Source organism: Malus domestica, chromosome 17 (assembly GCF_042453785.1).
Source record: "Malus domestica chromosome 17, GDT2T_hap1".
In the NCBI taxonomy this organism is placed as follows: Eukaryota; Viridiplantae; Streptophyta; class Magnoliopsida; order Rosales; family Rosaceae; genus Malus; species Malus domestica.
In genome coordinates this window covers 25327516-25471694 of record NC_091677.1, presented here as the reverse complement: position 1 = coordinate 25471694, position 144179 = coordinate 25327516, and the positions used below count along the sequence as shown (strand labels likewise).

General features: G+C 36.9%; 10 protein-coding genes and 3 long non-coding RNA genes across 19 annotated transcripts in view; 6 read left to right on the top strand and 7 right to left on the bottom strand.

The window, feature by feature from the left end:
* LOC103409250 (uncharacterized) overlaps positions 1–5103 on the bottom strand; it is a 16742-nt gene extending 11639 nt beyond the window's left edge. Inside the window, exons 1-5 of the mRNA XM_070816443.1 lie at positions 4456–5103; positions 3208–4300; positions 2759–3046; positions 1051–2667; positions 619–735 (exon numbers count right to left, since the gene is read on the bottom strand). Of these exons, the coding sequence (XP_070672544.1) occupies positions 619–735; positions 1051–2667; positions 2759–3046; positions 3208–4300; positions 4456–4958 (3618 nt within the window). The 5' untranslated portion in view covers positions 4959–5103. The remainder of the gene's footprint in view (positions 1–618; positions 736–1050; positions 2668–2758; positions 3047–3207; positions 4301–4455) is intronic.
* A 29350-nt stretch (positions 5104–34453) lies between these two features.
* Positions 34454–46388, top strand: LOC103437246 (uncharacterized). Of its 2 annotated transcripts, none has more exons than XM_008375717.4 (8): positions 34454–34682; positions 35114–35226; positions 35500–35571; positions 36351–36386; positions 36805–36850; positions 45425–45512; positions 45846–45903; positions 45999–46388. In XM_008375717.4, the coding sequence occupies exons 1-8, from the start codon at positions 34604–34606 to the stop codon at positions 46047–46049; spliced, it is 543 nt and encodes a 180-aa protein (XP_008373939.1). In that variant the 5' UTR covers positions 34454–34603; the 3' UTR covers positions 46050–46388. The 2 variants fall into 2 exon arrangements, with proteins under 2 accessions (XP_008373939.1, XP_008373940.1); XM_008375718.4 differs by having other exon boundaries at positions 34544–34907.
* A 606-nt stretch (positions 46389–46994) lies between these two features.
* Positions 46995–51050, top strand: LOC103437245 (pentatricopeptide repeat-containing protein At1g80150, mitochondrial). Of its 4 annotated transcripts, none has more exons than XM_017332629.3 (5): positions 46995–47245; positions 47415–48891; positions 48999–49069; positions 50287–50339; positions 50712–51050. In XM_017332629.3, exon 2 carries the CDS (start codon positions 47467–47469, stop codon positions 48664–48666), a length of 1200 nt encoding a protein of 399 aa, XP_017188118.1. In that variant the 5' UTR covers positions 46995–47245; positions 47415–47466; the 3' UTR covers positions 48667–48891; positions 48999–49069; positions 50287–50339; positions 50712–51050. The 4 variants fall into 4 exon arrangements, with proteins under 4 accessions (XP_017188118.1, XP_070673280.1, XP_070673281.1 ...); XM_070817179.1 differs by having other exon boundaries at positions 48999–49075; XM_017332630.3 differs by having other exon boundaries at positions 47047–47279.
* Positions 51051–51892: 842 nt separating this feature from the next.
* LOC103437298 (pentatricopeptide repeat-containing protein At1g52620) lies at positions 51893–55923 on the top strand. Of its 2 annotated transcripts, none has more exons than XM_017332697.3 (4): positions 51893–54744; positions 54851–54974; positions 55117–55202; positions 55328–55923. In XM_017332697.3, the coding sequence occupies exon 1, from the start codon at positions 51937–51939 to the stop codon at positions 54565–54567; it is 2631 nt and encodes an 876-aa protein (XP_017188186.1). In that variant the 5' UTR covers positions 51893–51936; the 3' UTR covers positions 54568–54744; positions 54851–54974; positions 55117–55202; positions 55328–55923. The 2 variants fall into 2 exon arrangements, with proteins under 2 accessions (XP_017188186.1, XP_017188187.1); XM_017332698.3 differs by having other exon boundaries at positions 55085–55202.
* A 4457-nt stretch (positions 55924–60380) lies between these two features.
* Positions 60381–64376, top strand: LOC114822470 (uncharacterized). The gene is made up of 4 exons (XM_070816442.1): positions 60381–60468; positions 60972–61751; positions 61899–61975; positions 64164–64376. The coding sequence occupies exons 1-4, from the start codon at positions 60381–60383 to the stop codon at positions 64374–64376; spliced, it is 1158 nt and encodes a 385-aa protein (XP_070672543.1).
* Positions 64377–74304: 9928 nt separating this feature from the next.
* Positions 74305–78341, bottom strand: LOC103437243 (O-fucosyltransferase 13). 2 transcript variants are annotated; one of them, XM_008375715.4, is made up of 6 exons: positions 78058–78341; positions 77594–77673; positions 77200–77270; positions 77015–77103; positions 76518–76739; positions 74305–75150 (listed from the first exon to the last, which is right to left on the bottom strand). In XM_008375715.4, the coding sequence occupies exons 1-6, from the start codon at positions 78186–78188 to the stop codon at positions 74418–74420; spliced, it is 1326 nt and encodes a 441-aa protein (XP_008373937.1). In that variant the 5' UTR covers positions 78189–78341; the 3' UTR covers positions 74305–74417. The 2 variants fall into 2 exon arrangements, with proteins under 2 accessions (XP_008373937.1, XP_017188124.1); XM_017332635.3 differs by having other exon boundaries at positions 77200–77293; positions 78058–78302.
* A 1154-nt stretch (positions 78342–79495) lies between these two features.
* On the bottom strand, positions 79496–82052 carry LOC103415082 (pentatricopeptide repeat-containing protein At1g52640, mitochondrial). The gene has a single exon (XM_070816550.1). The coding sequence runs from the start codon at positions 81826–81828 to the stop codon at positions 80251–80253; it is 1578 nt and encodes a 525-aa protein (XP_070672651.1). The 5' UTR covers positions 81829–82052; the 3' UTR covers positions 79496–80250.
* A 2342-nt stretch (positions 82053–84394) lies between these two features.
* LOC103415067 (uncharacterized protein At2g34160-like) lies at positions 84395–87066 on the bottom strand. The gene is made up of 5 exons (XM_008353428.4): positions 86788–87066; positions 86556–86604; positions 85525–85587; positions 85374–85438; positions 84395–84651 (listed from the first exon to the last, which is right to left on the bottom strand). Exons 1-5 carry the CDS (start codon positions 86908–86910, stop codon positions 84556–84558), a joined length of 396 nt encoding a protein of 131 aa, XP_008351650.1. The 5' UTR covers positions 86911–87066; the 3' UTR covers positions 84395–84555.
* Positions 87067–90483: 3417 nt separating this feature from the next.
* On the bottom strand, positions 90484–94346 carry LOC139193427 (uncharacterized). The gene is made up of 6 exons (XM_070816440.1): positions 94084–94346; positions 93683–93779; positions 93206–93373; positions 92680–93013; positions 91445–91572; positions 90484–90651 (listed from the first exon to the last, which is right to left on the bottom strand). Exons 1-6 carry the CDS (start codon positions 94344–94346, stop codon positions 90484–90486), a joined length of 1158 nt encoding a protein of 385 aa, XP_070672541.1.
* A 27971-nt stretch (positions 94347–122317) lies between these two features.
* LOC103421019 (glyoxylase I 4-like) lies at positions 122318–123896 on the top strand. Its single transcript, XM_008359054.4, has 3 exons — positions 122318–122672; positions 122811–122916; positions 123497–123896. Exons 1-3 carry the CDS (start codon positions 122518–122520, stop codon positions 123752–123754), a joined length of 519 nt encoding a protein of 172 aa, XP_008357276.1. The 5' UTR covers positions 122318–122517; the 3' UTR covers positions 123755–123896.
* A 186-nt stretch (positions 123897–124082) lies between these two features.
* On the bottom strand, positions 124083–124919 carry LOC108171726 (uncharacterized). The gene is made up of 2 exons (XR_011577935.1): positions 124412–124919; positions 124083–124306 (listed from the first exon to the last, which is right to left on the bottom strand). It is a non-coding gene; the product is annotated as an uncharacterized lncRNA (long non-coding RNA).
* A 10193-nt stretch (positions 124920–135112) lies between these two features.
* Positions 135113–137061, top strand: LOC139193765 (uncharacterized). Its single transcript, XR_011578234.1, has 2 exons — positions 135113–135410; positions 136686–137061. It is a non-coding gene; the product is annotated as an uncharacterized lncRNA (long non-coding RNA).
* Positions 137062–138991: 1930 nt separating this feature from the next.
* On the bottom strand, positions 138992–143791 carry LOC139193499 (uncharacterized). Its single transcript, XR_011577700.1, has 2 exons — positions 143043–143791; positions 138992–142940 (listed from the first exon to the last, which is right to left on the bottom strand). It is a non-coding gene; the product is annotated as an uncharacterized lncRNA (long non-coding RNA).
* Between the last annotated feature and the right edge of the window lie 388 nt (positions 143792–144179).

Genomic DNA, 144179 nt, shown 5'->3' with positions numbered 1-144179 from the left:
GCAAAATACGACATGTACATAGCATGCCACAGATAATGTATCTTCTACTTTCTTGTGTAAACCGAGCTGATATGATATTAAATGTGAGAAAAAATTAAGTGAATTTAAATAAGTTTCGAATAGAAGAGAAGGATGCTATAGAAAGCATTCATTTGTAGATTGTATTGTGTCATTAGTATTATACTCATAGTTTCGGGTGATCAGCTTACTGTATGGGGAAAAACACAAAAAATGAAAAACAGAAAAGTAGAAGACATAATATTTGAGCATGTGACGGGAATTGTTCAATTCAGCTGAAAGGAAAAGTTGCAAGACAAAGATATTCACCTATTAATTTCGATCAAATAACCATATATCTTCACATGATCACCAAAAGAGTTATTAAAGGAATAATAACCATGAAAAGTCGTAGGCATTCTATCAACAACATAAATTTACCAAGTTCACAACTCTGATCAAATCCGTTAAGAAAATCTACCAAATCAAAAGTTCATACAACGAAATCTGACTTCAAGCCCAATTCTTCATTTTGAAAATTGAATGCATATGAGTTTTCTAAGAAACCCAAATTTTGTTTTTGTTTTAATCAGCAGATTCATGCCAAGCTTGCAAAATTACCTGTGCCACAAATTCTTGTTTTACACCGGTGCCCATAGCAGCATCTTGCTCTGTTGTAGCTTTCCATCGAGCAATTTCTTCTTCACCAGAGCAATTGTGCATCATTAGCCTTCCAAGCTACACACATAATGCCATGAGCCTTCCAATTGTTTCGATTTAATTTAAAATAAATCAGTTTAATTTCTTAGTATAACATATCCATGCTACATGGTCAGCACCTTACTTTAGTAGAACAAAAACAAAAGATGGTAGAAATTGATATAATTATTGTGGCCAGCTAATTTTGCAAATTGACATAATTATTGCAAATTGGAAAAAACAGGTTGGTGCCAGCAATTACCAATGTAATAATTGTGGCAACCGCTAGAAAATATGAATGAAACTTCTCAACATTTGAGCATCCAGAATCATCAAGATCTTCAAGAGATTTCATGTGAGAAATGCTGCTTGGAAAACTCTCAAGTTCTCTGTAGATATCTTATTCATGACCTCTGAATTTTCCGGAAACTTCTCAAGATTTGAGCATCCAGAAACATCAAGGTATCGAAGAGATTTCATGTGACATATGCTGCTTGGAAGACTCTCAAGTTCTCTGCAATCATTCAGCATCAAAGTAACAAGACTAGTGAGATTTAAAACTGACGCGGGCAGTTCCTTAATTGCAGTGCCACCCAAATAAAGCTCAGATAGCATATTCATAACCTGTGAAATTTCTGGAAACTTCTCAAGATTTGAGCATCCAGAAATATCAAGGTATTGAAGAGATTTCATTTGACAAATGCTGCTTGGAAGACTCTCAAGTTCTCTGCAATCATTCAGCCTCAGAGTAACAAGATTGGTGAGATTTAAAACTGACGCAGGCAGTTCCTTAATTGCAGTGCCACCCAAATAAAGCTCTGATAGCTTATTCATAACCTCTGAAATTTCTAGAAACTTCTCAAGGTTTGAGCATCCAGAAACATCAAGGTATTGAAGAGATTTCATGTGACAAATGCTTCTTGGAAGACTCTCAAGTTCTCTGCAATCATTTAGCTTCAAAGTAACAAGACTGATGAGATTTAAAACTGACATAGGCAGTTCCTTAATTGCAGTGCCACCTAAATAAAGCTTAGATAACTTATTCATAACCTTTGAAATTTCTAGAAACTTCTCAAGATTTGAGCATCTAGAAACATCAAGGTATTGAAGAGATTTCATTTGACAAATGCTGCTTGGAAGACTCTCAAGTTCTCTACAATCATTCAACTTCAAAGTAACAAGATTGGTGAGATTTAAAATTGACGCAGGCAGTTCCTTAATTGCAGTGCCACCCAGATAAAGTTTAGATAGCTTATTCATAATCTCTGAAATTTCTGGGAACTTCTCAAGATTTGAGCAGTCAGAAACATCAAGGTATTGAAGAGATTTCATGTGAGAAATGCTGCTTGGAAGACTCTCAAGTTCTCTGCAATCATTCAGCCTCAGAGTAACAAGATTGGTGAGATTTAAAACTGATGCTGGCAGTTCCTTAATTGCGGTGCGACCCAGATAAAGCTCAGATAGCTTATTCTTAACCTCTGGAATTTTTGGAAACTTCTCAAGATTTGAGCATCCAAAAACATCAAGGCATTGAAGAGATTTCTGGTGAGAAATGCTGCTTGGAAGACTCTCAAGTTTTCTGCAACCTTTTATATTCAAGACAACAAGCCCAGTAAGATTACTAATTGATGAGGGCAGTTCTTTAATTCCAGTATTATTTAAATAAAGCTCTGATAGATACTGCATAACATCTGAAATTTCGGGAAACTTATCGAGGCTGCCGCACCATGAAAGTTTAAGGGTTCTAAGAGATTTCATACCAATCCTACTTGGAAAAATCTTAAGATTTCCGCAATTTTCGAAATCCAAAAGAACCAGGTTGTCAAGAGACGAAATGGATGGGTGAACCTCAAGTAAACTTGTACAACTTCGAAAAATTACTTTCTCAAGATTTTTCGCCTCCGTGAAGTCAGGAGTTTTCTTCAGGTGAGGAGATCTTGTTAAGTTGATAATTTTCAAATTTTCCAGAGGCTGGTATAAAACATCCAGGAAAACAAGTTATATGGTAAGGCATCTAAGAATTAAACCATTTAAAAGAAACATATGTAGGTGAAGATTTTACCTTGGCTCCTTCCCAAAGATGTTCAATGAGACTATATTGCATGTCAAGCTCAACAAGATTCTTTGCAATATAATTGGACGGTAAAGACTTCAGGGGGAAACACTTCCAAATGAGACTTCTTAACTCATGCGAAAGAAACTTTAAATTCTCACATGAATTTACACCATCGCCATGGATTTTGAGCAATCTTAATTTCGTCATTTTAACAAAAGCTTCGGACCTTAAGTATACCACTTTTAGCTTTGAGAATGAAAGGTCAAGGATTATGCTTTCAACAGCTTCCGTAGCCTGGATAACAAATAGTTCAAATTATGTGATTGTAGATATCATGAATCTTATTAACATTATAAAGTTAATGCATGTTTCTAAGAATTATATTTTGGTCAAAGTTACAGTTGTTTACTCTAAAGATTTACATATGAAAAAGACAAGTCATGAATATATCGCACCGTATTTTGAGTTAACACATGATGAACATCTTCATAATTCCACACCCTACTGCGTTTCCCAGGCTCTTTAATAGATTCTTGGCGAACAATTTCCCGACCCATTTCCTCTAGTAAATCATGCATCTCGAGTGTTTCCGATGAGACAGTTATAAGAGCTCGATCAATTAGAACTCTTATCCCAGTATGGGGATAAAAGCCACAACTGTCAAGAATCTTTGTTGCGTAGTCTTTTCTGGCTCCTTTAAAGAAACATGCAATATCCAGAAATATGTCCTTCTCAGAATCATCTAGTCCATCGAAGCTTGTTCTTAGCACATCATGAATTCCCCTTTGCGGGATTTTCTTTAATTTCTTTAGCACCTCTCCCCACTCCTGTACAGATTTGTTATAAAGAAAAGCCCCCAAGACTTTAAGTGCTAAAGGGAGACCTTGAGCATATCGTACAGCACGGCTTGAGAGATGGTCACAGTCTCTTTTGGGTTGCTTTGTTCTGAAGGCATACTGGCTAAAGAGCTCCAAAGCTCCACCACCACTTAGAACCTTGGGGCTGTAGATCGCATCAGCTCGACTTAGTACTAGCTTATCTCTAGTGGTGATAATGATTCTACTCCCACCACCAAATGAATGTTGCTTTCCAAGTAAGGTTTCAATTTGAAAGAAGTCGTCAACATCATCAAGAACAATCAAAACCTTTTTCATCTGTAGCCTTTTCAAAATCATTCTGTAACCTCGATCCAATGTGCCTAAACTCTGCACCTTTTCATTCAAGATTCTAGAGAGAAATTTTTCCTGCATATGTACGGCACCACAAGCGGAGAACTCTTCCTTGACATTGTCAAGAAAGCAACAAGCTTCAAATTGACAAGCAATTTCCTCATAAACAGCTCTAGCTATGGTGGTTTTGCCTATACCACCCATACCCCATATTCCAACAACACGAATGTCGTCCATTTCAGGAGCAGGATGTAATAGCAAGTCCATTTCAAGCATGCGGGAATCCATTTCAACCAAGTCATCGTCTTTACTTGACGAGGTGCGGATCAATTTCTGAAAAATATCTTTTACAATTTCCTCAATGAGCTTGGCATCATCCCTGTGGAATAAGAAAAACATTATTGTAAGAGTATGATCAAGAGCAAGTGCAAACCGTATATATAGTCATACATTTGCTAGGAAAACATGACAAAGAATTAATAATAAACGTTAAAAAAAATCCCAAATTACGAAACTACAATAACTAAATATTACTCGTAATTTTTCGAATCCCAGCCGGATAAATTGGTGGCTCGACTAAGAGCGGACCTCCACCTCCGCACCTCTTCCATGTCGGTGTTAGAATGGCCTTCAAGCTCGGCAAAAGCTTCCTCAAAGCTCCTCTTTGCTTTGCGGACATCAGAAGGATCCACTTGGTAAAAAAGGGGCATAACCAGCTGGTTCTTTCCATCCATACAATCCAGTATTTGGACGAGCTCCTTTAAGCACCATGTGGAAGAAGCATAGTTTTGAGAAAAAACTACGATTGAAACACGCGAATCTTGGATCGCCGTCAGTAGCTGCGAAAGGTCGCTGCCTTTTCGGAGCTCTTCGGCATCGATGAAGGTGTTGATTGCTTTCTGATTCAGGGCTTTGTAGAGGTGGCTGACGAAGCACCTGCGAGTGTCTTCCCCTCTAAAATTGATGAACACGTCGTATTTCCAACTAGAGCCAGAGGAAGAAGAAGATGCAGCAGCAGCAGCAGCAGTAGCAGCCATTAATCGATCGAGTATCTAAAGAGTAACGTAATGGATCAATGACGACCAGATCACTCGTTGCTATTTACTAGGTGCACGTCTTTAGCAAAAAGAAGAAACAAATGAAAGGCAAAAGCATATAGGGGACCATCAGGGCCACTACTCAAAGCAAAAGCATAAAAATTCTAGAGTATCACAAATTGGTTGGACCAAAGATTTGCTCCGCATGGGCGAGCGGATGCAACGCGCGCGCGAAGAAAGCAGGGACAAGTGGGTCCCAACAGTACATTGGGGGCATACATCACAAGGGGTAATGTAACGGGATGCTTATCAGGAGTCCACATAAACAGATTTCACTAGAAAACGTGTTTGCGCTTTGTTGTGGAAATTGAATGTACTAATCGCAACAGGTTAGGAGCAAAATCACAACTCCAAATGCACCAATGCATATAACACACATTAATGTTCCTTTATATAAACTGCAGGCCAAGATGTGAAAAAAACATTTGCATATTCCTTCAAAAAAAAATTCTAGGCCTTTGTTATATTATGTATTAAAGAAAACCAAACTTTATCCCTAAAACACTAAATTTGTTCACTTTAGTTTCAATCCCCGTGCAAGGATTGTAAAACTCAAAAGCTTACTGTCCAAAACCAAAAACAATTTGTACCATTTACATGCTTGTGCAACATATGCCTTACACTGGAAAAACGTTTAAAATCAAATACAAATTTGTAAATCATAGATAGATTTTGTTTTCATTTTTATAATCAAGTAGCAAGTAAAATTACAAACGTACAGCAATTAGATAGAGCAGAAATTAAGATGTAGAGATATCCCCAAACATACAACATATTGTATGGAAACTAACTGTAGAGGTTTGTGAAAGCAAGCTACAACATGAGTTGAAGCCTCTTGAACAAATTGGAGATACTTTAGCCTCCGTTCCTCCTCCTCAGTCTAAAAAATTACAAAAACATAGTACCTTAACTAAAAAAAGCATGATGAAATGGATTCATCGTTTTCATGCATGAATTGGTAACAAAACTGTATAAGAGATGGGCATACTAAGCAGTTTTCGGTTGTGTTTGTAATACTGTGCTTATTATTTTATTCATTGTACTGTGATTGCGTTAGAATATTGCTACTCACTCTTCATACCTAAAACTTTGACCAAACATCACTCAAAAAGATTTTAAGAATTTTAGAAATGTATATATCTGTCAGCTGGCTCACATCAAATTTCCAGATGTTGTTTACCATCAGCTAAAGTTCTATCTTTTATCTATAATCCCACCTCATTTTACATTATATATTAATATTGTCACAGTAATTTCAAGAGTTGAAGTGATAAATTCTTAAATTCATATCATGACGTACAGGTACATCCACATTCGATGAGATACTTAATCATCTATATAATGACAACATCCCAGAGGCATTCATTTAATTTACAAACAATAATTCTTAGGAGGAGTTTAAATTGACAATATATTATGACTCTCAAACAATTTCCACCCTCGATGCATAATTCCCTCATCACCATATAACTCATTGAACACTCTTCCCAAAGAGAAATATTATCATATTCGTTATGCAATTGTCACACTCTCCTACAGCCACTTAACTAAAACATTATTTGATTAAGTAAAACATACTAACAAATAACAATTAACTAATAATAATCAAAATTAAGCGGTAAAGGAAAAACAAAACTGGAGAGGGAGGACTACCTGAAAGCAATGGCGATATCATTGCCGAATTTCTCAAGCGCCTTGTCCATAATCTCAAGAGGGGAAGCATTCTCGAGCTCTTTAGCCAATTGCGCATATTCCCCCACCTCTGCAAAAAATCTCGAATTTTCAGTATAACCCAAAAAATTCTCCAAAAAAGTCAATCAAATTTTCAATCTTTACCAGGAGCAACGATCGTCGCTGCGGAAGGCACATTCGACTCACTCCACTTCGGTTGCGCATTCATCGAGCTCCGCCGCTGAGAAAACGTCGCATCATGGCTGCAGATTCAAGAATAACCACATTTCAGTGGTCTCATATCCATGTGGTGGAACTAACAAAAATCTCTACACAATTCACAAAGGATTGCAACTAAAATTGCAGTTCAACATACCAGCAACAAAATTACTGTTTCATATCATGTAGCCACTACGTTGACAATAATAAAAAGGTAAAGGAAGGAATGGAGCACCATCACATACTGTAGCCAGCCAAATATCAACGGGGCATCTGTTAGTCTGGCTGTTAGGTACCTTTTGGTACGTGGCACGAAACGAAATGGAGTGGGACGAGGTGTTCTGTCCTACGTTTGATGCGCCTAAAACGGATGAAACACGCTGTTCCACGGGACGAGTTTTAGGTGAATTTTTGTTCCGCCTCACCCCCTAGAATGACTCGTTCCACATCCGTGGAACACAAAATTATAACATTTTCGTCTCCTTCTTCTTCCTCCTTGTTTCCATCTGAGGGTATCTTTGCTCCCTCTCCGTTTCGTCCCGTCCTGTCATGTCCCGTCCCGTCCTGTCCTGTCGTGTCCCATTCCGTTCCGTTCCGTCCTGTCTCGTCTGCATACCAAACGATACATCAAGTCTCGTTAACTGATGATGTGTCGCTCATGTGGACAATAACAAGGCGCCACGTGGAAATTCAAAATTCAAAATTCAAAATTTTTATTAAAAATAATTAATTAAATAAAAGTATTTAAAAATAAAAATAAAAACCCAGAACCCCTTCTTCTTCCCCCACCCGACACCCCTCCATCCCCTCCACCCGAGCACCCTTCCACCTCCTTTGTCTTCTCCACCCGAGCACCCCCTTCTCCCCCAAAACCTCTCCCTCTATTTCTTCATGCAATGGAAATTCACTAATTAATTCCCCCAAATTCATGCCCCCAATTCTCCATCCAAAACCCTAATATTCAAACCCTCAATCTGTTGCGAGTTATATATTAGTTAAATTGTAAATAGTAGGTTATTGTTCCACATTGGTGAAGTACATATGTAATACCAATTGTAACTCCTATATATACTCCATTTTGGAGATTAATGAAATATAAGAAATTCTCAAATATTGTCATATATATTTTGGGTATTTACCATGTTTAGTTTAATATGGTATCAATGGAGCAACTCAAGACCATCGGCCGGGAGCTTGCGATGGGCTCGCAGGGCGGCGTTGGCCAATCTAAGGAGTTTCTCAACCTCGTCAAGTCCATCTGCGAAGCTCGATCCAAGGCGGAGGAGGAGCGCATCGTCTTCCTTGAGATCAAAACCCTTAAACAACGTCTCTCCGAGAAGGCTGTTAGGAAGAAGGCCATCATGGCGCTTCACCGATTTTATCAGAAATCGCCCTCCTCTATTTCGCATCTAGTGGTCAGCTTTGTCAGCATGGTGGACATGGAGGTTTTCGAGCTATTAGAGTTCGTTGTATTTTGGGTTCTCGCTAGCTTGGTCGACATGGAGGTTCGAAGGGCGGAGGAGGTGAAGAAGAAGTGATGTGAGGAACATCGGAGGCTAGAGAACCACGACACCATGGCCATGGTGGTCTAGGAGGTACATAGATTTTGTTGATGAAATGCAGGAATGTCAAGTTGGGGGATGGAGGAGTATTTATCAAATATAGCCAAAAATTAACCATTAATTTCAAAAATGTTACTTTTTATAAAATCTTTCAAATATATCTAAAATTCCACTTAAATAGACACAAATAACCTCAAATTTAACAATAAAATAAATTAAGGGTTTTTTAGCCAAAATAATTCGTGACATTGACATAGCTCTTTATTCTAGTCCTTAATAATTAATGATAATCAATAGTAGTGTTCTTGAATTTGTTTATCGTGAATCATTTTAATCTTTCTTTGAATTTGTCCATTGTGATCATTTTAATTTGATGGGCAACATGAAATGGTATTTCCTAGGGATTTCTCTAAATGAGATTCTCAACGCTCAAGCGAAACTATTTGCGCCATCTCTTCATGTATAGCAGAAGCTTAATTATTGTTGAAGGAGGGCACATTTTCAGCAAACAAAACTGCAAACCAAGGTCTTTTTTTTGCCACCGAAAGTTTTTTAATTCACCTTGTAGAGTGTTAGGCACTGTCATCCAGTTTGTTGGCCTGAACTGAGCATCAACAGATTAGACTTTAACTTCATTTACCTGGAATGCAGTCAAGGGCAACATTCTAAACAGACAATCACGCAATCTATTTTGTCGTTTAAACTTACTAATTTTTTACAGTCTACAGTCATTTTCACCGTAATTAAAATAAGCATCGGGTATAAGCAGACGTCCACACACAAAAGTCAATTTTCTATTCTAAAAATGAAAGAAAATAGTGCAGAAAGATGGATCAGATATACCCAGGTTGATGCGTCTGTGCATCACAGATATAATCTGCTGAGTTATTTCAGCACCGATCATTTCGTGAAATAATCATCATTTCTGTCTTTTCTCTTCAGGGGAATTGGCTGCCATCAATCCATACACAAAGAGTTTCTTCGTTTGCCTGCTCGCCCAAGGGTTCAAGTTGAACACCCAAAAGCATAAATCAAGATGTGCCCGTGAAAGATATAACTTCTCAGCACGCTATAACGGAACCAAAGAGCCCCTTGGCAGTAGGGCAATTGTTAAATGTATCCAATGAGCGACGCAAATGGTCCAAGGATAGATTCAACAATCTGATATTGCCAAAGTGTTCTTTGGCTCCATTAAAGCGTGCGGAGCCGGTATATTTTCGGTGGGGGCATCCCGACTCATACTTTTAGATGTTCAACTGAACCCCTGGGTGAGCAGGCAAGCAATTGGCCGTGTATCCAGACTAGGTGAAAAGAAGACACTCTATGTGTACATTGGCAGCAACCAATTCACCTGAAAAGAAAGGTCATAACAGTTGCTTCAAGAAAGGTCATTATAACTGTCATCCCTCATTCGACAGTCAGCGGAGGCATGATATAAATACGAAAACTAAAAAGGCGATGTTATCTGGAAAGAACATGCGAAGCCGTCAACAACAAAGAGGTAAAAGTATGGTTTTATAGATGAGAACAAAATAACATTACAATATGATATTAGGAAACTAATGAAAATGGGCTTTAAAACATTGAATTTTAACCAAAAGTCATCTAATAACTTTATTTAATGATAAGGACAAAATAAAGAAAAAAGAAAAAAACTCAACCAAAGGCGCATGCAAGGCGCAAGCCGGACTGAGATCGTCTCCTGATCTCCTCCCTGGTCCCTTGTTTCCAGAGCTCACTGTGTTGGATTTATCCAATATAAATCAACCTTTAAGTGGTCTACTACATGTAATAGGAATGTAATATTGGAGAATAATGTTAATTGTGATTTGATCTCTTAAAGATATCAATCCTAAATAAGGTGTCTTATATTGGAAAAAGGATTGATGTAATCCTTAATTGAATATGATTATGATACTTGACTTGGAGGCTAAGAAAGTAAAGTTTAGGTTTCCTATATGGATGGAAACCCTAGCTTTTAGCCTGTACAAAACACCGGTCCCTCTAAGCCCTAGAACACACAACATAATGCTTCCCATAGAGTAGTTGTTATTAAGGGTAAAAATGTAATACAGTTAGTAATATAGTTAGGTAGTTAGTATTTGGTTAAAGTAGTTAGGATTTCTATATAAACAGTATGTGTAATCTTCATTTGATTAGTTAATACAAAACCTATTTCTCTCTCTCAAACTCTCTGTATTGATCTTTCTTCTCTTCATCTTTCTTCTTGATTTTCTTTCAATTCCCAAATATTACAATGTAGTTAACATGGTATCAGAGCCACCAGGCTCGCGCCATGGATTCTGGTGGTTCCATTTCCCATTATTTTTCATCTTTCTAGCTTAGTTTCTTTCCAAATTTTCATTAGATGTTCCGATAAATTTGTGCTTCCGCGATATTTCTATTACTTTCTAGGTTTCTTGTTCTTGTTCATTGGGTTTTTGGGTTTCGTAAGCTTTGGTGCTTCTGCTTCACTCGCTTCACCGAAACCGGACGCATTGAAGTTGATTCTCAGTGGGTTTACTTGTGCTTGTTGTCTCATCAAACTCAGGTGTTGAAACCGATGTTGCAGACTCCACTTCCCATCGCCTTGGACCCCATCCTTATTCTGTATTCTTCATAGGTGAAACGGCGTCGTGCGCTCAGGGTGTGGGATCGAATTGGAATATGGAAGTGGGGTGACAATGTTCTGCTGCTTTGCTGGGATCTGGGTTTTCCTCAGAATTTGGTGTTGCTTCACCAGAATCTTGTGATTCTTGTTTGCTAGATTCTGGAATTTGTGAATTCTTTCTCTCTAATGGGTTCTTGCCTAGCACGTGTTCGACCTTATGCGTCAATAAAATTTTAGCAAAGTGATATATATTTGACCAATTTATGGTATGCACACGAGTTGCTTGTTTGGCAGGACACGATGGTATCTTGCCATTTCCATCAACTACTTTCCTTCAAATCGTCCTTCGAAGAGTGATGGGTTTACTGGGTGCAAGCCATTGATGGGTTGGATTGGATATGAACCCAGTCGACTTCGAGAAGAACAACGAGCTCCTGCGATGGGTTCTGGTTTGCTTCCTCAGCGTTCTTTAGGTCAAGATTGAAGTTCTTATCAGTGTGATATTTGGGGTATTTGGATTCAATATTGATCATTGCCACTTTCGCTATGCTATCTTGAATGGTTGCTGAAGAACTGAAGATTCAGGTTTCATCTTTCTTTATGCACTCCAACTGTTTGTTTGATTGTCTCAGTGAGGAATTCTTTGTTAATTCTTGTATTAAGGCTGATAGTCAGTTACTGATTTTGAAGAATATGAAGGCCAATTGCCATTTCTTCTAAGTGAAAGATTGGTTTTTTGATTGACTGTTGGGTATTCTTTAATTGTTTGTTGGGATAGAGAGGCCGATAACCATTTCCCTTTTTATGTTTCCTCCACAAGGCCGATAGCCGGAGTGAAAAGTTCTGTTTCAAGTATTGTGTGTTACTCCTTAAAGGCCGATAGCCGGAGTAACGTTCTTGAAAAGTTTTGTTTGTTGTTATTGTGTGCAACTCCATTAAGGCCGATTGCCGGAGTGCAGTTCTTGTTCCCTTTCTTCATTGAAGGCCGATTGCCAAAGAGGGGTTGTGTTTCTTGATTTCTATGATTGTAAAGCTTATTGAATGTGAAATATTGGAAACCTTATCGCAAAAAAAAAAAAAAAAAACAGTAGGTACAGCGGTGTAGAAATCAGTTTGAGGGGCTGAAATTCTTTGGGAAGTTGATTGATGAGTATGAAATTGCACTGTCCTCTGTGTTCTGTTTAATTCAATGGGAAGACTGCATTGCATCTTGCTGCATGGCAGGGGCATGTAGAAATTGTGAAAACTTTGCTTGGAAGGGATCCACAACTAGCAAGAAGAAATGATAAGAAAGGACAAACTGCTTTGCATATGGCAGTAAAAGGTGTTAGTAGTGAAGTTGTGAGGTTGATTGTCGATGCAGATCCAGCTATTGTCATGCTTCCAGACAAGTTCGGTAATTCAGCATTGCATGTGGCCACCAAGAAAAAAAAAAGCGAGTAGATATAATCAATGTGCTATTGCTCATTGGAAGTATTTTGAACTTTCTGTCCTCTGTGTTCTGTTTTCTGGTTTCATAACAGTGATTGCAGTTGTTTTTCCAATCTCAAAATGGGTTATCCCAGTTGAGATTGAGGGGGAGTATTAAGGAAAAAAATGTAATACAGTTAGTAATATAGTTAGGTAGTTAGTATTTGGTTAAAGTAGTTAGGATTTCTATATAAACAATATATGTAATCTTCATTTGATTAGTTAATACAAAACCTATTTCTCTCTCTCAAACTCTCTATATTGATCTTTCTTCTCTTCATCTTTCTTCTTGATTTTCTTTCAATTCCCAAATATTACAATGTAGTTAACAGTTGTATCCGGCTAGGAGTTTAAAGAAGATCATGGTGTTGCTGTGCCCTACTACTTTTGTGTTCGATTTCCATGGCCGCTGTTGGAATCAGGTCAGTTACTCATTCGTTTGTGTTTTAATTGTATAACCTCACAAGGCTAACAGTTGGTATCAGAGCCTCTGGTTATATAATTAAAACCTATTAAGTTCGACGATACATAGAGTCGTTTTACAAAATACATAAACTAAATTTTGGTCTTAAATTCAGTGTGATTCCATATCCTTGGCGTATGATATGTTCAGACATATTCTATGATCAATTTCCTTTTGATCCTAAATTCAAGTGTTTGTTAAATATTAAGAATCAGATGGAGGTCGGTTAAAGAGCAAGGGCCGACAAGACTTACGATTGTGTTGTTCATGGTATCAAGATTGTTTCTTACTAATTAATCTTATGGCACGAATCTGGAAATTTTTATCAGAAATAGCTATAAACCGTGTTTCAATCGTATAATCATATTGGAATTTGGAGAAGCATATATATATATATATATATGTATATGTATATCATGCTAATATGTAAATATTTTGCAGTGGGATCCAAACATGGATTGAAGTATAAAATTTAAATAATGGTGATGGTTGCTTCGAATTCCAACAGTTTTCCAGATTATACCTATTATAATTACATATAATCTATGATTAAGTTGATGGCATTTTTTGCAGGCCTTTGTTTTGCATATAATAAGTTTTGGTCGAGTCACTGGTTATGCAGGTTTTATTTACATGTGCTTGCTTTGATCAATAAAAGCCAATTTGAATAGTCAAAATAGATTACCACCAATAGTTCTGACAAAGGAATGACTAAGAAAGCTTGATTAGTCAGTTTATTGAATTAACAACGACTGAAAACCATGGAATATTTCAGAGTTTTTATTTCAATTTTAATGCTAATATTTTGGTTGACCATGTGCTAGTACTGCTGATATATAAGTTGAAGTCATAGAGGTTGGGGTTCCTTTTTACTCAGCCAGCGGGTGCGGCCTACTGCCTCAACTCTCAAAGGCTTCAAGGCGGGCTCTATTATATTACCAAGTGATAGAACTTCTATGTTAGGTGCGTCCAAGGTGGACAGCGACAACGGCACAATATGGGTCAATGCCTAAGGTCACAAGTTCACGTGACAGATCTCAGCAAAAGTATAGGTTTTATACATTTGTAATCTCAAGTTTTTATAAGCATGTGTACGCATTTACATTTGTTCTAACCTTGCATTGGAGAATTTCTTGAGATTCTTCCGTTGAGCAAGCCCAATGGGGAAGGTCATCGGCATATGAGATATTGGTATGATATTTTCTTTTGGTCTTCATGTTCAGTTATATACAATAATGGTTGTGTTGGATTCAAGAACCATTGATTGATGATCTAAGCAAGTACATGTAATTTTCAAAAGCCAATTATGCATATAGAGCTTGCATTGCATGTGTAAATTTTATCATAACACTAGTATCCAAATTGTATGCATAAAGAAGGCATACCTAGAAACATTGATAAATGCATAGATTATCATACTCGTTTGAGACTGTTTTATGGTATATTCCGACACTAGTGCATATATGTCGCCTATGGCTTCACGTTTGAAAGGTAAATTGAATAAAGTTCAACTCAAATTACCTAATTATTACAATTAAGAGATGGGCATGAGATTTCAAATGCTGCTTGACATCTTTCTAAATGCAGGAGACGGAATTGGTTCACTTTTAAATTGTCTCAATACTATTGTTGGTATATATAAAGTGTGCCTATATATATGATTATGATAACATATATTAAAGTTGCGTTTCAGGGATGCATAAGTTAAGTTATTCGCAGATCAACTTTATACATGCTTGTAAGTGAATTTAATGTATTTCTTATACATGAAAGTAAGTCATACATATTTTGGCAACATTTGTTAAGTAAATGGCGTGTATAGTGTTACTTGTATGGCTATTTTGGTTCAAGCATGTATGAGATGATGCAATTTTAAACATTGCCGTGAGCTTGGAATTTGGTGAATTATAGTTTTTTTTTTGGTTAATCATGTGATTATACATATGTTTAATAAAAGGCGGTGAACATATGAAGGCATCATATAAGTATTTCATTCAAAGTATGTGACTAAATTGATAAGCATGAATTTTCAAACATGTATTATTGTTTGTGGTTTTTTCTATGCCTAAAGATTTTAAACAATGCTTTGATTAGTAAATTTTATGTGCCATAAGGGGAGAAGAAAAGAAACTTTTCAAGGCTAATGTAGGGCATATATTGGAGATGTTTTCTATGGAATAAAATAATTTTGGTTGTTCCTTTTATTTAATTTGGTATTTACAAAGCTAATGCATGATTTTAATGCTATGTTTAGTAGTTTTGTACTACGGAAAGAAATATATAAAAGGAAAGGAACCCGTTTGATTTGAGTGATTTAGCTTTTAATTTAAAGGAATGTATTGTTCTCTCACATTACATAAAGTATTTCTAATTGACTCCGTAATGATAAGTATTGACATTCTTATAGTGAAAACTTGTTCTATATGTGATTAATCTCCTTCAAGTATGCTGTCAAGTTTTTGAGATTAATTTAATGTCAAAGGGAGTCATGAAGGAGTTAGTGCCATTTGTTGGCAAGACTCGAAGCTCGAATCAGGTTATTAATTTTGTCACTTACAGTTAATTAATCCATGTGACTTCTTGAATTGTTTCAGGGCGGAGTTGACCAACGCCTTTTCAACTAAGCAAGACGAAACGGCTTAGTTGATGATGGGACTGTGTTTTTGAGTTACTTCGGTCAACTTTGCATCTTAATTAGAATAAAAGGGATAATCTTCTTGCCTACAGGTGTATATTACTTCTTTTAGTTTAATTAAGATGGCATAGTATGGGTTTTATTTCACAGAAGTTGTGAAAATCTTCATCTTGCCTACATGTGTTGAAGTTTTTCATGAAGGTACTTTTGTGACATAAAATGCAGTACTAGAAACTAGTTAATTTTCTTGCCTATAGGTGTAAATTAATTTCGTTTCATGAAGTTTATTGGGATAAAGTTCCATGCCATTAGTGACAAATATTTCCACAATGAGCCCCATAAAAGGTTGTGGTTTTAAGGCATGGAAATCAGTTGCATCATGACGTATTTTGTGTCTCTTCATGAGACTTGTTGATGCAAAGTATTGGACTCATGAAGGTTAATCAAAGATTGCTAAGGTATGCATTGTTTAAATCTTATGCTTGTAAATCTTTTCAATTTGAACTATGATGTCAGTTTAGAGGATGAAATTTGACTACTAAAGTTTCCTTTGAACATCAAAATTGAAATGATATGAAATTGAATTTGTTATGGTTGCATAAATTCATGATAGATGCACATAATTGTTTCTGGCAGATTGCGTGTCTTGATTTAAATCGGATGAATGACACGTCTAATGGTCACCAAATGACCTGAATTTTGGATATGTTCAACATATAAATGTCTAATATGTGTCTGCAAATTTTCGTAATTTTCTGCCATGTATTTTAATTATGGTGAATTTACTAGTAACCCATGCTTGTATTAGACAGTTTTACTGGCAGATTGTGTTGATCTTTATGAGACGTGACTTTAGACTACTATTTTGACCCAAAACGGCTCTACATTTTTATTTTATGAAGATTAGTATGTCTATTTTGATCAGTATAAATTTGGTAGCAATCAAGCTTATAAATAAATTTATGATTAATTCTAAAGTAAGTGTAACTCGTTGCTGAAATTCTGTTTGACAACTTTATGTTGGTTGTGATGTCTATTTTATTATGTCTAATATCTAAAGAAATTTTCTTTAGGTACATCTTTGAAATAATATATTAACGAGTGTTTGCCCAAGTGGGAGAATTAGTGAACGAAAATTGGGCTTCACACTCATTAACTTATTTGCAAGTATAAACTCTGAAAACTTAGTGAGAGTTGTTCTAAAATTTTGTGCACTAAGTGGACTTGCATGAATCCATTAAAGCATTATTCTATCTTCCATGAATTTGTGTTACTTGAATGTCTATAATATGTTTAAGTTGCAAGAATGGATACTTGGTATATGTGTACATTTTCTATTACTTGCAATCATTTGGATTTCTCGGTTGATCATTTGTTTTGGGGCTCATAAGGACTTAGCATGAATGTGGACTTATTAATACATATAAGATGGTTGTTGGATGCAAGTTTTGTGTAACAGTGGTGAATGCTTTCATGTTTACTTGTACCTTTCATTAAGGTAATATGCATTCATTGATTGAGTAAGGCTATTCCCAAAGGCATATTTTCAAAAGTATGATTTATTTATTGATTTGCAAATTAAGTAATGATGTTGCAGATCAATGGGAGTTTCATGTTAGTAATGCCTTACATTTGCAGATGACCTATAAGGTATGTATAGAATCGACGATGTATTCAATTTAATCTCCAGTTGGATTCATTAAGTCATATTTTTTGTGTGCTAGTCAATTATTTGATGAAATATATATCAGATATCAAGTTGTTATCGAATTGCATATTAAATGGCATGACATGGTTTGTGCACTACCTCAATTGTGAGGATTTCCATCTTGCTCGCAGGTGTTGGAAATCACTATGAAAGTAACTGGTATGGTGCATAGAGCAGTGTCAAAAACATATTTGTTGATGCACAAAATCAGCGAAGACTTTGGTACAACAGAAAGTGTCAGGTTTTGTGACCTTCGCTTGGTTGCTTCGGTCACTAGTGAGGATAAGTACGTAAATGAATAGAGACAGAGAAGCAAACACAGGATGTACGTGGTTCACCCAGATTGGCTACGTCCACGGAGTAGAGGAGTTCTCATTAATTGTGAAGGGTTTACACAAATACATAGGTTCAAGCTCTGGTTTAGTGAGTTCTAGTGAATAGTTTAGTACAAAATGACATTAGAGATTGTTGTGGGAGAATGATCCCTATTTATAGAAGAGAGTTTCTAGTTTTGTTCTTATATTGACACATGTCGTGTTGTGATTGGCTTCTGATGTTGACACGTGTCGTGCTGTGATTGGCTTCTGATGTCGACACGTGTCGCATTGTGATTGGCCTTCTGGTTGAAGGGAAACTCTTCTGGGTCCTTGACGGTATAATGTTGACCGGTGCTCGGTAGTTTCGGGATTAGTCAAGTATGGTACAAACAATATTAATTCATCTTGCTCACAAGTGTTGAATTAATTTGTTTTATGAAGTTTTTGGGATATTTACTTGGACATGTGCCTATTTGGTATTTTCAGTTGTGTCCGTTGGCTACAAACATCGTTTGTATTATTATTGATCTAATGAAAGTGATGCATGATTGTTTTGGAGATGTATTCACACCTGCAGGTTATGGTGGTTTCATTAGATGAAGGATATTTGCATTGGCAGATTTAAGGCTTCGAAGAAGCATAAAGTGTAACTTGTGAGTTACAATAAGGTGGACCCGAGATGATATAAAGTAAGACATTCTGGTTAATTTAAAGTTTCATCTCTTGATCATAATTTGTGTTTCATATGAATGAGGATCTTAGCATGTGTGATTTAGAAGGTTCTGGGTTGTGTCAACTTTACAACCTTGTTAGTTCCATGTTAATAAATGCATTTGACAGAAGCTGCATTAAGGACGAGATGTAATCACTGTTACATGGCCACTAAAGTGACATTAGTCTCCAATCTCAAGTATAAACATGAATATTACATTTTGTAGACCAAGTGGGAGAATGTTGGATTTATCCAATATAAATCAACCTTAAAGTGGTCTACTACATGTAATAGGAATGTAATATTGGAGAATAATGTTAATTGTAATTTGATCTCTTAAAGATATCAATCCTAAATAAGGTGTCTTATATTGGAAATAGGATTGATGTAATCCTTAATTGAATATGATTATGATACTTGACTTGGATGCTAAGAAAGTAAAGTTTAGGTTTCCTTTATGGATGGAAACCCTAGCTTTTAGCCTATATAAAACACCGGTCCCTCTAAGCCCTAGAACACACAACATAATGCTTCCCATGGAGTAGTTGTATCCGGCTAGGAGTTTAAAGAAGATCAAGGTGTTGCCGTGCCCTACTACTTTTGTGTTCGATTTCCATGATCGCCGTTGGAATCAGGTCAGTTACTCATTCGTTTGTGTTTTAATTGTATAACCTCACAAGGCTAACACACTGCGCTCTCATGTTCGTTTGAAGGCTTGTATGCCGTGAAAGGGATGGCGATGATTCTCCGCAAGCGATTACAAGCTCCCTTGTTGACTTCCCTTTTTGTGTTTTTCATGGCTTCACCTCCCTTACTTTTCTTCTATTAATGGAGTCTTATGTCACAGGAGCCATTGAGCCGCTCAGAGAGATAGAGAGAGATTGTGTGAGGCTTTGGGAATATGCGTTATGCAAAGAGGATGCTATTTTGGGTTTCTGTGATCAAACCTTCTTGATGGAAGAGAAGAACCCAACTCCCACTTACAAATCTCTCTCGCTCTCCCTGGTTCAGAAAAAGAGACGTGAAGTTCTTATCATGGTTTGATGATTGAGCAACAAGAGAGCTATAAAGGGTGATGCTGCATTACACATACTAATCTGCGATGATTCTCCGCACGCGATTACAAGCTGCAAAACATAAACAAACACTCAAAGTCTCAAATAAACAAACACTCAAATATAATTCGAGAAATATTACGTAATTTGGACAGACCGCCATTGGAGGCGTTAGGAAGAACTTGAAGGATTTTGATAAAGAAGAAGGTGATGTGGGGAGTATTTTGTTAGGGCACGAGTTTAAGAAATAGTGTAGTGCTCGTGTCCAATTTCAGAAATAATGTAGTATTCGTGTTTAGTTTTAGAAATAGTTAGTGTTTAGTTTCAGAAATAGTTAGTGTTTTTCAGAAATAGTGTTTAGTTTCAAAAATAGTATTCAGTTTCAGAAATAGTGAACTTTTTAAACTCAAAAACAATTTTCAAGTTTTAGACCTTAAAAACTTGTTTGGTAAGATTATTTAAAAAAAAAAAAAAACTAAACTTATGACTAACTCAGAAATATAGTTTACTTTCTAAAAACATAAAAAAAGAAAAGAAAGAGCTTTTAGAGTTTTTAAACTTAAACACACTCATTTCTTTTCTCTCCCTCCTCCCCTCTCACTCCAAATCTCTCTCTCTTCTTCTTTTTTAACTTTTTTCGCCTCTCCTCCAATCTGCTCTCTTCATTCTCTCGATTCTTTCTCTCACTTCTCTTTATCTCTATTTCATCCGATCCTCTATCTTCTTTCTCTTTTCTTCAATCATCTTTTACTTTCTTTTCTCATTTCTTTTCTTTCTCCCTCTCCTGCAACCCCCTATTTTTAGATCTCTTTGTCTAGTTTATGTCGTAAAATTTAAAAATTTTAAATTGCAAATCAATCAAGTTTTTGAGTCTTAAAAAAATTGTTTTCAAGAAATGTTCTTAAGAAATATTTTGAGAAATGATAAAAAATTTCACATAGAATACCAAACAGGCCCTTATATTTTATTAACTTTTGTCATTTTCATTAAAATTTAAGTTTTTTTCATTAAGGTTTAAGCCTTTTTCATTAAATAAAGTTATAAAATGGTTTTTAGTTAAAATAAACTTAACTCAAGCCCTTTCATTAAAACTCCTTATGATATTTGATTGGCTTTTTTTATTAGCACCCCACATAATCATGAATACACCCCACATTAAAATTTAATTTAAATGACTTAAGTGCCCTACTATGCAATGACAATTTCGACCTTATAAGTTAAAAAAATATATCTAAATACACCCAAAATTACTTTTAATGTATTATTTTGCTTATTCAACTCTCAAAACACTTGCACCTCCATTGTAGGACAAAACCCTAACCAATGAAACTACAAACACGTTGATTGAAACACAAGATCGATGTTTCAGAAGCTTCACATGAAGTAAGACTTCATATTTCATTATTTTAGTGATTTTAACGACATCGATATTTATTTAAGCCTACTTTTGCTTCCCCAAATACATGTGTTATTAAAGCTATAAGTGGTAGTTTTCTGTTCCCTTCTCTTGTCGCCATTTTACGATGCTCCACCTCCTCAGTGGATCGCCATTACTTGACTTTGAAATGGTCTTCCTTGGCTCTAAGATGGCCATTATTTTAAGACCATAGAAATGAAAATATGTCTAAATTTTGGAAACCGCACTTTGGAAATGTATGGAATTGCAATATGTACTAACTACTAACTAATTAAATGGTCTTCCTTGGCTTTGAGATGGTCATCTCAGTTGCTCAGAGAGGGTTTTGAGCTTGTCAATAGGCACTAACTACTAACTAATTCATATTGCAGAATTTAGTTGCATACTGATTGTTAAAAAATGTATAACTTCTGTAATGAGTTCATGTTGATAAATGTTGAGACACTCAGTAAATCAGAGTGTTCCCTGTAGAGGCTAATGCTTGTCTAAGTATTTTGAAATTGTTGTCGGTGTAGGATTGCTTGAAGAACTCAAAGAAAATGTGTATAGCGTATGTAGAAAATGTGGGGTGTATGTAAAAATGTAAGGTGTATGTTAAGACTATGGGGTATGAGGGTATTATGAAGAATTATGTGGGGTGTTTTAAGATAATTTTTAATTGAAAAAGCAATTGTAAGGTGTATTATGTATGTGAGGAGTATTCAACAATATGTGGAGTGTTAATATTTTGGACCCTAAATAAGACTCCTCTCAACCAACTCGAAGACAAAAACACACACATTTCTCGTACGGATATTAATCCAACCATTTAATGAAAATAGACCAAAACCAATGATTTAATCCATCATGTCATTGTTGCAAAGGAACTGCTTTAGGTTTATTGCCCAACTGAGAAATTTGTCATTCACGTCTAAAATATGAGAAATGTGTGTTTCATATATAAAAAGGAGTTTTATATGTTTAGATATTAGGCATATTATTGATGCTTTAAGCGGCCTATTATTTTTTTAAAGATCACAATAGTAGATCATAATATCGCATATAATGAAGGCCTAATATATTGGAAAGTTCTAATCTAAGCTTTGATTTTATACTCTCAAAAGGGCAGTACCCAATCTTTGACTGCTCAGACAGTAGCAGCGGGGAATATTAACTTGGATGGGCACAAAAAAAAAAAAAAACACTTCAACAATTCAAAAGGTGGAAGAAAAAATTAATGGCAGAGGTCTGTAAAATTGAGGCCGACCATCATCCAATCTGTCAATCATCTAAAAGAATGAAGAGTCAATATCTACATAAGTAAAATCTGAAACATAACAGGAATAAAATGAGTCAATTGCTTAAAACATTGATACATCTAAGATAACACCGATACCTGCATGGCTGCATGTAAGCCACAGCTTCTGAGACAGAGAAGGGTGTGTTAAGGAATTCCCACCGAGTTTCCTTCCAGAGATCCATCAGTTTCCTCCCGTACATCTCACTTCAATGAAAAGAAAGTTAGGCCTATAAAATACAGCTCTCCAACTTTTACCAAAAAAAGATATTCTAAGAAGGTAAATGCTTGAAGAACCTAAGAAGAAGATAATATATAAATCTATACTAAATTGTAATACACACACACACACGAAAGTAAAGTTATTGAAAATATCCAATAATAAATCTAAACAAAAACTGAAAAATGAAAACCAAATGGTTATGAAACCGGCCTCAAAGGAATACACATATTGGATTCATTACATGGAGTCTTTGAAGACCCTCGTACAAATACAAAGCTCATACAAATACAAATCCAAGAAATCTGAAGAGATCATTCCCAACTTTGGGTCTTCTGTCCTAGGCACGCATTTAATCTAAGAAAAACTAATGAAAAATGCTTGAAAACTTTGAGTTTTAATCATAAGGTAAATGGTAAAGTGAATAGTACCAGATTGACTTTTTAGTGTAAAAATGTGGTTTTTCGTTAAAGTGAATAGTACCGGATGCTTTTCATTAAAGTTCCCTTTAATCTATAATTAAATAATTAAGAGTATTTATCTCTTGGAGCGCTAACATGGTTTAGACCAAAGTTGTTCACACGTCGGATGTGCTTTCTTCATGTGTAGGAATCCGGATCCATAACCGTCATGTGGTGTAGGAGTAATTCGAATTCATGAAAATTTTCTTCTTACTTCATATAGTATGCCACCTATCCTTTTCCATTACAAGCTAGTAGTGGAGGAAGACAAATGTGGAGTTATTGTACAATGCTTTACAGGTGGTCTTCGATTTTAGCTCATCAGAGCGGACTTGAATTTGTTGGAAAATATTAGTATTTTGGTTTATTTGAATGTTTGGTTTTATAAGCTTAGCCCGTTAGAATTAGGGTTTGTTAGATATTAGGAGTAGTTGATCATGAATAGGGTGCTTTGTTATTCATTAGAGAACAAGTTAGCCACAATGTAGTCTCTTAGGGTTTTATAGCCGTTTCGGCATTCTCAGTTTGTTTAATAATATTCTTATTATTTGTTAATCTTATTCGTTGTGCACTCTGATATTCAACTTGGGATCAGAGCAGGTTTGATCCTTTGGGATTTAATCTGCTTCAGGTTGGTATATGTTTGCTCGTTTCCGTTGTCGTTCATGTTCAGATTGTTAGTTGGTATTGATTGTTTGCAAGAAGAAAAAAATAGTTCATTCGTTTTTTGTCCCATGACTCTGCTTTTTCACCTTTGAACGCCGTAGCCTGCAGGAGTATCCGCAAGTCTGTATTGCTGCAAAGGAAAAAAAAATATTTGGTTGGATTTTTTGTTTGTTTGTTCGAAAGTTGGCATCGGCATCGGCATCGGCATCGGCATCGACATCGACATCGACATTGGCATCGGCATCGGCATTGGCATTGGAATTTGGAAGCTTGCATCCAAATCTGCTTGTTGGCAAACTCATGTCGTGTACTGCTATGAGTTTGACGGGGGGGGGTGTTGGAAAATATTAGTATTTTGGTTTATTTGAATGTTTGGTTTTATGGGCTTAGCCCGTTAGAATTAGGGTTTGTTAGAGATTAGGGTTAGTTTATTATAAATAGGGTGCTTTGTTATTCATTAGAGAACAAGTTAGCCACAATGTAGTCTCTTAGGGTTTTGTAGCCGTTTCGGCATTCTCAGTTTGTTTAATAATATTCTTATTATTTGTTAGTTTTATTTGTTGTGCACTCTGATATTCAAGTTGGAACCTTTAGGTTAACCGTTAGCTTGATCATAACTGTGTACATCCTGAACTCGTAGGTCGTTACAGCACGTTGTACATCTTTCGATATGAGTTAGGAGGAAGAACTTGAGGAATCCCCCAGAGAATTTCAGATCGCCCTATCAGTGGTAAAACATCAGTAGCGTCTTTCACGTAACTAGGAATTAAGTTCCACAAACTACAGAAAGTTGACTTTCGTATCTTTCCAATGATGTATAGTAAGAAATTCAGTTTGCTCTAAAGAGGTACAGTTTAATATGGGAAGTAGGCAGTGCTGCTGTGACGTGTTGGTTGAGTTGTCTTTCTGTTTAGTTGCTTTGTGTGCCAGGTTTGAGGCCATTCTTTCTTCGAATTTTTTTGGAAAAATAAGTGTTAGAAATGTCGGTACTATAAGATAGAGAATGCACAAGGTAAAGTAGAAAATGGACACCAAGAATTTATGTGGTTCGGCAATTTATGCCTACGTCCATGAAACAAGGATCAATCTTCACTATATGAAAAAGATGAGTACAACAAGAGTAGTTTTACCAAGCCAAAGACAAGGCTTGATGGATACAAGAAAGTATGACACACACTTTCTATCACTCTAAGCTTCACTCACAATGTGTAGTGGAACACTCTCACTCTCACTCTTGGAGTGGAACTCTAGCTTTGGACTTGATCATTTGCTACTCACACTTGGTTCTTAATTGGTTACTTCACTACAACATCACACCTATATTTATAGGTGAGGGTTTGGCATTCTACTAGTTTCTAGTGTATTCTTCAAACCTCTAGCATAGATAATTCTAGACTGGCCACAACATTGTAGCTTCTAGATCTTCCATTTACAACCAAGGAAGCTAGTACTCTCTAGCTTCTTCCATCAACTTAATAACATGCTAGAATTGTCTAGCATGCTCCAGCCACCTCACTTGCTTACTAGAATAATCTAGAACATTGATCATGGGCTGAACCATATACCAACAATCTCCCCCTCCATTCCATGAGGGAGGAATTCCGATCATGACTCCAAGTTACTTGGAGTCCATCCCAACAACCTTAATGCAGAATTCCAACTTTGATTTTGTGACTATCTTTGTCAACATGTCTGAAGAATTATTATCGGTATGAATCTTCTTCAGCTGTAGCAACTTGTTCTCGATAACATTTTTAATCCAGTGATAACGAATATCAATGTGCTTAGTGTGTGAATGATATGTAGTGTTCTTGCTCAAATCCAGAGCACTTTGACTATCACAATAAACGCCATAATCATTTTGCTTCAAACCCAACTCTTGGAGAAACCGCTTCAGCCACAAGAACTCCTTGCATGCTTCTGTAGCGGCTATGTATTTAGCCTCGGTTGTGGACAAAGAAACACACTTTTGCAACTTGGATTGCCAAGACACGGCTCCCTCTGCAAAAGTAAACAAGTACCCAGACGTAGATTTTCTACCATCCAGGTCACCTCCCATGTCAGCATCTGTAAATCCTTCCAAAATTGGTTTGGAACCGCCAAAGCACAAACACATCTTAGAAGTTCCCTTCAAATATCTGAGAATCCACTTAACAGCTTCCCAATGGTCCTTCCCTGGATTAGAGAGAAACCTGCTCACCACACCTACTGCATGAGCAATATCTGGCCGTGTGCACACCATTGCATACATGATACTTCCTACTGCTGAAGAATAGGGAACAATTGCCATTTTCTCCTTTTCTTCATATGTTTTTGGACACGACTATTTGCTCAACTTGATATGATTGGCTAAAGGTGAGCTTACCGATTTGGCTGCTTCCATGTTGAACTTTTCAAGCACCCGTTCAACATACTTTTCTTGTGACAGCCACAACTTCTTGGATTTTCTGTCACGAATTATCTCCATGCCCAAAATCTGCTTGGCTGGCCCTATGTCATTCATGTCAAAGGACTTAGATAACTTTTCTTTGAGCTTTTTCATCATAGAAGCATCTTGACCGACAATCAACATGTCATCAACATAAAACAATAAAATGATGAATTTACCTCCAAAAAATTGTTTGATATAGACACAAGAGTCAGCATGAGTTCTCTTGTACCCATTACTCACCATGAATGAGTTGAACTTCTTATTCCACTGTCTCGGAGCCTGCTTAAGACCATATAAGCTTTTCTTGAGCTTGCACACCAAAGTTTCTTTACCTTTGACTTCAAAGCCTTTAGGTTGCTCCATATATATCTCCTCTTCTAAGTTGCCGTGGAGAAATGCAGTTTTAACGTCTAACTACTCGAGCTTAAGATCCATGCTTGCTGCCACCGATGAGAAAATCTCATTAAAGTCAACTCCTTTCTTTTGACCAAAACCTTTGACAACTAAACGAGCCTTGTACATTGTCATGTTGTCATCCCTTTTCAATTTGAACACCCACTTCTTTTTCAATGCTTTTTTGCCCTTTAGAAGCTCCACTAGCTCATAGGTATCATTCTTTAATAAGGAATCCATCTCTGACTTCATTGCCTTCATCTATTTATCACTGTCGTTATGAGCTCTGGCATTCTCATAAGTTTCGAGCTTTCTATAATTAGTCAACATGATATACTCTAATGAAGAATACTTGGTAGACGGTCTTCGACTTCTGCTGGATTTTCTGACCTGATCTTCATTCTCTTGTGGAGTTGGAGGCTCCTTCTGATTGGGTTCTCCTTAAATCTGCTCTTCTTGACTAGGCTCCTTCTGATCAGCAATCTCATGGTCTGGCACATCTTGATCAGGCTCTCCCTGATTAGCATTATCTGGTTTTGTAGGCACTTCATTGGCAGCTGCTTCAGGGATGTCATTGTGACTTTCTTCATTTGAAGCTAATGGATCAACTCCTTTGACTGCGCCATCTGGTCGTGCCTCTTTATCCGAATCCCCAATTGTTTGATCTTCATAAAAGACCACGTCTCTACTTCGGATAAACTTCTTCTGGTATGGGTCCCATAATTTGTAACCAAAATCTTCATCGCCATAACCAAGAAAGATGCACGGTGTAGCTTTGTAGTCTAACTTCGTTCTCTGCTCTTTGGGCACATGCACAAAAGCTTTACAACCAAACACCTTCAGATGAGAGTAAGACACATCATTACCAATCCATACTCTCTCTGGAACATCAAGACTTAATGGTACTGATGGAGATCGGTTGATCAAATAGTAGGCTGTCTTTACAGCTTCACCCTAGAACTGCTTAGATAACTTTGCAGTCCTCAGCATACACCTGACTTTCTCCATGATGGTTCGGTTTATTCTTTCAGCAACACCGTTATGTTGTGGAGATCCAGGAACTGTCTTCTCATGACGTATGCCATATTTCACACAATACTCTCTAAACTGGTGAGATGTGTACTCGCCGCCGCTGTCGCTATGAAGACACTTGAGAGGTTTCCCAATTTCCCTCTCCACCATGGCTTGGAACTCCTGGAATGTCTGAAACACCTGATCTTTGGATTTCAACAAATACACCCAGACCCTTCGTGAAACATCATCAATATAAGTAACAAAATATTTATTTCTTCCAAGTGACTCGACTTCCATGGGACCACACACATCTGAATAAACAAGATCTAACAAATTTCCTTTCTTTGTAGATGGAACAGAAAAACTAATTTTTCTTTGTTTTCTGAATAAATAGTGCTCACAAGAGTTTAACGACATACCTTTGGCAAAGGGAATGTGAGACTTCTTTGCCAGAACTTGTAGGCCTTTTTTGCTCATGTGGCATAGCCTCTTATGCCACAAGTCTAGAGATGAGTCCTCCACAGCATTTAACTCACCTTTCAAAACATTAGCATTTGACCGGTACAATGTACAACAAAGTCGTGCTCTTGCTACCACCATTAAGCCTTTAGTAAGCTTCAATTTTCCTTCACCAATATGGTGATAATAACCTTGTCGATCAAGGGTACCGATGGATATCAGATTGAGACGTATATCAGGAATATGTCTCACATCTTTCAACATCATCTGGTAGCCGAGATTAGTTCTTAGGCAAATATCACCAATTCTAAGAATTTTGGAATAGCTTTCATTCCCCATCTTCACTATGCCAAAGTCACCTTCTTTGTATGTACTAAAGAACTCCCGTTTGGATGTAGCATGGAAGGAAACTCCATTGTCAAAGATCCATTCAATGTCTCTGTTAGAGTTGCCTATATGCAAACATTCACGAACAAACAATATTTCTGGTACATCACCACATATGACAGCGGTGGTATTGCCAGTATCATTTTTCTTTTGATTGTTTCCTTCCCTTTGCTCTATATTCCAAACTCGACAATTTTTCTTTATATGGTCTTCTTTGCCACAATGGTGGCATGCATCCCTGAACCTTGACTTGGATCGGCTAGGACTCCTGCCATGACCTCTAGGCCCTATACTCTTGCTTCTTCTGTGGTTCTCTGTGACAAATGCTTGGCTGCTATCTGTGCCTAAAGTCTTTCTCCTTGTTTCTTCATTGAGCAAGCTATTTTTAACATTATCAAGAGTAAGAACACCATTAGGAGTAGAGTTACTTACACTCACCATAAAGGTCTCCCAACTGTCTGGCAAAGATCCAAGTAGCAATAGCGCTTGCAGCTTGTCTTCAATCATCATTTTCATAATAGCCAATTGGTTGATGATATTTTGGAAATTGTTCAAGTGTTCTGCTACATTTAAACCATACTTGTACTTCACATTGATGAGCTATTTGATCAAGAAGGCTTTCTTGGTTGGGGACTTCTTCTCGAACAATGACTCAAGCTTCGTCCAAAACTCGTGGGCATTGGTTTCATTAGACACATGGTGAAAAACACTATCGTCCACCCATTGTCTAATTGTGCCAATAGCCTTACGATTCATCTTCTTCCACTCGGCATCGGACATGCTCTTGAGCTTAGCGGCATCTCCTTCAATTGGCTCATGCAGATCCTTGCAACAGAGAATGTCCTCCATCATTGGCTTCCATGTTACCCAATTGGAGTTGGTGAGTTTGATCATAGTGCCACTTCCTTCCATCTCGTAGTACGAGCCAACCGGGCTCTGATACCACTTGTTATGAATGTCAGTACTACAAGATAGAGAATGCACAAGGTAAAGTAGAAAATGGACACCAAGAATTTATGTGGTTCGGCAATTTATGCCTACGTCCACGAAACAAGGATCAATCTTCACTATATGAAAAAGATGAGTACAACAAGAGTAGTCTTACCAAGCCAAAGACAAGGCTTGATGGATACAAGAAAGTATGACACACATTTTCTATCACTCTAAGCTTCACTCACAATGTGTAGTGGAACACTCTCACTCTCACTCTTGGAGTGGAACTCTAGCTTTGGATTTGATCCTTTGTTACTCACACTTGGTTCTTAAGTGGTTACTTTACTACAACATCACACCCATATTTATAGGTGAGGGTTTGGCATTCTACTAGTTTCTAGTGTATTCTTCAAACCTCTAACATAGATAATTCTAGACTAGCCACAACATTGTAGCTTCTAGATCTTTCCATTTACAACCAAGGAAGCTAGTACTCTCTAGCTTCTTCCATCAACTTAATAACATGCTAGAATTGTCTAGCATGCTCTAGCCACCTCACTTGCTTACTAGAATAATCTAGAACATTGATCATGGGCTGGACCATATACCAACAATAAGAATATTGTAGCTCGACTTCTTATCTTTCCAAGCTTATATGTATGTCACTTGGAAAAATTTAGAAGTCCTTGAGATCTTCATTTTCCCACAGCTACACATTTCTGGCGGGAATGCATCTTTGACTATCTTCGTACATAAAAATAGAAAGATTGACTTTTGTACAAAATTCTAAAATTTGATACAATGATCTTGGGAGTCTCTGGTTTCGTCTCCAACAAGCTTTGTGTTGAAGTTCATCCGGGAAACCAATTTTTCGTTGAAAATGATTTAGGCATGGGGAATGAGTTTTAGGCACGATTACATTGCCTCCAGAGCTTTGCGTGAGGACTTGCCCAGTCAGAGTGTTGACAGACTCAAACTGAGTTGCATGTAGACTTTAGGTGAAAGCTCTACGAGTCGAACTTTGCGATATGGTGTTAGTCAACATGTAGCTAAATATGTCTTTGCTTTCCTAGCTAGAGAGTTCTTGTGAACCAAGTTTGTCTTGGGCGAATTTCCTTGGATACGTTTTTCTCCTTAGTCTTGGGGTCATCATCTATTTTTTATAAATCTTCGTGTTGCAGCATGATCGCTAAGCAGCGTTTATAGAACAATCATGGTTCATATATGAGTTAGGAACCTGATGGAACTTGAGATGAAATTCTGGAGTTAACCTTGATGTCTTTCCTAGGGATGACTCACCCCCAACGTACTTCTTCCCATGTTGAGATTTTGCCATGCTCGTCAAGAAGGTTGTATCGTTGTCAGAGTTATTGGCTCGGCTCCACCAAGATGGTGTTGGACTGAGTTAGTCAAACGCCACAAGATCTAAAAGAAAGAAAGGATGTGCAATCTGCACATATCCCCTTTCGCAAAACGATAACAAATAGTCAAATTGTGTTCCTTGTTTTATGGTAAAGTGGTTTAAACTTTTCAAATCAATGAGATACTAGAACAAAATACATAAAAGTATCAGATACCCTCCTTATTTGTGTTCCTTTGGAAAAATCTGGCCTTACGATAAAACTCTTTTTCACATCGTATGGAGTTGGGGGTTGTGATTCTTCAATTGATCATCAAGTAATTGTGTCATTGTTCTTATTTTTGTTTTCGCTCATGGGTATGATTTTTACTATTAAATCAACTCCGATTTGGTTCAAAAAGGTCTTATTTATTTATTTATTTTTAATTTTATATAGTTTAAGATGCCTCAACAAATCCCGAGAAGGAACCTTCCTCGAAATATGCCATCTTGGCCTTCAAAATTCCCAAAACGTCCAAAAACGTCAAATTGGAAAAGCTGTGCGCTGGGTCTTCTTTTCTTCGCCAAGTTTAAATGGCTTGGAATTAAATTCAGGAATTTTGATACAATCATCTTGAGACACTCATAAATCCACTACAATTAGAATTACTCCAAAATTCCTTCATTTGATTGCTTTTTACCCCAAGTAGATTCACATATTGATAGAGTGACTTATACGGGAAAATATAAATTCACTCTAAATGAAAGCACCAATTGTTAGAACCAAATTCAAACACATCCGCAGACGGAGGCGAGAACCAAATTGAAAATGCTCATGATCACCAACGAGGGGAGAATACGGTTGATCAGGGGGTGCGGTTGAATCCGGAAATGATTGCCTACATATCTCCAGGAAGGAGAATCAAACCACGGGTGTAGTTCTATGAAAGAATGGAGCAACCATCCTTGACGGATAGCCTATGGTCGGGCATTGGGAAATGATCGTATCCCGATAAATACCCAGGCTAGTCCAGAAATGACTAAGGCTGGTTCGAATCTGACTAGGGCTACTCCAAATCTAAGGCTGGCCTGAATCTGACTAGGGCTACTCCAAATCTAACTACGGCTACTCCGATTATGTGATATGGGCATTCTGGTATTTCTTGCCACCTAAGGTGCCACATGTCTCGGGCCTAGAAAATCATGGTCCCACACCATTCCTGCCAACATATGCCTAAAGCTTATGCTAACATATGTCGACAACGATAACTATTATTTTTAGAGACTTGTCGACGGTGGATGATATTGTGGAGTAATGTTGAAGATTGTCAAGGCTTGTCAACTAAGGTATTTCATCAAGCATATAGTGCACACAATAGAGTTGCCAGCAAGAAGAAAGAAAAGAAAGACAAATATGACATAAGAAAATAGAAGAAGTAGGAGGATAAAGTTGTAAATTAGTTTGCCTTAACTGTTTATAGAGGTTAAATACAATACACAAACAAATATACATGAGTTTTTTGAAGTTGTTGGGATAAAAAACAACCAATGACCTTATACTGGCTCCATCACTACGTATGCATCTAAAATATCAAATGCATTACTTTACATTAAAAATTTGTTTATTACAAAAAATTTTGTTTATTACACAAAATTTTGTTTATTCAAAAGCATAATAAAGCACATATTGAAACTAAATCATGCCAAAAAGAAAAAGAAAAAAACTCCAGTGCATGATTCACAGTGGAGGTAGCCACACTACAACAATAAGGCTTCTCACCCTGTGCACTCTATCCTAGGGGTGGTCAAATGGGTATAGGAACCGCGGGCGGGTCCAAAATTTCTAAACACAAAATGGAGCGGGGCGGTTGGGGTATACAGAATTAGCGGGGCGGGGCAGGGCGGATCCTAAAATATGAGGGAACGGACCCCCAGCCCGGCCTGTTTCTAGCATGGAAAAATAGGCCTCGATCTTATCTTATTTGGGTTTGAGCTCAAGGGCTCATCTCATTTCACTTAGAACCTAACTCTCTCCCAAAACCTTTCTCTACACAAGCCCCCAAAACCTAACTTGCTCCCACAGTCCTATCCCAGCTCCATCGCGGCCGAGCATGTGTGTTATACCTCGGATTGCAAGGCTCTTGGCCACGCGGATCAACATGACAACGCTCTGCTTGGTGCCTTCGATGGCAGCCTCGCAGGCCCACCGAAGCTCCTGGTTGTCTGCGCTCGATTTCGCCATTGCAGGTGGTGGTGGTGCTACACTTGGTGGATCTCAATCAGACTCTGGTGTAGTTTATGGTAAAATATATATATCTGGGTTTCTGGGTTTCTGAGTTTAGGGATTTAGGACTTTTGAATTAGGATTTTTGAAATTTCTGGGTTACTGAATTTAGGGATATAATTTCAAAATTTAATGGATTTATTTGGTTTTGGTTTTTATTTTAGTTTAGCTTTGGAAAATCATGCTGTTTGCAAAAGGATTTAATTAGTATTTTCTGCATCTTGGCATGGATTTCTATTCATTTTCAGAACTACAATGACACATCTATTTTGATGTATTACCGCCATTTGCAAAAGGATTTTTTTGCGGTATATGATTAACTTTGAGGTTGCGAGATGGTTTCCATTGCTAAAGTAAATAGTTTGTTACTGTGAATTAGCATTTAAATAGCAAATTGATTGTGTGAGTTTTGTTGGAGATGTGAAGATGATGTGAAGAGGAGAATGAAAAAAAGACAATGGCAGGGGCAGTATGCCCAAAACCGAAAAAAAGAAAAGAAAAGGTAATTGGACCCGTGGGCCCGTCCCAAACCAGCCCGTTTGAAATGGGCCGGTAGGTTTGGTTCCCACACTCAAAATTTCTCTACCTGGTCCTGCCCGCCCCGTTACCTATTGAAACGGGTAGGATCCGGTTCCTCCAAATTTGGGCCCGGCCCAGTGCCCAGCCACACTCTATCCTCCTCGCACCAACCCTCTGAATTCCGGAACCGCCCGCAGGAATTTCGTAATGAAGGTTTTGAATGGCGAAATTATGGCGTGGTAATTCGAAACCGCAGGGCCGACATCAGTGACGATTGTATGAAGTGTTAAAACAGAAACGTTTGTTCTCCATCTGTAGATGTGTTTGCCAAAATCATACCAATGGCTCCTGCATCTTTCCCCACCTGTCCTTCCTGCACTCTGGGACTAATACCACTGTCACAAATCATAATATTCCCGGCAACAACGCTGCAATCCAAAGTTCTTTCCAAACACGAGGAGTTGGGATCAGAACAATCTATGGGGACATCTGTATTAAAATAGATAAAAAAATTAAGTTCGTTTAAAAAAATTAATATGATAAATTGCTTAAAATTGTAGTTTATATAAATTGAAGAATGCTATGACATCTCTATCGTTTTAAAAAATTAATATGATAAATTGCTTAAAATTTTAGTTTATATAAATTGAAGAACGCTATGACATCTCTATTGGTGATATGGTGATATGGTGATATGGCATCCCGCCCAACTAGAAAGAGTGTAGAAGGCACTCGCGTGTTTTGCTACATCATTTTGCTGATATGACATCCCTATTGGTTCAAATCTTTGAAAAATAAATTGAAAATTTTATCTTAGTGCAGAACAAAAATAACTTGAGAAAAAGATTGAAAAGGAACAAAAAGATTAACACTTTGTTTGGATGAGAAAATTTAAGATTATTAAGGAATTTTAAAATTAATGAAATTAAAATGACGAAATTTTATTTTTTAGGATTTGTGCTTATTTGATTAACCTAAAAGAATAATAGAATTTAAATACATAATTTGTATTTTTAAACTTTCATTTATAGAAATTGGAAATGACACATATTTAGATAAAATTTAAATTTGGAAATTAGAGGTTTCGAATTCCAAATTCTCTTCCCACGCGAACATTCTAAATTTATTTATTTATGAATTCAAACAAAGAAATTGATATATATTAATTTATAAATTCTGATATTTGTTAAAATTCTAAATTTAATTCTTTCATACAATGTAAAAGAAACGGCTTATTAAATTCTAAGTTTATGGATACGAAGAAACGGCCCTTTTAGCCCGGTCTAGTTGCAGTAGCTCTCTCAGACAAGCAAAATTGACAAGACGGCGACGAAGGGGGTAAAAGGCAAAAGAGAGAGAAGGAATGGGTTGGATCGGTGAGAGCGTAGACTCCATCAAATCCCTGCAGATTCGGCAGGTCCTCACTCAGGCCGTCAGTCTCGGTTCGTCAACCCTTAAAACCCCCCCCATCTCTCTCGTTTTAGCGTTTTCTCGTTCTAGGTCTTATGATTCGGAATTCATACTTCCTATTATCTGTTTGGGTGATGAGAAAATGTGGGTGGCAATCAAATTGCGATGTTTCCAATGTTTACCTCTGATTTGTTTTGTCTTCTGGGGTTTAGGAGAGTAAAGCTTGACACTTTACTGAGATTATTCATAATTAAATGGTATGTCTTAATAATCACTGTTGGGAATGAATTATTTTTGGGTTTATTGATTACTTAATGCCAATTATTGTGGTTTCTTCAATTTTGTTTTTAATTTATGTTTTCAAGTTCTTATGACTCAGTAGTTTATATCTGATAGTCTCACTCTGTTATTAGAGTTGGATTTTGGAAGAATGATCAGTTGGATTTTGTGATTTCTGTTTCAGGTATGATTGTCACATCTGCGCTTATAATATGGAAGGCGTTAATGTGTGTTACCGGCAGTGAGTCTCCTGTTGTTGTTGTTTTGTCTGGAAGTATGGAACCTGGTTTCAAGAGGGTGAGATAGTATAATGCTTGAATGTTTCAATGGTTTGGTACCAAATAATATTTTGATCACCGGTAGTTGTATATCTGGATTCATCTTATTTTATGGTATCCATATTTGAGGAAGCGAATTTTATGGTATCCATTTTTGAGGAAGCGATCGGTGATACTCCTCTTTGTTGTCCCTGGATTCATCGTTGCAGCAATGTGGTTTATCATTTTATATCTATGTTACTTAAGTTACTTGTGCTGCTTAACCAATGGTACTAACTCATATGCTTTGCAGGGGGACATTTTGTTTTTGCACATGAGTAAAGAACCCATTCGTGCAGGAGAAATTGTTGTTTTTAATATTGATGTAAGTTCCTTTTGTTGATTTTGTTTTAACTTGGCGTTACTCTGTTTTATTGTAATTACAGCTTTTTATGCCCACTTAGTATCAGGCTTGCTTGAATATTCATTCTGATTTCTTTCCTTGTTATATTTGATTCATCGGCATATCAATTTTTTACTTAATTTATTGTGGGGGTGCAATAATGATAGATATTATACTAGTAAGGCTCTATTTCATGGTGACTTTCGATATTGTTCTGCCTCATCTGTTTATGAATGACGATGACAACACTCACTTCCTCTTCTTTCAAATAAAACAAGAAAATCCATCATCTGGCATGTAAACCATCTGCAGCTTGTTTTCCAGTTTTGTTAGCATGTACTCAACCTTAGTTTTTGAACTTTGCTTATGCAACCAGAAATTTTAGCATGTAAAAACTGAAATAGCAGTTATGGATCTCTGAGGACCCATGAGCCTCTTAAGTATTTGTGTAAGGGGCAGACAATTTTCAGTTTTGGTCATGGAGGAGCTTGCCAGGATGGCTTGGTAAGCAAGCAACCAGTTATGTACACAAATTTTGGAATTTCTTCTTTCAAACAATTTTGATCCCAATCTTTTAACTATGAATATGTCAGTGCTAGTTTTTGTATCTTTTCTCTTTGATATTGATTAAGCATGTGTGTTATCAATAAACCTAAGATAGAAAATAATGGAGTGTCTCTATCTATTTAATGGTTTTGTTTTCTCCTTTTTCAAGAAGCAAATACTAATATGCTCTACTTTCCTGTGTATGTTTTATCCAGGGCCGTGAAATTCCAATTGTCCATCGTGTCATTAAGGTAAATAATACACTTTTTGACATTGCTAAATCATGTTGACTTTTGGCTTTTGAAATAAAAGGTGTCGTACTTTTCAGTTTCGTGAATGGAATAATGAATTTGGCAGAAAATATACAACTCTATATCTCAAGGAAACATGTTGTACGATCAAAAGCATCAATATTAACTCAAAGAGCGGACTTTTTGTTTACTGCATTATGTTTAAATGATAGCCATAGTATCAGTCTTTCATGGCATACACCTTGGACCTAATTAGGTTAAGTTGAGATTTCTGCAAAAGGACCAGATGTACATGCACACCAGATGTAGAGTTAGTCTATTAGATGGTTCCCAGATTGACCCCACTTGCTTTTTCCCACAATCAGTTGATTATAACCATCTGCGGTCCAGTAAACAGTGTTGATCAATGATTTTGCAGGTTCATGAACGAAAAGATACTGGAGAAGTTGATGTCCTAACAAAAGGTGCCAATTTCTTGAATAGATGTAAATACTTGTTACGTGTGATATAATCCTTGAAAGTCTTGATAATTAAAACTCTTTAAAGATGTATCACAAACTATTCATATTTTTTTCTTTTACCTCAGTACTTCTGCTAACTCCGCCTATGTCTTACATGGCCGGTCCCAAGCCCGGATAAAGGAGGAGGGGGAGGGCGTCAGGTAGTCGACAGCCGGCACTCCATGATCACGTCGAATCCTTATGAAAATGAATCCAGAACAAAATCACGCTAAAGCTAGGGCGTCACCCGTAAGTGGCGCGCTGTGTGGCCCGAGCACAGTGATAAGTGAGCAAGGGTCGCTGTATCTCCATCGGCACCCGGATGCAGTGTTAAATGAGCAAGGGGGCCATAGAAACTTCTTTTCGAACGACTCCACTCAAAGTTGTTTGGGAGCATATGCTCCTATCAACTTTACCCGGGACACACAAAAGAAGTACTTTGATCCACGGGGGAGGGTGAAGAAGCTAGGACAGAAGGGTAGAGTTCAAGAGAGCAAAATGCGTTTAGGAACGTGGAATATAGGAACCTTAACGGGAAAATCTATGGAAGTAGTGGAAGTTATGGTGAGGAGAAGGATAAATATTATGTGCCTACAAGAAACTAAGTGGGTTGGTAGTAAGGCAAAGGATCTAGAAAACTCAGGGTTTAAACTTTGGTATTCGGGCACAAATAGAACGAGAAACGGTGTTGGCATCATCGTGGACAAGACCTTGGTACAAGATGTTGTAGATGTCAAGAGGGTAGGAGATAGAATCATGGCAATCAAGATTGTAATAGGACAAGAACTTATCAATGTGATTAGTGCGTACGCACCTCAAGTAGGGTTGGATACGAGTTCGAAGGAGAAATTTTGGGAAGATCTTGGAGACTTGGTGCAAGGAATTGCTCAGACGGAGAAGTTATTTATAGGAGGAGATTTAAATGGACACGTGGGCAGGGAGACAGGCAACTATGGAGGTTTTCATGGTGGCCATGGTTTTGGGGAGAGAAACGAGGATGGGGAAGCTATCTTGGATTTTGCAATGGCATATGATCTCTTCTTAGCCAACACCTTCTTTAAGAAGAGAGAAGAACATGTGATCACCTACAAGAGTGGGTCGTCAAAAACACAAATAGATTTTCTTCTAATGAGGAAAGGGGATCGTATAACTTGTAAGGATTGCAAAGTTATACCAGGAGAGAGCGTGGCTAATCAACATCGCTTGTTGGTGATGGATGTACATATCAAAAGAGTAAGACAAAAGAACAAGACTTGGAAGTGCCCAAGGACTAGATGGTGGAATCTAAAAGAAGAAAAACAAGTCATTTTCAAAGAGAAGGTAATCACCCAATGTGTGTGGGATAGAGAGGGGGAAGCTAGCCAAATGTGGGATTCCATGGCTAGTTGTATCCGAAAAGTAGCAAAAGAGGTATTAGGAGAGTCCAAGGGCTTTGCCCCACACCAAAAGGAATCTTGGTGGTGGAATGAGGAGGTACAAACAAAGGTGAAGGCTAAGAAGGAATGTTGTAAAGCCTTATACAAGGAGAGGACCGATGAAAATGGTGAAAGGTATAGAAAAGCGAAGCAAGAGGCGAAGAAAGCTGTCAGAGAAGCTAAGTTAGCGGCTTACGACGATATGTATAAACGACTAGATACCAAAGAAGGAGAGTTGGATATCTATAAACTATCTAGAGCAAGGGAAAAGAAGACAAGGGACCTAAACCAAGTGAGGTGCATCAAGGATGAGGATGGAAAGGTTCTTGCTACAGAGAACGCGGTTAAAGACAGATGGAGAGGTTATTTTCATAATCTTTTCAATGAAGGACATGAAATGAGTGCTTCTTTAGGGGAGTTGAGTAACTCAGAAGAGTGTAGAAACTACTCTTTTTATCGTCGAATCCGGAAGGAAGAAGTGGTTGTAGCTTTGAAGAAGATGAAGCATAAAAAAGCAATAGGCCCAGACGATATACCAATCGAAGTGTGGAAACTTTTGGGAGAGACAGGTATAACATGGCTCACTGACCTTTTCAATAGGATTTTGAAAACGAAGAAGATGCCAAATGAGTGGCGAACGAGCACTTTGGTGCCTATCTACAAGAATAAGGGCGACGTACAAAATTGCATGAACTATAGGGGTATTAAGCTAATGAGTCATACAATGAAGCTCTGGGAGAGAGTCATTGAGCATAGATTGAGGCAAGAGACACGGGTTTCGGACAACCAATTCGGGTTCATGCCAGGGCGCTCAACCATGGAGGCAATCTATCTCTTACGAAGATTGATGGAAAGATATAGAGATGGGAAAAAGGATTTACACATGGTCTTTATAGATTTGGAAAAAGCGTATGATAGGGTCCCAAGAGACATTCTTTGGAGGATTTTAGAGAAGAAAGGAGTACGAGTAGCATATATCCAAGCTATAAAGGATATGTATGAAGGAGCAAAGACTGCCGTAAGAACTCATGAAGGACAAACCGAAAGCTTTCCCATAACTGTAGGATTACATCAAGGCTCATCCTTAAGTCCTTACCTTTTTGCGTTGGTAATGGATGAGTTAACAAGACATATTCAAGATGATATTCCTTGGTGTATGCTTTTCGCAGACGATATAGTGTTGATAGATGAAACTCAGGAAGGGGTAAATGCAAAGCTTAACCTTTGGAGAGAAGTGTTGGAATCTAAAGGTCTTCGCCTAAGCCGATCAAAGACAGAATATATGGAGTGCAAGTTCAGTGCAAATGGAGGCCAAAACGAGTTAGGGGTGAGAATCGGAGATCAAGAAATACCAAAGAGCGACCGTTTTCGTTACCTAGGATCTATCTTGCAAAAGAACGGAGAATTAGATGGAGATCTCAACCATAGAATACAAGCTGGATGGATGAAGTGGAAGAGTGCATCCGGCGTGTTATGTGACCGCCGTATGCCACTGAAGCTTAAGGGAAAATTTTATAGGACGGCAATAAGGCCGGCGATGCTGTATGGCACAGAATGTTGGGCGGTGAAACATCAACACGTACACAAAATGGGTGTAGCGGAGATGAGGATGCTTCGTTGGATGTGTGGGCACACAAGAAAGGATAAGATTAGGAATGAGGATATCCGGGGTAAAGTAGGAGTAGCCGAAATTGAAGGAAAGATGAGAGAAAATCGGTTACGGTGGTTTGGACATGTGCAAAGAAGGCCTACTGACGCTCCGATTAGAAGATGCGACGATGGGACAGAGGTTCAGGGCCGAAGGGGTAGAGGAAGACCTAGGAAAACTTTGGAAGAGTCTCTAAGAAAAGACTTAGAGTACTTGGATCTAACGAAGGACATGACACAGGATCGAGCACAATGGCGTTCTAAGATTCATATAGCCGATCCCACTCAGTGACTTGGATTTTCCAAGTCTCCAACCGAGAAGTTTTCCTCACTCGGAAAATTAAGGGAACACTACCCCAACCTACATGCTCCACTCAGAAAGCTTCAACATACAAGCTTCAACAAAAGAAAATTCAAAGAACTTAGCGAAGAAGGCTTTGGTGTATTTAACACAATACGTTGAAATGAAGGAAAGCTTATTTATTGATATCCCCGATAAGCTACAAATATGTACATATACATGAGTCAAAATAAACACACAAGAGGGAGCCTTCACAAAGGTTGCTTAGGAGAAGTCTCAGCAGTCGGTAGAGCCCCAGAAAGAGAAGGCACCGGAGGGGGATCATTTGGAGCCTCAGTACTGGACAGAACCCTAGAAGGAGGAGGCATCAGAGGTTGATCATTTGGAGCTTCATTACGCGGTACAGCCCCAGAAGACGAAGGCAATAAATGCCTTTGGAACAAACCTACAAATCTCTGATGATCAAGTAAAACCTGACCATCAGTTTCCTTCATCTGGTCAAGCTTCCTCTTCATGTTTGTAGCATAGTCATGTGCGAGCCGGTGCAACTGTTTATTCTCATGCTTGAGCCCTCTAATCTCCTGTTTGAGACTCATCACTTCAGCCGCCAATGATTCAACTTGGCGGGTTCGAGCAAATAGGCGTTGGGCCATATTAGACACAGAACCTGCACACTGAACACTGAGAGCCAGCGAATCCTTAACAGCTAACTCATCAGACCGTTTGGAAAGTAGTCTGTTATCTTTGGGAGTGAGAAGGTTCCTGGCCACCACCGCAGCGGTCATATCATTCTTCATCACGGAATCCCCAACGGTAAGAGGACCAGTAGGGGAGACGAAGGATGGGCGCCATATGTTGTCTGGAGAAGGCGGGGCTGCCTCTTCAACAAGGTTCAAGTCAAAACGACGGTCGGAGGGGCCAGACATTTTCAAAGGTGTTGAAGAGAGAAGAGGTCGGACAAATCAAGATCTTAGAAGTGCAAGAATGAAGCTTCTACTGGTGGAGATTCAAGTGTGCTTTGGAACTTAATGTCAGCCCTTATAAAAATCTGCACTCGACGGAGCTTCAGAAATCGAAGAGGCGCCTGCTCAGAAATCGAAGAGGCGTTTGCTTTCTCAAAAGCTGGGCTGCTTAGAGATCACGAGGGTTGATCTCAGAAATCTAAGAGGCGTTTGCTTTCTCAAAAGTTGGGCTGCTCAAAGACCACGAAGGCTGGTCTCAGAAATTGAAGAGGCGCTCGCTTTCTCAAAAGCTGGGCTCCCCAGAGACCACGAGGGCCGATCTCAGAAATCGAAGAGGCACCTACTTTTCCAGCCTTGTCAGCACCTGTCACGCGCACACTCAGCTTTGCGGAAATTATGGGCATTCTGTCGAAGACTTCTGGGGAAGTAGAAAACACATGAATCTTACTGTTCAATCACCCACTTCCCACACGCAACAATAGCTCATGGGTACCACAGAAAACTTTGCCAAAGTTCTCTGCTAAAGTCGAGCACGTGAAGCTTGCAGCTCCCACTACATCGCTCTGACCAAGAAGGGTAAAAGAATAGCAAAGAAACAGCACTAACAAAGTTTAGACCCATAAATTTTGAAGGTCTAGCTACCATATTATTACCCACAAGGGTAAAGGAACAGTACCACTGCTGGATAATTGGACAGTCCCTGTGTGTCAACCTCTGTGCTTCGTGGCAAGGTAGACTAGCAAACATGCCCAACCTTTACTCACATTCGAGAAAACACTCCCAATAAGATTGCTTGCTCCAAAATCGAAGAGGCACCGTCCTCCGAATCTCGAGAGCCAGACTCCCAACATGACTACTTTCTTAAAAATCGAAGAGAGGGTAAAGGAACAGTACCATTGCTGGATAATTGGAAAGTTCCTGTGTGTCAACCTCTGTGCTTTGTGGCAAGGTAGACTAGCAAACATGCCCAACCTTTACTCACATTCGAGAAAACACTCCCAACAAGATTGCTTGCTCCAAAATCGAAGAGGCACCGCCCTCCGAATCTCGAGAGCCAGACTCCCAACATGATTACTTTCTAAAAAATCGAAGAGACACTGCTCCCCGAATCTTCGAGAGCCAGACCCCCAGCGTGACTGCTTTCTCAAAAATCGATGAGGCATCGTTCTTCGAATCAATCGAAGAGGCGCTCGCTTTCTCAAAAGCTGGGCTGCTCAGAGACCACGAGGGCCGATCTCAGAAATCGAAGAGGCACCTACTTTTCTAGCCTTGTCAGCACCTGTCACACGCACACTCAGCTTTGCAGAAATTATGGGCATTCTGTCGAAGACTTCTGGTGAAGTAGAAAGCACATGAATCTTACTGTTCAATCACCCACTTCCCACACGCAACAATAGCTCATGGGTACCACAGATAACTTTGCCAAAGTTCTCTGCCAAAGTTGAGCACGTGAAGCTTGCAGCTCCCACTACATCGCTCTGACCAAGAAAGGTAAAAGAATAGCAAAGAAACAACACTAACAAAGTTTAGACACATAAATTTTGAAGGTCTAGCTACCATATTATTACCCACAAGGGTAAAGGAACAGTACCACTGCTGGATAATTGGAAACTCCCTGTGTGTCAACCTCTGTGCTTCGTGGCAAGGTAGACTAGCAAACATGCCCAACCTTTACTCACATTCGAGAAAACACTCCCAACAAGATTGCTTGCTCCAAAATCGAAGAGGCACCGTCCTCCGAATCTCGAGAGCCAGACTCCCAACATGACTACTTTCTCAAAATCGAAGAGAGGGTAAAGGAACAGTACCATTGCTGGATAATTGGAAAGTCCCTGTGTATCAACCTTTGTGCTTCGTGGCAAGGTAGACTAGCAAACATGCCCAACCTTTACTCACATTCGAGACAACACTCCCAACAAGATTACTTGCTCCAAAATCGAAGAGGCACCGCCCTCCGAATCTCGAGAGCCAGACTCCCAACATGATTACTTCCTCAAAAATCGAAGAGACACTGCTCTCCGAATCTCGAGAGCCAGACCCCCAGCATGATTGCTTTCTCAAAAATCGAAGAGGCATCGTTCTCCGAATCTCGAGAGCCAGATACCACAGACCACTTTTTCAAAGTGCTCTGACAGAGTTAAAACATGTGAAACTGACAGCTCCCACTACCGTGCTATGACCAAGCAGGGTAAAGGAATAGCATTACTACTTGTTAGGGAGACTCCTATATATGTCAACCTCCATCCCCAACGGACAGGCAGACCTGCAAAAATGCTCAACCCTTCATCATATCTGAGAGGGCACTCCCAACGAAGCCTTTCGAAATATTCAGCTTTCTTTCCCCCCGATAATACCTCTGCAAACAAGCTATACTAGAGCAAGAATATCTCATATCATCAGGGTTAAAAGCAAGAGTATCCCATATCATGCTTTTTCCCTGTCTTTTCCTTTGGCCTTGTTTTTACCTGCAAGACAAGGAGAAAGAGAGCAATCAGTCAGCACTTGGAATCAAGCTTCCAGCCAAGAACTGACTGCCTGGAACCCCTTACCTGATTACTTACCTGGCATTGCTCTCGAGTACTCATCTTCAACATCTTATGTTTCCAGGGAAGATTCTGCATCTGCTTGAGGAACAGATAGGGCAAGTGCGAAGGATACAAGGAAGCATGTGGAGACAAGCGTAACAGCACACGTGCCGATACATCCATTACTCTGTCAAAAGCAAAAGTATCCCATATCAGCAGGGTGGAACGTACTCTAGATTTGATGGACTTGTTTTGACCCTCAAATTCTTCAGTCGGCCTTATACTCTGGAGGAAACCAGAAAACCCTCCAGCTCAGTTCAAGAATAAGCCTGTGGAAAGTTACTTCTTCAAAAGCAAAAGTATCTCATATCATCTCTTCTCATTTTTCTTCTCTTTATCCTTCATGCTGCTGCAAGATGGGGAGAAGGTGAACAATCAGTCGGAGCTCTGATTGCTTACCTTGTCTGTCACCTCTTTCAGCAGACCCCCTAGCTCGGCGACTTGGGGGACTCCTACTACATGGTTTGTATCGCGCTTGACCAAGCCTGAAACTACAAGTAAGCTTCAAGTGAAATTGATACATTACCTTGTGCATCTCCACCAGTTAAAGATACCACCCCTGGATGGAGGAAGAGTACTTCCAGAGAAGATGCCACATCTACCTATGAGACAGATAAGGCAAGTCAAGACGACTCCACACTCCGATACTTAGAAGTTTCGTGATTACGAGATCATTCTCCCACAATATTTCTTAATGTCATTTGTACTAAATCATTCACTTGTACTCACTAAAGGAGAGCTTGAACCTATGTACTTGTGTAAACCCTTCACAATTAATAAGAACTCTTCTATTCCGTGGACGTAGCCAATATGGGTGAACCACGTACATCTTGTGTTTGCTTTCCTATCTCTATCCATTTATATACTTATCCACACTAATGACCGGAGCAATCTAGCGAAGATCACAAAAAGCGACCGTTTTCGCTACCTAGGATCTATCTTGCAAGAGAACGGAGAATTAGATGGAGATCTCAACCATAGAATACGAGCTGGATGGATGAAGTGTTAGAATGCATCCGGCGTGTTGTGTGACCGTCGTAGGCCACTGAAGCTCAAGGGAAAATTTTATAGGACGGCAATAAGGCCAGCGATGTTGTATGGCACAGAATGTTGGGCGGTGAAGCATCAACACGTACACAAAATGGGTGTAGCGGAGATGAGGATGCTTCGTGGGATGTGTGGGCACACGAGAAAGGATAAGATTGGGAATGAGGATATCCGAGGTAAAGTAGGAGTAGCCGAAATTGTAGGAAAGATGAGAGAAAATCGGCTCCGGTGATTTGGACATGTGCAAAGAAGGCCGAATGACGCTCCGGTTCGAAGATGTGACTACGGGACAGAGGTTCAGGGCCGAAGGGGTAGAGGAAGACCTAGGAAAACTTTGGAAGAGACTCTAAGAAAAGACTTAGAGTACTTGGATCTAACGGAGGACATGACACAAAACCGAGCGCAATGGCGTTCTAGGATTCATATAGCCGACCCCACTTAGTGGGAAAAGGCTTTGTTGTTGTTGTTGTTGTTGTGTACCTCAGTACTTCTGCTGTTTCAAACATGCTGTCTGATTTATGTTTTGCTACACGCCTTTTTCACTCAAATGTTCACCCCTTATCTATCTGTTGTTTCCTCAGGAGATAACAATTATGGGGACGACAGGCTTCTTTATGCTCACGGTCAGCTGTGGCTACAACGGCATCAGATCATGGGCAGAGCTGTAGGGTAAGAACTCTACCATTGCCTCATTTTTTTTGTTTCCCATTAACAAAAAGAGTTATTGCCTCTGTTCTATGGAACATGGGTAAACTATCATATTTTGTTGCTGGATCGGTATTTGAAGTGATAGTCTTGAAGCTTAATTGCTTCGTTCACTGTATTCATAACGAAGCCACCCAAAGTGATTAGTGAAACGAATTAAGCCATACCTAATTGACTAATTCTGTCGTCTTTATTCTTACCCTTTTTTCCCTCGTCTTCTTAAAAAGAAAATAGAAGTCAAGTGATTACCATTTTCATGTTGTTATCGCACTTTGCTCAGTCTGTTATCATTTTCAGGTTTTTACCTTATGTTGGGTGGGTGACAATTATCATGACTGAAAAGCCTATTATTAAGGTTTGTTTCTCCTCCGAAAATGTTATTATTAAACGTGCAGACACAAATGATTTTAGTCAAATCACAAATTAAACGCTTCTGTTTCTTTTGTTCAGTATATTCTAATTGGCGCGTTGGGGTTGCTTGTTATAACATCAAAGGACTAAATGAAGCAAAATCCCGGGGTGGTCGATCTTCAAAAGAACCGTTCGTCGCTGCCAGAAGCTCTGATCCTCCCCTCGAATCTGCTAAAGTTCTTAACCGTATAAGACACTTTTACATGATATATTGCAGCAGAATAGTTGGTTAATGTTATTAACTTCCATTTGAATTTTCTCCTTTGCTAAACTAAAATTTGGCTTTAAGTAAAATTTCGGTAACATTTTAGCACCATCAAGTGATGTAACTAATCCACAATGTTTACAAGTCCACCATCCGTTTACGTTATAACACATGAATTTGTATGTTCCAATTTTCCAATGCCACATTGAAAGTATTTTAAAACATGTACTTGACTATCGAGTATCCAGTTGCCCTCCTACCTAAAATAGGTACCACCAATCTCATTAAATATTTTATTTTGAAAATGGATTTTCGCACTCTTTTGTTTCATCTGGACGTCCATGTGTTATTTCTATCACTGATCTCCTCACATGATGTTTTGTTTATGTAACGAGGATTTGTAATTATGGATGAACACGTCATCGAGAAATCGAGATCAATGAGTGATCAATAAGATGGATGGACAATGCTTTTACCAACAACATTCTTCCCATCTATGAACAATTTATATTTTTGAAGGATTCATGTCATAATATTTCTTTGAATGCAAGCGTGATTCCACATTAATCAACACTAAAAATTGAGAAAGAGAGTTTGAATCTGAAATGTAATAGGTTAAAAAGAAAGATTCTAACCATTAGGCATATCGGCTTCTTACAAGTCTTGTCACGATGTCAGATATAGGGAAATTATTTTTCTTATTTTTCTATTTTTCTCATTTTTCTTTGTTCCCAATAATAATTTTAATTTAGCTGTCCCAGCAACCAATCACCAAAAATGTGCTTGAGCAGTCCACGCTCCCTTACCATGGACCCGCACGCTGTACCATCACAGTGCACAAGCACAACACAAAGAAAACCCAACCTATAGAAAAACCTAAACCCCCACAGAGAATCCCAGCCAACTCTAATCACTTAACCAAATAACGTCCCCCTCAGATCCCCAATGCTAAAACCTCCTCCCTCTCTCACTCTCTAACCTTCTGGTAATTTAATTTGATTAGAGAGGATATACGATTCATTGATGGTGTTTGCGTTTCTGGGTTTTTGCTTTTGCACGCGGGCATTGAAGCTCCTTTCAGGTGGGTGCCTAAACCCTTCAATTTCAGCAAATGGGTGTGTTCCAGTTTCTGAAAATTTGAACAATATATGATAAAGTCTGTGATTTCTGGTTCTTTTGGGCGTTTGTATTTCTGGGTTCCTCAATTTTTAAAGTGGGTTTTCGATATTTATTCGTAATGGTTTGTGTAGAATGCCGATGTTGATGGATGGATGTGCATTAATATTGGGAAACTCCTGAAACATGCTCTCTCTGCGAACCAGTCGCAGATTCTGTAATGCCGCCATTGCCATAACCTCGAATGATTGCCCTGCAGCTGCGTCCAATCGCGTTTTGAATACGAAACCATTAGAAGAGCCTGCCCTGGTTAAGCTTAAAGCTGAGAGAGACCCGGAAAAGCTGTTTCATTTGTTTAAGGCCAACGCGCACAATAGGCTTGTCATTGAGAACCGGTTTGCATTTGACGACATGGTGTCTCGACTTGCTGGAGCTCACCGGTTTGATTACATTGAACATTTGCTTGAGCATCAGAAGAGCCTTCCCCAAGGTCGGCGAGAAGGGTTTATAATGAGGATTATAACATTGTATGGTAAGGCTGGGATGACTAAACATGCTATTGATACTTTTTGTGATATGCATTTATATGGTTGTTCTAGGACTGTTAAATCTTTCAACGCTGCACTCAAGGTTCTGACTCAAACCCGTGATTTAGGAGCCCTAGAGGCATTTTTGAGTGAGATTCCGGAGAAGTTTGACATTGAACTGGATATATATTCGGTCAATATTGTCATAAAGGCTTTTTGCGAAATGGGTATTTTGGTTAAAGCATATCAGATCATGGTACAGATGGAGAAGTTGGGGATAAAGCCAGACGTCATTACATACACAACACTGATGTCAGCATTTTATAAGGACAACCGGTGGGAAATTGGTAATGGTTTGTGGAATCTTATGATATTGAAGGGCTGTTTGCCTAATCTTGCGACTTTCAATGTTAGAATCCAGTATCTGGTATATAGGAGACGAGCCTGGGAAGCGAATAGATTGATGGGTTTGATGCAGAATATTGAGATAACACCCGATGAGGTTACATATAATTTGGTCATCAAAGGTTTTTGTCAGGCGGGGTATCTTGAAATGGCCAAAAGGGTGTATTCTGCTCTACATGGAAAGGGATACAAGCCCAATGTCAAAATATATCAGACCATGATTCATTATCTTTGTAAAGGAGGAGATTTTGATTTGGCATATACTATGTGTAAAGATTGCATGCAAAAGAATTGGTTTCCGAATGTGGATACCATTCGTACATTGCTTGAAGGCCTAAAGAAGGCAAACCAGCTTGGTAAGGCTAAGGCAATCATGATGTTAGTTCGAAAAAGGGCGCCTCCATTTTCTACGAAACAATTGGGTGTTTTGCAAACCATACTGACCAAGAGTTGAAATAAGATGGTGGACGGGAAAACTGAAAAGTGGTTGATTATGTAACTGGACAGCTCAACAAGAGCTAGTATTCTTTTCACCTACTCATTTGTGAATCTGCGGAGCAATTGACACGATTTTTTTAATCATATGAAAGTGACATCCTGGTTCTTCAATGTTCAATAATTTGTATTACCACCTCAGTTGAATGGAGCTTTGAATGGACTGCTGTCACCCAAAATTGTTGTAAGTTCATTATGCAATGGCTCTCCTCTAATGCTGTAGTTAGCCCTTTTTGCCTACTGTTGGGTAATTAGCGTCTATGATTTTGATTGTTTGTTCAATGCTTTCAGATTTGATGGTGAAGAACAGAATGGTCAGGGAAAATGGCAAAGTCATCCCCATTAGATGTCATAAAATGCTTGTATGGGTAATTTAAAATATTTAATTTTGATGAAACAAGTATTTTAATAATTAATTTTACATATATTATCAGATGCTGTTGATTATATTAAGGCCTATAACTTATGCAGCTTCTGAGTAACACATAAGGATATAAGATTTGCCATAGGATAATTTATTTAGTTAGGTGCTCAACCATTACAAACCGAGCGCAGTGGCGTTCTAGGATTCAGATAGCCGACCCCACTTAGTGGATAAGGCTTTGTTGTTGTTGTTTAGGTGCTCAACCATTAGTTGATCTTAACTCGAAGCTTTGGTGGTTTTGAACTACTAACATCTGGGAAATTGTAAGTGTTGTTCTTATGTCCCAAACTTGCCACGTCTTCTTGACCATTTTCTCAAGCTCTTAATGAACCACAAGATTAGAAACATACAGGGTTTATATTACACTGCAGAATGCACAAGAAAAAAAAATCTTTTGATGACTAACATAGTACATGCTGAATGGATGGAAGGTAAAACGAAAATTTATCTGATGTGGCCGGGGAGTGGCTTGAGAATACCCTAAATTTGGAAGATAGATAATAGGATATGCTATTCACACACTAATGAAAAAATGCTGGCTCAAATGTTGCTTACCCACTTGTGTATATCTGCATGCTGATTTTATTGTTGTGTATGTTTACTTGATATATATCTGCATATCCTTCTTAGCACGTCGACGCATGGTTTTCATACAGTGTGAGTTCGCCTTACAGCTAGTATTTGCCTTTACGTGTTTTATATTTCTTGGACTGGTAGTGTTTGCCTTAACTTGAGTACAACGTGTTTGATACACAGATATTTCTCTAAGCCCTGTTCGTAGTGTGTATATTTCTCTAACCCCTTTAAAAAATTAACACAAATGCGAAGGAAAACCTTTTTCTCTTCCCTCCCCCTGCTATAGAAGGCCATTTCCATGTTTGGGTCTGGCACCGAGACATCACCCCAGAACATTTAAATATCAATTGAAATTCCAAACTTTGTGTTGAGAAAGCTTTTACTATGGTGCACATTGTATATTGTGGATTAGCTGGACATGAAAGCGTCAAAATCTTTTTATAAAAAGGAGTCGATAGGAAATAACTCACATGGCTAATTGGCTAGACTTTTCTTGTACATGAATTCCGATTTGTTACTATCATTTTATTCTCTCCCAAAATATAATCAAATTATGTATTTGCTATGATTTTATTACAGAAAATCCAATCATCTGCCACTCTGCCTCTCGAGGTGCATAACAGTTTCTTCGGGTAAGGTTAATAAATCTAATGTACAGGTTTTCATTTTTGTTTTTGATTTGATGGTGAGTGTACATGTACATATGCTTTCGTTTGTTGTGTGTATGTCTATGATTGAGTGGATCATTTGATTGAGAATTGGTGATACATGTGCAACAGTTAGCGAAATGATTGGTAGATGAGTTTTTTGGGAGATTATATTCACACACCCCAAATTATTTCTCCCACACCTTTTTAATTTTTTAATATTTTTCTATTTAGTGTGTACAAAATAGTAAAAAATTAAAAGCGTGAGAGAAGTAATTTGGGATGTGTAAATATAATCTCTCTTTTTCATATTCTGGGTAGAGTGGATTATGTATCTGATTAAAATCATGGCATTAGGCAACAAGGGGGAACAGAGCCCAGCAGGCAGGGCGTCGATTCATTACACTTGATTCGGTGCATTCCGGGGAAAAGAAATAGAAGTTGAAAGTCTGAAGAGGAGGAGGTGTTGCTGCATCATGAGCTGGATCTTGTCCTTCCGAAGTTATTACGCTTGTATGCTTGGCATGAAATCGTAGATCTCTCTTCAACTCCTGGAATTTGAGTGTCAGAGAAGATGAGAAGATTGTTTGATTGCTCTAAAGTTATCACACTGAATTCTCACCAAGTGTTCTGCCTATCCAAAATTTACCATTTATATCTCTGTCTGTTCGGTTTGGGGAATAAATTCTTTGAGAATGTTGGCTTGTTTGGAATTTCATAACTCATAAGCATTATGGTCTAGTAGTATTGATCTTCACTTGTAAGTGAGAGGTTTTAGGTTCGATTCTCGCAAATGCAAATGCGAACCAAATTATTATGGCTAACCCATTGGGAGACTTAATCCACTTTAATATCCTTAATTTAAATAATATCATATGTTTAAAAAAAATGTTGGAAGTTTTTATTAAAAAACCAAGTGCTTCTTAAAAAAGCATACTGAAGTTCTTGAAGAATCAGTACTCAGAACTGCTTGAAGAAGCATCTAAGATCTATGTCCATATGCTAAACGTAGTTGTGTTTTTTAGTTGTCGGAAACCGATTGGGTGTGGACTTCCATCCCATATTGCAAGCTGCATGGAAGGAATTGTCCAGTTAAAACATAGCACGTGTTTTATAAACACGTGTCATTTTTTTAACTTAGACAATACTTGGACAAAAGAATTCGGAAGTTAAAGGTTTGCCAATGAGATGTATTCTCGGTTAGGCGACCCTGAACATGTGTATCCAACCGCTCAATAGGCTGCTAGTACACACTCTTCACATAGATTCACTTACAAGCATGCTACATATTATTAACAGCTATGCAAGTGCGGATGGTTGATATGCTTGTCGAAGACTCAATATTTGGTATTCGACCATGCTACTGGCGTGACAAATGAACTTCATTTGAGATACAAATGTCGTGTTAAAAATAATTTATATAAAATAAAATCATCATGACATGTTAATCCAATAATACAATATTCTTTAGAAAAAACACTTTCACGTAACATTATATTATTAGATCGAAACGCTAATAAAATTATGAACTCATACGGAATGTCGTGGAGACTTTTGATATCCGAGAGCATTAGTATTTGAAATGAAAATTAAGTTTAGCGCCTTTTTGTTGAAGCGAAAGCGTGCAGCGACTGTAATTCCAATCCAAGAGCTGCGTCACCTTCAAACCTCTGAAAACTCGCTCACAGAAAGCCTCAAGAAATCCAAAACCTCTTCACACTCTCACATGTCTAAAACCCTTCTCTCTCGCATCAAACCCCTTCAAAACCGAAAGCCCACTTCTTCTTCTTCTTCTTCTTCTTCTTCTCCACCACCTCCCCACGTCAAGAGACTCGTCAATGACACCATCCAAATCCTCAGAACCCAACATCATTGGGAGCAATCTCTCGAAACCCAATTCTCCGAAACCGAAATGCTTGTTTCCGACGTTGCCCATTTCGTTTTGGACCGAGTGCACGATGTAGAATTGGGTTTGAAGTTCTTTGACTGGGCATTCAAGCGATCCTACTGCTGCTCTCCAGATGGGTCTGCGTATTCTTCGCTGTTAAAGCTTCTGGCGAGGTTTCGGGTGTTTTCGGAGATCGATTTGGTGATGGATAAGGTGAAATTGGAAGAAGTAAAGCCGACCCATGATGCGTTGAGCTTTGTAATTAGAGCTTATGCGGACTCTGGGATGGTTGGTAAAGCTCTTGACTTGTATGATATTGTGGTTAAGGTGTATGGTGTAGTTCCGAGTGTTTTCGCGTGTAATTCGTTGTTAAATGTTCTTGTGAAAAGTAGGAGAGTTGACGTTGCACGCCGGGTGTATGACGAAATGGCTGAGAGAGGTGGCCGTGAGCATTTGTGTATGGATAACTATAGTACTTGTATAATGGTGAAGGGGTTGTGTAAGGAAGGGAGGGTTGAGGAAGGTAGAAAATTAATTGTGGATAGGTGGGGAAAGAGTTGTGTACCAAATGTTGTTTTTTACAATACGCTTATTGACGGATATTGCAAAAAAGGTGATGTCGAAAGTGCTAATGTGATTTTTAAAGAGTTGAAATCGAAGGGGTTTTTGCCCACTCTGGAAACTTATGGAGCTATGATAAATGGGTATTGCAAAGAAGGAAAGTTTAAAGCGATTGATCGGCTTTTCATGGAAATGAAGGAGAGAGGCTTGCATATTAATGTTCAAGTACGTAATAATATTGTTGATGCTAGATGTAAGCATGGTAGCTTGGTTAAAGGAGTGGAGACAGTAAAGCAGATGATTGAGAGTGGTTGTGAGCCAGATATTACAACCTACAATATTTTGATTCATAATTCATGCAAGGGTGGGAAGGTTAAGGAAGCTGAACAGTTTATAAACCACGCGATGGAGAGAGGATTGGTGCCAAATAAATTTAGTTATACTCCTCTTTTTCACACTTATTTCAGACAACGGGAGCACAGAAGGGCCTTGGATTTGTTTACTAAGATTACAGAAAGAGGATACAAACCTGATCTGGTTTCTTATGGAGCTCTCATCCATGGACTTGTTGTTTCTGAGGAAGTCGATGTTGCAATGGCAGTTCAGGACAGAATGATGGAAAGTGGAGTAGTCCCTGATGCTCACATTTACAATGTTTTGATGAGTGGCCTTTGTAAGAAAGGGAGGCTTCCTACTGCCAAGTTGCTGCTTGGTCAGATGCTTGACCAAAATGTACCACCAGATGCATATGTTTATGCCACTCTGGTGGACGGGTTAATCAGAAATGGTGACCTTGAGGAAGCAAAAAATATATTTGGGTTAACTATTGAAAAGGGTCTAAACCCCGGTGTTGTGGGGTACAATGCTATGATTAAGGGTTTCTGCAAATTTGGAATGATGAAGGATGCACTTTCTTGCTTTGAGAAAATGCGGAAAGTGCATCATCGTCCTGATGGGTTCACGTATTCTACAATTATTGATGGGTATGTCAAGCAGCATAACTTGGATGCTGCTCTAAGTTTCTTTGAACTGATGGTCAAACAGGGATGCAAGCCAAATGTGGTCACATACACCTCCTTGATCTATGGGTTTTGCCACAAGGGAGATTCCTGCGGAGCTGTAAAAACTTTCAAAGAGATGAAATCCTGTGGCTTGGAGCCAAATGTAGTCACATATAGCATACTTATTGGAACATTTTGCAAGGAAGGTAACCTTGCAAATGCCGCCTCCTTTTTTGAACTAATGCTGAAGAAGAAGTGCATTCCTAATGACGTCACCTTCCATTATCTGGTAAATGGGTTCACAAACAATGAACCTGGTGCGATTCCGAAGGAAGTCAACGAGTCCCAACAAAATGAAAAATCTATTTTTCTGGGGGTTTTCAGAAGGATGATATCAGATGGATGGTTTCAAAAGGTTGCTGTTTATAATTCCATTATCATTTGCCTTTGCCATCATGGGATGGTTAAAACTGCATTACAGCTGTGTGAAAAGTATGTTAATAATGGCATCCTTCTAGATTCTGTTTCGTTTGCTGGTCTGCTGCATGGTATTTGTTTGGAAGGAAGATCCAAGGAATGGAAGAGCATCATCCCTTTTAACTTGAAGGATCGGGAATTCCAAACTGCTGTCAAATTCTCGCGTATAATAGATGATTACTTACATCAAGGAAGAGAATCTGAGGCTACACTTATTTTGCAGTCAATGGTTAACGATCTTATGTCTCGAGACCAAGAGGTGGATCTTAAAGACATAAAAAGATAGGGAAGAACATCATCTTTGTTTTCCTCGCAAGTGATTTGTCAGTCAGTACAGGTAGGTTAGCACTACAACGTGAAGTCAATTTTCCATCCGGTGGCTTGATAAGCCAATCATAACTTCATGAGAATTGGTTCTCGGGGATCTAAATGAGTTTATGTGCCTCCATGTACAAATCTTTCGGTAGGTGTTCTTAACAGATCAAACATGTAGGATTTAATCCGTAGGTTGCCATTTTGTTTTGTTTTGTTTTCATATTAATCTCACCTTAAGGTGTTTGTTTATGCAGTTTGGTGCCTCTCAACTACATATTCATATACTTGCAGATCAGATGTAATTATGTTGAATGACAGCAATCATACATGTTAGCAGGATACTCCAGCAATGTGAATTTTGCATCTGAGGTATTAAAGGTATGTAATTCCTCATTATGTTGTACTTTCTTTCTTTTTCCATCTTTTAGAAAAGTAATGTATCGTAGCATTATAGTGTTAAAAGTATGCTCCTCTTTGTCGGTTGCCAGCCAAGGAAGATTTATTGTCAATTATACTGCAGGGTGGTGAGCCTGTGAAGGAAGTGGTTACGGTGGTTAAGTTCTTCATCAGCTTCATGTAGACCAGAATAATTCTGAACTTTTGTGGGTATGTTTACTGGCTCCTTTTCTAGATAAGCAAGAAAAATGCAAGTAAACAATTGTGACACGTACATTATCATAATTCTTATGATTTAGGAATTTTAGCTAAAGCTTTCATTTGTGATTCAACAGTAGGTCATTTCGAGGGCGTGTCATGAACTGAAAACTGCCTCCAATAATCTCTATCCACACTCCTCTCAGCTTCTCGAGTAGACTATATTGGTGCTTCTCTTCTGTTCCGCCCTGCCCTGGGAGTCTGATTTTCAGTGTAATAGGGAGTCCCATCCAGATGCTCCATTTGTTAATTTAACTATGTAGGCAATCTCATAAACAACTGCTGATGAGAGCTCTGACACCTTGAACTGTCCTTGGACATCTAGGTTGCGTACACCCGTTAGTTTGGCTACCTCAATGTTGTCCTCACTGTGAATCAAAGACATACAAATTCTCTTTTTTCATATATAAAAAGGTGCCCAGAAGACACGAGTTCAATTCCGCTTGAGAAATTCGTCAGGCTCCTTATAACAATTCCAAACCCAGTATGGAGGACCACCCCAAGTGATGGCTAAAGACCTTGTGTATAACAATACACACGAAATAATTTGATTCGGTAATATACTAATAAATATATTTGCTTGTTAGATATAATTTATATGAGTATGTGTATTTAATACAATCATTATTTGATGGTCAAGATGGTGATTCAAATTAGAACTTCGGGTCTAATATGATACTGGACTTGAGAATTTACAACAATCACAAGCATCCTCGAAACCTATGTTACAACAAGCAAAGGCTTGTAAATTCTTAAGGTCGTCATAAGTTACATGTAATTACCCACCATAGGTTACACTGAAATATTAAGGATGGTTGTGGTTGTGACCCACCAACTTTAGAATTTACAACAATCGCAACCATCCTCAAAACAATACTAATGCAAATCAAATACTGAAGTTTAGAACCCCAATGTGTTGGTCAATTGGAAAGCAAGCAAAGGTTTGGAACTCCCAATCCAGTTTTGAACTTCCGCATATGCATTCTTGCGGCCGTCGGCTTTGCTTTGATATACTGTTTAATTCGAAGTAAAATGTACGCTACCGCCTCATATGGTAACGAGGCTATGTAGGGAGGAGAATTAGTCTGCCACTTAAAACTACGATTGAGTGTCTTCCTCTTTCCTAGTCACCAAAGGCATATTCGAATAGGAAAAAAAATACCTACTACCCACTATCCCACAAAAAGTCCTATTTCACGTTTGCACCCCTACGAAGAATGATACTTTACACAAATAAACAGGCCCTCGCATTTGATAGTTGTAAAAGAGATAAACATGTGCTCGCTCCACAAGCTTACCGAAATCTCCACTCTCATCCTCCTTTGTATAAGATTTTGTTGTACTGCGACTGAATGTGCCTTTGCAACACCTCAAAATGCAGTGGCGGATTCAGGATTTTAGTGTCCGGTGACCCTAATGTAGAAGTTCCAAAAGTTCTAACATCGATCATCTTTCTAAACATCATCAATTTCTATTGAATTTGTTTCACATCTCTATTTTCTACTAAATTTGGTTCATATGAATGAATCAAGATTAAGCTCACATAAGCCAGAACCAACAAATGCTCATCAACATCATAACCCAATTATGACTTTCCAAAGATAAAATTGGTTCACATCACACGTATATACATCAATTTAAATGGTTAACATCTATATTATAAATTGGGACTAGGATTTTAGATTAAACAACTTACATACACTTGGAAGAAAATTGAATTAGGCGGCGGCACGACAAGTGGTATTGGAGGGAGGTGGTGGTGACTGGTGGGATGAGGGATTGGGAAGCTTGCATATTGGATCTGGAACCTCTGGGTTTGTGAAATTAATTTCGGACTTAAACATTAGGAAAGGCATAAGGGATTCTCAGGTTTGTAGAAAGTAGGAAAGAGAGAGTGCTTTTTCTATTTTTTTTTTATTTGACCTGACTCAAAACAACATTGTTTTGATTAGATCGTTTAAATAAAAAAAGAATTAAAACCTCTTCTTCTTCCTCGTTTAGAACATGTTGCCTGCACATCCATAGACATAAGGACTTCTCCACCACCCCGCGCAACCCACTAGGAGGACTACAACATAATTGGTCTTTTGCGGCGCACATAGAGCGCCGTAAATAGTTATTCACGGCGTAAGTCCCCAAGTAGTAAAAAGCCCTTGTCATAAAAGATGTTTTGTCAAATCTGACGTTCTCTAGTAGCCGTGAATAATTTAAGCAAAACATGTCGTAAATGCTCTTTAAGGTGTGCCTTGCGTGCCTTAAGATACAACGTTAATGAACTGTCGTAAGGTTTTTCCAAAAAAAAAAAAAAATGAACTGTCGTAATACTGCAAAAGAAATTACGGCATACATGTGTGCCGTAATTTATATTTGATACGGCGCTTGTTGAGTGTCGTAATAATGTAAAAGCAATCACGGCACACGTTGTACATCGTAAAAAAAGACTATCATCAACAATTATTACTAATTTTGCAGCTGTAATTTACATTTATTTTTATTTTTAGCAATTCATTTTAGACAAACCTAACTTCATAACATCTAAATTAATATTGTAAGAAACACAATAGAAAGAAACAACAATCACCACAAACACATTAAACTCCAAATACTTAAATTAATTAGTAGAAATTGTCAATTACAGTACAATTGGAAGTTTTAACACAAACAAAAAATGTTTTGTTCCTCTTTACAATTGATGCACATCCTAAAGTTGACAGAGGAAACTAATCATGACTACAAAGCAGCATCACCCTCAAAAAAGCAATCTCCCAAGCTCATCCTCCATGTCCCTTGCCCATAGAGCATCCAATTTGTTCACAAAAGAGCATCATACCAACAAAAAAACAAGCAATTCCTTAAGAAGTGCCGGGCTAATTCTCAAATCTGTAGGACCAAAATATATAACCTAGTAAGTGATAGAAAAACAAGAAATATCTAAAGTCAAAATTGATATAAATTTAGTACACCATCATGACCAAAGTTAGTACCTTTCAGCCAAGAGCTAGTCAAATGAGATGGATTCGAGTCTTATATCTTATTGTGCAGTCTCTTGTTGATGTTATACTTCAGCAAGCCAACTGTTTGCTGATCTCCATCTTCCAAATCTTTGAGGACATCTGCATAATACAAAATAAACAATTTCTTTTACAAACTATAAATAAACAAGATTACCAATATACTTGACAGAACTTGAAAAACAACAACAAATTGTTTCTATTTCCTTACTTCCTTCGATCAATTCAATGATCCAAAATCACAACAATTTGGATACGAGACAGTCACTTAACTAAATTAATCATCCATGTCTTAAGTTGTTAAGACAACCTGCATAAGTAGATTTCCATTGACATTAATTAAGGCTACAACTTACATATCCAAATCATCATCACTACCATTGAAAGGCAAATTGATATCACTACCAATGAAGGGTAAATTGATATTCACAAAAACTACTACCAAATATAAAATCAACAAATCTGGATTAACAAAAACTACTACCAAATATTAACAGGTAACTGAAAATTAATAACAATATGGATTAATCAAACATCCAAATTGCCCAAATGCAGAAGGCCCCGAAACAAAACAAAAAAAGTTGATCTGTAATTTCTACAAGTTAGGTGATCATAGCAAAATCCAAATTTTAAAGTTATGCAAAATGATAGCTTAAGCAATGAATAACTCAAATCTCACAAGGAAACAGAATGTGGACAAAAAAGAAGAATTTTTTTCAAGTTTCTATGCTAAGGTTATTAAATGTTAGTTCTTTTTTTTTTATAGGTCAGGTCATTACCACACATATATACAGTTATTTGTTGCTAGAGACTAGTGAGGTGTGTGCTCGCTTGTGATAAATCCTTCCAAAACAATTGATGCATAGATTGATTTAAGTTATAGCTTGATAGGACAGATTTATTTGAGCAATTTCAATATTTTCATTTAGAAAAAAAAAAAAACAGAGAATGCATTGAAATAGCATATTGATTTCAAGCTTGCATACCTTTACTCAGTGAAAAAAACCCAAAATCTGTATATGCATAGTCAAGCAAGAAACATAGTTAAAAAAGAAACCTAGAAACAAACTCATAATCCCCCTTCCAGAAAAATAACCCGTCAAAACCTCCAAATTCAGTTCCATAACCTAAAATATAGAACATCTTATAGAATGCCGATGATATTACCCAAAGTCAGATTAATAGAGAAAAATCTAAAATTCAAAGTAATCAAAACCAAATCAAATCAAAGTAATCAAAGAAAGGTTTTGAAATAAATGTAACCTGCAAGTCAAAAACCAAATCAAAGTAATCAAAGAAAGATTTTGAAATAAATGGTTGCATGAGAAGTTTTGGTGTGCATGTGGTAAATCTGGGTTTGGAATTGCGTTATGAGGGATTTGTTGGTGGCGCAATAGAGGGTAGGGAAGCGCTGCATATAGAATCCCAGCCAATGCAATAAAGCTAGGCCAGCAGCCAGCCACTCTCTAGCCGACATATATATGTTTAGGTAATTTTTTTAATTCCTAAATCTATAATCCCTAACCCTAATTAATTATTTAAGACGAATTTTTGTTTAATTGGTATAGAATCATATGGTAATGCACTAATTTTTGTTTAATTGGTATAGAATCATATGGTAATGCACTAATATGGTTATTGGTTATTGGTTATTGATATGAATTCTATGATTATTGATGAATGAAATTATGAAATTATGAATTCATATATGATATATGAAATTATGAAATTATTGTTTCGTATATGAATTCTATGATTATTGATGAATGAAATTCTGAAATTATGAATTCTATGAATATGGGTATACATTTATTCATATGAATAGTTGAATTAAATTTTTATTTGTTGAATAAGTTGTATGCTTATTGGTATTGGTTAATTGAATTGTTGGTTGGATTAGTTATTAGGCATATTAGTACAGTCTACTCTAGGATTAAGAGTCTAAATTTTATTAGTTAGATTTGTGTTACACAACTGCACAAGGTATTTTATTATATGATTTTACTTTATTAATTCATTTTTTGGCATTACAATTTAAAATTTAGCTTTCTAATTTTGAGATTCTTATTCTATAAATTCTACAAATTACGTATGAACCTTATATGTTATTGGTATCAATATGACTGACTTTGGAGACTGGAACATAAAAATATCAGCGCCGCCATCCCCAGTTATTGAGAAAAATAATGATACTCAGGGACAAGATAGTATATAATTTATTTTATCATATCTTCCATCAGATCCTGGTAAGCAAATTCGAATTTTGGATTACAATGTTAATATTCGAGATCAAGTGCGAAGAGCGTATGTGCTAGCTGGTCCTCAACAACCTAAAACCCATAATTTCCTTACAAGAAATATGGAGACACGCAAAGACGATTCAACCATGCTTGGTTGGAATATAGTGTAGAAAAAGATGTTGCCTTTTATCTGTGTTGCTACATTTTTAAATCAAACATTGGAGAACAAGCAGGTGGTGATTTCTTTGTTGGCGAAGGATTTTCTAACTAGAAGAAGAAATAAAAACTACTAACTCATATTGGAGGGGTCAATAGTGCACACAATCAAGCATGGAGTAATTTTGAAGCTTTAAGGAGTCAAAAGCAACATATCCAATCTTTTTTCTTTAAAACTCATGATGAAGCTCGAATTCAATATAAAGCTCGGTTGAATGCATCAATCAATTGTTGTCGATTTCTTTTGAGACAAGGACTTGCATTTCCTGGTAATGATGAATCTGAACATTCAAGCAACCATGGAAACTTTCTTGAGCTTCTACAATTTCTTGCCGACCATAATGAGGATGCGAAAGCCGTTACTTTGAAAAATGCTCCGGAGAATCACAAATTGACATCACCAGATATTCAAAAAGACATTGTAAATGCTTGTGCAATTGAGACCATCAAGGCTATTATTAAAGACATTAGCACTTCATTGTTCTCTATTTTGATTGATGAATCTTGCGACGTATCAACGAAGAAACAAATGGCTATTGTATTGTGCTATGTGGACAAGAATGGGCATGTCGTTGAGCGTTTTATTGACATTAGGCATGTTACTTGCATCACTGCTCTCTCACTCAAGGAAACCACTGATGAGGTATTTTCTAGGCATAAATTGAGCATCTCTAGGTTGTGTGGGCAAGGTTACGATGGGGCCAACAATATGCAAGGTGAGTTCAATGGTCTTAAAGCTCTTATTATGAAAGAAAGTGGTTGTGCCTATTATATTCATTGCTTTGCACATCAACTTCAATTAGCTCTTGTAGCTATGGCAAAGAAGAACATCCAAATTGAGTATCTTTTTAGTATGGTTATTATTTTGGTAAATGTTGTTGGAGCTTCATCGAAGCGTTGTGATCTTCTTCGAGAGAAGCAATCTATTGCAGTTATTGAAGCACTAAACAGTAGTGAGTTTACAAGTGGGAAAGGCAAAAATCAAGAAACTACTTTAAAACGTGCTGGAGAAACAAGTTGGGGTTCACACTTTGGTACTTTAGTAAGTATAATGACTATGTTCTCATCCATACTTGATGTACTTGAAGTAAAAGCAGATGATGGATTAAGCTCTCAACAAAGATGTTCCATGCAATCATTTGATTTTGTGTTTAATCTACACTTGATGAAATATATACTAGGAATAACCAATGAATTGTCACAAGCATTGCAAAGGAAGGATCATGATATTGTAAATGCCATGAAGTTGGTGGAGTTTGTAAGCAAAGGTCGGAGATAATGAGAAAAAAATGGTTTTTGATTCTTTACTTAGTGAAGACTCTAAATTTTGTCCTAAACATGATATTGATGTGCCTAATATGGATGATATGTTTCTTTCTCAAATGTGAGGGCAACGAAAAGCACAAGAGTCACAAATATGCATCATTATTGTGTTAGGATATTTTATGTTATTTTGGATTAGCAGCTTCAAGAACTAAATAATCATTTTAATGAGACCAACATTGAGTTACTTCGTTTGGCATGTTTATGTCCAGCCGACTCCTTCTCTACTTTTGATAGCCAAAAGCTATTGCGTCTTGCCCAATTTTATCCTAAGAACTTTTCTATGAATGAGTTGGTGATACTTAAGATTCAACTTGAGACTTACATTGTGGATATGCGGTCTAACATTGAGTTTTCAGGTTTAAAAGAGATTATAGATCTTGCAAAAAAATGGTTCAATGCAAAAAACACAAGGTGTATTCGCTGGTTTACTTGCTTGTGACATTAGTTGCTACTGCAACCGTTGAAAGAGCATTTTCGGCCATGAAATTTCTGAAGAATCGATTGAGAAATTGGATGGGAGATCAATGGATGAATGATAACATGGTTATTTTTATAGAGAGGGAGATGTTTGATGGTATTGGTAATGATGTTGTCATGCAACGCTTTCAGAACATGCAAACGCGTCGAGGGATATTGTAAGGGAATGCTGTATGAAAAACTTTATGGATTAATATATAAGTAGGGAAGTGTTATTGACACTCCAAAAATCTCATTCTACACTCCTCACAAGTGTATTTTTCTTTCCTAATATAGAAAGTTTGGAGTGTAGATCACAAACCAATAAGAGAGAAGAAGTAAAGGAATCAACAACTAGCGGTTGCATTGTTCTCATTTTGGTAAAAATATCATAATTATATTTTAAAAGCATGATTTTTTTTTTTATAAATCTCAAATAATAAATACTCACTTTCCTAATTTGTATAGTATTGGATATGTCTTAATACAAACCTTGTTGAGACGATAAAAGGCCAAGAAAGCATGGTTCGGGCAATAGGAAGATGAGACACAACAATGATACACCAAGCAATTAGAGATGTCAAAGTTGAAGATATGGAGGTAATGACCAGTAATCAAAGTCATTTTCACAAAATGCTTAGAGTTTACAGTTCTAGAAACAATTCAAGATTCAAAAAACTATAAATAGTCCAAATGTGTGACTATATGCATATTGTTGGTTCTATTCTTCCTACTGAAAAATGATAGGAGTATTCCAAAAAAGGCATAAGAAAGACAACCCCAAAGAAAAGAAAGAAAACTGGTGACTAAGGTGAAGATATTGAGGTACCAAACAAAGTCATTTTGACAAATGCTTATAGCTTAAAGTCTATAAACAATCCAACTTTGAAGTATTAGAAACAGTGCATACTCTCTAATAGTACAAATACAAAAACAATGATATCTGCATGAATAAGTACTACAGATCCAGAAACAATATTATTTAATAAAAGAGAAACAGTGACTTACAATCCAAAAACTTTTATATCTACATACTTTTCTAACAATATAAAATCCAGAAACAAATTTTTTTACAGTTCATAAATAGTGTAACATTACAAATGTAATTAACATTTATTTTGCAAAATCAATAAACAGTATCACAATAATAATTTGAATAAATGATTAATAGTTGTGTAACTATGTGCAGAATGTTGATCCTATTCCTTCTATTGAGAAATGAGATGAATCTTCCAAAAAAAGGCATAGGCAAGGCAGCAAAAAAAAAAAAAAAAAGGACTAGTGTTGAACAAGATGGCCAGGTTGAAGATATTAAGGTAAGGACCAGTAAACAAAGTCATTTTGACAAACGGTTCAGCTTTGAAGTTCTAGAAACAGTGCATACTCTCTAATACTACAAATACAAAAACAGTGATATCTGCATGCTATTTAGTACTACAAATCCAAAAATAGTGTTATTTAACAAATAGAAACACTGACTTACAATCTAGAAACATTGATATTTGCATACTTTCTAGCACTAAAATCCAGAAAAAATTGTTTTTTTTCAGAGTCCATAAGCAGTGTAACACTACAAATGTAATTAGAATTCATTTTGCAAATCCATAAACAGTATCACACTAATAATTTGAATTAATAATTAATACTTGTGTAACTATGTGCAGATTGCTAATCCTATTCCTTCTACTAAGGAAGGAGATGAGTCTTCCATAAAAGGCAAAGAAAAGACTGTTACAAGGAAAAGAAAAAAGACTGATGTTGAAAAAGATGTGATGGAACCTGATCAAAGAAGAAGTAAAACAGATGAACCACCATTAATGAAGCCCAAGAACAATTCGACAAGTTGTACGATGAAGAATTGCGAAAGCTTGATCTAGATTATCAAATTCACATCCTTGGTATTGACACAACAACAACTGATGAGATGTTCAAACAATTTCAAAACTGTACGGGCATGGAATATAAGAGGTATCTAGTGTTCAAACATATAATGATGCATGCAATTGACAATCTCCAAATAAATTATGTAGTTTCGGGTCAAACAACTGGACAACTCAAAAGAGACATCGAAAAGCTTCAAGAAGAGTTGAACAAGAAGAAAATCAGTGATATGGATGCTGAAATCCTACAATTGCAGTTGAAAAACACCGAAACTCCAAGAAAAATCAATCAACTTCTCAATGAGATTGGAATCCTGAAGAATAAGCTACAAGAAAATCAAACAGAAGTTCCAAAAGTTCCAAAAGATAACACTACAAAAGAGCAACCTCAAGTTCAAATAAATGTTCAAGTGTTCGCTGTTTCTGGAAAAAAAAATGTTCAAATTATCATTAACAAACAAAAAAAAAGAAAAATATAACACTAATATTAGGCCGCGAGTTAAATCATTCTAACATAAGAATGAAAATGAACCATTTTCATGCTCACAAAACCTGAAAACCCACACACTTTTCAGCTTCGTTGAGCAAAAATCATCCATACTCGTTCTTCGATTTCATAAGATCATATGATTTTCAACTCTGGTGAGAAACTTCCGTGAGCGACTTCACTTCGAAAAATACCTAGAAACAAACAGAGGTAATAAATTCTTACAAATTTTCTCAAATAATTTAAGAATATAATTTCATTGTATATAAGTTAGATCTATTTGAATCAAGCGTATACAAAATAACATGCATGAAATTAATCAGTGTTATTTATCTACAATAAAAAAAAACTTTTACAATGCTCGGGCAAAATTCATCCCCAAAATTTTCTTAACTGACAATAAATGTTAAAGATCTAGAAAATATATTTTTCGTTTGGTTGAAAAAGTGTTCAATTGAGAAAAGAAATGTCCAAAATATTGAGCATGTTTGACAGTGATTATACACTACAACTTTTGCATTTTTTAGTTGCAGAAACATTGAGTTATTCTACTCCATTTTCAGAAATAGTTCACAAATTAGCTTCATTGTGTTATTTAGTATAAAAATATAGTGATTTTAACAGTATTTATGCATAATGTGTACTCTATTTCAATTATAGGAAAAAAATAAACATTTATCCAATGATATAATGTTTTACAATTACAAATACAGTGCTTCATTTTTGTTACTTTTATAAACAATGCGGTACTCATATTGATTTTTATTTCCTTATGTCTAAGTTGCATTCTAATAAAACTATATTAGCAGATTGTTTCACTTAAAATAACTATAGAAGTGCCAAACTCAACAAGAACTAGTGTCAAAGTAACATCGAAAACAACCAAAAGTACACAAAAGAGGAAAATGCTTGGAGAAGTAGAAAGAATATCATACACCAAGAAGGAAACTATACATCTACATATTGAAAACAGTACCAAAGAAGAGATCATTGGAGACTCAATGCAAAATACACATAAAAAAGGCAAGGGCAGCAGAAGAGAAAGACGGAACCCAAAGAAAACAGCAAATGCGAAACAAAGAGGCAAAAGAAAAGCTCTCAAACACTGCAACCAACAACAGCAATAAAGATAAAGAAAAAAAAAAAGGAGCCAAATCTGTTTTACAATCAAACAAGGAACAAATTCAAGAAGACATAGTGGATGATGAAAAAATTGCAGGACTGCCAGACAAAATTCTTTCATCAGTGGCAAAAGAAAAAGAGCAAGAAAAAGAAATTCAAGCTCTGAAACACAACAATGCTCTCAAGAAAAATGATGTGCAATACAAAAAGCCGACATCTAGAAACACAACAACCAAATGCAAAAATATAATCCTACCAAGCACTCTGTCATTCAATCTGGATTTAAAAGACGAGACTTCATCACAACCCGATGACTTTCCAGCAACAAATCAAACATATAGTGGTGTGAATTGGACACAACTTCAAGTCTATAAGATGCTGCAACCAGATGAAAGAAGTAAAATAATTCAATTGTGCTTAACAAACAACATGTAAGTACTACAAAAAACTCTTAACTAATGTTTGATTACAAACTCCTATAACTTTATAAGCACTAAATAAATATAACATAACTAAATCTTATGCAATTTCCTGTAGCGATGTATACTAGATTGCTAAAACCACATATTTCAACTATTTAAGAATAATGGTGTTGAAAGAAGACCTACACAGTTTAATGTCAAATTGATCTATATCAACTCAGGTTGTTGACTCTTTCTGCTACCTCAAAAGAAAAAAAAAAGAAAACATCAACAAACAAAGAACTTCTATGTCTCTACAACAATCTTTGTAAGTATATAACTAGTTTTGCATCGTATAAACTTTTTGTTAACTGCATGTTTTATAAAGGTAAAACATAAAACAACTAAGTTCTATGAATATGTGTATATATACATGTAACAATCACAAAACGTTGTGCCCTGTTATATTTAGTATCAATAAACAGTTGAGTATTTGGTACTTTTGAAGAAACAGTGTGACCTATTATGATTTCGATCCATAAACAGTGTGCCAATTTTGCTCTGAATCTGTAAACAGTGTAGTTTCTAGTTGGTTCTTTTCCAGAAACAATATGCCATATTATGATTTGGATGCATAAACACTGTGATATGATTTTACATTATTTTTATTCTAACATCACAACATCCAAGAAACTGTCCAAAACAAGGAAATGCTCTACAACCAATTGATGGACCAATATGGAAAAGTGTCAAAGATTTTCTTTCTCATTTTTCCATTACAACCATTTCTCATTGGTAGTTTTAGGCATAAAAACTACAGCAATGACTAATTACAATTCTGCTTGACAAAATTCAAAAGATGAAGATCTGGAATGTGATTGCTACTGAAAAAATACAGCAATAGTGACAAGCAAAAAACCAAAATCACAAATCTCTCTCTTATATATTGTAAAGAAGTATCTTATTATTCTATAACTTTGTGCAGGGGACTTTGTTCAGTATCGACTTGATAGGCAAGAGAATCAACAAGTCATTCAAATCTTACGGATTCAAATCAAGAAACAATGAAGAAAATCAATTCCATCAAAAGTGACTTTGAATTCCAAGTCCAGGAGGAAAGAATATGTACACAACAGAAACCAACAGCGTACATGAAAAAATTTAAACCAATTTTACTTTTATAAATAGTTTTTGTTTTGTGCATTTCATGAAACATTTTGCTTTTTTGAACTACTTATCTTTTACATACTTTGTTTACATTTAATACTCATGTTCATTACAACTTAAATTTGTTTGAAATCAGATTGGATTGCGGCTTATACACGGTTAGCTTCATTAACCAACTATCAAAGAACCAGAAAATTCAAGAACATATCCGAGATTATCAAGTTTTAAAAGCACTGAAATATATCCTTGTGGATTTGATGAACCATGATTTCCGTTAGACAAAAGAACAAGAAGCTTTCATAGAAATCTCACAGAAACTGACAAGCATTGGGTATTAGAATCAAATTTGATAATATAGCTTATATGTAATTCTCAAGTGAATGTACTTTTTAAGGTTCATGATTTACTTTTATTATGGTTTAACAAATATTTTTGTCAAACTTGTTTGATGCTACTCAATACATATATTGTCTCTGGACATAGTTTCTTCCCATTATGATTTCAAAACAAAGACAATTTCTTTCATTATGTAAAACTAACACTGTCTCTGGAAAAACAACCAAAACATAACACTATTTTTTGAAAAAATAACCAAAAACATAACACTGTCTCTAAAAACTAAAACTGATCATGAAAACAGTGTGATTGTACCAACACTATCTCTGAATAAATAGAATCAAAACATAACACCGTTTTTGAAAAAAAAAAAAACATAACATTGTCTTTGAAAAAACTAATACTAGACAACAAAAAAAAGTGATTATTTGGCACTTTTTCAGAAACTAAAATGTCTTATTATGATTTGGTTCAAGAAACATTGTCATTGAAAAAATTGAACCAAGACATTACACTATATCTGAAAAAAGAACCAAAACATAACATTGTGCTTGAAAATGGAGCAAAAAACAACGCTGTGTTTGGTAACTTTGCATAACATAGTGGCACATATTACAATTTGGATCCACAAACAGTTTGATTTGTCTAAAAACCAACACAATTTTTGGAAAAGAAACCAAAACCGAACACTATATCTAAAAATTAAATCAAAATCGAACAATGTTTCTAAAATAATTAACAAAAAACTAACACTATGTCTGGAAAACTGAACCATAAACTAATACTGAAAGAAATACATTGGTATAAACCAAAAGTTATATAATCTGAAACATCAATTGAAAACAAATAATCAATCTTCAAATATTAAAATATGTTACATATCACAAATAGCTCCCATTTAAAGAAAAAAAAAAACCAACCGTCTTGGATAACAACTTTACATGAAACCTTGTTATGTCCCGAACCTCTGAATCTACTACAAATCACAATATTGTTAGTCCCACTACTTTCACCAGCAGATTTAATCCTAATTTTTTTTTTGTCTTCTAGAAGAAGTCTTAGTAATAGGAGGCCTCACACCATTCGTAAAATTAGGCTTATCCAAATTTGAAACTGGATTCATGACAAACTGATATGTTTCTTGATAAAAAGTTGTCTTCTAGTAATATTCAACATACTCAAATACATCACGATTATCATGCTGCAGTATGTCCTATCATCCAGACAAACAACAAAACGATTCCACTCCATCCTAACTTCAAAAACATCCATGTCAGAATGACTAATCCTCCAATGCATGCCCTCTTTCAACAGTTGCTTCAGCTTATTTTCTTTCTTTGGACACAAAATCGTATGAATATTCTGATCGAATAATTTCTTCTTAGCCATATTAACCATCAGCCAAACTCTAATATCTTCAAGAAGATCTATAAGTAGCATACAACAGCTATTCGACACCATGACATTAAAAGACTCTGAAAGTGCATTACTTATTGATCCTCATCTCTTACTAGGAAAGTGAGCAATAGCATAGTTCTCTTTAGGTAAATTAGCTAAAAAATTATTCACATGCCCTTTCCCATTATCCATAAATTCAGCAATGCAATCATCAAAATCAGATGCAGCGCATGCATAAGCACAATTTACTAAAAGATTCATCATCTTCTTCTTTAGTCCCTCACCAGCACCATTTGGAAATAAACTACTAACATTCTGTTTTAAATGAACAATACAGTATGAATGTAGAGATTCAGGGAAAACTTCAGGAATGCACCTTAAAATACCGTCATGTCTATCTGATATAAATGTGATCACCTTCTCTTAAGGCCCCAATATATGAGATAATATTGACAAAAATTATCTCCAATTTGCTATTGTTTCTGAATCAATAATAGCATAAGGAACCTCGAAAATCTTTGCAAAAACAGAAAATGAATAAAATACTGTCAAGTGTAAATTGCTTTTGTAACTGTTTTTGTTATTGTCATTGAACTATTTCTGTAACCTAAAATATGATACAACTGTTTATGAAACTTTTTTGTACTTTTGTTTACATAAAACATATAACATCAAATATAAAGTCAGACTATTAACTCACCATCATTGCTATTTTTTTCACAGTAGGATAGTAGTGTGCCCTTATATTTGTTCTTGATGAAAGTACCTCAATGAATAACATTGAGCGACAAAACATGAATCCTTTAATCCATGCATCGTAAGCGATGAACAATCAAAGAAACTTGTTGGACTCTAGTACAACTTCAAGCTTAAATACAGATCTAGGATTGCTTGCAAGGGTAAATTCTATATACCAAGGCAACAACTTGTAAGAATCAACATCGTCGCCGTTTAGCTCAAAAATTACCTTCTATTTACCGAAGTATGCAGTAGAATAATCAATGTCTAGTTCGTAAAACTGTTTTAGGTTTGAAATAATTTCCTTCTATTTGATAAGTGGATTTAACTGAACCTTATCCTTAATGAGAAAAGAAACAAACTTCCGACCAACAACTTTGTTTTTCTTCTTTCGAATCATTCCCTTTCATGTATGCACATTGTGCAATTTCTGAAAAACAAAAAAATCATTAATCGAACACTTAGTTGCATATACACGTCAAAGATAACCGTTAGATTCTTTCCTAGAACACTTAGCGCTAATCCGACTCTTATCATTCTTCAAATATTTCAACTCAAACCCACACTCAACAGAGAACTTCAACTTATCACGAAAATCGGCACAACTTCCTCTAAAAACTTGATCCACGGATTCAATATAGCTTTCCCATTTAGAAGACATGTAGCTATGAATACCATGAGAACCATACTTCACTTAATGATAATTTTCACTAACAAGTGTCGTAGAATCTGATGTATAACATGAAAAAGATACACTGTCCGTATGTAACTCAACTAGAGCACCTGCACATTTATCAAAAACCAATATTTATACCAAAGGTTTTCCAACAACACCAAGAACTAACAACATGTTCTTATCATCGACACACAATCCAATAGACAAGTAGAAACTTCACTCAAATAATATATCAACTCAAAGCACCTTGGTCTTAAACCTTTAAACCTAGAGCAAAGATCAACACATATATGATTGAATGTATACGTTGATGAAATAGAACTAATGAAGGATAAACCACCATAAGTAAACAGAGCTAGTTTATCATTCTCCGTAACTATGGAACACAAAAGAAAACAAAAACAGAATCAATACACAATATTAAATAAACATATATAACAATAACCTACAACAAAATGTAAAGACTACAAAACAACAAACACTGTCTTTGAAAATGAACAAAAAGATAACACTGTTTCTGAAAAACTAAACCAACAACTAACACTATTTTTGAAAAATAAACAAAAAAACTAACATTATCTCTGAAAAACTAAACCAATAGCTAACACTATCTACTGTCACTATAAAACAGGCCACAGTGGACGAACACTTGAATAGAAGTTATAGCTCTCACTGCTCGTGTTTGGTAAAGATGTCGAAGAGATCATCATTCGGGGCCTCAGAAATCCAAGGTGAAGACGAAGGCGATGATCACGATGATGAAGAGATTCTGATGGGGAAATTTGGAAAAATAACCAAAATATAGACCCCCGTATAGAATTATAACCACCCTTTGAAGTTTATGATAATTATAACCAAAATTTGATATGAAAGTACTAATATACCCTAATTAGTGAAAAGTTATAAACTTCCTCATGTTCTTAACCGTGAAAAAACGAGAACAACCAATAGCTATTTGCACTAGCTCACCCCTTCCTAGAAAGCTGGTTACCAACAAGATCAATGAACGCTTTAAATGCTGATAACTAGAGTTGGAGCCCATTTAGTAAACTTTTGAACCTTAGCAGCAACTTCTGCCTTTGTGAACTCCTCTCCATTGCTGGAGGCGCTATTCAACCTATCAAAAACAAAATGGGTAACCAATAAATCAAATGGCACACCAATTTACCGCATATTTCATAAATCCTTCATCGAAGTTAATGAAGAGAGCACAGAACAGCAGCTGTAACGGTAGATGTTGTTTCTTTGTGAATCACGCATGGCAAAATAAACCAATAAACTTGCTTAAGATTGTTGAAAAATAAGATATAATTGCTACATTAATCATATATAAAATTAAATAATAATTCATGCAACTAAATGCCAAATTTAATGCATACTCTAATATCTAATGCACTATATGTATGATTATGTGTATGATGGAAAGTAATTCATCATTAAAAGGGGACTTGCCTATTTATAAAAGTAGGACAATCAATGAACAAGAAAAAGAAAATCTGAAAAGAAAAAAAAAACGAAATTTGGTGAAAAGAATGCTTAAACATAAACGACAATCAATGCTTAAATTTAAAGGAAAACTAATAAAAATGGCTTGAAAACTTTGAATTTTAATGATAAGGACAAAATAAAGGGTAAAGTGAATAGTACCAGGATTGACTTTTTAGTGTAAAAATGTGGTTTTTCGTTAAAATGAACAGTACCGGGTGCTTTTTGTTAAAGTTCTCTAAATTTAAATCTATGGATTATAGTGACAAATTTCGGAGTTGACCTCTTCACAAAAGGGCAAGCTTTGAGTCATCATTGGCAAGGTTCTGACTTTTAAGAAAGGCTCCACATCCTTGGAAGAAAAAAAAAAAATCTCCCTTCATTTTGCATATCCTTGAACATTTAATATTTTATGGTAATGTAATAATGTTTTTTCTTTAGGCTTGGGGTATGTAATACTTGAAAGGCAAATGTGTTTTTATGTTTCGAAGTAATATTATTTGATAATGTGGTATGTAGATGCTAATTTAGTATTATTTTTTTCATTTGATTATTTATTGATTTAAAATATTATTTTTAAACATGTAATGGGTCAGGTCATTATACTTATTAATATTAACGGGTTGATTACGAGCCAGGTCATATTACAAGTTTATTTAACGGGTATTACACGACATGAATATGAACGACACAAAATGTCAGGCCTAGTATTTATCCTCCTTTTCTATTTCCCCATTCAATTTGTTTTCTTTTTTTTCTTTTTTTAATGCTTTTTGGTCACCCAATTTTTAAATTTTCGAATTTTAATTATTGAGTCATCGACAATGTATTAAAAGGCGAAGGCGTACACCCCGCCTAGGCGTGAGGTGTGAGGCACGGTACCTAAATTATATATATATATATATATATATATATATATATATATATTATATAATTATATTTATATAATATAATACTTTGTAAAATAAATATAATTATAACTAAACCAAAATAATATCATCTTCTTCATTATTAAGTCTAGTTGTACTCAGAAACTATATCATAAAGTCTTGAATGTTGTAATTATTTATTTTATTGTAAGCAATTATAAAGAAGATTAACAGAAATAAGGTTGAGTGGCTATAATTATAGGGGATTTCAAGGAAAATAAATGTTGAATATCACAATTACAGGGAAATTCAAAATGAAATAAAGGTTGAGTGGAGAAATTATAGGGAATTTAAAATGAAATAAAGGCTTAGTAGAGTAATTATAGGGAATTTACTATGATCTGGTGATATTCCTTTTCACTTGGAAGTGAGAGGTCTTAAGTTCGAATTTCGTGGATAGCGAATTCGATACCAAATTAGGCTACCCATTTTGTGGCTTAGTCAAACTCCCATTCCCCTTAATGTAAAAATATCGATGTATTAAAAAAAGGAAATAAAGACTTAGTGAAGTAATTATTATAGGGAATTTAAAAAATAAAAAATAAAGAAAGAGTTAGAGTTAGACTTTGTCACGTAGGATTTGGAGAGAGAAACTCTCTTTCTTCTTCGTTTAAACTAGAACAATCTCCTGCATTTTAGAAATAGACATGAATTTTGAAAGGAAAAGCGCCCAAGTTGAACATATGGGAGCACCTCAACCGCCTAGGTGTGCCCCGATGCTGCCCTACACCCACCCCCACAAAACATAGGCGAAAATCCAACCGCTTAGGCATGTCCTGAGATGAGTTTTTTAAAACACTGGTCATCGATTTAATTAATTTTTGAATTTAGGTTTTTGCTGGTTGTGGCAACGGTGAGGATCACAACACCGGCCCGGCGAGTGGCGCTGATGGCTTTCTCATCCTTCTTGGCAGCGGTGCTGGGTTCCTTCTTCTTGATGACAATGTGCTCCCAATCCTGTGCTAAGTGTGTGATTTCAGGTATATTTTACACTTTGATATGGAATTTGACAAAGAAAATTTTGGTGCAGGACAACGGGACTAATTAGAGAGAAAAAATGGTGCAGGATAACGGGACTAATTAGAGGTTATTTTAGGACTAATAGTGGACGGAGAAATAGCATTTTAATTTTTTAACTTTAGTGATGGGTGAGATTATGATGTGAGTAGGAAATAGAACAATGCGGTGGGTCCAATAACATTCAATTATTAATAATAGCAGTTACAAAAAAGAATTTAAGGGGGAAAATACAATACAATACAATACAAGGAAAAGCAAAGATCAAATTGACATCAGAAATCATAACTTGAACTCACAAAAGCAATCCGGCAAAGCAGATCCTTTCCCCATGACAAAATCATCTCTGTGGGCCTTCCATAGAGCTTCCGTCAATTCCTTCCCGCTCAAACCTTGAGAAGTGAACTCTGCAAAAGCTCTTCTGCTTAAGAAAAGCGTCTTGTACATGCCCTTAAAAGCTCGCATTGCTGCAACCATCTTATCCATATTTCCGAAATATGTTGCTATATATGAATCGCTATTAATCGACACGTAGTAATCCAAAGCTGCTTTCGTGTTCCCATGCATGCTTTTGAAATCCTCACCGCTAAGAAGGCTAGACTTGGTAACTACATTTGTGTATACAGACGTTAACCCTTCAATTTCCATCAGACCGTCCCCAGCTGCCAGATAAATATTTGTGTTCGTTGGGATGGATAGCGCTTGGAGTATGAAGGCTGTCTCATTAGGCGTAAGAGGACATTTCCCTCGTTTCCTCCAAATCTGGGCAAGCTCTCCAGTCCATGGTTTTCTATCTCCTCGGGCTGCCTCAATGGCTTCAATGGACGAAGGAGAAAGGTATGGATATTCACATTGACTGTAAGCTACCATATCAGGCTCGAAACGAAGGTGAAGTGAGAGGAAAGGTTTGGGTATGGCTTCAAGAAGCTCGGAGGCCTTCTTCTCCAAGGATTTAGTGAGGCGTAATGCACTGTAGCAAGCTTGACAAAGTGAAACTTTTGCATACTGAGGATACCTACACAAGGAGAAGACATCTTAAGTATTAGCAAACTGTAAGATCAAAATGCCAACTTTGTAGTTTTTAGTCATCAAACGTCAAAGACTTGTTTACACAGTCAAAACCAAAAAAATATAATAATAAGGGCTTGTTTGGTCAGGACCCAGAAATAACTTTTCGTTCTTAAGAAAAAAGATACAAGAAATCTACACAATAGTGTTGGCAGACTGAATCTAAAAAAGATTTCCTCATGCAATCCTGAAAACATAATAAAGACATTTTCTATAAGATCGTACCAAAGAACTTAAACACCAACATCAAATACAAAGTCCCGTCCCCAAACATTGAACCTGGGGCCGATCCCTTATGGCACACATGGACACCAGAATTGAACTATGGCCCCCAAACACCAAGACACTGGGCAAGATGATGCACTATAGACCTGAGGCCTGAGGCCCAGACTCTGGATTTCGTTCCCGAGCCACAGAAAACTCAGTTAGGCCCGGAATCTCAGATTCCAGACCAGAGACAACAGAACTCTGCCCGAGCTCCAAGGGCAGAGCCGAAACTAAACAATTTAGTACATCTATATCCAACAATGTGTATATTAACACCCTCCAAAATTAACCGACATCTAACCCTGAGACCTCAACTCCAAGCTCCCACCCCTGTGACACGTCCTACCTCAGCGCTCAGTCCTCCAGGTCCAAATTTGGACCCGTTCTTCGAGCCCCACAAACCAAAGCTAGTTCCATGCTATGTGGGACTCTAGACCTAGTCCTCGAACCCCAGATGCAAACTTCAGCACTAGACTTAAAACCCGAGTTGCAAACTACTGTCTGAAACAGCCACAAACTGAGTCTTCAGTCAAAGTCTTTGGACCCAGGCCTTGAATCTCAAACGTTTGACCTTGGACCCGGCACCAAATTCTATGCCTCAAGCTCCAAGGCTCAGCCCTATGGTTGAAGCTCATAACAACTACAATTTATAGTTTTGAAATCCCAAAAAATATTTTTTTATGCAATACAAAACTTGTTTCTAGATGTTAAAAATCAAGATTTCTGGACCACGTCTTAGTTTTTGAAACTTTTATTTCTGATCATGAACCAAATAAGCTCAAACAAATTCACATAACTAATCAACATTTAATTCCAAATCTTGAACGGCAAGATACTAAACAAGAAATATTTATCAACAAAACCTAATTTTCTAATTTTCTAACCCCTAAGGTTAACAAACTAAGCTAGACTTGGTAAACTTTTATACCTTCATGACAAGCTTTTGGCCAACTATGCCTTCACCAAAAGGGTGGTAGATATTCACAGTAATAAGTACTCAATTGTAATCCCAAACTCCCAGAGAGAATAAAGAGCATATTAAAATACCTATCCCGTCTTTGGCTCATTGCTGGTGTAATTGAAATATAATGATGCTCTAACAGGGCTGGAAGAACACTTTCAATGTAATCAAATTGGCCTTTTCGTTTGCTACAATCTACATGGACAGGTTCTTTCCATGCAATCTCTGATGGTAGCTCTTTGACAACCTTGATGAATCCATTCAACTGTTGAATGAAGTAATCAACATCAAAGACATCTGCAAAACCACTGAGGTGAAACCAAAGAGTAAAATGAAGTTACTGTTTGCACAAACAAAAAATAAAAATGAAAAAGATGCTAACTCTTCTAATGAGTGGAGTAGCCATTTAGTCTTAGCAAGGGGTCATGACCAGAAACATCATAACGTTGTTTGGGTACAGCAAAATTTGTTTGGTTGCTTCAAAAAAAAAATATTAAAGGATGTCCTCATTCAAAATTTTGAGAATCACAGGAGGTTATATTCCAGACGTCACACGGTAAATGATATGTAAAACACGGATTACCTAGATTCGTTCCAATAAGCAGCCACCTCAAACTTTGGCAGAACCAGGGTTGCATTTAAAAGACGGGCAATACCAACACCATCACATAACTGCACTCCACATAAATAATTTTTCAGGCTTAGCAAAGTGGCAAAGTAAAATCGAGCATATATACAATCAATCAAAAAGTTGCTTCAATCACTCACATCTCTTCTCATCTGATTAAGGCCCCCATAGCAATCCACTCGAATGAATCCATTACTCCTTGATGGCAGAGCTGCAGAAAACCAATGCAATTGTCTGCAATGATAGTTAATTAAGATTGACTCAGAATATCAAAAAACTATGCAGTAACCTCACCTCAATTCCCATCAATCACAGTCAAATATCATAATTATTTGAAAATCTTGTCATGTCCACATTTTAACATAACAAACAAAACCCAAACAAAGTCCACAAAACCGTCATAGAGATACTACTTGCTAACTCTAGTTTCTCATTGTTAATCCAAGATTCTAAATAACCCAATGGCGGGCGGGCCGAACGAATCTATAGCTAGAAAAGCCAAAGGCAATGGAAGCAAAATAAGTTGGAATGTACCAGTGAGGTGTCCTTGTAGCCACCACTTGCAAGGTCTCCATTCTACCATCCTCCCAACACTCCATATATCCAATTTGCTCCTGCATTCACAAAGTCAATCAGAAACTCACACTTTTTGCAGTTTTTCGTCCCAAAGTAACCGCAAATCCACACTTCAAACTAGTCCCGAATCACAACGTAATTCTCATTTCTCAGATTTTAACAGCAACCCAACTCAGACACCATCAAAAACACCAAACCCCAGAAAAAAGAAAAAAAAAATCACCTGTTAATACCAAAATAAAAAATAAAAAAATGGAAGACCTTTGAATCTATTTCTTTCCCATATATATAATATGAAAACTCTTCAAGATCTAAAGTTTCCTGCTACTTCTTTACCAATAAAACCAGTCGAAAAATTAAAGATAAAAAAAGTAAAAGAATGGGAAGAATAAGTAGTTGCACAAGAGCTAACGAACACATACATGGGTGAATTGAGAAAGAGAGGGGTTCTGTAGAAGGGGGAAGTGGGGGACGATAAGAGGAGGACGGCGAGGACGAGAGAAAGAGTGAGGACTCCTACGATGAAGACGGGCTTCACTGAAATCGCCACCATCTCATTTCTCAGCTCTGCCGATTCGATTTGGATATCTCTTTAATGGCACTCAGAAATACGAGCGGAGAAGAAGAAGCAGCACTGTGGAATCTGCCTGTTTCATATTGTGCTATAAAATCGAGAGAGGATGTCAGTGACGGTGATTTGGAAGGTGGACCGGACCAGACCGGATTGCGCACCGGTTTTCTTTAATGTTTTTTATTCTTTATTTTTTTATGTTTTATTGTTTATTTATTTTAACAGGCGGTAGATTACTTTAATTTACACTAAGCTCCGTTCGGAATTACATTTTCTAAAAAACTGCTTTGCTTTTAAAGTGAAGCACGAAATTCTGTTTGGTAAATATTATAAGCCTACTTATTTTTAAAGGAAAATTAATAAAAAAAAACTTTAAAAATTTGGGATAAAATAAAAGGTAAAGTGAATAGTATCAGAATTGACTTTTTAGTGTACAAATATAGTTTTTCGTTAAAATGAACAGTACCGGAAATTTTTCGTTAACGTTCCATTTTTAGTTTAATCCTTTTTATAGTAGTTTTTAAAAGTAAGTTGCTTTTCAAAGCCACTTGAAAAGAAGCAAAGTAACAAAACACGGAAGGACTAACAAAAATTTCTCTGTACGAACTCAAGTTTTTGTTTTTATGGTTTTCATACTAAAGATTTATTTTTTTGTTGGTGTGCTATTTTTTCTCCCTTCGTGGTAATGTTTGTTCTATAAAATGACTCAAATAATAGTTATATCGCCAAAAAGTTTTGGATCAACGTGTCATATTTGCCTTAAAATTTCAATGAGATTTTTAACCGTTCTTGTCTAGCCACGTGTCATTATCCATTAATAATATTTGTCCAAATTTTTGATAAAATTCTCGACTATTCATGTAGTGTCATGTGTCCTTATCCAATCTTCTGATTTTCTCTATTTCTCCATAAAAACCCTTCAAATCACCACATCTACTCACACCACAATCTCTAATCGTGATCATGTTGACTATCATGCAACCAAGCCTCAAGCAAAGCAACGTCTTCCCCGATCCACCAAATTGCTTTCTTACTCATTTAAATAAAATAAAAAAGGATTTGGAAAGTGAAAACAAATATAAAGGAACGGGAATGTGCTGAATTTGACTGGATTCATAAGCAGAAGCAATCACCAAACTGTAACGAGCAACAAAAGCCTACTTTTCAGATAAAGACATCTGCTGTTGAAGTATAAGCTCCATCTCAAAGAATAGTTCCTTGATCCTGGTGTATTGGAGCACCTACAGTCTGAAATACTCCACAATCTAAGGAATGTCAAACACCCAAGATAGATTTAAGTTCTCACTACTCCAAAGAAGGTTATACAAAAAAATGGCTCGACAAATTAGTAAACATTCTCCTTCCACCTTAAGCAGACAATAACAAACAGACACAAAACAGCAAGTCATGTTAACTTGTACAGAAACTAGTAGCTCAACTTGTCGAATTGAGCAAACGCAATCAAACACGTATACAAACAAATTACACTAAATTTCAGTTATCTTCCAGTACGTAGTTAGGAACCTCAATGTTTCCATGATTCAGAATAATGTCCAACCAGATACATCGATATGGCACACAACACCCAGATATCTTCACACAGAGACTTATAAGTTCAATGGATAACGGATGGAAGCAGCGGAACTGTCATACCCATTCCCAAAGCAGAGAGTTCCACCTCATTGTACTGTTGCATATAACTCTGCAAATCAATAAGATGCCATACACATGCACCTTCAGATAGAGCCGCATAATCTTTTCAAGAGTTTTGCAATGATTATACCCAGGGGATTCAAATTATATACAAATGTTTAGGTAGCAAAATATCATGGAAGATTTGTAACTGCCAGCAGGCTGTAAGACTGACCACCAAAGCATAACAGCAACACTAGTTTACATACCAAGTAACAAAAGTTTCATTGAGCATGCCTATACAAATAGACATGCAAGAGAAAGATACCTATATTCACAGACAAATCGAGATGTGGTAGCGTGGGGACGGGACTACACCTTACAATTCATCCGATACTTGACCTTTGGTTCATCAGTCACTTTCAAAGTCACTCTCTACACTTCTCGATGCTACATAAGCTTTATTACCTCTCATCAAGTTTGCCAACTCTTGTATTGAGCAAGAAGTGCTTTGTTCCATCTTGCTTGCAAGTATCTCAACATGGTCGAGGAGCCCCAAGCCCCTAATCCGGTTACTCAGCATCTCAACAGTAGAAGAGTATGGCGGTATACCTTCATCGATCATTATCTCAAAGTATTTACAAGCGTCCTCTAGTTTACGTTTCTTCTTGCATAAGCCATGAATCATGACAGAGTACGTTGAAACAGAAGGATAAAATCCTCTCTTCCCCATACTCTCCCAAACTTCAGTTGCCCTATCAAATCTTCCTATCCTGATTAGCAACTTAAGCACCATATTGTAAGTATGTCGATCGGGCATGCAGTTGTCTTTTTCCATCCTAGATAACAGCCTGAGAGACCCATTAACCTCGCAGTGATCACAATGATAAGCCTGGATTGCATTGTAACTCCACGTATCCGGCATAACACCCCTCTCAATCATTTCATCCAAAAGTTGGTAAGCCTCTTCCACCTTTTCGTTCTTACACAATTTCTTGATAACACAATTGTAAGTATACACATTGGGCAAAAGATTATATCTCCCCATCCTATCAAGCACCCTAAAAACTGAATGAATATCATCCACCTCACAATAAGCACGAATGAAAATCGAATAGGTACATGCATCCGGTTCAACTCCATTCGACCCCATCTCCCGAAATATCTTATACGCCTCATCAACTTTCCCACCTTTACACAAAGCCTCCAAATAACTATTATACGCAGGCACATCAACCAAACATCCTCGTTCAGTCATTTCATCAAACAGCTTACGTGCTTCATCCGAATCACCAACGTCTCCCCAACCTCTCATCAAAATACTATAAGTTTTCGCATTCAACTGAAACCCACTCTTAACTTTATCAAAAAATTCATGAGCATACTTGACATGCTTTCTTTTACATAATGTGTAAAGAAGCTGATCAAGATCATGAACACTGGGCTTAATTCCAAACTCAACCATTCGATTTAAAGCTCGAATGGCGTCGCGAGGCAAATTAGCTCTACTATAAACCCGAAAAATAAGCCAGAAAATTTCCGGGCCAAAATCACAACACTTGGACTCTCTCACTTCTACGAGGAAATCCCACAACACAGCATATTGCTTGCTACTTCCTAAAATGTCAATCAAAATGTGATAGCTTTCAGCACTATGTCGAAAACCCGGAATTGTTTTAGCCCAAAGAAAGAACCTGTGTGCAGAAAGCCCGAGATTTTTGCAGCGTTTCAGAACTTGCTCAACCAATTCTATGGAGATTTGGGTAGACAGAGCGTTGAGGGAGAGTTCCAAGTCGTGGTGAGGGTTCCTGTGGTCGCTGAGAATGCGGGAGAACTCGCTTACCAGGTGCGGTGATGGCGGAGATGGCGAGTTGTGGTGGGTGAGAGAAGAGAAGGGGTGGCGGTGAGTGTTGGGTTTGGAGGGTGAGAGAAGAGAGTGGAAGATAGAGTGAAGGGTTTTGGGTTTAGAGGGGAGAGATCTCAGGGACATTTTGGTGAGTGGGTAAGGAAGAAGAAGAAGAAGAAGAAGAAGCAGCAGCAGCGTCACTGTGGATTTTGCTTGTCTTCGTGTTGCCGTTAGATCGAAAGACCGGATCGGATTGCACCCCCGGCTTTCTTTTAAGCTAAATTGCGATATCGGCGCTTTTGTTTGGAATATTTACACGGTTTCTACAGTTTCTACAGTTTTGTTTTTGCCAATTGTGACTGTTTTTGGAGTCCACTATGAACAAAAAGTAGAACCATTCATTATAGACCTTGTACTACTACTAGTTCTCATGTGATGTGTTTTGAGAGATCACCTCCACTATAGAGAATAACAATACGGTTACAAGAACTTTTGACTCTATACCCTTGTATTCTCTTTGTTATGCATGTGAATAATCAACCTCCAACAAGTCTATTTAGTGTATATAGACGGATGATTATATGCCTTATGAGTATATGATTCTTAAATCCTTTTAGAATAGGAAAAACCAGCACATTTCCTATTCCTAAAATGATTGGAATTACAAAGAAAAAAACTATTTCCCAATTCATGTGGGAAATAACATGTGCACACTCATTTTCTCCTTTCTCAACACTAATTGAAATCTTAAACCTATTTGGCCTTGATATCTGATGAGCCAGATCACAACAATCTCTGACATGGTGAGTCAAAACCAAGAAATGACTACTGCATCTCAAAATATCTTCAAACCTATTGAAGCAACTCTTAAAACTTCAAGAACTTTCACCTTGGCAAAATTATTCTTACCTCAACACACCTTAAGTGAGAAGGTGCTCAGTCCAATCTTTTGCATGTTGTAATTAAGCGAGTACAAGCAAAACTTGAACTTCTCTACAGTAACTAGTTTAGTCAAGTAATTTGAAACGTACTCCGCTATATGAACCTTCTCGATGTAACTTCCTTCAATTCCACCTAGTCCTTAATCCGGTGACAACAATCTTCAATATGATTTGATTTCCCATGAAACACTTGATTCTTTGCTAAGTAAATAGCACTATGACTGTCACATCTAATCACCATGGAATTTTACTAATTCTAAACTCTCTTGTTAAACCGTTACACCAAACTACTTCCCTTCTAGCTTCTGCTAGTGTAGTATACTCCGCTTCAGTAGTAGACAATGCTACAATTAACTGTCGGTCCTCCACCACAAACCATAACGTAACCTATAGTGGACCTTTTTTTGTCAAAGTCTCCTTCGTAGTTAGCATATACATAATCTAGCACACATGCTTCATTTTCTTGTTTTTCAAACAAGATTTCTAGACTCTTTGTACCTTTCAAGTAACGAAGAATCCATTTAACAGCAAACCAATGCTCCTTTTCGCCACATACTTTAAAACAATACTTAATCCTTGAGCTAGGTCAGGTCTTGTACATGTCATTGCATACATGAGGCATCCTACTGCACTTGCATAAGGCACTTTTCTATCTCTCCCAACTCTTTTTCTGTTGTTGGACATTTTCGCGCACTCAACTGATAATGTGCTGCTAATGGAGTAGACACGGGCTTCGCTCCGTCCATATTGAAATGCTCCAATATAATCTGAATATATTTTGTTTGTGACAACCATATCTTTCCCCTTCTGTCTCTCCTGATTTGCATTCCATTCTTTTGTGCAACCTCTAGATCCTTCATATCGAATTCCTTACTCAGTTGCATCTTTAATTCTTGAATTCTAGACATATCCCGAAATACAATCAATATTTCATCTACATAAAGTAGAAATGGTATAATAAATTATATAATGACTGAATTTCAAGTTCGATTTGAGAAAGATAATAGATTAATATAAAATATTGAGTTGGCGAGTCAAATGCTAACATGGACAAGTCAGAATATGATAAAAATTTGAAAACACATAAGATTTGAGTCAAAGAACATTGTAAACAAGGGATGAGATCCTAATTTTTTTTCTAAAAAAATAATATTATCCCTTGTATGTAGAACACCAATTGTTGTTGTCCATTAAACATTTGCATGCAATGTTCTAAAAATCAACCTAAGTGGCGCCTAAACGCTAAACAGTCGATTACCGCTGTGATTAACTCTCACATTACATGTATTTTACTCTTTTTAAAAACCAACATATTATTCAATGTTTTTATATGTTATGTAGTAATTTTAATTACTTTATATAATTTATAATAAAGTTATTTAAATCCGCCTAAACTTTAGGCCCCAAACTGGCAAGTATCAAGCGCCTTTTAAAACTTTATTGGGAGGCACAAATTGCTCGACTCATGCAACAATTCATGTAATTCAGATGGATCATAATTTCTGACCAAAAAATTGATTGATCATAAAACAAGCATTTATTTTACTAAAACCATTTTTTTTTTAAGCCAGTTTGGTCCGCAAGCCGATTTTATTGGCCACCACAGGAAATGCAATTCAATCAATCCAACCGTAATGCAAGTAAATCAAAGATTACCTGTTAATGCAGTTATTCTAGCTTGCTTATGCGTCTTTGATTAGATTTTAAAAAATACTAATCTCATTAACGAGCAGCTTAGCCTACAGATATAAAGCAATCAAACGGACAAATATCAACGAAAAGAGGTTATAGCATATAGAAAATGCCTTTTCCTTAACAATATCTATGCTTGAATAATATACTTTAGCAAAATTTACTTCCAGAACCAACTTTAGAGTACACAATTCAAGCCAAACACACTATTAGAGAAGCCCCGAACAAGGAACCTTTTTCAGCTTTGCTCCTCTGCAGCTGCAATCAACCTCTCCTCAGCTGCAGCGGCCATCAAGTCATCAAAGTCTTCCGACTTCCCAAGTACTATCTCAATCTAAAACCAAAAGAATAAATCAACATTAACAAAACAGAATACTTGGTAGGGGACAGGAAGAACAAGACTCCAATCTCTTGTCATGAATGTGGCCGTAAAGTGCTCTACAACTTGACCTAGAAGCCCTCACAATTAAGGTACTACTCTTCTGAAGAAGTCAGAAACCAAACTATAGGTCCTATACTAAATAGATACCAAGATACAATTTGAAAAAACGTTTTTGCTATAAGGTTATAAAGTAACTGAAAACAACCAGACAGAAGATATGAAATGACAACCCTATTGGTAGAATGAAACTCAAAATACACATAGAATGGACAAGTTTTTCCCTTAAATCTCACACAATGGCACACTGCCAACACATAAATACATGATCGATTACACAGTAAACATTCCTTGTTCAAATTAGCAATCACCAAAACAGTGCATCGACTTATAAGCCGCATAATTTTGCCTTTCATGCCACATATCTGCTTTTCTAAAAACCAATAGTCTGGCATGTACAGATAACAACTTTACCATGACAGATAGCCCAACAATATAAGTGCACACTGATGTTTATGAAAAACAAATCCAATAGGGCAACAATAAGTGCAAAAGGATCTCTCCACTCAACACTCCTTTCTTTCACTGCTATACATCTGACTTATTCTTTAAGAAGATCGAAATAGACATGTTTCAAATGGGATTCAAAACTCATTCTAGATATCATATTGACATACCTTGGCCTTTTGCACTGGTCTTCCCCTAGAATCATCCTTAATGTCAACAGTCGATGTCATGATTTCTGCATTCACATTCCATAATATAAGTAAATTTAATAATTTGATAGTTTCTTTTCTGAAAGGTGGAAAAGAAAAATAGAAGTCTCACTTTTCTCAACAGCCAGTCCATTGTTTTTCAGAATTTCTGCGATTGTGACAACTGTGGCAATAGCTGCAGTAGTACATGAGAAATTAGTCATTGCATCAGCATTAATACTAAACAAATCAAACATTTAGTCAAGAACTCCAACATCCATGATAAAAACATCTCCATTCTAAATATTGCAAAATAATGGGATGGGAAGGCAACATTTGGCCGGATTCATAATCCCCTGTTTCTGGAGTGGGTAGGGGAGTTGGAAATCACATTCTGCAACATAAACTCGAACTAAGAAGTAACCATTCTAGTTGGCATAGCTTTACTTCAGATAACTTGTTCACTAAACACTTCCATTTTTCCCTTGCAACTACCAACTAAATAGATTTACCAGAAGCCTTGTCTAGGTTCCCGATCAGAAGCAGTTTTGTTTCTAAGTATATGTTGAAATGGTAAAGAGTTATTTCCTTGATAACCATGGTATAAACATGAGCAAGGAAGCCTAAGCATAAGCAACCACCAAACTGGAACGAGCCAAAAGACTACTTTTCCAGATAAAGACATCTAGTGAAATATAAGCTCCACCTCAAAGGAAAGAATTCCTTCAACCTGGTGTATTGGAGCATGTACAATCTGAAAGAGTAGTCTAAGGAATGTCAAACACTCCAACGTTTCTATTCAACTTCTCGCTACTCGAAAGAAGGTTATTACTGACAGAATGGCTCAACAAATTAATAAACATTCTCTTTCCACCTTAACCAGACAGAAAAAATAGACAGAAAAAAAAGCAAATAATGTTGGATTGTACAGAAACTAATAGCTCGACTTGTCAAATGGAGTGAACCCAACCAACACTTATACAACCAAATTACGCTACATTCCAGTTATCTTCCACAACTTAATTAGGAACCTCAATGTTTCCATGATTTCAGAGTAATGTCCACAACCAGTACATTGATACATCACACAACACACAGATATCGACACAAACAGAGTTATAAGTTCAACAGCATAACGAGATGGAAACAGCTGAAATGTCATACCCATTCCCAAAGCAGAGAGCTCCACCTCATTGTACTGTTGCATATACCTCTGCAAATCAATAAAGTGCCATAAGCATATGATTTATAGAAATAAATCATTGAGAATATTGAACTATAATTCCAGAAAGCAAATTAGCCATACAAGCATATTGTAAACATAGATGTATATATTCATATGTAAATATCCGTATATAGGCAGAGAATTAGGAACAGGGTAGAGAATAGGGTTTACCTTGGCAAGATTTACATAGAAGAAGAGTGGCTTCTTGGTATTCGATACCTGAATTCGGTTCTTCTTGTGCGAATCGGAGGCATTGACGGTGATATTGTTCACGCCTTCAGTGATCTCCTCCATTGCAACTGAGTGAACAGCTTCAAAAAACCCTAACCCTAAATCCCCCTTCTGACTACTCTCTCTCTCTCTGGCTTCTCTTTCTACAATTGTTTTCTCTGTAAGGTTTGTTTGGGTTTCTCTTATATATGGGCCTAGATGGACCCAACTGTACACGGTCCGAAGAGATAAGGATGCAAGCATCCGTGGAATTAAGAAGTTTTTTTTTTTTTTTTTTTTTGAACAACGATATTATCTATTAAGGGTGAGAGGGGTTGAGTTTAGCCTCACAATGAGCTAGCAATAATATGGTTCAAATTCTCCTTTGGCCATAATCGAACTTAAGACCTCTCATTTATAAGTGAAGATGAATACTTTGTCATGCCAAATTTATATGACTGATTGTTTCACACTAACAATAGAAAATAAAACTGCATTTCTTACAATATCATCATGCAATAACATTAATGCTCAACAAGTACCCGAAAAAATATTTAGAAATGTTAACAACCTTTTAACTTACCTTCTCATTTCAACATTCTCATTGTTGGAGTTTTTGAGTAGAAACTTCATTCTATCTCATTGTCTCACATTGCTCACCACCAAAAATTTCTCACACTTTCTAACACTTTGTCCTTCTTACCAAGTGATTAGAAAGATGGACTATAGAGAGCAAATTTGAGCTTGAATCTTGGGTTTGAGTTTTGGGGTGTGGTAATTATATATATAATTAAAATAGGGAATTGTTATTAACACTTCAAAAATCTCATTTGACACTCCAAACTTTCTATAATTAGAAATAAAAATACACTTGTGAAGAGTGTAAAATGAGATTTTTGAAGTGCTAATAATAATTCCCTTAAAATTTATTTAATTATCAAAAGATGGGCTCTTGGGCTTGGGTTTTAGTATAAAATTCAATAATTAGTTTTTAATTTATTAAATTATTTTCGAATTTTGATTTTTTTTGTTTTTTTTTTCAAAAAATTCATTCTTTCGGATAAATATGAGAACATTTGAGAACGTTTGGAAAAGTCTGAGGAAAGGATGAAGCCACACACCCTTTATGTTGAACAGTCGCCTCCCAAAATCATATATGTTGTGAACATGTATATAACTTCTATAAATACATGCATCTGCATACCATTCAAATCACAAATCATTCTTCCTTCTAATACTGAGCAGAGAACCATAAAGAAGTATGCTAGAAACTGAGTTTCTAGTGCTGGAATCTTAGTTTGTATTGTTGAATCCTAGTGAAGCAAACTCTTATAGAACTACAAGTATAGAGGCGAATTTTTGTTTCAAGAACCTTGCGGTACGCAAGTCTCAATCTTTATTTTATATGTTTGATATTAATTTCGTTTATTCATACTCTGTTAATATATTTAGTTGCAATTTATTGTTTATTAGCATATTCGAATATATATATATATGGAAATACTAAGGAGATTCTTTCAAAAGTGGGACTCTACATGGACTCTCTGCCACCTTATGTTTAGGGCACAATTTCTGTGGCAAAATTATAAAACATTGTGCAAAAAACATGATGTGGTGGAGGGTCTATAGAAAGTCCTACTTTGAGATAGTCTCTTTAGCATTTCTCATATATATTTGTCATTGATTGTTGATAAATATCTAACACTCACTTCTCCTCATACCACATGCACTCCATTAGCACTAAGAAAAACTAAAAATTTAATTATATTAAAATCCCACTATTCTTCTTCCTTTGTTAGGGTAACTAAGGTTTTAGTTTGTCAACCAAAAAGTAACTAAAAATTATAATAACCGCTACATAAAGAATTGTGCAACAAGAACGGTGAAGAGAGTCAATTAGTACAGAGAAGATGACCTAAAATTTCATCTCATAATGAAGTAAATGCTTGACAAAATGCCAACACTAGTTATATTTCAACAATTAAACTACAACACATTACCAGCATCAAAATGATAGGCAAAATATTTATAAATATTTATAAATATCTATTCTGTCAAAGAATACCAATAAGATAAGGATACTCGAAACCAAACTAAGACATACATGCGAAGTAAAAAAACTAGAAACAAAAAACACACCAATTTAATTTAACAACGACAATGAAAAGTGACACACCCCAACTGAGATCAAGGCATGTTGGCCGTCACGTGAGAGTGACGTAGCCATATGCACAGTGCGGAAGCAATAAGGATAGGAAATATACGAATAATTAAACAGGAAGTGATATGAGTTAGTTACAAAAGTAAACACTCCGAATCAGAGCATAATAAGTCTAGGTGCAGTCCAGTAGGACAAGTACTAGTTATACAGTACCAGGAATGTCCTACTATTATTTAGATAGGTCAGAATTGCCGACGTCCTCAAGCCACCAACAACAAGCTTACTTAAAACCTGGAGGGACGCAAAACAGAAAACGTGAGTGGGCAAAAACAAATGTTTTACAAAACCATTTCATTTATCAACATATCTAACCCCTCCCTGTAAAACATGTATTATTTTTCCCAGAATCAAGATATAAGCATATACATAAATATATATGAAATCATATTAATTCAATTCATGCTTCACATAATTATATTCATATGCATGCCATGCCAAAATATAACAGAGTAAGCAATTCAGGTAAGAATAATTTCATATAAATATAACATGTTAGCCAAAACCCCTGTGGTAGTCTGTACAGTTGAATTCATAGCTCAAAAATCAATCTAGCCGAAGTCACTACAATGACCTATAAGGCAATATACTGCATAAGAGTCAGAACCAAACAAAAAGGTCTATACGACAATAATGGGTGTAATATAATCATGCTCAATACAACTTTCACATAATAGCTGGGCGATGAATTACTAGTCACCTACGAGTCGAAATCATAATAAAGGTCTGTACGACAAGACTGTGCACCTAAATTGGATCCAATATGAGCATATGGTGTGGGAGGTGACATAAAAAATAGGCATGTGCCACAACTCTGGCTAAATCACAATCACCCTAAGTGCAGTTTTATGAGCTCAACTTTATTCAATCATATATCGCATCATTGAAAATTCACATAACCAAACATAACTCACTTGAGCTTACCTAAGCATCCACAGCACCACATTTATATATATAACGCATCGCATACTAATTCATACTTGAATTATAAACATAAATGCATGGCATTTATGGCATACTATCATTTAAACATATATTTCTGGGAAAATATCAAGTATATAAAATATACTGAAAACCAAAAGCCCACTCACTGGTATGTCGAAGGGTCATAGCCCCCGAGTCGCCCTTGGATACGCTCGTCCTCAGGATAAGTCTCACCTATATGCGAATTAACTATAAAAATGTTATTTTAAAACACATAGACAAAACTAGCTAATAGCTTCTCATATATAGCTCAAAATGGGTATATGAATATACCACAGTGACCTACACAACCTTAGGATCATCCCCAAATTTTTAGATTAATTTTTGGACCCCTCACGCGCCGCCACGCGCCGGCGAGTGCATGGCAAGATGGGCCGCCATGCGCAGGGAATCCGTCAGGATTCCCTAATTGCAGTTATGAATATTCCGTTAAAACCTAATGGTAATCGTTAACCCTAACTGACGGCGTTAGCATATTCCGTCAAAACTGACAGAATATTCCCTTTTCTTCTCCAATGAGTCGCCGGTCGCTGACGACTTTGCCGGTTTCTAGGTAAAACTTCAAAACCACTATTCTCCTTCATTTCTTCACCATTTTTCATGAAATTGGTACCAAAATGAAGCTAATAACATGTAGAATCACATTATACAAGTTTCAAGGCTTAAAATTCACTAGATTTTCCCCGAGAAAGCTCGATAGTTCGGCTTACCTAAAAACACGTCAATCTCAGTCCTCCGACGTTCAAATCTTTCCAACGAAGTACCCCGAGGCTCATGAGGACCTCCTTAAGCTTCCTATGTCCTTAGAATTCCCTGAAACACAAGGTTTTATGTGTGCATGAACAGTGCACAAAATCGGGGTTAGGGTTTCTCGGGTTTTCAAAGCATTCATGTCCAAACAATGGTACCAATAGACTTAGGAGGTTACAATGAGCAAGAACCTTACCTTTAAAGCTTCGATCCGTGCCTGAAATGGGGAGTTCGAAGCTTGTCCGTACGAAGAAGGGAGAAAGAGATAGTGAGAGTCCGAAAGAGATGAGAGGGTATGGGGGAGAGAAGAGAACGAGAGTGTGTGTGTGGCCTAGGATTAGTTAACCACCAAAATATACAATAACTTAATCCTAATTGGTTCCAAACAATTAGGATTTAAGAATATTGACCCAAAACCACACTTAAACCACATTACACAATCTAACGTCCATGGGCATTTAGGTAATTTCATGATGTCGATAAATAAATAATGCACATCTACGGGACGGACTGTGACAATCTCCCCACCTTATAAAATTTCGTCCTCGAAATTACATACAACCACTACATCCACTAATGATCATAAAACAAGCGTGGATACATCTCTCTCATCTGATCCTCTGTCTCCCAAGTAGCTTCTTCCACTGAATGATTTCTCCATAATACTTTCACCAAGTGCACGGTCTTGTTCCTTAGTTCCTTATCCTTCCAATCCAAAAGAGTCACTGGTTCGTTATTATAAGTCAAATCCGGATTAATTTCCAAAGGTTGAGGAGGAATCACATGTGAAGGATCTGAAACATAATGTCGAAGCATCAAAACATGAAATAAATCGTGCACCTTGGACAACTCTAGAGGCAACTCAAGTCTGTAAGCAACGTCATCGACTCGTTCGGTGATCATATATGGTCCAATGTACCTAGGGCTCAACTTTCATTTCTTTCCAAATCGTACAACACCTTTCCAAGGTGATAGCTTCAGAAATACCCAATCACCTTCATTATACCTTCGATCAGTGGCATGCCTGTCTGCTAAGCTCTTTTGTCAATCTTGGGCTGTTTTCAGGTTAGACTTAATTACCTGAACATTTTGAGTAGTTACATCCATAATCTCAAGGCTCACTAAAACTCGTTCGCCAACCTCTTACCAACATAGAGGTGTACGACAAGATTTCCCATAAAGTGCCTCAAATGGTGCCATACTAATACTCGAATGATAACTGTTGTTGTAGGCAAACTCTATCAAATCTAAACAATCATGCCAATTATCTCCAAACTGCAGCACTGAAGATCTCAACATATCCTCTAATGTCTGAATAGTCCTCTTAGATTTTCCATCTGTCTGAGGGTGATATGCCGTACTATAAAGCAATCTCGTACCATGAGCTTCCTGGAATGCTATCCAGAACTTGGAAGTAAATCTAGGATCCCGATCCGAGATAATATTAACTGGCACACCATGGTACTTCACAATCTATGATATAAATAACTTAGCTAATCGGCTTAACAAATACTTCTCCCTCACTGGAATAAAATGCATTGACTTAGTAAGCCGATCAACTACCACCCAAATGCCATCATAACCATTATGTGTACGAGGAAGCTTGTACAAAAAATCCATAGTAATATTTTCCCATTTCCATTGTGGAATGGGAAGTGGCTGCATTAACCCAAACGGCTTCTTCCTTTCAGCTTTAACATGTTGGCAAATGGCACACATACTCACATATTCGGCAATTTCTCTTTTCATACCCGGCCAATAATAAAATGGTCTAATGGTATAATACATATTAGTGCCTTCTGGATGCATCACATATGCCGAAATATGTGCTTCATCCAAAATTTCTTTCTTTAACTCTGCATTATTCGGCACATACATTCTACTTTCTTGCATATGCATACCATCAGATTCTCGAATCCCGAAATCTCTCTTTTTGCCTTGATTTCTTACTTGAATGATTTCCTGGGTCTTTTCATCATACATTTGAGCGTCAAGCACACGGTCAATTAAAATTGGCCTAACCTGAAAATTAGCAAGCAAGGCTTCTTCTCGATCTTCCACTCCTAACTCCATTCCAGTGGATCTCAAATCTGCTAGAAGTGGAACATGACAATCATAAATGGCATTAAGTCTGGCTGGAATTTTCCTACTAAGTGCATCTACCACATCATTTGCACGACCAGCATGATACTCAATCGTGCAATCATAGTCACTAAGTAACTCAATCCACCTCCGCTGTCGAAGATTAAGATCTCTCTGAGTAAACAGATACTGAAGACTCTTATGATCTGTGAAGATCTTACATTTCTCACCATAAAGATAATGTCTCCAAATCTTCAAAGCAAAGATGATAGCTGCTAACTCCAAATCATGTGTAGGGTAATTCTTCTCGTGATGTTTCAACTGTCTCAAAGCATAAGCAATTACCCTACCATGTTGCATCAATACACAACCCAAACCATTCAAAGAAGCATCACTATAAACCTCATAATTACCGCTATCATCTGGAAGTACTAGAACAGATGCATGAGTGAGATAGTACTTCAACTGCTGGAAACTTTGCTCACATTTATTATCCCACTCAAACTTAACATCCTTTCAAGTCAACCTCGCCAATGGCAAAGCAATCACTGAAAAATCCTTAACGAACCGTCTATAATAACCCGCTAGGCCAAGAAAACTCCGTACCTCAGTGACGGTTCGAGGTTACTCTCAATTCTCTACAGCTGCCACTTTCTGAGAATCCACTTGAATGCCTTGAGCAGAAATGATATGTCCCAAAAATGCCACTTGATTCAACCAAAATTGACATTTGTTTAACTTAGCATATAGTTGGTATTCCCTCAAAATGCTCAACACCAACTTCAGATGTCTAGCATGCTCAGCCTTAGACTTAGAGTATACCAGAATATCGTCAATGAAGACAATAACGAACCTATCCAAATATGGGTGGAATACTCGATTCATCAAATCCATAAAAGTTGTTGGTGCATCAGTTAACCTGAATGGCATCACAAGAAACTCATAATGACCATATCGAGTTTTGAATGCGGTTTTAGGGACATCTTCATTTTTAATCTTCAACTGGTAGTAACCCGACCTCAAGTCAATCTTAGAAAATACACAGGCACCTCTAAGTTGATCAAATAAATCATCTATACGAGGCAATGGACAACGGTTCTTAATGGTTACCCGATTCAATTGCCTGTAATCAATGCATAGCCTTAAAGTTCCATCTTTTCACAAATAAAACTGGAGCTCCCCAAGGTGAAGTACTAGGCTGAATAAAACCTTTATCCACTAACTCTTGCAACTGGACTTTCAATTCCCTTAATTCAGCAAGAGCCATTCTGTAAGGAGTCAAGGATATAGGATTCGTACCTGGAAGTAGATCAATAACAAACTCCACCTCTCTATTTGGCGGCAATCCATGCAAATCCTCAGGGAATACATCTGGAAAATATCTAACCACACGAACATCCTCCACACTACTAGGAGCATCATCATTCAATACCACATGAACCAAATATCCCTGACAACCTTTCGACAACAATCTCTTTGCTTTCATGGCTGAAATAATACCATGCCTCACCCCACTAGGCTCTCATACAAATGTAACTTCAGGTAATCCAGGACAATGAAATGTGATTGTCTTTCCATAACAATCTATCTTGGCACGATTATATTACAACCAATCAATGCCTAAAATCACATCAAAATCCATAATATCCAACGGCATAAGATTAGCCGGCATAATAACATTCTCTATTATCATGGGACATGCTGGATATACCCGATCCACAAAATATTGATCCCCTCTAGGCATAGAAAACTCTAAATCATATCCTGGAGGTGTAGGATGGGGTTGCGTCACTTGAGCAAATGTATGAGAAATAACATAATGTGTAGCACCATAATCAATAAATACTTTAGCAAAATGACCAAGAATATTTAACGTACCCATGATTAAATTTGGATTATTCTGGGCATCTTACAGTGACATGTTATGGAGACGCCCCTGATTCTGCTGTCGTCTACCGTGACCTCTGTTGGCATGAACACCACGTCCATGCCTCTGCTGACCAGACTGCCTCGAAGATCCTGCACTACTAGTAGCAATCTCTCCCTGCTAGGGTTGTCCCCCTTGGTACCATTGAGATTCTTTGGCTGAATGCGGCTGGTAAGACATAGATCATCCCTAATACTGAGGGAACCCACTCTGATATTGAGGATCCTGAGAATACTGATGCTGTCCTGAGGTGTAAGGAGCGGCGTCGCCCTGATAGTGGTAGGCACCTCCTCGTCCAGTCTAAGTATAACCACTAGATCCTGAAGCTTGCTGGGTCGGTGCAGGTGGTGGGAAGGAAAGCTACTGGGGTCTTTGCTAACTCTGAGGGCATTGAGCAGCCCTATGACCTATCTGGCCACAAGTAAAACATTCACTGATGCTTCTCCTACACTCCTCAAAATTCCTAATATTACATATGCGGCACAACGGGGCACCAGATCCACCTGAACCACCAAAATCTCTCTGCCTCTGAAACTTAGCGCCTCCAATAAATTTACCACCTCTCCTCTGCATATTAGTACTCAATCCTCCGCTAGAAGAGCTGGAACTGCCACCACTCCTCTTAAAGTTCTGGGTCTTGCGAGGTCCTTGAAGTGCTTGCCCTTTTCCTTTATCATTTCATCTCTGACCTCCATTATTTCTTTCCTCATCCTCACTTTCATTGGGCATGATTTCTAAGTCCTCAATCCGCAGTAGAACCACATAAAACTCATGGTGAGTCGATGTCGTTATGAAACGCCACTTCTTCTTAGTACCCAATCTGAAACGGCGGAACATCTCAACCGGATTAGTAGCAACCTTTGGATCATATCTCGACAGACCAGTAAACATCCTGTAATACTCATTAGCTGATATCTTTCCTTGCTTCAAATGAGTAAATTCATGTTTCTTACGATCAATATACTCAGGAGGAACGAACCTTTTTTCGAAACAGCTCTTTAAATACTCCTCAATCCGCAATCTCTGCTGGGGTTAACTGGTAAGACTCTTGTCTCCACCAGGATGCAGGCTGCTTTCCCAAAACCCAGGTAGTCATCTCGACCCACCTATCAGGAGGAAGATTCCCCTGACTCTGCATCATTAGAAAGGTCTTCTCAATATGATAAAGCCATTTTTCCGCCCCCTCATGACCTTCATTTCCAATGAACAGTGTGAAGCAAAATCAATTTATGGTGCCAACAAGAGCTTTATCAAAGGAGTTCAACCACAATTCTCCAAAGCTTCACACACTATTGATCAAGACAGTTTGAAGCAAAACCAATTTATGGTGCCAACAAGAGCTTCATCAATGAAGAGCAACCACAATTCTCAAAAGCTTCATACACTCTTGATCAAGACAGAGTGAAGCAAAACCAATTTATGGTGCCAACAAAAGCTTTATCAAAGGAGTTCAACCACAATTCTCAAAAGCTTCACACACTCTTGATCAAGACAGTGTGAAGCAAAACCAATTTATGGTGCCAACAAGAGCTTCATCAATGGAGAGCAACCACAATTCTCAAAAGCTTCACACACTCTTGATCAAGATAGTGTGAAGCAAAACCAATTTATGGTGCCAACAAAAGCTTCATCAATGAAGGGCAACTACAACTCTTAGAAAGCTTCACACACTCTTGATCAAGATTGTTCGAAGCAAATTCAATTTACATGGTCCATCCAAACCTTTGACTACTACAATGTGTGGCTTGCATCACAATCTCTTGCTTAACAGTGTGGAAGCAAAATTTGTATATGTTGTCTCTCCCACATTTTCAAATTTCTAGTTTCCTAAAAAAAAAAAAAAAAATTAGGAAATTCAACAAAGCTTCATCAATGGAGGGCAACTACAAATTTTCAAAAGCTTCACATTATCTTGATCAAGATAGTGTGAAACAAAATCAATTCATGGTACCTAACAAAGCTTCACCACAAAAGTTTCACCACAAAAGCTTCACCAACAAAAGCTTCAACAAATGGAGGGCAACTACAAATTCTCAAAAGCTTCACACTATCTTGATCAAGATAGTGTGAAGCAAAATCAATTCATGGTACCCAATAAAAGCTTCAACTCCAAAGCTTCACCTACAAAGCTTCAACAACAAAGCTTCACCTACAAAGCTTCACATACAAAAGCTTCACCCACAAAAGCTTCACCTACAAAAGTTTCACCCACAAAAAAGCTTCACCCACAAAAAAACTTCACCCACAAAAGTTTCACCCACAAAAGCTTTACCCACCACAAAAGCTTCACCTACAAAAGCTTCACCCACAAAAGTTTCACCTACAAAAGCTTCACACACTCTTGATCAAGATAGTGTGAAGCAAAATCAATTTATGGTACCCAACAAAGCTTCAACCTCAAAGCTTCACCAACAAAGCTTAAAATATATATATATTCAGAAATTCGAAAATTCGAAAATTCAGAAATTCGGAAATTCGGAAATTCGAAAAGAAAAAAATTTGCTTAGGCCTCCTCTTCTTTGGGCCTAACAACTTTCATAACAAATATATATGAAGGAGGAGTTTTGGGCTACCACTTAGAAAGGAAATGCCTCATTCGTCAACTCCCTCAATCGGAGACTTGGGGGACTCCCACCATATGCTATTGCACCTTGATACTCGGAAGTCTCCCGACCACTCAGTGACTTGGATTTTTCAAGTCTCCAACCGAGAAGTTTTCCTCACTTGGGAAATTAAGGGAGCACTACCTCAACATACATGCTTCACTCACAAAGCTTCAACATACAAGCTTCAACAAAAGAATAAATTCAAAGAACTTAGTGAAGAAGTCTTTGGTGTATTTAACACAATACGTTGAAATGAAGCAAAGCTTATTTATTGATATCTCCGATAAGTTACAAATATGTACATATACATGAATCAAAATAAACAAACAAGAGGGTGCCTTCACAAAGGTTTCTCAGGAGAAGTCTCAGCAGTCTGCAAAGCCCCAGAAAGAGTAGGCACCGGAGGGTAATCATTCAGAACCTCAGTACTGGGAAGAACCCCAGAAGGAGGAGGCACTGTGGGTTGATCATTTGGAGCTTCATTACGCTGTACATCCCCAGAAGACGAAGGCAATAAATGTCTTTGGAACAAACCCATAAGTCTTTGATGATCAAGTAAAATCTAGCCATCAGATTCCTACAACTGGTCAAGTTTCCTCTTCATGTTTGTAGCATAGTCATGTGCGAGCCTGTGCAACTGTTTATTTTCATGCTTGAGCCCTTTGATCTCCTGTTTGAGAATTATCACTTCAGCTGCCAATGATTCAACTTGGCGGGTTCGAGCAAATAGGCGTTGGGTCATATTAGACACAGAACCTGTACACTGAACACTGAGAGCCAGAGAATCCTTAACAGCTAACTCATCAGACCATTTGGAAAGTAGTCTGTTATCTTTAGGAGTGAGAAGGTTCCTGGCCACCACCGCAGCTGTCATATCATTCTTCATCACAGAGTCCCCAACGGTAAGTGGACTAGTAGGGGATAAAAAAGATGGGCTTCATATGTTGTCTTGAGAAGGCATGGTTGCCTCTTCACCAAAGTTCAAGTCAAAACGACGGTCGGATGGGCCAGACATTTTCAGAAATGATGAAGGAGAAATTAGGTCTAATAAATCTCTGAAGTACAAAAATAAGGGGAAATTTCCTGCATGCAATAACTCTCTGAATGTACTTTTTGCACACAATTGGTGCCCTTAGAAAAGAAAAGGCAATATGACTGTTGGTTCAACAATCGAAGAGGCACCACTCTCCGGATTTCGAAGAGGCACCACTTTCCACACGCAACATCAGCTCATCGGGTACCACATATAACTTTTCCAAAGATCTCTGATAAAGTTTAGACACATAAATTTTGAAGGTCCAACTACCCTACTATAACCGACAAGGGTAAAGGAACAACACCACTGCTTGATAACTGGAAAGTCCCAATGTGTGTTAACCTCCGTGCTCCGTGGCAAGGCAGACTGACAAAAATGCCCAACCTTTACTCACATTCGAGAAAACATTCCCAACAAGATTACTTGCTCAAAAATAAAAAATGCACCGTTCTCCGAATTTCGAGAACCAGATCCCTGACATGATTGCCTTCTCAAAAATCGAAGAGACACCGCTCTCCGAATCTCAAGAGCTAGACTTCCAATAGGATAGCTTTCTCAAAATTTGAAGAGGCATCGTTCTCCGAATCTCGAGAGCCAGACCCCCGACATGATTGCTTGTTCGAAAACCGAAGAGGCACCACTCTCCGAACTTCGAGAGCCAGATTTCTTTGGATAAAGCTTGTCTGCAATCTTCACACGCAACATCAATTTTCCAGATACCACAGACCACTTTTTCAAAGTGCTCTGACAAAGTTAAAACATGTGAAATTTGCAGCTCCCACTACATTACTATGACCAAGAAGGGTAAAGGAATAACATTACTACTTATTGTTAGGGAAACTCATATATATGTCGACCTCCATCCTCCACGGACAGACAGACTGGCAAAAATGCCCAACCTTTACTCACATTCGAGAAAACACTCATAAAAAGATTGCTTGCTCAAAAATCGAAGAGATGCAGCTCTTTGAATCTCGAGAGCCAAATCCCCGACATGATTGTTTTCCCAAAAATCGAAAAGACACTGCTCTCCGAATCTCAAGAGCCAGACTCGCAACAGGATTGTTTTCTCAAAATTCGAAGAGGCACAGTTCTTCGAATCTTGAGAGCCAGACCCCCGGCAGGATTGCTTGTTCGAAAACCGAAGAGGCATCGCTCTTCGAACTTCGAGAGCCATATTTCCTTGGATAAAGCTTGTATGCAATCTTCACACGCAACATCAACTTTCCAGATACCACATACCACTTTTTCAAAGCGCTCTGACAAAGTTAAAACACGTGAAGCTTGCAGCTCCCACTACATTGCTATGACCAAGACGGGTAAAGGAATAACATTACTACTTATTGTTAGGGAGACTCCTATATATGTCGACCTCCATCCTCTATGGACATGTAGACCTATAAAAATGCTCAACCCTTCTTCATATCTGAGAGGGCACTCCCAACGAAGTCTCTTGAAATACTCAGCTTTCTTCCCCCTAATAATACCTATGCAAACCAACCACACCAGAGCAAGAGTATCTCATATCATCAGGGTCAAAAGCAAGAGTATCCCATATCATGCTTTTTCCCTGTCTTTATCCTTCATGCTATCTTTTTCCTTGTCCTTATACTTTGAAGGAAACTAGAAAACCCTTTAGCCCAGTTCAAGAATAAGCATGTGGAAAGTTACTTCTTCAAAAGCAAAAGTATCTCATATCATCTCTTCTCCTTTTTCTTCTCTTTATCCTTCATGCTGCTTGCAAGATAGAGAGAATGAGAATAATCAGCCAGAACTCAAAATCAAACTTCTAATATGGGACTGATTGCTTGGAGCTCTGATTGCTTACCTTATCTGCCACATTTTTCGGCAGATCTCCTAGCTCGGCAACTTGGGGGACTCCTACTACATGGTTTGTATCGCGTTTGACCAAGCCTGAAACTACAAGTAAGCTTCAGGTGAAATTGATACATTACCTTGTGCATCTCCACCAGTTAAAGATACCACCCCTGGATGGAGGAATAGTACTTCTAGAGAATATGCCACATCTACCTATGAGACAGATAACGAAAGTGAAGACGATACCACACTTCGGTACTTAGAAGTTTCGTGATTACTCAACGGCTTGGATCTTGCAAGTCCCTAACCGAGGAGCTTCCCTTACTCGAGAACTTATGAGAGCACTGTTTGTACCATACTTGACCAATCCCAAAACTACTGAGCACCGGTCAACGTTATACCGTCAAGGACCCAGAAGAGTTTCCTTTAGTGCGACATGTGTCAACATCAGAAGCCAATCACAGCGTGACATGTGTCAACATCAGAAGCCAATCACAACGCGACACGTGTCAATGTTAGAACAAAGCTAGAAACTCTTCTATAAAAAGAGATCATTCTCCCACAATATTTCCTAATGTCATTTGTACTAAATCATTCCCTAGTACTCACTAAAGGAGAGCTTGAACCTATGTACTTGTGTAAACTCTTCACAATTAATGAGAACTCCTCTACTCTGTGGACGTAGCCAATCTGGGTGAACCACGTACACCTTGTGTTTGCTTCCCTGTCTCTAACCATTTGCAAACTTGTCCACACTAGTGACCGGAGCAATCTAGCGAAAGTCACAAACTTAACACTTTCTGTTGTACCAAAGTCCTCACTGATTTTGTGCATCAACACATATCAATTCAATTCATGCTTCACATAATCATATTCATATGTATGCCATGCCAAAATATAACAGAGTAAGTAATTCAGGTAAGAATAATTTCATAAAAAGAATAATTTCATAAAAATATAACATGTTAGCCGGAACCCCTGTGGTAGTTTGTACGGCTGAATTCATATATCAAAAGTCAATCTAGCCGGAGTCACTACAATGACCTATACGGCAATATACTGCACAAGAGTCGGAACCAAACAAAAAGGTCTATACGACAATAATGGGTGTAATATAATCATGCTCAATACTACTATCACATAATAGCTGGGCGATGAATCGCTAGTCACCTACAAGTCGGAACCATAATAAAGGTTTGTATGACAAGACTGTGCACCTAAATTGGATCCAATATGAGCATATGGTGTGGGAGGTGACATAATAAACAGGCTTGTACCACAACTCTAGCTAAATCACAATCACCCTAAGTGCAGTTTTATGAGCTCAACATTATTCAATCACATATCGCATCATTGACAATTCACATAACCAAACATAACTCACCTGAGCTTACCTGAGCATCCACAACACCACATTTATATATATAACGCATCGCATACTAATTCATACTTGAATTATAACCTTATATGCATGGCATTTATGGCATACTATCATTTAAACATATATTTCTGGGAAAATATCAAGTATATAATATATACTGAAAACCAAAAGCCTATTCATTGGTATGTCGAAGGGTCGTAACCCCCGAGTCGTCGTTGGATACGCTCGTCCTCGGGATAAGTCTCACCTATATGTGAATTAACTATAAAAATGTTATTTTAAAGCACATAGACAAAACTAGCTAATAGCTTCTCATACATAGCTAAAAATGCGTATATGAATATACCACAGTGACCTACATAACCTCAGGATCATCCCCAAATTTTTAGATTAATTTTTGGACCCCTCACACGCCGCCACGCGCCGGCGAGTGCATGGCAAGACACGCAGCCACGCAGCCACGCACAAGGAATCTTGACGGATTCCCTAACTGCTGTTAGGAATATTCCCAAAATATTCCATTAAAACCCAACGGTAATCGTTAACCCTAACTGACGGCGTTAGCATATTCCGTCAAAACTGACAGAATATTCCCCTTTCTTCTCCGGTGAGTCGCCAGTCGCCGGCGACTTCGCCGGTTTCTGGGTAAAACTTCAAAACCACTATTCTCCTTCGTTTCTTCACCATTTTTCATGAAATTGGTACCAAAATGAAGCTAATAACATGTAGAATCACATTATACAAGTTTCAAGGCTTAAAATTCACTAGATTTTCCCCGAGAAAGCTCGATAGTTCGGCTTACCTAAAAACACGTCGATCTTAGTCCTCTGATGTCCAAATCCTTGCAACGAAGTACCCCGAGGCTCATGAGGACCTCCTTAAGCTTCCTATGTCCTTAGAATTCCCTGAAACACAAGGTTTTACGTGTGCATGAACAGTGCACAAAATCGGGGTTAGGGTTTCTCGGGTTTTCGAAGCATTCACGTCCAAACAAGGGTACCAATAGACTTAGGAGGTTGCAATGAGGAAGAACCTTACCTTTAATGCTTTGATCTGTGCCTGAAATGGGGAGTTCAAAGCTTGTCCGTACGAAGAAGGGAGAAAGAGATAGTGAAAGTCCGAGAGAGATGAGAGGGTATAGGGGATAGAAGAGAGAGAGAGAGTGTGTGTGTGGCCTAGGATTGGTCAACCACCAAAATATACAATAACTTAATCCTAATTGGTTCCAAACAATTAGGATTTAAGAATATTGACCCAAAACCACACTTAAACCACATTACACAATCTAATGTCCATGAGCATTTTGGTAATTTCACGTCGTCGATAAATAAATAATGCACATCTCCGAGACGGGCTGTGACAAAAAGACTAACCTTATACACCCAGATATCCTAAATTTAAACCATATAACATGAGTATTACTATTAAATAGTTGGAAGAGAGGTTTGCTTAAGGCTTAGGCAGAGTGTTACTATATATATATAGGACATGGCTTCTCTACCCTTCCAGTTTCCATACACTTAAATCCCCTCCTATTTGTGCGGTCACGATTAAGCCACGTCAACATTTTATATCACTATTGTTTTTTGTCTTATTATCTCTATAAAAAAATCAATATAAAATGTTGACGTGGCTTAATCGTGACTGCACAAAATAAGAAGGGATTAGAGTGTATGGGAACTAGAGGATAGAGAAGCCGGGTCCATTTATATATATGCTTGTACTGTAGCTCGTATTGGACTGATTTCAATATCATTAAATAAGAATACAATTTTCCTTTTTCTTTCTCTCTTTACATATCTACTTCAATCCCTCTCTATAAACCTCTTCATTCCTTCATTCTTTTGAATTTATTCATATGGTGTTGACTTTTCCACAACAGAACAAGAAATGTCATGTTTGATAATCATCAAAATCGACTTCGAAAAATGAATTTTCAGACACTAACAGCAATTACTGACTTTACCTCTTTGAAAACTAGATTTGTGCAACTTAAATAGTTGTATTTTGTATTTGCATTGCATGTTTGTTTATAATATTTTGTAGTTTTACCAGTTTCTATCTATATGTACTAGAAACATTGTGGGGCAAAGGTTTAGTATGTCTTCCCTAATCACCTTCATCTAATTAGGTGTAACTATTTTTTTTTTTTTTTATTTTTATTTTTTTTTGGAGAACCTCGGCGGTACGAGGGAATTTTATTGATAAGAAAAAAGAAGTTACACCTAGACAGGGGGGGACATAAACCTAACCCCTCATAGAACAAGAGAAAAGAAATACAAGAGAAGGGGGGGACATGCACCTTACCCCTTTTGAGAAAGGAAATACAGGAAAAAGAGGGGGGGACATAGACCGTACCCCTCTTGGAAAAGAAAATACAAGGAAGAGACTAGGCGGACATAAGCCCAAACCCCTCTATAAACCTTAAAAGATAATAACCTGCAAGACAAACTGCAAAACAAAAGGGAATCCAAAAAGGTTAGGAAAAGAAAGGAGAACATACATCAAGAAGAAGAAACAAACCTGTAGGTTGGCATGCCCAAGAAATCTGAGTGCAGATGAGGGAGGATCTCTATTGGGGGAGTGGAATGCCAAACAAGAGAAGATGATAGAAGCCCTAAATTGGCTAATTTGTCAGCAACAACATTCCCTTCTCGAAAAATATGAGAGCAACGAAAAACCATGTTCTGCAAATGGAGAGTACAATTGTTCCAGCGTGTCTGGAGCGGCCAAGGGGGAGAGAAAGATCCAGAAGCAAAACATGATATTACACTAGAAGAGTCGCTTTCAAGCCATAAATTTTTCCAGCCCCGCGCGTGGGCCAATTCGACAGCAAGGATGACAGCATGGAGCTCCGCATAGAAAGAAGTACGATGGCCCAAGCTTAGGGAGAAACCACCGAGAAAATAACCCACAGAATCTCGAAAAACCCCGCCACATGCCGCAGGACCCGGATTACCTTTAGCAAGGCCATCAGTATTCACTTTGACCCAAGAAATAGGCGGGGGGGTGCCAAAGAATAGGGACAATAGAATGAGCTTTACAGGAGTTAGGCGATATTCCAAGAGAGATTAGAAGTTGCCTATCCAAAATGCCTCGTACATGGCCAGGGGTGAGAGCTCCAACCTGCCTAATCCAGGCCGAGGTGGAGCGGCAGAGACGTGAGAAGGAGGGAGGTTTGCCTTCAAACTTCACTTTATTACGCATCTAATTAGGTGTAACTAATATTCTCAACAACGAAAAGATCGAAAAACAATAAAATTCACTCGTACCACCGTACTTTCTAAGGTTAATCTAGTCCATGCCATGTTGAAATCACAACAACCAGCAGCCTTGGGGCAAACACCTGTTTTTGTTCGTTTTTTTTTTCTGGCTTTGTTTCTAAGTGTTTTTATTTTCCAGTTGCTTTGTTTCTAATTTGATGATAGATTTGTCCTTGCAACAAGCCTACCAGCTGGTTTGCACTTAATTAAAGAAAACTTACTATTTTCTATTAGTTGCTTGCGCATCCACTTGGTCCATAGGAATTTGTTTGAATCACTACTACTGGCTTGAACGGTAGTGCAGGTTGACAAGGACTCCAAAACTTGATCTTTTTATTTATCATATAAACACCGAAGCATACACTTTCATTCGCTCTTTAGTCTTTAGCTTTTCGTTTTTGTTTAATAAAAAAGAAGAAAATCCACACACATCGCTTAAGCTAGTTTCACGTTGAATGAAACGATACTTTGCGAGATAAAATATATTAAGATTGTTTCTTAGTGGTGAGGTTTATATATGAACTTTAATTATCACCAGGTCTCATTTCTCAACATTGAAAATGCTATGTGTACTGTGCAGAGGAGCAAAACAGTCCCATGTGTGCAAAGGAACAGATTTAAATTTAAAAGCTTTCTAAAGTGGCTGCGTGATGCACTTACACACCAAGTTTAAATCTCCTGCCAACAGTTTTAATGTTTTATATAGTTTAAAATAGAGAGCTTCATCCTGAACGATTGGTTTTCGACATCACATCCCCGTGACCTCTTTGCAACTTTGCGCTAGTCTGCAGAAGGTTAACTTATCGCCTATATATAGTACCGACCTTTACGTAATCTTTACCATATCTTAATTCCAAAATAATTTTCTACTAATTGATCCGGGCACCATACTATATTCAGAGTAAAGTCCTACCTTGTGCAGCATCAAGCCACAACTCTTGACTGAAGGTTGATCCTTGTTTAAGAAAAAAAAAAAGAAGTAAAGTGTCTTTTTTGTGTGTCGGCATATACAATTAAAAACTCTTAAGTCATGATCATAAGCAATAGTATATGATTTTACATCATGCCAAAACCTACTAAAGCTACTTCAATGTTTAATTAAAAAATGCTACTAAAGCTATTTCATTGTTTTAGTGACATTATAATTTATATTTTTCTGTTTATTTGTTCACTAAGATAATACATCGTAGTCTTTTTCATACTTCTAGCCCCCAATATTATTTCTATTGATTTCATGTAAGTATGTGGATTGGATAAACTCTACATACTCACTCATAATCACACAACATACATCAATCGCAAAAGTGTCATTGCCCATTTTCTTTACAAAATGAGATTAGCTGGTGATTTCATCATGATAGTCATTTTTTCGGAGATTGAAAAGACTCACAAAGACATTTTAGCTTCATTCTAGTCGCTATCATATAATTCATCAGCATCATAAATTAAACTCAGAACATAATGTGTAAAATTCGTCTCTAACCACTGAGTCACTATGTAATGGTTATCACAAAAGTGTCATTGCACTGCCTATTAGTGAAGCAAAACAAAGCAAACATAAATTAAGGATAATAAATGCAGATCATCTTCTTCAAGCTTTTATGTATGATTACAAAATTAACTTGGGTCATATCATCTTCTTCAAGCTTTTATATATGATTACAATATTAACTTAGGTCACTTTTATCTTTATGCAACGCACTCGCATTGTCGCATGCAATTGCTCATATTTCACTAACGCAGAGGCCAGTAGCCCACATGCACTTTATATGGCCCGAGTGCCCATGTCGCTCCAAAGGTAAATGAGGAGGGGCGGCTGCTTTGTCTCTACTGTAAAATTTTAGGTGCAAAAGTTTAGAAACACGATTACTCAAAGATCTTTCGAGCAATAAGCAGATCGATCGTACATTAAGTGATCGAGATCGAATGCGATAGCTGAGTTATTATTGGTAAATACATAAAAAGGTGTAGACAGCCCTAATTCTCGAGAATGATCGATATGATAACGTACGAATATTATATTATATGAATTAAAATTGAAATTCAGAAATTCAGATATTTTGAGAGAAAATGATGTTTTTCCTAATCCCATTAATTAATACAAGTCTCACTTTACTCCCAAGACATTATATATGTTTTTTTTAACAAGGTACTAAAATAATCTAATTTATGTGGAGGGCCGTTTCAACTTCAGGACTCATAGTCTTGATTGACTGGTGTAGGCGTAACTCTACATCTACAAAATCATACATAATTGTTAGGTTAATTTTCCTATATTTAGATATGGCATATTATGAATCCTTGTAAAGTTAGTTATCTGTTTTTTCCTAGGGTTGTGCCAGTAATCATCCCTTAAAAAACCATATTTGTACAGTGTTTAGAGTTGTGCTTGTAAAGTTAATTCTAAGTTTTTTGTTATGCAGACACGTTATTCTGGCTAATTAATTTCATAACACTTTAATTATATTTTTTAATTTTTATTTGACGATCATCCCTACAAAAAATTATGAGAATTGGAAATCATTTATGTATCTAAAAATATGGATAAATCAACATTGTGAATACTAAGTAACATATTGATATGAATCGTCTATTTATGTAGTAGAATTCTTTCTCCTCCAAATCTCCTCCCCTGCCCTCTCCTCCCACTCTCATGATCTCATTTTTGTCTTTCTCTTTTTATAAGGAAGTCAATACAAGATGCTGACGGACTTAATCGTCACTGTAAAAGTAAGAAAAACTAAAGAAGAAGAGAATTTGAAGGGGAGAAAATCATATTCTTTTCCTGAGAAGCAAGTAATATTAAAATAAAATAAAAAGTCTACAGAATGTGGATCAATGACTTCAATGAATACATTTTCCCATAAAAGATGCAAGTAGTAGGTACTTGCAATCAACAGCTAGGTACTTGCAACTTAAAAGTAAAATACGAATCTTCTTTTTCATTCTTTATGTAAATTTTTATTAATATAAAAGTCCATGTACTCATTTCTTCTGAACCTAGTATTTTATTGCTAATTTTACAATTAGGTATGATTTGCACGGAAAGGGATTCACCTAATTCATCAAGTTTAGGATCTAGATTTTTGAAATTTGATCAAATAGTTACAGTTTTTATAACTTTTAAAATAATCCTTTATTTGTAACTGTTGAATTAAATTTCAACGATCTGAATCACGAACTAAATGGATTAGGTGAAAAGAGATCCAAAGAGGATCCCTTTCCGATTTGCACATGGATACTTAAATTAACTAATCGAATGAATATATCAGTTGCTTTCTTTAATTTGGGTTCACCATCCACACCCTTCAGCGCAGAATGCCAGCAAATATAATACCTGTTATAATAATTACGGGCCCGGCCCCGTTTTACAGTAAGTTTAGCCATTCTCTTCTTCAAACATTAATTAATAATATGATTACAGATCATAAAACATAGGGGTGTGCACACCACCCCTTTTTACTTCTCTCACGTTCATTGTTAATTTCTGTCCTTTGATCTTCTTTAATTCATCCGATCCGATAGCCGAAAATTAAAAAGGTATGAGAGAAATAAAAAGGGATGTGTGGATATCACATCTCAAAAGATAATGCTTGCATTCCTCTCTCATTCCCCCACTTATTTATAAAGTATATTTATCGTTGATATTTATATGATATATTTGGAGGAATGATGATATCACATTCCAATAATTTTTTATAGACATGATTTTCAATGTGGATTAAGATTTTGAATGATTCTTATTATGAAATTTCTATTGTAGAGATATATTATTTGCAAGTAGGACAACCTTAAAGAAGAATACAAATATTATCCCGTCTTTAATTAGTGTCACAAGGTGTTAATTTGTCCAAGTTCTTTCATCTTAAAGAAATATTAAATCAGGTAGTATATATTACATCAATTTTCAGTCAATAATTTGGCAAGGTACAAAATTAGCTTATTTTCTTAAGAGACACTTTGGATACGGTTCCTAACCATCAATCTTCTTAGACTGAAACCTTATTAGTTTTCAGTTTTTTATGAAGGTCCTTTGTCACATCCAGACCCGGGCCCCCACCACATCCCCGACTCGACTCCACAGTAGCACGATATTGTCCACTTTGGGCCCCGACCACGCCCTCACAATTTTGTTTCTAGGAACTCACACGAGAACTTCCTAGTGGGTCACCCATCCTAGGATTGCTTTCGCGTGAGCTCGCTAATGGTTTTGTTTCTAGGAACTCACACGAGAACTTCCTAGTGGGTCACCCATCCTGGGATTGCTTTCATGTGAACTCGCTTAACTTTGGAGTTCCTACGGAACCCGAAGCCAGTGAGCTCCCAAAAGGCCTCGTGCTAGGTAGAGATGAGAATGTACATATAAGGCTTAGATGATCCACTTCCCTGGGCGATATGGGATGTAACAATCCACCCCCTTAGGAACCCGACGTCCTCGTGGGCACACTTCCACCCAGGGATTGGGTCTGATACCAAATTGTCACATCCCGACCCGGGCCCCCACCACATCCCGGGCTCGACTCCACCGTAGCACGATATTGTACTCTTTGGGCCCCGACCACGCCCTCACGATTTTGTTTCTGGGAACTCACACGAGAACTTCCCAGTGGGTCACCAATCCTAGGATTGCTCTCGCACGAACTCGCTTAACTTCGGAGTTCCTACAGAACCCGAAGCCAGTGAGCTCCCAAAAAGCCTCGTGCTAGGTAGAGATGAGAATGTACATATAAGGCTTAGATGATCCACTTCCCTGCGCGATGTGGGATGTAACATCCTTGATTTTTGTACACCTCAGCATAATAGTATTAAATGTATTTCCATGTCACCTATTTTATTTTATTTTTAATTTAAAAATCATAATTTGCAATTGCCTATATTTATGAAATATTAAATAAAACACATAATTTGTGGGATTTGAAATGTTAAAGCTAGATTAGAAACTTAAATCATCATGATCAGAATCTTCGCCATCTTCAATACAGCCTCAAAACCCAGAACCTCAGAAATCATGCTAGCGCAATTAACCACTAGCCTAGGAAGAACGCCGGTCCACAACTTAGAAGTCACTACAAGATCATGGTCTGCCATAAAAAAAATGGAAACTAATGAAAAGGGCTTAAAAACTTTGAGTTTTAATGATAAGGACAAAATAAAGGGTAAAGTGAATAGTACCAGGATTGACTTTTTAGTGTAAAAATGTGGTTTTTCGTTAAAGTGAACAGTAACGGGTGCTTTTCGTTAAAGTTCCCGTACCACAAAATATTGATAGACTCTTCAAACCCAAAAATGTGGATACATTCTTTTTTAAAAAAAAGAAAAGAATGAACCTAATAACAAATTCCACATAGATACATTCTCAAATCAATAAAAAAGAATGTACCACAAAACATTGATAAATTCTTCAAACCCAAAAACATGGAGACATTCTTTAGAAGAAAAAAAAAAGAGAACCTAATAACAAACTCCACATGGATACATTCTCAAATCAACGGAAAAAAATGTACTCATATATATTCCAACAAATATGGTACCCATGAAAGTATGCGTAAGCTACCTATAATCCTCATAAAAGATGGATAAAATGTACCAAAAGTGATCTATTGACAAATGGATGCATTTTACAACCAAAAACAATACACATATAATGATATGTAGGGATATGGGCATATAAAATGCAACAAGCAAATGAAATGTACCTATATTATGTGGAACATTTACCAAAAAAACCCAAAAATATTGTACACAGAGAATATATATAATGAAATTTAACCAATAAAAGAAAATTGCACCCAAAGAAATATGTGTAGAAAAACTTAATTGTACCGTGATATATAAGGGTAGACAACCACATATTAAACAACAAATATTAATATCAGTTAAAAAAAAACTAAAAAGAATGAAAAAAATTGATGACTGTACTCCTGCTGCACAGCACAGGGAGTTGGAACTATGGGGAAGACAAAGAAACAAGAATAGATAGAGATGATTAAGAAAGAAAGTGAGAAATAGAATGTAACATTTAAGAATATAATAAATTTAGACTGATAATTAATTGCCTTAAATTTAGGAGATAAACACTCAATTTTAGGTGGTTTTATTTAAAAAAAATGATATAAAATGTTGAGTTAGCAAATTAAATAGTGACGTGGACAAAGTCAAAAGACTTTGATAAAAATTTGAAAACCAATAAGATTTCAATCAAATAACATTGTGGAGAAATGATGCAATCCTAATTTTTTTTTTCTTTTCTTAATTACCATCCCCTTGAGTCCAAGAAATTCTTAGGCCTGACTACACTTTCTGGTCCTACCCCCTCTTCTCTTTGGCCCTGGTTCGTTTTGTTGAGAATGATATGGAGGAATGAACTTTGCATGAGCTTATAAGAAGTTGATGTACTCCTTATATTTAATTTGTTTTATGGTAGAACCTCAACGCTTTATGGTATCAGAGCAAGTTAACTTGCGTGTGAAGCCAAACGGCCACACATGCTCCACGTCACTCCATTGTATTGTCCACGTGTTAGGCTTGAAAATTCATCACACGTGAGATGACATGTTGAGAATAAGTCTCACATTGATGGGATGAGGGATCTTGCATGAACTTATAAAAGATTAGACCACTCGCCATATTGCTAAGTAATCTATGGTGAAACATAAACTTTCCTCACGTTTTCAGGTAGAAGAATCTCTCCTTGAGTCATCCCCTTTTATGTTCCCCGTGCTTCAATTGAAACAGTACGTACAATCCCTCCTGCCCTACTATGATGCATGCATGCATGCTTTCTTAACATAGCGAGATGATTTTTCTTTGTCTGATTTCGAGACTTAGATTCATCATTCATAGTCTACACTTTGTACAAAGTATGGCCAACTTCATAGTTCTTAAAAGCCTGAAAGCATTTGATCAATCGAGTACTTTGATCATATACTTCTATAAAGCATATTTATATTTTGCACTCCAACCGTCCATCATGTTCCATTGAAAAATGTGTATAATGGATGCCAGGTCAACCAAAAGTAAACGGGAGCTAACCTAATTTCCTTTTGTATAAAGAAAATGTGAGAGAAAATTACCTAATTGGTAGCAAATTTTAGTCTTGTACTTTATTGTATTAGATAAATATAGATGTACCATATATAATATGGTTTCAAGTAATTTTAATCTTCATATTCTCAACTCAATACAGTAATATGATTCAACCAACATGAAGAGCTGAATTTTACGTTTAGATTCCATGGAACTTGTATAAATAAGTGAGAATGTGAAGTGTTGTTGAAAAATTATGCGACTTGCATATTCTTATAACGAGCTACATGTTCTTATTGACAATTATTTTTATGGTGTAACTTCAATTTCATTCATGATAATCAAGCAAAAATAATTCGCATGAAAAAAGTTCTTACTGTCGTTTATGCTGCATATCACTGATATGTGTTGTCCCTGTGTTCCATATAAGTATCCTTCCATAGTGTGTAAGAATCTGAAATGTCATTCCACAATCGAAAACAGATACTTTGCATTCGTTTATTTGGAAAATATATAACATAAAAACAAAGTGTTGTTCACTTGGGAAGCCCTACATACACATAAAACCATTTGAGTGAAAAGTTTATGGTTATATTATATATGCCATGTAATTAATATGGTCCCTTGATTGTAAAAATACAACATGATAAATCGAATAATACTATTTTTATCATCTATTTGTGTTACAAATTTTATGTGATAGCGAAGTGAAAATCTACATAATTTGAAATAAGCTGATTTTTTTCTTATCAATTAAAAGAATTAGAAAAATAGAAAAGAACGAAAAAAATAGAAAACCCTAAAAACCTCCGTCGCTCTCCTCGCTCCCCTACTCCTACGTAACCACCATCTCCCCATCACCCTCGAATCAAAGTTCTTCGTTATTTTTACTGGTGATTAAGAGCATCTATCGTTATTTTTTCGTCATGAACAACACTTTGGTTTGAAAATTGAACAACATACACTTTTTCTGTTGATTAGTCTGCAACAAAGGATACACAGCAACAAAGAAAGGAATTCAATGGCAGATGTGTAAATCTTAAAACAATTAAGCCAAGATCATCGAACTTCATGATTTTCACATACAAAGAATTTATGGAAATACATTAAACAAACAAGCGTACCTTGATCCATGACAACGAACGCTGTGAGATCCCAAACGGATTATGTCAACGGCGGAGGAAATAGGTGTTCTCTCTCTTGCCTCTATTTGCACGTGAAAACCCTAATCGTGTTTTTTTTTTATCAAGTGCATATTAGATGGGTATATGCAATATATATATGTGAGGCAGAGAGAGGACCCGTTTCCATTTAAAGCCCATAATCAATTACCACTCATCACAGTAATTTGATAGGAAACATTTCTCACAATTTGACCAATAGGATTATTTACAAATGATAATACCCGTTAAACCCTACATATCATATGGACCGTGTCATATGGACCACTTTAGAATATTAAAATATTCTTACAAGATGCACTTTTATAATGCAAAGGAAGGAATTTCAATGGTAAAAAATAATGGGTTAATAAGATTGAAAGGGTTGTGGGGAGACGGTGGCTGTGGATGAGTAGGGGGAGGGAGGAGAGGGACAGAAGCTTCATGTTTGCTAGGTTTTTGGGTCTTTTTCTATTTTAATTTTTTAATTCTTTTAATTGAAAAAAAATTCAGATTAAATTAAATGACGTGACTGTCCACCATAGACGTTGGTAGCACAGTTTGTTTCCTCTTAAGCCAGTCGTAATTATGGACTTCATTACCCACGAGTTCTTGACTCCAGTTTGGAGCTCTAGGGGAAAGGACACTAAACGGCATGCAGTACTTTCAGGAAAAAATTGAAATTAATTGTTGTTCATGACCAAGTTCAACCTCAAAACCTAATTTGTCAGTCAAAATTAGACACTTACGTCTTTCACAGTTGTAAGTTGTCCAACAAAGGGAAATATTACTTGGCTGCGTACGCAATGCAAAGACTGTTCATGCTCCACTTCTGAATCTAAACCAATGGTTAAGTTCCAGTCACATTCAAATGAATGTGACATGTTTACAAGTTATCAAAGAGTTTAGGTTAGATTTCCAGTTGTTGATGATCGTGGATGCAAATTTCTACCGTCTTCTCATTTGACGAAAATGCACCTGCAAAATAATAACACATAATATTAAGGCCAAAAGTTTCACGCTCCCATGATGAATGGGGGGGCTTTAGCCGAAGAATCTCCGATGCCAAAGTCAGAATTCTGAAAAGAATGTGTTTAGGAGTTTGTGGGTCGCAAATGACTTAGCATTTTAGTGGGAGAATATGATTATTTATAGGGGAGCGGCCGGCCCTATTTGGAGAATAGTGGCGGGGCATATATGGTGGATTTGTATGAATAATTGCAAGATTTTATGTGAAATAATATTTTGCAATTAACATGGAAATTAATCCTAAATTAAATAAAAAAAATTGGGAGTTGCCCTTTGAATAAGGATTTGATGAGGAGTGATGAGATGGATTTGAATAAATACTATTTTGATCACCATTGACTCTTTCTTGATTGATCCATTATTGTCCGTTGCATGCGCGTGGGAATCCTGGTATACTTCGAGGATAATTTTATCATTTTCACCCAAAAATTTACGTGTTACCTTTATAATTTTCTTGATTATTTTTTGCTTCACAACGATCACTCCACTTTATTTGAGGCAGGAAGGTATGGATTTGGCTCTAAATTTGTTCATAAATCCTTTTAGACCACTCAAAATTTAATCATGTCCATTTCAAATTGGCAGAATACCTTGATTTTTTCGTGACCAACATGAAATATTAAAGTTACGAGTGAAACACAGTCCCATCGATAGCTCCAAAAGTGTCGGTATATGGGTATCTATAAGGATCATTTTAGACCCTTCATGCGTCAATTGTCCTAGTTTGGCAAACCAAGTTGCAAGTATGCTATTTCATCCCAATCCTTTTCTAATTGTACCAAACAATTATTTTTATTTCATTTGGAATATGGCAAATTGAATAACATTAGAAATACTAGTTATATGGTCCAAATAATGAGCCAATGTTACTTGAAGCAGGGTCCGCCTTAAGATTTTAGGGGCTCTGTGCAAAAGTTAAACGTAAGTAAGAGATCTTAGATTCAATTATCGCTAAAAACAAATTTGAATCACATTATTGCTAACCCATTATAAAAACTTACGAACTTTACAAATTTTACTTAGCATAATGGTAATTAGTTTTATTTGTAATAGTAAGGATGGTTCGAACTTGATTGTGAACATAAACAGCTCCAAGAATCGAACACCACGGCGCATGGTAAAAAATACGAAAGCCACTACACCGCAAATCCATTCAATGATATGTATATATTTATATATTTTTTTACAAACAGGAAGAAAAACAAAATCAGGAGCCGTGTGTGATGGCACCACTTGCATCCTCTTAAGGTCGACTCTGACCTGAAGGTCACAAATTGAAATTCTCCCATCCCTTTTACTCGTTCAATCAACCCGTTTTAATTTTTAACTTGTCATAAATATGTAAAAACCAGATAAGGTGAGTAAACGAAATAAGAATAATAACACCTATCTAACAAAAATGCTACTTTTATTATGTTTTTCATATCATATGCGTATCACCTCTTTAATAGTAACCGGATAAGGTCTCAAATTGGTAAGTGTAACATTATGCACTTATGGTTCCTATAATTTAGTTGAAATTCGCTTTTGGTTCTTGTGTTCTTTTTTTGGAAAAGAAGCGATATAATAGTTCTTGTAATTTTAATTTTCTCTATTTCATTTTTTGTAGTTTAACAAACGATGTAATTACATTTTTCATCCCTTTAATTAATGAAAAAACAATGCAAAAAGTAACATGTTGCATCGTTGTTAAATCATAAAATTAAAATTGGGACAATTGAAACCGTAAAGATATTAAAAGTGAACTCCCACCAAATTATAACAACGGAAGACAACAAGGCCCCAGTGGAAGATCGATTTTTGTCACCTATTTATGAACTGATTGGTTTACACTTCTTTTTTTTCATCGATCAAAAATTGACACCCATGCGAAGGAAGACTCTAGAAAGCTATTTCAAATTTCCACCATGTTTATCTTGCATGAAAAACACATACTTTGTGCACCGAAGAGTAGGACGTCTACAAAAGCTCGTAACCAATTTTATATTATAGGTGATGTTAACCCCCGTGAATTCTGCACCAACGGACAGAAAGATAATAAAAATATTGTGCTGCTTACGTGGCGGGGACCTAAAATATTTGTTTTGAAATTTTCATTGTACTAAGCAACAATTTACGTAGTATATCATTTTATCGAGTGTAATAACGGCAAACAAAATGGTTGATGTATTTTGGTGCTAAATAATGGCATAATACTATTTTGACAAATGATGAGATAATTTATATATGGAGTTTTTGAACTTTAATCATTCAAGAAGATTAAAATTTAATAAAAATTTGCTGCTACATGGATATTGATTTTAGTCCTTTAATGTGTAATTAATTAAAGTTCATATTATATTTTTGTTTTAATATTTAACACAGATATCTTATTTAATATTATTACATTAAATTTTAAATTTATTATTATATACATTTTAATTCATTAATTTTATTTAACTTCCTCTAATTAGTGTACCTAAACATTTGTATCATAATATATTTTACCAAATTAGTATATCGAAATGTTCGTACCTAAATATATTGTATTGAATTTGTTTGTACCATACTTAGGGCCTCCGTATTTAGATCTCGATAAATACTCGGGGGACTCAATTGTAATTATGTAATAAATGGAGGGGCAAATATATAATAAGTGAGGAGCCTTTATTCTATAAAATGACTCCTCACCCTTCACATTGGAGAGGCCAATTCTTAGGCCATACCCTCACTCTCTCAAAGCTCTTATCCTCACAGAGAAGCTCTCTCTCTCCCTCACAATCCTCTCAGAGAAATACAATAATCAGTGTGGACGTAGCCCAAATATTGGGGTGAACCACGATACATCTTGTGTTATTTACATTTCTTGCAAGTTCACAATCGGATTTACGTTGTTCCAAGACCCATCCGGTTTTGTGCATTAAAATTTGGCGTCGTCTGTGGGAATCGACACGAAAAGTTATGTCGGTTTTCTTTCAATTTTTCACCTCCGCCGTGAATCTGCAGAAACCCAAAAACACACGAAAAGTTATGTCGGTTTTTTTTTCAATTTTTCACCTCCGCCGTGAATTTGCAGAAACCCAAAAACCTCACTCTTTGGGCTTCTCCATAAAGCTTTCACAGACCTCCAACCACCTTTTTCTCCTATCTCAGTCAGTCAACACGGAAACCAAAGATTTCAGCTGCAAATTCACCTACTTTTGCAGCCCATCCATGCCACCATGTCCTCATATTTCCACTGAGTTCCAAAGTGCTCACCAGCAAAACAATGGCTTCCATGTCCTTCTCTGCAACTTTTTCAACACCTTTACGAATTTTTTCTCAAGCAAAAAGACAAAAATAAGCTCAAATTCTTCAGCTTCATGCCCTCCCATGGCGTGTTGGATCAAATCCTCACGGGATAACAAGATGACTCGATGCTGGCTTGATGTTAAATGAACCTGTAAATTTGGATGCTTGGACTGAAGCGCCTATTCGCAGAATTGTAGAAGCTATGAAAAGGGCCCAGCAGAGGAGATGGCCGCTACCTGAAAGGAAAAAGACTCCTACCCGACCCGACTTCTTCATCTCCGACGACGCCAGCGAGATCCAACAAAACCCAACCCGATGGCCCGCAAGAAGACCAGATTATCAAAACGCATGTAAGCTAAAAGAACCCTTTAGAGGCTGATCGATTTCTTGTATTCCTCTCATCGGTGCTGACACTCTCGTATCGATTTCCTGTTAATCGATCTCGATTCATCTTGCCGACCCGTCATTGCTAATTAGTAAACCGGAAAGATGGAACGGAGCAGATTCAGCTCAGCAGCAAGATAGGATAGACTTGTTGTAAAACTACGTTGGTTTTGGGCAGAGCCTGAACTTGTTGTATTAGCAGCACAACAGCTATGAAGCATCATCTTCGACCTGTGTGCAGCTCAACGGCCATCTTATGCCCCTCGAAGTCTCTAATTACTAGACTGCCACTGTTACTGCAAAAGCCCACTTCATCTCCTTGCCGTTTCTCCTCCTACACTTACCCTTCCTCTACATAGCTTTCTACCTCTTATCTGCTTCGTCCTGCAGTTTTACTGGCGAAGCCGGAGAGCCAAGCAAGCGGCGAGGTCAACACCGACGTAAGAGAATGGGCAATGCAAGATTTTTATTTCTTAAGAAAGGATGTAGAAATTGCCGCAATACGTGTTAAAGGAATAAGAAACTCTGCTTGTTTTCACAAGTTAGAGCAAAAAGTTGCTGATTTGAAGTTGAAAGTAGCTGATACCGCCTTTTGGGATGTCGAGCTCAGGCTCAAGAAAACCTTTCGGCCCTGACGGATGTCAAAGACAGGATAAAATTGCTGAATGAGTTCAAATCACAGTTTTAATATGAGTACTGGGAGAAGAAGGTAGTTTTAAAGTGAAGATGGAGACGTGGGTGCGGGTGTAGCCCTCTTGTAGTAATGTCTTGAACCCCAGGGATTGAGATTACTTTTCTCCTGTTCACCTCAGCCTTAACGGCAGTAACCAGTTAAACCCCACTCGGATGGAGAAGAAGGGTGAGTATGTGCAGTGCGGTACAGTGGTCACGTGCAAGAGGACCGAAGGTGGGGAGCTACACGAGAGGGAGGTGAACATGCATGTGGAGGCCAGCAAGGAGAATCATTTGAACGAGAGGGAGAATCATGGGGGAGCACATGGGAGACAACGCAAAAGAAAAAGAAAAAGAAAAATGGAGGCTCTCTTCGGGAGCACATGAGAAACACAAGCAGAAAAGAGAAAGTAAAAGCAAAAGAAAGAAGAAAAGGAAAAGCCGAAAAGAAGAGGCTCCACTATTCCACTATTCCACGGATAACATGATTAAAAGATGCTCACCAAGGTTCCCCGTCTCCATTTTCTGTTGGACCAGAAGATGCCCATCAACATGCTGAAAATGATGTAATTTATTTTTCTTATCTTTCGGAAACATCTGTATAAACCCCATCAGAGGGTAATAATAAATAAAAAAACGGCAAGCCCAAGATAATGGGCTGGAATGTTATGTGGAGGGCGAAGGCCCATATGCCCAAAAGAGCCAGGCCCTTTATTATCACCAACCAGGTGATCAAAAGTATATCAAGTACTCCAAAATTATTCGACAGCCTGCCACTATTATCACCAACCAGGTGATCAAAAGTACGCCCAATACTCCAAAATTATTCGGCAACCTGCCGCTATTATCACCAACCAGGTGATCAAAAGTACGTCCAGTACTCCAAAATTATACATGAGCATTACTCATGTCAATCATACATAAACATTCATGAGCATCACTCATGTCAATCATACATAAACATTCATGATCATCATTCATGTCAACATTCATGAGCATCACTCGTGACAACATCCATGAGCATCACTCGTGTCAACATTCATGAGCATCACTCGTGACAACATCCATGAGCATCACTCGTGACAACATCCATGAGCATCACTCGTGACAACATCCATGAGCATTCCTCATGTCAATCAACATAAACATTCATGAGCATCACTCATGTCAATCAGCTTCAAAAGCTTCATTTATAGAGCTCTAGCTTCAAAAGCTTCATTTATAGAGCTCTAGATTCAAAAGCTTCATTTACAAAAGCTCCTGCTTCGAAAGCTTCATTTACAGAGCTCTAGATTCAAAAGCTTCACTTGCAAAGCTTCACCTACAAAGCTTCAGTGTAGGGTATACAAATACCACCTCCGAACAACCGCCATTTCGGCCCATACATGGATTCAATTTGAAGTCTTCAGCCAACAGACTCTATTGACCGAAGACTTGGGGGACTACATTATGTTCCATATATTGGGCCTTAACTAGGCCTCATGAAAAATACTTGGGGAACTTAGCCCATTATTTATGTATTGAGGAGCGAGCCCTTATTCTATAAAAGGGACTCCCCCACTTTCATTAGAGAGCACCCATTATTCATGTACTGAGGAGCGAGCCTTTATTTTATAAAAGGGACTCCCTCACCCTCATTAGAAAGTATCGCCGCCAGCTGAGCAACCGCCTCGCCGCGAGCATCACTCCTAACTCATTATTCATGTATTGAGGAGCAAGCTCTTATTCTATAAAAGGGACTCACTCACCTTCAACGCCATAAGCCGAGCCAACCAAGGCAACATAAGCCACAAGCCGAGCAGCCTCACAACATGTGTTACTTATAGTTGAACATCATTTCACTTTGAGCACCGCCTCATATCAAGTATTAGTTCAAGACGACATCTAGTTACTTTGGCCCACACATGGACTAAATTTCAAGTCTCCAGCCAAAAGACTCTCTTGATTGAAGACTTGGGGGACTACTGTTTGTACCATACTTAGGGCCTCCGTATTTATATCTCGTATAAATACTCGGGGGACTCAAGTGTAATTATGCAATAAATAGATGGGCAAATATATAATAAGTAAGGAACCCTTATTCTATAAAAGGAATCCTCACCCTCCTCATTGGAGAGACCAATTCTTAGGCCATACCCTCACCCTCTCAAAGCTCTCATCCTCACAGAGAAGCTTTCTCTATCCCTCACAATCCTCTCAGAGAAATACAATAATCAGTATGGACGTAAACATTGGGGTGAACCACGATACATCTTGTGTTATTTACATTTCTTGCAGTTTGAGATAAGGGCTCGCTTGTCAGTACATTATGTACCATATATTGGGCCTCAACTGGGCTCATGAAAAATACTTGGGGAACTTAGCCCATTATTTATGTATTGAAGAGCAAGCCCTTATTCTATAAAATGGACTCCCTCACTTTCATTAGAGAGCACCCATTATTCATGTACTGAGGAGCGATCCTTTATTTTATAAAAGGGACTCCCTCACCCTCATTAGAGAGCATCGCCGCCAGCTGAGTAACCGCCTCGCCGCGAGCATCACTCCTAACCCATTATTCATGTATTGAGGAGCGAGCCCTTATTCTATAAAAGGGACTCCCTCACCTTCAACGCCACAAGCTGAGCCAACTAAGGCAACATAAGCCACAAGCCGAGCAGCCTCGCAACATGTGCTACTTATAGTTGTGCATCATTTCACATTGAGCACTGCCTCATATCGAGTATCAGTTATAGACGACGTCTAGTTACTTCAGCCCACACATGGACTGAATTTCAAGTCTCCAGCCAAAAGACTCTCTTGACTAAAGACTTGGGAGACTACTGTTTGTACCATGCTTAGGGCCTCCGTATTTAGATCTCGTATAAATACTCGGGGACTTACATGTAATTATGTAATAAATGAATGGGCAAATATGTAATAAGTGAGGAGCCATTATTCTATAAAAGGGACTCCTCACCCTCTCAAAGCCTCTCATATTCAGAGCTTTCATCCTCACAGAGAAGCTCTCTCTCCCTCACAATACTCTCAGAGAAATACAATAATCAGTGTGGACGTAGCCCAAACATTAGGGGTGAACCACGATACATCTTGTATTATTTACTTTCTTGCAGATTCACGGTTAGATTTACGTTGTTCCAAGACTCCTCCGGTTTTGTGCATCAACAGAATTAGTCGTACATAAAAAAAATATGCAAAAACATAAATATACCAAAAATTCCGTACCTAAATATATGATACTAAACTAATGTACATAAATGTTTGTACCTAAATATATTATACTAAATTAGGGTACCGAAATGTCTGTACCTAAACTTTTTATACTAACCTAGTGTACCGAAATATTTGTACCTAAATATATTGTAATGGATTAGTAGCACAAAAAAAAATCCAAAAACATAAGTGTACCGAAAAATCTCTACGAAAATATTTTCTTATATAAGATACTTACTATAATGAGAATTAAAATTTATAATATTTTCATACAATTTAATTTATGAAGATCATAAAATTATAAATAAAAAAGCGAGATATTAAAAAATCTTGGGACTAAAATTAATTTTTAATCTTGTATAAGACATTTTTCTAAACTTCATCTTATTTAAGAATTAAAATCTAATTTTCTATTTATATTAAGTTGTAAAGAGAGAGATTTGAACAGAATTTTAAATACAAACACAAACAATCCTAATTATACGAGTTATCGACAACTTATAAATGAACACTGTTTTCAAAATGTATATTAAAAACAAAATGATCATCGCTGGTGCTCCCGCTCCTAGTCATCAGCAACGTCGACTCTACGTGTCAGAATCATCACTATCCGACACGTTGCATGAGAGGGCCACAAGGCAGTCGTGAAGCTCTATCAGCTCTCTATATAGAGAGCTTCCCATTGCTTCCTGTAAACATCGTCCAGTGTTTTCGCCGTGACAGTCTCGACAACTTCCTCCTCGTATATTTTCCAAATTCCTCTGCTCCCTCCATCTCTCCACTTCTACCATTGCATCCTGTTCAGTTCTCTCGCTTTTTGATTCATTTTCTGATTTCGTAGTTTTAAGCCACGTTGATCAGCAGCATCGATCATGAAGGAAAGCATGGCAAACCCTCTACATCTGAAATCTTTGAACCACATCTCCCTTATCTGCCGATCAGTTGAGGAATCAATAAATTTTTACCAGAATGTCCTCGGCTTTGTACCAATTAGGAGGCCTGGCTCCTTTGATTTTGATGGGGCATGGTACTTTTCCAAAATAATAAAAAATAGAAAATTAATTAATTCCCACTATGAATAAGAATGGTTTCTTGGGAATTTTCTTCCAAGACATTAATATTTTTATGAGGTTATGATGAAGGTGCTGCATATGTTGTGTTGTAGGCTATTTGGGTATGGAATTGGAATACATCTTTTGCAATCTGAGGATCCGGAGAACATGCCCAAGAAAACTGAGATTAATCCCAAGGATAATCATATTTCTTTTCAGGTAATTAATTTTGAATTAGATTCTATTGTCTCTCCTCTTTATGCTTTGAATTCTTCTCGGATTGAAATGTTCTTGCTGCTTAATTTTTTGTCGAGGTTCACTTTGTTGCCTAATTTGTTTGCTAATCTTTGGATGTGGAGGTTGAGATTTGCTGCTGCTTATCCTTTTCAAATGGTTCAAGAAGAATAAAAGTTTACTAATTTTTTTGGCTAATGAATTTTCAAATTTAAGCCTCATCGTATCTTAACGAGGACAAAAGTAGGAACGAAAAGTTGTAGACAGAGACAAAAAGGCTAAGCTAGTTATACCTAACAAGTAAAATCTGCATTATAACATTACTAAATTATATAAGTTAATCTTGCTCAATTGACAGTTTAACAACATAATAATTATAAAAAATTCTCAAGAAATTTAATTAAGTAACAAAGACACTACAAAGGTAAGAAATTATAAAGAGGTTGCCTAGGACTTTGGTAGAATGAGAGAAGAAAAGGCAAATTGAAATTGACTCCTTCCTTTCTTATCATACTGTATAAGTTGGTGGCTAAAGTTTGTAACTTTCTTGGGTCTTGGCGTTTAGTGTGAGAGCATGGGAGCCGTTGAGAAGAAGCTGAAGGAGATGGAACTGAAATACAAGCGATCCATGGTGGAAGAAGGTGGCATTCACGTTGATCAGTTGTTCTTCCATGACCCGGATGGCTTCATGATCGAAATATGTGACTGCGACAACCTCCCCGTGGTTCCTATCGCCGGCGGGATGGCTCGGGCATGTTCCCTTGTAAACCTGCCTAGGTTGCAGCAACCACAGCAGCCGCAGATAAGAGTTATTCAGCAGTAAGTAATTGTGTGGCAATAAGATTCATGAGCGGAAGGAAGATCTACTGCTACTACTATGTACTACAAGTTGTTTTGTGCTCTATGTATTACTATTATGTGGGTTTTTGTAACAAGACATTAATTAATTGAAAATGGTTATTTTAGTGGCTGTGTCAAGTGTGGGAATCTTCTGAGCTGGCCAGCACATTTGAGCAATGTTTCTTTGCTCTTTTCGTTTTCTTTGTGTGTTGAGAGTTAGGCCTAATCGGATAAATGGCAGTTATCGGGATGATAACGTAATCGGAAGATAAGTTATGTGGTTAAAAAATTAGGATTTAAGCCTGATACTCTGTTGGTAAATTTAGTTTAAAAATAATTTTCTGTTAAATGTCCGTTAAATACAAGATAAAAATGTAATATGACCCGTACCCCTGCCTCTTCCCTCTCTCTGTAATTTCACTTTCAAGCAGGTAGTTCATCATCTGAGCGTGGTTCTGCAATTTACAGTCGCCACTTGAGTTTTGTAGTCTTGCAAACCTCTCACGTCTGACTATTTGATTCTCAGATTTGGAAACTGGAGATGAGAGAGAAAATGACTAATTAAACCTGAATTCGAATCAAAATTAAGGTGAAAAAAGTGAGAATATTGAAATAAAAAATATGGTGGTGACGCTGAGACCTGAGAGAGAGAGAGAGACAGAGAGAGTATTGAACAGGCGGAGCCTTGGAGGGCCAGAGGCAGAGGCAGACCATTGGGTTTGGGTGGACGAGACCCGACCCGACAAAAAAGGAATTGGATCTGGCCTCTGGGTTGGGTTACAACAACGAACGATCACGGCACTGCGATTTGAGCTTGAGAGTTGGTGTTCGCGTCCACACCCAGAAACATGTCGTGGACGGCGTGGATCAACTCGCCGTCGCCGGACGCGAACCAGCAGCGTTTTGGAGTTTGAAATTGTGATTCTTGATGAACTAGGTAGCTGGGATTCGACTGAGGGTTTGATTCTGAGTTTTCTGCTGAAAAATGGGTAGATGGGTTTTGATTGGTGAGGACGGAGCTTGGCCACTCCGATGAAGGGATCCATGTGCTGGTCCAATTGAAGAAATCCATGTGCTTGCTGATATGCAAGATGCAAAATACAGCATCCCAAAATGGAAGAAAGTGAAATTACAGAGAAAGGGAAGATGAAGGTGTACGGGTCAAATTACATTTTTATCTTGTATTTAACGGACATTTAACGAAAAATTATTTTTGAACTAAATTTTCTGACAGAGTATCATCACGAAGGTTTAAATCTTAATTTTTCAACTACAAGCTTATCTTTCGATTACCTTATCATCATGAGAACCGTTTTTCCCATTAGGCCTGAGAGTTATAGATGGTGATCTGGATTGATTTGAGTGCATACTTTCAATTATTTTAAGGTGATTGCATCATCAGATCAAGCTATTGATGGTGATCTGGATTGATTTGAGTTCATACTTTCAATTATTTTAAGGTGATTGGATCATCAGATCAAGCTATGTATTTATATTTATTTATTAAATCAGTTTTTCTATTGCTCAACTTGGCCCTAGTGCGACACTTGTTGAGATCGATCAGACCGTAAAGAGTAAACTGTCGATTTGCCCCCTGAACTATCACCCAATTTTCGATTTGCCCCCTGAACTTTTTAATTGGAAAATTAAGGACTTAAACTAATTTTTTTGGCCGATTTCCCCCTACCGTTAGTTTTTCATAAATTTCATCCAAATTAACGTTAACTCTTATCATGTGCAAACCACGTAACTCTCATTTGTGGACAAAAGCGTCATTTCACTAGACCTTCAGACAAAAAAGCTATAGAATCACACATATTTGCATAGGTTTATATTTTAGAAATCTAAGGTTTTCAATTATTTTAAAGAATGAAGTGACCGAACTACCCACACATGTTGTGCATATGCTTCCATTTAACAGAAATTTGGATGGAATGAATGAAAAATTAACAGCAGGGGGCAAATCGGCCAAAAAAATTAGTTTAAGTCCTTAATTTTCCAATTAAAAAGTTCAGGGGGCAAATCGAAAGTTGGGTGATAGTTCAGGGGGCAAATCGACAGTTTACTCGACCGTAAAAGGAGAAAGAAAGAAAAAACAACTCACTTCTTTATGTGAAATATTGAAATTTATTTATTTATTATTTTTGCCATCGAAACTTTTCTTTCAACTTCCAAGCAAAGACTTGAAATGTAAAAAAATTAAAAATAGTAGGTAAATTGAGTCTTAGATGTTAGGATCGATTAAGCCTAGCGGATGATCGTTGCTTTACAATAACTATGCCACAATCTTAATTTAGAAAGATAGACGAGACTTAGAGTGCATTTTTAGTTGGTTTGTTTATGCCAATTAGTATTACGGTCTAATTGTATTTTTTTATTTGTAAGTGAATAGTTTAATTCTCGTCAAAAGCGAATTTAAACTATATTATTGCAAACTCATTATGATGCTTAGTTCACTTTCCCCTCCCCACCTCTTACGTAGACGATATCATTTGTTAAAAATAAAAAAAATTCTATGCGCATAAAGGTTTGAAGTGTCATTTCAATCCTATGGTGTTTGAAATCTACTTGCTGCAATTTAGGAGTGGGATGAGTGACCGGATAAGGCTTTGGAAATAAATTGTGAGAGAGAGAGATAGAGAGGGAGCCATGGACATTAACATCAAGCTAATAATACTTACAAATCAATTCCTACATTTGAGTATTCATAACCACAATCATTGGCGGAGGCACCTCGTGACTCGTGGGCCCATATTCTAACTTCATAATAAACATATATTGAGAGAGAGAGAGAGAGAGAGTGAGAGAGAGAGAGAGAGCCATGGGCATTAATACTTAACCGAATTAAGTCTTTCTTTCAATTGTAATTAACGACAGTCATAGAAGAGGAAGCAGAAAAAGACGTGTATTGAATGTGTTGTGGCATGCGAAGCGAGGTACTACTGCCTCGGAGGAGGAGGATTGAAGCTGAATTGTATTTTCTTTTTTATGAAATAAGATTTTTAGGACTTTATATTTTATTTTAATTATTAAATTTATGTTATATGGATGATTATTAATATTTACATTAATTATAATATGTATTTGGGATAATAAATTAGTTTTGTTAATTAATTTGGTAATGTTGAATTAAGTTTGAGTTTTTTATTTAGATTAAAATAAAATTTTAAATTAGATAAAAAGAAAACGGAAAAAATAAAAAATAAATAAAAATATGCATTTTGAGTGACCAAAATAATATTTGTCGCACAACTCGTTTACATTAATAAATTATAAAGTAAACGAAAAAAAAATGTAGACTTGCATGACGAATGATATATTACTCGCACAAAGTGTATTTGCGTGCTGAACACAATATTTGTCGCGCAAAATCATTCGTTCAAAAGTTAACTTTATAATCTGGATTCAGCTGCAGAGGCAGAACTGTAGTAAAACTGTAGATTCAGCCTCTACACTCCTCCCCTTCGTTTTTCTTCAATCCGGCATCCATCACTTCCATTTTCTCTCAATTTCATCATCTAATACTCCTTCTATCTTCTTCTCTAGGTTGATCGAGCTATCTCGGTATGTCTGGTAAGCTTTTAGCTTTTTTTTTTTTTTTTTTTTTTTCTGTTATGGTAAAAGTATTAATGTAAATTCATACTAACGCCATGAAATTCGTTGTCTATAGGGATATTGTGTGTGATTAGCGATTGGCGATTTAGAAGGTATTTTCTTCGTTTTATTTTTTAAAAATATAAATTAATTAAATTATGTTGAAATTATGTTGTTATGTTTATTTTGTGTTGTGAAATTATATTTATATTATGTTGTTAAATTTGTACGTGACGTACAAATATGTGTTGTGATGTACGGAGTTAATTGTAATTAACTTCGTACTTTTTATTTTTATTTTTTTTATATAGCAAAACTTAGTTTCCTGTTCGAGGATTAGTTGGATTTTGCACATGGATGTGAAAGCATGACTACAGTCCAATTGATTCTTGAATTGTCCCATTATTTGGACAGTTTAGGAATGCACAATTATGACATGTAGTTTATGGTTGAAGGATTAGATTTTGGTTGTGTGGATTTCGGTGTCATCTTTGTACGTTCTTCGGGTGGCTCCTAGGTATTTCATATATACGTTGTCCATTTGAAGAATTGTACCGAGATGCTGCCGAAATTCCTCCACGTCGAAATCTAATTTGATGTAGTCGTAAATTACGTCACATAACATTGCATTCCCAAATGGGATAGGGCCCTTACTGGAGGCATAAAGTGACAATATCATTTGTATGAAGTTGTTGTGATTGTTGTACTTTTATTGTGGTTGCAAGAATTATGGATAGAACGTGGATATAGAATCCGAATAGATGCGCGGACGAATACTTGGATGGAATCGAGGATTTTATTTAATTTGCACGTACACACAACCCAGGTGCAACTAGAATATGGTGTCCTTGTATGAGGTGTAACAACACGTTAAAGGACACAATTGAAAATGTTTGATTTCATCTAGTAAGGAATGGAATGGTAGAGACCTATAATACTTGGAACCATCATGGGGAACAATTAGACAATGCTACATCTTCAAAGCCACAAGAGTGGGCAATGTTGAACCTATTGTGGATCCTAATGAACAAGTCCTGAATATTATAAATGATGTTTTTCCATTAGCATCGACAAACATCAATCAGGAATGGGAAAATGACGTGTCTCCATCAATGGATAGTGCAGAGTTCGAACAATATGAAAAACTATTAAAAAAATGCCAATCAAGAGTTATACCCGGGGTGCGAGAGCTTTTTAGTTCTCATGGCCATTGTGGAACTAATGTACGGAAAAATAAAGTATTGTATGTCGAACCAATGTTTCGATTACTTTTTGGGGGTTTTCAAGAGAATAGTTCCAAAGGACAATTGTTTGTCGAAAGACCGTAGACATGCGCAAAAGGTGTTGAATGGTTTCGGATTGGGTTATGAAAAAATCCACGCTTGCAAAAACAATTGTATTTTATTCTACAAAGAGAATAAAGCATTTGATAAATGTCATGTATGCAAGAGTCGAGGTTCAAAATGACATCTGAGAATAAAACGACTAAGATCCCACAAAAAGTCATGCATTATCTACCTTTGAAACCTAGGTTGCAGCGATTGCATATGTCGATGCATATTACCACCGACATGAGATGACATAAGGAAAAACAGGTAAACGACAATGTGATGAGGTATCCTACAGATGGGGAGGCATGGAAAGAGTTCGATCAAACGTTCTCTGAGTTTATTGATGATCCCCGAAATGTTAGATTGGGACGTGCCACTAACGGATTCAATCCATTCAGGGTTCTAAACCTACACCATAACACTTGGCCGATTTTCGTATTCGCATATAATTTGCCGCCTTGGAAATGCATGAAAAAAGAATACATGATGATGACCCTTTTGATAACTTAGGGATGACGGTTCAACTTGTATAGTAGCTACGTGGTTGGTATATATGACACCTGGTGAGCCCAAAGGAAAGCATCAAGCAACAATGGTCTGGCTATATGGACTTGGGGATGACGGTTCAAGGTATTCTTGCTCTTTCCCTTTTTTTTTTGTATCCCTTTGCTCATTTTTGAGTGACATATCATGCACTGCTATGGTTCCGTATCTGGAAGACTTTCTCTTAAAGTCCTACTTTATCTAATTAGGGAAAGAAAACCTCTGCCAACTAATATTGTATCACATCAGAGACAACAATATAAATAGCATAAAGATTTGGTCTCAACTGTTTGCAGTAACATTCCTCAGTTAAATAGTTAGGGTCATAATTGAATTTGAGTATCAAGCGTGATTTTTCATAACACCACTAAACTTGTCTTCCTTCTTAACTTTATCATTGGACATATTTTTCTAATTTGGTGTTTATAGATAGAAAGAATGCTTTATGTATTTACTTTCTTAATGAGGAAGTAATTGCAACAGAGTATATATACACTTTGCTAAATAAGCTTAGTGACTAATGACACCTAGATTAGCACCTAATCACAATGATTAATTACAAACCAATTATAACATATTTACAACTATTAAAAACAGTAAATATCTAATGATGAGATGTCCCTTTATCCCCCTCCAAGCTAAACGGAGGATCTCCAAGAGAAAGCTTGAACTGTAACAACTTGAATCTGGCCTTAGAAAGTGCCTTGGTATGAATGTCTACAATTTGATGATGAGTACTGACATGATGAACTTGAATCAAATTTACTAAAACAAGTTCTCTAATGTAATGATAGTCAATCTCCACATGCTTTGTGCGAGCATGAAAGACTGGATTAGAAGCCAAAGAGATTGCAGAAACATTATCACACCAGAGTTTAGGAACATGTCAAAGAGGAAATATGACATCTTTTAAAATTTTGCAAATCCATGTCAACTCCACAGCTGTGTGAGCAAGAGATTGATATTCAGATTCTGAGGATGATCTAGCAACTATGTGTTGCTTCTTTGCACTCCAACTAATCAAATTTGGACCAAGTACACACAATAGCCACTTATTGATCGTCTGTCAAAGGTGCATCTAGCCCAATCAACATCAGAATAGGTTGTAAGATGTAAGGGACTTTTCTTGAACCACAGACCTTGAGTAACAGAACCCTTAAAAAATCTCAAAATTCTTTTGACTGCTTGAAGATGAGGTTCTCTCGGACAATGCAGAAACTGACACACTTGGTTTATAACAAAAGAGATATCTGGTCTTGTCCAAGTTAGGTACTGAATAGCACCTACAATGGATCTATACTCCTTGGGATTGGTAAGTAAGGGATCGGTGTGATCCAACTTAGTTGTTCCAAGTGGAGTAGAACATGGTTTGCAACCATCCATATTTGTTTTAACAAGTAAATCAAGTGCATACTTGCCTTGGGATAAGAATAAGCCTTCTGTGGTTCTATGAACTTCTAACCCCAGAAAAAAACGAAGAGGTCTCAAATCCTTAACAGAAAATAGTTGATTTGGACCAGTCACTAGAATGTCATCTACATACACTAGGACTATAACTAGAAAGAGCTTTATGTGTACAAATAAAGACCAATCTGATTTGGAGTTTGCAAAACTAAGGGAGCTTAGAGTATGAAAGAGTTTATCATACCATGCTCTGGGAGCCTGTTTTAAACCATAGAGAGACTTGGTAAGCTTGCAAACAAAAGATGACTTTGTTGGATCAATAAATTCGGGTGGTTGCTGCATGAAAACTTCTTCCTTAAGAGTGCCATGAAGGAAGACATTGTTGATATCTACTTGATTTAGAAACCAGTTGTGCTGAACTGCAAGTGTTAGCAAGATTTGAATTGTGACTAGCTTGGCAACATGACTAAATGTCTCCTGAAAATCAACCCCTTCTTGCTGATGAAACCCCTTAGCCACAAGATGAGCTTTATACCTATCAATGGTACCATCATGTTTTCTCTTAATTCTGAACACCCATTTGCACCCTACAACATTCTGATTTAGAGATGAGGGAACTAAAGTCCAAGTGCTAGTGTTTTGCAAGGCTTAAAACTCTTCAAACATTGCTTGCCTACAATGCTCATGTTTTGAAGCGTAGGAATAAGTGGTAGGTACAAAAGTGCTAGTATCAATGGGATGCTTGATAACATCTAATATCTTGGGTTTAAAAACCCCAACTTTGGACCTTGTTACCATTGGATGTGTGTTGAGAAGCAACAAGTAATGAGGACAAAGGTTCTGGAGATGCAATAGGCACTGGTGTTTGAGTTGTGATTGGAGAATATGATTACTATGAAGACTGAGCTAAACTGGATAAGGATGCAGTGTTATCCAAGACTGAGGTATTAGGTTAAAAGAAGTTAGTGTGAGAGACAGGAAATGGAAGAGTAAAAGTTGAAGAAGAATTGGATATATATGCTGTGGATGTAGACCCCAATGGGACAGCGTCCTATGATTGTGATAGACCTTTGAAAGGAAAATGATCCTCATGAAAAAGAACATGTTTTGAGATGTTCACCCGTTGTGTTGGAATGTCTAAGCACATGTATCCCTTGTGTTGCAAACTATAGCCGAGAAAGACACAATGTGTACTCTTGCCATCAAGTTTTGAAGAAACATATGGTTTGAGCCAGGGATAACAACTGCAACCAAAAGTCTTGAGCTTGGAATAATTTGGAGCCTTTTTTAATAGTAGTTCCCAATGAGATTTGTCCAGAGTCGATAAAGATAATTGATTAATAAGATACAAGGTTGTGTTGAAGGCTTCAACCCAATATTTGTGAGGCACACCTGAAACAACTAGAAGATTTCTAGCAGTTTCTGTGAGATGTCTATGTTTATGCTCAACACACCCATTTTGCTTGGGAGTGTGTGGACAACTATATTGATGACAAATACCATGATTGACAAGAAAAAAAATTAAATGCAGAACTAATGAATTCACCCCCGGAGTCTAATCTGCAAGTTTTGATTCTATTGCCAACCAAGTTTTCAACATAAGCTTTAAAACTGACAAACACATAAAAAACTTCAGATTTTGCCTTCAATGGAAACAGTCATATGTATTTAGTGAACTCATCAACAAATAAAACATAATACTTGTAACTACTGACTGATAGAACTGAAGCTGGGCCCCAAACATCACAATGAATCAACTCAAGACTAGTAGAAACACTACTAGTACTAGAAGAAAAACGTAACTTGTGATTTTTACCAATAACACAATTTGTGCAATAGAAATTGACAGACTTGCCACCACTGTGAGTAGGGGTGGGTTCAAAAAACCGAAAACCGAACCGAACCGAAATCGAAAAAACTGAACCGAACTGAAAAAACCGAACCAAACCAAACTCTTTTGGTTCGGTTCGGTTTTGGTGGTCTAGAAACCGAACCAAACCGAAACGAACTGAAATAATTAAATTAATATTTTTTTAATTTTATTTATTTAATTATTTGATTTTATTATATTAGAATATGATACTTCGGACTGCTGCTTTGGTAGGACTTGTTTGCTTTCCAATTCAAATTGTCTTCTCAGCTTCTCCATCTACAACAAAAATTAGAACTTATACCATTACATGCAATATTTCTAGTTTATATCATTAAGTGCAACACATATATAAGAACACATATCTCAACTGCACTGCAATTGATTAGGGAAAGCAAACAGCGTATAAAAGTCTCATGAGTTTATTAAAAACTACGAGATCAAAAACAAAATTCAAACTTTCTCACCTATGGCCAAGTATAGTAGCTTCCGTGGCCTAACAATTTTGAAAAGTATATCAATATATTCAAAAAAATTGATGAACACCTCTTCAAAATTTGCTGGTGGTAGAAGCTGAACACAGAATGTAGAAATTATATTATGTAACCACATATATGGATAAAAAAATTTGAACCATAAAGATAAAGAAAATATCAAAAATTGTTACCTAGACAATAATCAAAATAAATAGTATATTATATAATGTTTATCTTATTGCTAGTGAAGAATACATGTATATAGAGAGAGAGAGAGAGAGATTGAGAGAAAGACAGGAATGAATAAGGTCGTACTCCATCATCATCGTCTAAAAAGAAATCTATTTACAGTTAAACTTTAAACCCAAAATATTTAAAAAAAAACCTTTATGTTATAATTCTAGTTGAACTTTAAATGTTTATTTTCATTATCTTTAAGTCTAGTCAGAATATTTATGTTATGATTGTGTTGGATATGTTAAAATTTAAGATTTCAAATTTTTTCATTTTTTGAAAAAAAAAAACCGAAACCGAACCGGAAAAAACCGAACTAAAAAAAACCGAACTGAAAAAAACCAAAAATAATTGAACCGAACCAAAATTACGGTTCGGTTTCGGTTTTGGCAAAAAACCGAACCGATTTGAACCGAACCCACCCCTAACTGTGAGCAAGTTGAGCTTTATTTAAAATTTTCCTAAACATTTCTATAGAAGGATGCCCAAGCCTTTGATGCCATGTCTGAAGGGAAGCTTTAGTACTGAGAAAAGCTAATGGTGCAGATGCTGAGGGAATTCCTTGGAGAGGATAGAAACCTTCTCTAACCTATCGTTGAAAAAACATCTTCCCCATAAAGTGATCCTTGATCGTAGAGCCATCAGAATCAAGGGTTAATGCACAAGAGTTATCTTTTAAAAACTAATAGGCAGAGAGAAGATTGAATTTCATCTTGGGGACATGAAAAACATTGTTCAATCAAAATGTAGCATATGGTGTTTTAAGCATAGAAATGCCAGAGTGATGAATGGACATACCTTGTCCATCACCAATGTAAACCTTCTCTTTTCCAAAGTAGGGAATGGGAGAATGAAGAGCAGCTATATCATTTGTGATATGAGATGTGGTGCCATAATCAATCAACCACGTAGGAGAGGAAGTCTTAGAGTTTGTGTTAACACACATAGTAACCAATTTGGCAGGGGATATTTTACCAACAAATGCATGATTCATGCTTTCATAGCAATCAATTGCTTCATGCTCGAATGAGTGACAGATTTGGCAAGGATTTTTGCCACCAAAATGAGGTCCAGAATTGTTGTTGTTATTGCGATTGAACCCACCAGAATTATAGCGATTCCCACTAGAGTTATTTCAAAAATAACCAGAACCATTTCCAGAGTTATGAAAATTACCATGAAACTGAGTAAAATTTTTGGAGTAGTTACCACGATTGTTGCGCTGAGAAGCCCCTTTGCCATTGCTACAATTGTTTTGAAACTTGGGAGGAGCATTGAATTGCGCATCATAGGCTTGAGGAAAATGAGAGTATGGTGGTGTAGGAAAGAGATGAACCTAAGACTGAGCTGAAAATGCCTGAAAAGGTTCTTGAGCGGAAGTGACAGTGCCTTTCTTTTTGTGATTCATGGATAATTCCTTATTAATTAACAAACCATGCAATTCATCCAAAGAAGTAGAAGAGATTCTCAGCAAAATAGAGTCAATAAAATATTCATATTCATTAGATAAACCATTAAGAGTGACAACAATAAGCTTTGATACCAAAATAGAAAGAATGCTTTCTGTATTTACTTTCTTAATGAGGAAGTAATTACAACAGAGTATATATACACATTGCTAAATAAGCTTAGTGATTAATGACAACTAGATTAGCACCTAATCACACTGATTAGTTACAAACCAATTATAACAGATTTACAACTGTTACTAATCTTTTTGGTTTTTGTTTATGAGAAAAAGAAAACTGTTCAAGAATGTTAACACCTGTGTTGATGCTTTTTCAACTATTATGTTGTCATGTTTAGAAGAGCTGCGCACGCTCCACCTATAATTTCAGTTTTATTTTTAGCTGTTAAATTGTTGGCGTCATGACTCATGAATAATCAAAAACTTAAGGGGCGTTTGTTTGGCCTCACTAAGTGGGACTGGACTAGACTGGATTAAGTATTTAGTGAGTCCCATGTTTGGTAGGTAGAGGGACTGAGTTTAATGGGATAAACCCGGACTCGCTCAGACAAAGTCCTTCGCTAAGCGTTCTTAGCGAGGACCCCCAATTTTCACGGTACTACTAAGCCCAGCGAGAGGGAAATTCATCGCTCGTCTGCGAGAGAAGACATCCTACTCCTTCACCCTCGTCCTCCTCGCCCTCCTCTGCGTCCTGCTTGCCGTCCTCTGCTCCTCGTCAGGTAAATTTCGAATCTGACGATTTTCTTCTTCGATTTTCTTTTGCTGATCGTGAACGAAACGACTTCGATTTTGTCTGGTAAATTATTACTGGGTTATGAACGACTTCGTTGTTTTGGTTTGAAAACTTTTCAATAACTGATCTGGGCAGTTGAAAATAAATTAGGGTTTTCATTTTTAGGTTCAACTTGATATTAAAATTTGGGCTTTTACTGGAGTGGATTTGATATATATATGAATTTCATCATAATTTGTTCTGCCATCGTTGAATTTCATCTAATAATTGATATGTGTATATAGTCTATGATTGTATGTGTCTGTATGTATGTACTGTGTGTGTGTGGGTGTGTCCTTCCATATGGGTATGCTGATTTTGGGTGTGTGTGTGTGTCCTGGAATATTCAGCATATTCAAATCCTTGCAATTGGACCGGAGTTCATTGTTCTGATTTCAAGGTGACTTCTATAATAAATCTCAATGGACTTAATTTGTCTGGCACTTTGTCTCCAAGCATTTGTAATCTTCCCTACTTAACTGAATTCAATGTGTCCAATAACTTCTTCTCTGGTCCTTTCCATAGTGAGCGAAGAAGGTGGGTTTAACTAAAACGAATCATGCTCTGAAAAATATCTTTTTTATCTACTGTAAGTTGGAACTAATGGTCTTGCTTCAATTTCCTGCATCTAATGCCTCATGTTCATGGGTTGTTTGTCTTCTTGATTGATAAATCATATTGCAATATATGTGTGAAGCCCATGAATACTGGGGCTTAATTGCAGGAAATAATCTTACCATTGCATCGTGATCCTGTTTTGATCTGGGTTCAGATTTTCGTTTGGGAGATGCATCCTTATCTTTCTTTGTTTGAGTATTCGTCTATTGTGATCATTGGAGTTTGTATGTATAAATGAAGGAGCTCCATGGCAAAAATGAATAGAAATAGAGCAACCTCAAAAGCTGTAAATTGATTGCTCAAAGGCTAATTTTTTTGTTAATTAGTTAGATATCCAGTACAAACAGAAAATAGAATGAGCGACTTGTGATAGCTACATATTCGAATGCCTTTATCGTTTGATTATGATTAAAATATCTTTGTTCAACCCCTACTTCTTGATTCAACAGATTAAAAAGACCAAATAAAAAAAAAACTATAATCCTTAATTCAAACTAAGCATACGAGTATTCTTGTTTGATCTCTAATCCTTGTTTCCATTTGTTTTTACTTGATTTTTTGTACTTCTATTTATTCAGTACGATTGGTGGTTGTGATCTTTTAGGCATGGAATTTATACACAGAAGCAAGTCTATTGAAATGCTCGAGACATCAGTAGGAGACTCCAGTAATCCACATGAAGTTTTGCGGTCAATCCATGTGGGTCTTTTATGCGTGTGCGTGCAGCGAAATCCGGCAGATAGGCCAAGCATGCCAGCTGCAGTTCTGATGTTGAGTGGTGAAAGTGGATTGCTTGAACCTGAAAAACCTGGTTTTTACAGTGAAAGGGATCTAGATGACAACAAAGTCGATCCTTGTGTAAACAAGGTTACAGCTTTTTCAGCTAATGAAAACACTTTTACCCTACTCGAGAGTCGATAGTTGATATTTCATGTTGCTGTTTATTTCATCATAACTTAATCTGATGTCTATTGAAGTGAGTCAAGTCAATCAAATATTTCTTGAGTAACCTGCTTATACATTTTCTTGCTTTACATATACTTTGATATCAGCGGTGACTCGATTGAAGAGGAATTCAATTTGATTAGATGATACATTTGAATTTCTGTGATTTGGATTCAACAGATTGTTCACTGTATTTTCTAATATTTGCTGCAGTATGGGATGTACTAATGGCTTTTTTCTTTTCGGTACAACTTAATTAAACACGGTTCAAAAAAACACCAACATGAAAGGTAATAAGGCAAACGACAAAGCAAACAAAGTTGCAATACACAACCAAAAAAAGCAAACAAAGCTTTAACTTTAATCTACAACTTTAAACCAAAGGATTAAGAAAAGCATTCTGAACCCTATCAATTGTTGAGAGAATACTTTTTTAAATTGATGTTTGGAACAATGCTACTCTTGAATCATGTATATTTCTTTCGTTGGCAAAAAAATTTGGTTTTTGTATTTTTATTGAGTCTCACTCTCATTCAATATTATTAATTTAAATAATATCTTTAATAAAAAAAAGCAATTAAAATAGAACAATAATGTAGTCATAGTCTGAGCAAACACCAAACTAGTGAACAGTACTGTTTTCATTATCTTGCTTCTTAGTCTGACACTGCACCAAACGCTTCACTAAACTAGTCCAGCTTAGTCTAGTCTAAGCCAGTCAGCTTAGTCCCTGCAGCTAGTCCAGTCCGAGACAGTCCGGTGCAACAAACGCACCCTAAAAGTCCCATGTTATGCTCCTTCTATCAGCAGCACGTCTCAAATGTTGGAATCTTTACTGACTCATTTAGAAGTGCTTTTAAATTTATTGAAATTGATTTTGGTAAAATTACTAAAAGAGCTTTTGGTAAAATTACTTAAAAGCACTTTCAAATGAGCCCTACCTCTTCCAAATGTAAGCATATATGTGTATCCAACTATTTCTAAGCTTAAGAGTTTGTCTTTCTGTTGAAACTTTGTTCAACTTGTATGAAAATTAACTTTCCAAAGTACAATTATGAATTAGATTAAGTGGGTCTGCCCAACTGCTCCTAAACGTCTTATGGCTATACTCGGTGGATTTACTTGCACTGCATCTAAGATTATATTTCAGTTAGATGAATTAGTTTACGTACTTTGCACTTCATATTCCCATGAGTCATAACCAAAAAGAAAACAAAAAAACTAAGAGCATGTTTGGTATTCTACTTGAATCCAACTTTTTAAACTCAAAAATAATTTTCAAGTTTTAGGCCTTAAAAACTTGTTTGGTAGGATTATTTTCAAAAACTGAACTCAAGACTAACTCAAAAATATAGTCTATTATCTAAAAACATAAAAAATGAGTTTTTAGAGTTTTTAGAGTTTTTAAACTTAAACTCACTAATTTCTTTTCTCTCACTCCTCCCCTCTCACTCCAAATATATCTCTCTTTTCTTCTTTCTCTCTTCCCCTTCTCTTTTTTTTTTTTAACTTTTTTCGTCTCTCCTCCGGTCCGTTCTCTTCATTCTCTCGATTCTTTCTCTCACTCCTCTTCCTCTCTATCTCCTCCGATCTTCTCACTTCTTTCTCTTTCCTCCGATCATCTTTTTCTTTCTTTCCTCCGATCATCTCTTACTTTCTTTCCTCCTCTCTCCTCTTTCTCTCTCGACCTCATTTTTATGGATATTTTTGTCCAGTTTTAGTTGTAAGATTTAAAAATTTTAAATCACATACCAAACAAGTTTTTGAGTCTTAAAGAAAATTGTTTTCAAGAAAAATTCTTAAGAAATGTTTTGAGAAATTATAAAAAATTTCAAATAGGATACCAAACAAGCCCTAAATTTCTTCATATTCCCATGATCTTGGCTTTCTTCTGAAGAAATTTAGGGCCTGTTTGGTATCCTATTTGAACATTTTTATCATTTCTCAAAACATTTCTTGAAAACAATTTTCTTTAAGACTCAAAAACTTGATTGGTTTGCGATTTAAAAATTTTAAATCTTACGACTTAAACTAGACAAAGAGATCTAAAAAGATGGGGTTGTAGGAGAGGGAGAAAGAGGAGAGGAGAAAAGAAAGTAAGAGATGATTGAAGGAAAGAGAAAGAAGAGAGAGGATCAGACAAGATAGAGAGGAAAAGGAGTGAGAGAAAGAACCGAAAAAAATGAAGAGAGCGGATTGGAGAAGAGACAAAAAAGATAAAATAAAAATAAAATAAAAGAAGAGAGATAGATTTGGAGTGAGAGGGGAGGAGGGAGAGAAAAGAAAGGTGTGAGTTTAAGTTTAAAAACTCTAAAAACTCACTTTTTATGTTTTTAGATAATAGACTATATTTTTGAGTTAGTCTTCAGTTCAGTTTTTGAAAATAATCCAACCAAACAAGTTTTTAAGGCTTAAAACTTGAAAATTGTTTTTTAGTTTAAAAAGTTAGATTCAAGTAGAGTACCAAACAGACCCTTAGTTTTTTTTTTCCTTTTGGTTATGACTTGTGGGAATATGAAGTGACTAAACTAAGAAACTCAAAGAAACTAAATTTATTAAACCTCGGTGCACAGAGGCCACCGGGAAAGGAGGATGAAAATGAAAATGGGTTCGACCCACCAAATGACCCCAAGCCAAACCCAAGTCCTGAATCAGACCCAAATCAAAGAACCTTGAAAAGGGCAAAACCCAGATATGGGGAGGAGACCCGAAATCACCGATCAGCCGTGCAAAAAGGTGGGGGATAAAAGCAGGGATGGAAAAGCTAAAAGGGTGGCAGGGTTGGCACAGGGAAGGGGGAAAAACCGGAAAGGGAAAGGGAAAGGACTCGGGCGAAGGGACGGCACATGGAAGGAGGAGAGGTGAAGACAATGGGGAAGGGGAAGACATGGGAAGGGGGCGGACAGAGGGGTTGAAAAAATCCAAAAAAGGTGAGGGGGAAGGCTGGGAAGAGGAAGAGTGGGGAAGAGGAAGGGAGGGAGAGCTAGGAAGAGGAAATGAGAGGCTGCCATCGGCCCCCAGCCATAGCCAAAGACCGGCGGCGAGGGGTGGGAAGTGGTAGGTGGCTAGGGTTTTTGACAGAGCAATTATTTGTATAATTAACTTTTATATCTTCACACATGAGCTAACGTGCCCTAATAGCATGAAAAAAGTTAAGGTTTTACAATATAACTAATTGGCAACATAGCCCAACTCCTAGTAATAAATACATGCAAGATCCACTCGTCTCCAAGTATTCATGTTGAGTAAGTATTCATACACTCAACATCTTTTTTTTTTTATGTTTAATTGGCCATAGTATGTCCATCCTGCCGCTTGAACTCAAATTCGGATCTTCTTTTAAAGTAGTTTAAAATAGTCTTGTTAAAAAAATAAAAGAAAAACTAAGGCGTGATATTATTGTTTTATATGTTGTTCTCATCATTCATTTTCATCGTAGAGATGAAAAACAAGCAAGTGGTTATCAAGAAACAAGAACTAATAAATTAAGTAAACAATCTCATGTATGTTAAATATACTGAAAATATAACTTTAGCCCTTGAAACTCAAGTTTCTTTACATAAAACCCGACATAATCTTTTTATTTGAATAAAATCCAATGACTAGGCTCCACATAAGCAAATTCATTAATTTTGTTTGCCTTTACACATTTTGCATTTTTACCCCTAATTACAGTTTTGATGTAGACATTTAATTCTATGCAGATTTGAAGGGAGAGATTAATGAAAAAAATGTATTAATGTTTAAAATCATTGAATTAATATATCAAAACAAATATATCAAAATCATTGCAAAAAAGAACTAATAATGTTATACTTTCCTTAAGATTTCGTAATTGTTTTTCAAATTTGCATAACATTAGACAATTTTAATTTAATCTTGTCATTTTCTTACCAAATGAAAATCTGAAAGAGCACTATAAAATAATTTTTAAATATAGGTAAATTATTTGGACATGTGTATTAGTAATAAATTTGCCCTGTATATGTAATGATACATGCAAAATAATTTACTCCAAGGTACCCTCTTGGATGATTGTATGTCGTCTTCTTGACATTAATAAAATCGCTATCGTTTCAACTCAAACAAAGAAAAAAAATTACTTACAAAATAAAAAATGTTATTTGATTCAAAATAAATTTATCTAAATTTTATATAATAATATAGGTAAATTATTGCACACAAAAATATTAGTAGTAAAATGTGCCCAATATATATAATAATACATGAAAATAATTCACCTACAAATAAAGGAAATTTGATTAAAAAATAATATATCTACTACTTTTTGTGACACGTCCTGACCTAAATTAGGGCGTGTTGACCGTCACGTGAGAGTGACATAACCATGTGCACAGTGCGGAAGCAATAATGATAAAGAGAAATACGAGTGAATAAAAACTAAACTACTAGCAGTACTAGCTAAGATAAAGTGCTAGTGTGAGATTAAGTGTGAAATACACAACCAGAGCATAAATAGCCTAAGTGCAGTCAAGCAGGACAAGTACTAGATATAAAACACCCAAAGGTGATCCTACATTTATGATGTTCTGTCAAAACCACCGACGAAATCCTCGTGATCCACCAAAGCACTTTTACCTAAAACCTGGAGGGGCGCAAAACAGAAAGTATGAGTGGGCAAAAACAAAGCTTTTCAAACTCATTTCATTTATCAAAAGTTCCAACCCCTCGCCGTAAAACCTGTATAATTTCCTAGAAAATAATAATAATATATACTATATTAGAAATCATACTCAAGATGAAAATCCATAGAAGTATACCATGCCAAAGTATCTCAATGATGCCATAAGTAATCCAGATAAAATATATCAATGCCAGATATCATATCAGCCGGATCCCCCTAACTCAATCTGTACAGCTGAGTCTATAACTCATAACCAATCTCAACTATATCAAATCCTGCACACGAGTCGGAACCACCTAAAGTGATCTGTACGACAAGACTAGGTGTAAAATAAATATACTCTAATGCTACGATCATGTGAAGACTTTGCGAATGATCGCTGATCACCTACGAGTCGGAACCACCTAAAGTGGTTTGTACGACAAACCTGTGCACCTAACTTGGATCCAAGGTGAGCATATAGTGCAGGAGGTGAACATCGCGTGAAGGACCATGCCCTAACTGTGGGTGAGAGCACTAACACCGGGATGCAGGTTTATGAGCTCTCAATACATCACATCATATCTCGCATAACTAAAGAAATCTCATGATCTTAATTTATGAACTTACTTGGCACTTACATGTGTGTCCGCAGCACCAATCATAAATATATGCAACTACCAATGCATAAATAAAATAGGCAGATACTTTACATGGCATTAAAAAACGTATAATCATTCAAATTTGTTTTATGGGAAAAATCTCAAGTATATAGGTATATACAGAAAACCAAAAGCCCACTCACTGGTATGTCGAAGGGTCGTAGCCCCCGAGCCTCGATTGATGGCGCTCGTCCTCCGGATAGGTCTCACCTTTATGCGAAATAACTAAATAAACGTTATTTGAATATACCATGCTCAAATGGGGTATTTGAATACACATAACTAGGAAATAACTTCTCATACAATGCTCAAATGGGGTATTTGAATATACCACCATGACCTACTCAACCTTAGGAATATCCCCATATTTTTAGAAAAAAATTTCTTGACCCCACGCACCCTCACGCGTCTGCCAAGGCATGGCCAGACACGCGGCCCACGCGTAGGCACGTGCCTGGCACAAGGGACGGAATAGTTAACGCTGTTAAGGATATTCCTTTAAACACAAGCATATTCCGTTAATTATACCTGACGCCGTTAATCGCCGTTAGGAATATTCCGCCAAAGTTGACGGAATATTCGTCTTCTTCTCCGACGAGTCACCGGATTCCGTCCCCGTCGCCGGAAACTGGGAAAATTTTATAAACTTCATATCTTCTTCATTTCTCATCCAAAATTCATGAAATTTGTACCAAAAATGAAGCTTACAACGAGAAGAACAAAACCTTACCAATTTTAAGCTTTAAAACCCACGGGATCTTGCCAGAAAAAGGCACGATAATCCGGCCACCTCTGCAACTCGTTGAACCCGAGCCTTCCGACGTCCAAATCACTCAAAAGTTACTCCCCGAGCTTCATGAAGAGGTTTTAAGGCTTCCTATGACCTTAAAACTCGCTGAAGGGTCTACATTTACGACTGCATGAACAGTGCTCACGATCGGGGTTCTCTGGTTTTCGAGTTTTCGAAGGTTTCACGTCCAACAAATGGCATAGATGAGCTCCTGGACTTGCAAGGAACACAAAGACCACTTCCCCAGCTTCGATCCGTGACTGGAAGTGAAGGTTTGAAGGTTGTCCGTACGCTTGTACGTAAATGGAAAGAAGTTTAGAGAGGGAGGAGAGAGAGAGTGTCAACGTGTGTGTGTGGGTGTATGTGTGGTCCGAATTGGTCCCCAACCAAAAACAAGAAGATAACTTAAGTTCCAAACACTTAGGAACAAAAGAAATGGGTCCAAATCCTAAGCTTAGACCCCACAACCCCACAAAACGTTCAAGGGTACTTTAGTCATTTCACGCCAAAAAATATAATTCGAGACGGGCTGTGACATTTTGTTTATGAATTTCAATTTTTTTTTATATTACAAACATAATGTACCTACAATATAATTTACCTATTGTTTAATCTTATAAGAAAATAATGTATCTACTGTTTTATTTTTATTTTTTTTGTCGAATATGTACTATTTTATTTTAATGGAGATAATTAATGGAACTACTATTTTAATTTACCTACAAAATAAATGCTATTTGATTCAAAATTAATTTTCTTATATTTTACATATAAATATAGATAAATTATTTTTAACAAGCATATATGATAACAAACAAAAAATGCCTAATGTATGTAATAATCTAGGTAAAATAATTTACCTACAACATAAAAGAATATTCATTGGTTCTTTGTTGTTTTTATCAAACAATATTATTATTTGATGCAAAATAACGGATTGTACAAAGGATTTTTTTTTTCCATACGAAAAATGTGCCCATAGTTGTTTATGAACATGGCTAAATTTATATATATATATTCCTAATATTTATCATACAAGAAAGGTAAAATTTCCATATAATTAGAGTTTTGTGGCAT

What these genes read in the sequence shown, in the direction of transcription:
- LOC103437243 (XM_008375715.4), bottom strand. Translation starts at nt 78,188, where the DNA reads ATGGTGGCGATTTCAGTGAAGCCCGTCTTCATCGTAGGAGTCCTCACT. An exon ending in CTCTTTCTCAATTCACCCAT is followed by an intron (nt 77,674 to 78,057) that starts GTATGTGTTCGT and finishes TTGTGAATGCAG; the next exon opens with GAGCAAATTGGATATATGGA. An exon ending in GCTACAAGGACACCTCACTG is followed by an intron (nt 77,271 to 77,593) that starts GTACATTCCAAC and finishes GGTTTTCTGCAG; the next exon opens with CTCTGCCATCAAGGAGTAAT.
- LOC103415082 (XM_070816550.1), bottom strand. Translation starts at nt 81,828, where the DNA reads ATGTCCCTGAGATCTCTCCCCTCTAAACCCAAAACCCTTCACTCTATC.
- LOC103437298 (XM_017332697.3), top strand. Translation starts at nt 51,937, where the DNA reads ATGAAAATTAAGTTTAGCGCCTTTTTGTTGAAGCGAAAGCGTGCAGCG.
- LOC103415067 (XM_008353428.4), bottom strand. Translation starts at nt 86,910, where the DNA reads ATGGAGGAGATCACTGAAGGCGTGAACAATATCACCGTCAATGCCTCC. An exon ending in TCTATGTAAATCTTGCCAAG is followed by an intron (nt 86,605 to 86,787) that starts GTAAACCCTATT and finishes ATTGATTTGCAG; the next exon opens with AGGTATATGCAACAGTACAA. An exon ending in TGGACTGGCTGTTGAGAAAA is followed by an intron (nt 85,439 to 85,524) that starts GTGAGACTTCTA and finishes ATGTGAATGCAG; the next exon opens with AAATCATGACATCGACTGTT.
- LOC103421019 (XM_008359054.4), top strand. Translation starts at nt 122,518, where the DNA reads ATGAAGGAAAGCATGGCAAACCCTCTACATCTGAAATCTTTGAACCAC. An exon ending in TTTGATTTTGATGGGGCATG is followed by an intron (nt 122,673 to 122,810) that starts GTACTTTTCCAA and finishes GTTGTGTTGTAG; the next exon opens with GCTATTTGGGTATGGAATTG. An exon ending in ATAATCATATTTCTTTTCAG is followed by an intron (nt 122,917 to 123,496) that starts GTAATTAATTTT and finishes CTTGGCGTTTAG; the next exon opens with TGTGAGAGCATGGGAGCCGT.
- LOC103437245 (XM_017332629.3), top strand. Translation starts at nt 47,467, where the DNA reads ATGCTCTCTCTGCGAACCAGTCGCAGATTCTGTAATGCCGCCATTGCC.
- LOC139193427 (XM_070816440.1), bottom strand. Translation starts at nt 94,346, where the DNA reads ATGAAAGCAAAGAGATTGTTGTCGAAAGGTTGTCAGGGATATTTGGTT. An exon ending in TTGAAAGTCCAGTTGCAAGA is followed by an intron (nt 93,780 to 94,083) that starts GTTAGTGGATAA and finishes GATGCCATTCAG; the next exon opens with GTTAACTGATGCACCAACAA. An exon ending in TCTTCATTGACGATATTCTG is followed by an intron (nt 93,374 to 93,682) that starts GTATACTCTAAG and finishes TTGACTTGAAAG; the next exon opens with GATGTTAAGTTTGAGTGGGA.
- LOC114822470 (XM_070816442.1), top strand. Translation starts at nt 60,381, where the DNA reads ATGACTGACTTTGGAGACTGGAACATAAAAATATCAGCGCCGCCATCC. An exon ending in AAGTTGGGGTTCACACTTTG is followed by an intron (nt 61,752 to 61,898) that starts GTACTTTAGTAA and finishes AATATATACTAG; the next exon opens with GAATAACCAATGAATTGTCA. An exon ending in CCATGAAGTTGGTGGAGTTT is followed by an intron (nt 61,976 to 64,163) that starts GTAAGCAAAGGT and finishes AACTATGTGCAG; the next exon opens with ATTGCTAATCCTATTCCTTC.
- LOC103437246 (XM_008375717.4), top strand. Translation starts at nt 34,604, where the DNA reads ATGGGTTGGATCGGTGAGAGCGTAGACTCCATCAAATCCCTGCAGATT. An exon ending in CACTCAGGCCGTCAGTCTCG is followed by an intron (nt 34,683 to 35,113) that starts GTTCGTCAACCC and finishes TTTCTGTTTCAG; the next exon opens with GTATGATTGTCACATCTGCG. An exon ending in ATCATGGGCAGAGCTGTAGG is followed by an intron (nt 45,513 to 45,845) that starts GTAAGAACTCTA and finishes TATCATTTTCAG; the next exon opens with GTTTTTACCTTATGTTGGGT.